The 144179-nt window shown below is 33.3% G+C and overlaps 4 protein-coding genes and 1 long non-coding RNA gene across 6 annotated transcripts; 1 reads left to right on the forward strand and 4 right to left on the reverse strand.

Moving 5' to 3' along the window:
• Positions 1-905: 905 nt before the first annotated feature.
• On the forward strand, positions 906-5046 carry LOC124362296. The gene is made up of 2 exons (XR_006922452.1): positions 906-1343; positions 4768-5046. It is a non-coding gene; the product is annotated as an uncharacterized LOC124362296 (long non-coding RNA).
• Positions 5047-19782: 14736 nt separating this feature from the next.
• LOC124362304 (neural proliferation differentiation and control protein 1) lies at positions 19783-61836 on the reverse strand. 2 transcript variants are annotated; one of them, XM_046816684.1, is made up of 7 exons: positions 61623-61836; positions 54189-54389; positions 48478-48699; positions 48295-48361; positions 45815-45976; positions 23112-23217; positions 19783-20612 (listed from the first exon to the last, which is right to left on the reverse strand). In XM_046816684.1, the coding sequence occupies exons 1-7, from the start codon at positions 61741-61743 to the stop codon at positions 20505-20507; spliced, it is 987 nt and encodes a 328-aa protein (XP_046672640.1). In that variant the 5' UTR covers positions 61744-61836; the 3' UTR covers positions 19783-20504. The 2 variants fall into 2 exon arrangements, with proteins under 2 accessions (XP_046672640.1, XP_046672651.1); XM_046816695.1 differs by lacking the exon at positions 54189-54389.
• Positions 61837-69859: 8023 nt separating this feature from the next.
• LOC124362309 (ras-specific guanine nucleotide-releasing factor RalGPS2-like) lies at positions 69860-88748 on the reverse strand. Its single transcript, XM_046816707.1, has 5 exons — positions 88503-88748; positions 86671-86850; positions 72864-73151; positions 72323-72444; positions 69860-70227 (listed from the first exon to the last, which is right to left on the reverse strand). The coding sequence occupies exons 1-5, from the start codon at positions 88694-88696 to the stop codon at positions 70103-70105; spliced, it is 909 nt and encodes a 302-aa protein (XP_046672663.1). The 5' UTR covers positions 88697-88748; the 3' UTR covers positions 69860-70102.
• A 14951-nt stretch (positions 88749-103699) lies between these two features.
• Positions 103700-104579, reverse strand: LOC124362316. Its single transcript, XM_046816720.1, has one exon. It carries the CDS (start codon positions 104238-104240, stop codon positions 103701-103703), a length of 540 nt encoding a protein of 179 aa, XP_046672676.1. The 5' UTR covers positions 104241-104579; the 3' UTR covers position 103700.
• Positions 104580-124814: 20235 nt separating this feature from the next.
• On the reverse strand, positions 124815-135565 carry LOC124362500 (importin-4-like). Its single transcript, XM_046817103.1, has 7 exons — positions 135399-135565; positions 129871-130064; positions 128423-128593; positions 128011-128219; positions 127371-127503; positions 126534-126708; positions 124815-124855 (listed from the first exon to the last, which is right to left on the reverse strand). Exons 2-7 carry the CDS (start codon positions 130042-130044, stop codon positions 124815-124817), a joined length of 903 nt encoding a protein of 300 aa, XP_046673059.1. The 5' UTR covers positions 130045-130064; positions 135399-135565.
• Between the last annotated feature and the right edge of the window lie 8614 nt (positions 135566-144179).

The raw sequence follows: 144179 nt of genomic DNA on the forward strand, positions 1-144179 counted from the left end.
GCTCCTACTTATTACATTCACATATAAATCCTAATTTTTGATAGAACTTCTTTTTTGAAGTGCACATTAAATTTAAGAAGGTTATTTTATTTACAATATATTTGTATAGCGATACAAAAAGGAAACTTACAAGTACGGTAAGTTATTTTATACAAACATTTGTATAACTGGGATTAACACACAAAAGCGACTAAGAGTTCATAGAAATTTTCTGTAAACTGTACAGAAGGTAATACTATTGTTCTTTAGTATTCTACTTACTAATTTTTGGAACATTCGGTATAGTATAATATCATACAATAGTAAATCTGATCTATCATATTATGTGATATACTACAATGAACCTTGATGTTTGTGGCAAGTGCAAAGCCTTTTACCATAATTCGCTGCAATTTCGCTGATTCTACTGTGAAAATGTTAAATTATAATTTGTATGCTAAGCAAACTAATATAAATTTAGTGTATAAAGTTATACATGCTTTCCAATCATCTGACCATGCAAAAGTTTCATGTTTTTACTTTCGGTTCAACTTTTAGTCACCATATCTTATCTGTAATGTTTAACCAGGAATCTGAGTGTAAGGGATCTGTGGTTTGTAATTTAAATTCAGTTTGCAAGTAATAAATTACTTTTTCATAATGTAATTTTCATTTGATCTCTTATGTAATTTCAAATTAAATTCTTTTTTTATAATATATAATTAGTTATAAATTTAAATTATTTTTCTTACTTCAACTTAAGAAACATAAAAAAAAAATTGTATTCTGTTTATTAAAAACTAAGTATGTTTTATATTACTTGTATATTCTTTGCTGGGACAAGGAGAAATAAGGTGGTTTATTTTCTCTGCCATACATCTAAAATTAACCAGAAACAGCTGAGATAAAAATAAACTGAGCCTTGGTGTGTGAGACTATTAACTGCAATGTCAGTTCGTTTAAAATTGTTCGTAGTATGCTAAAGATTTCCGTACACATACATATAAACAAGTAGTCTCTCATTTAACATTTACACAATTTGCTGTATTTAGATAATATAATTTATATAGTTTTAATAGTTAAATTAAACTAGTAAATGAACTGTGCAAATAGATTTAAACATTTTTCAACTTTCAGTGACAATTTACTTGTTTGGTATTTTCAGACAAGAAATTATATTTTGATTATGAGATTTCAAAACATAACTCAATGATTTATTCGTTACTTAATTTGTTAGGGCGATGACTAATTGTTATTAATTGAACAGATCTTGTTCTTACTGATTATAAGTAACTGCTACGTACCACTAACAGTATTGTGACAATACTCTGACTTGATAGTTGCACTCATTCTTTGAGAATAAGGTAAATATATAATTAAGTTAAAGTAGGCTAATGATTGTACAATATTCTACTAGGTAATATAAATATTATATTTGCTATAATCAACGGAAGAAATCTTTTATTACATCTTGATTTGATGAAGAAGTTTTAACTGTATCAGATAAGATAGTAAAACATTGCTTACTGTATCAGGTTTATTCTGTATTCCCACAATTATGTTGTTAAACCCTTGTAGAATCTAATGCTTTTCAAATATAGGGACCATCCAAAAAATAAAGAATATAGGTTTTTAAACTCAATGAGACATGTACAGTGTGAAAAACCAAAAATGGACTTTTAGTCAATAGTCAATGATTCCAAGTTGCTATTTATTTTTAAATGCACTATTAAATTATGAGCAATATATGATTGTTGTTTCCTTATGAAATAAAAAAATTATGGTTATTTTAATATTACAGTGGTTATGTCATTTCATTTGATAAAAAGGCATTTTGAGTTTGTTGTCAGCTTACTGTTTATGCTGTTTCAATAATATTCCATTTTTTACCAAGTTATTGTCAATTATATTGGATCACATGGAACAGTTATAAAGTATATTTATCTATACAAATAAAAAATTAATATTTTTATCTTAACGAGTTATCTAGCGTGTTATATTTATACCTCTCACAATCATAGGAACTTTATATTTTTTATATGAATCACATTATTTTTACAATAAAACTGCATCCATTTATTCTGGACTGCTAAAATTACTATAAAAACGTTTTATGCTAATATTGAGTTTACTTGCATTTTGCAGTTATAAGTTCTGTTATAGAGTTTTTTTCAATTTTGTATCACTAGAACACTACATTCTTCTATCTCATTTCACACAATTCCCTGATGGCTCAGATGCCATCTAAGTTTCAGATCTTTACATTAGGAAGACTTGCAAACGCTCCTAAATACAATAATTCTTTTCACACGTACATTATGTACGTATAGTGTTGTGTTAAGTGGAAAATGCAAAAACAAATTTAATATTTATATAACAGCTGTAGAATTCTTCACTGATTTCTCCAGACCAAAAAATCCTAAATAATATATATTTATTTATATCTGTCCAGGAGCCAGGTTGATAGTGCTGTCCTTAAATTCTTCATTGGGTTTCTTGTAATGTCCTTTGAAAGACAGCTGTAAAATGTGACTCTTCTGCAGGCAGAAGATTTTTATATAAATAGACTAAAATGGAGTTTATCATCTATGAAATTATGTCTATGCCATTTTTTGTATGTGTGATTGTCCTCCACTCTGGCTGGTTAGATCTTTCCTTGCTGCATATAGAATTGTTTCAAGGGCGTATAGTGCTATTATTGTCAGAATGTCAAGTTCCTTAAAGGCCTATCTGCAAGTATTTAGTGGTTGTAGTTCTATCATTAATGTTTCAATAAGTGGTAATTGTGTTGATGTTATGTCAACGTTTGGATTCTTACTGAAAACATCAAATTCCTATTGGTCTCTTGAACACATTATCTAAATAGTTTCAAATAGTCTGAAGGATGTTATTAAGAATATCTTATGCAATTTGTAGAACGATATTTGAACAAGCCTGATTGTATGGCCAGCATGTATTCAATGTCTGCAACTTGCCCATCAAGTAGATTTCAAAAGAGTTGTGAAATGGCATCTCCTGCAGAAAAATTCTTATTCCTATTATTTGTACTTTAACTCCTGAGAAAGTACTCCCCTCAAAGAGAATACCAAGCATTTTACATATTGATATATCATAGACTTGTAGACTAATAGTGGATTGAAACTTTTTTTAGTCGCTGCTTCCTTGCACAATTTTATATCCCTGCAGAAAGCCAGGTAGGCCTTGGGAAATGGAAATGTGTTAGGCCACCAGAATTGCATAGTGTTCGTACCAAACTATTTATTCTGCATCAGATAAATATTTGTCCAATCTGCTTTTTCCTAGAGTTGTTGTTTGGAGGTCCTGTGACTGTTATCAAATTTGTTTTTATCCACTGTTAATGTGTGTGATGGCTATAGCAGTCAAGTAGTGTGTCTTTAAGAGAAGTGCCATTATCAGCACAAGTCTTGCTTTAATATGAACAAGTCTCTCATTGAATTTTCCTCGTGCTCATACCATTTGGTTTCGTAAGGATTCTTTAAGTTATTATCTTTATAACTAGGTACCTAATTGAAATATTATAACAGTGATCAAAGTGCAATAGTATATAGAAATACATATAGAATCGCTCTCAATTGAGAGTATCATGTCAATCTTTTTTTGTTTCTTGGGTTATAAACTGCTACGTAAGGACTCCATTAATTATCTGCATTACATATTAAAACAATATTTTTACAATAATACTGGAACAACATCTACTCTTAGGCACAACTTATGGTCTATTGTAAACACTGGTCTGTCTGACCGGAATAGATCATGTTATAGTTATTGCTATTACGCTCAAGTCTCCAAAACTAGTTTTAATACAATCAAAATTGTTGGCTAATTTACAAACTTGAGCTATGTGTATCTTGGTTGTTACAATTAAGTCTATAGTTAATTTTACAATAATTACAACTTACAAAAAACATGGAAAATAAAAGGCTCAAATTGGAGCATCTCTTGAAATGGTAATAAAATTGACAGTATACTCTCTATCAAATCATACTGCAATGTTACTGCTAAAGGACTTGATCCGATCTAATAAATGTCAGGAGAAAATCCTAAAGTTGGAAGCTTTCTCACAAATATTTGTTTCAGGAGCTATTCAAACACTTCTTGGAAGTCAAGGTAGTCAGTTGTTGACTTCATCTTATCACTGTATATTTTCTTTCAATAAAAAGTTGTCTAAAGATGTCTCTATCACTAATGTCACATCCAAAAATGGAAGCTTGTTTTATATTGACAAGTGGTCAGATGGGTGGCCACCATGATGTGGGAAGTGCCAATGAAATTTACTATTTAAGATTCCACTCATATGCAATGATATGTGCATTTTGTGTTGCAGCATTGGCTTGTATTCTGTAGTGGTATTTGTTTATGCTTTTCCTGGCTTTGATGCTGAGTCTAAAATTTATACTTGGTTTTTTACTTAACATTTCTATTATCAAGTACGATTTTGCCTTGTTTATAGTTATATTTTGTTGATTTGTTCATTTTCATGCATGCTTTACCTTATTATGTATTGTGTTCAAATCTGAAAATGAAGACAGATATCAGTTCTCAAATGTAACTTAATGGTTGAGTTTCATTTTTACCTAACAATGGCAAATGTCTAGAATCCCTATATCCATTCATCAAACCATCCATCATTAATGATGAGCTTTAAATAAAGAATTCACTACAGAAGTTTATTTATACTTATAGATTTGATAGGTTCGTTTCATTAACAAACCTCTTAATTCCAAAGTGAAGTAGTTATAAAGCAGGTACAACATTTTAATGTTTCAGAATCAGAACAAATTTTTATTCAGATTAATTATGAGTCAAACTGATCCTGACGATATTTGTCTTCTGGTTGATGACGACTGCCATAGGCCTACCAGAAGTCAGAAGATTGCTAGAGGAGCTGCTTTCCTACTGCAACAGCAGACCTCTCATCTCTCACCAGTGGTTACAGGCTGTGTACTCATTGTATCTCTTGTATCAATTTTTCTCCTTGTTTTGTGTGTTGTATTGAACATTTATGAAGAATAAATTTAGTGTTATAAATTATGCATAAAAATTCTACTTTTTGTTGTTTGTTTTTATTTTTTGTTGTTCAATACAGACCTTAGTGCGATGATACTAATTTTAATAAAGTGGTAGTGTAGACTATTTCCTAAAGAATGGCAATAAAGCTAACAATTTCTTCTCATGTAGGATAATAAACGTAAAGTGGAAAGGTTTCTCAAAGCCTTCAGAAAATGTTATTTATGCTGAAACATGCCTTGATATTTTTATTTTGGTGAATGCTATCTAATTGAAGTTGAATAATTTTTGTTAACTTTATTCAATGCTTTACAATTCTTAAACATCCTATGCTATCCTGTAATTTTTTTTAACTCAATATAGATCACTATTAGATTGTCAACTAAGTAAATCGAGAGTGATCCACCATTTGTAGATTACATGCTTGGCGACACATGGAGTTGGAAGATGATGGGCCCAATTATTGATCCCAGAGGGATTTTTCATCTTTGATGATTGATTTTAGTATTAACTCATATCTGCCTGAGATTAATGTGACCATGACTGTTAATACACCATACCAGAATGTCATGTGTACCAGTAGGATAATATGGGTTACACTGTTGTCATACACTATTGTAATACAAATATAATCTAATAGATATTTATGCACAGTGAAATGCTTAAACAATCAACAACTAACTACATAAAGAGTTTATTGAAAATTCAACTTATTACAATTTAAATTTTAACCCTTCCCAAAATGTTTTCTCTTAAATGGTCCTCCTCCCAAACTAAAGGTCTTACATACATGTCCCTTTTCATAACAAGTCTTAATGTGCCATCTCGAAAGATATAGTTCAGGAAAACATCATCAATATGATGATCCATGGAGTGGAGAAACCATCTCAACAGAAATATGCAACAACAACCGTGCTATGCAACATCTTGCATTATTTCCTAGCCCTCTAACGTCCATTGCGTCTCTCTTATCCTGTAGGCTTATTCCCATACCTTACGTCATACAATGTTATCTAGGTACCAGCGATTTGCTTGGGTACCACAAGTACGTCAAGAACATATTGACAATCTACAACTGCAAACCAAATATGGTCAAAATTGGCCTGTTTCTTTGGTCATGGCCAATCCTCTCGTAAATACAAAATATAAATGATTGTATAATCAATGTTTTTGTCTCAGGTGATTTTTTCATCAGTAAACAAGTGTGGTTGCTACTTAGTTGGGTAACCAATGAGGAATCCTGTCCTACCAAGCAGCCCATCTGGACAAGGTGAACTCGGATTACATTCTTTAGTTATGTGTTTTTCATTGGCATCCTTCAACAAAATGCGTCAACAAATTCTTATTAGACGATGTTCAGATTTTTGTTAAAGTAATGTTACAACTCTGTTGACATTTAAAAAGCACTGTATTTCAAACTTGCAACCCTAATAATTAAAAAAGAAATTTGTGAACTTTAACTTCACTATGCCCAGTTTACAGATTTGAATTGATTTGTTTGTTGTTGTGCGTGTATAGTAAATTTTACTCTCACCTTAAACAAAAAAATGTATAATCTTTTCAAGTTTTAGAAAATATTATGTACTACGAAAGAAATTGTATATAGTTACATGATCGCTTATGTTCATAACTAAATAAATGTCACTGACTTTGATTTTCTCCTTTCAGCAGATTGTAGGAAAAAAGATAGCTACTTAAAATTTAAAATAATTTATTTTGATTACATCAACATATATTTGGATGGTACATTACACCCTAAATTTACAATCTTTGTAAATGTATCTATAAATGTATACCATAGCTTTTTATCTTATATGACTACATTACGTTGAGAGATTATTACTTTGGGATGGAAAAATATAAATGAGATAATATAAGTGCAGATCTGGTTGTTATACAATCCTACAATTCAGTTCAAAAATGTATATGAAATTAAAAACATGGTTTTTATAAATGGAGAAGTAATGTTACGGGATAGGTATTAGTCCATAGAACATTACAGTGTATGAACAGTAAATCCTGTTCAAGCACTGTTAACTATACATAACAAAATAAAGAGTAATATAGAATATTATGATGAACTCATCATGTAGCAAGACCACACCAGACCATATGGAACTTCTTCATGCACCCTAGTACAGTATTTTGCACCATAAAACATTAAATTTAATATCACAAACTGCAACAGGATATTGTAAGTACCAGTTTTGTATAGTCTAGTATATTAGCTTGTATAATACCATCTTATACACCACTGGTGGTATTATACAATGGTATGCTTAATTTATGAGGAGTTGGGAGAGCTGGTGACCACACAGTCTGAGTTTACAGATAACGCACATTCAGATCATGTCTGGACCTTATCATTTTATATCAGCATTGTTCTGACTCTCACCCTTACTCTGATTGGTAGGGAATAGGGTTAAGAAAGGAAATGGCCTCTCCTTAAAAAAATTACGAGGTGGCAGTAGCATACACGTCCTGCAGCCAATTCCCAGATAAGAGCCAGTGATCAACAATTTTTAGTGCGATAAGCAACAGTTTATATGTAATAACAAGTTAGTTTTCCTCTGTTATCCATAATACACACAGAACTTCAGTTTTGCCGTATTAGTCTATCTATAAAGTTAAACAGAAAATAATAAGGGTGAAAAAATTTAGTTTTCTGTATAATACATTACACCAACAACACTTACTCTTGTACTTTTTAATTTTTCTTTAAAAAAACACCACAACCATAACTGTCCTGCACAGATTTTATTATATAGCCAATCCATATCTTATCACGCCCATATCTTAAATCTACCCTACTCAAGTCAAATATTGGTCAAGGAAAAAACAAAATTTGCTCCAACCTATCCTATCCAAGGACCAAATGTCCAGCCTAAAAGCAAAACTGAGGAGCCGCCTAACTGATTTTGCCCGTTGATATAAGGTAAACCAATACAATAACAAGAAAATATTTTATTCTTGTTTTTTATTACATTTATAACTCCTTAATTATGGTTCTTGTTATTTTTTACCAAAAACATACAAAAAGAGTAAGTAGTAAGAGTAAGGTTGATATAATGTGTAAGTACCAAACTTTCCGCGTGAGACAAATTTGATAAATATTATAGACACAATTAAAAAGTTACAAACACTGAAGAGAGAGAGTTCAGTACAAGGTATTATTAGGGGATGTGCGACGAGAGATTATTAGAAAGGATTACAAGTTAGAGGAAGTGGAGAGAGAATAAGTATAAGGGATTACAAGTTAGGGAGAGTGAAGACAGAGATACAAATTCATGCTTTTACCATTCAATAACATCATCATGATAGAACATGAAATTACAATATCTAAGACCAAATAAAAATCACTTAAAATAATCATGTTTTCCTTAAATTAGTTTGTAATAGTAATTGCACAGAAAGAATTTGTATAAAAATTGACAAGAAGTAGTTCTGTTTTGTCTTACAAAAAAAATGTAATTATGAATCATTTTCTTATATAACATCTTTACTCCGGTTTTATACTTAATGAAAAATACAGTGATTACTGCCACCATAAAATGTCTGCTACAGTTAACAAGCTCACTTCTATATTAGAGTTATAAGCTTGCAAGAGAAAATTGTTTTCAGTACTTTTAATAAAGATATGTTTTCTTAAAAATCTGGAGTTCATAAACACAATGCAGGTATGACTTTCTTCTCTTTCTTACTTCAGGCTGAACTGTTTGATTTACTGAACCAAGATCACATTAATTTAGTAAGTAATTAATTACTTGTTTTTCTGTGTTCAGTATGAAACACATAGTTCATTTATTAGAAAAAAAATATTCATAGATTGTTGTATCAACATTTATTTTGCATATAAAAACCTTAAATTTGTTAAAAATGAAAAATATAGACTATATAACAAATAATAAAAATATAGCAAATTATTATATTTTTAATATATCCAAAACAAAATAGTAGCATACGTTACTTTTTTCTTACTCTTTGAAAACAATGTCAAACCATCTCAATTGCTATTATAATAACAAACACAGTACAGTAAATAATCCAACATTCTTTGTCCAGCGCATTTTATAATCTAATAACACCTTGGCAGCAATATCTCTTGTATGTGCAAGAGTGGAAGTGGCCAGGACCACTCATCCTTCCTCTCAAAACATGAACCCAAATGTACTGTTATTTTTACATTGCATTTTTTGCTGTAATTTTCATTTGAGCATAATTTTACAACTCCAGTATAACATTACTTGATTATTTTATGGATATCTCCAGTAATCCATAATATTTATAAACTGAGAGTTCTGGTCCCATACATCAAGGATTGTCGAGAGTTTAAAGCATTTAAAAATATTACAGCTGCACTACAAAAATGGTGGATTAAGACAAGAGATGATTCATCTGATTACTTCTGGACATACTCCAGGGGTATCCATTAAGCAAACTAGGCAGCACATTACAACAAAACCTCTGTTGAAAGATTGCATTATACGGAAGACATGTCTGACAAAAGAAGATGCTAAAGACATTGAAGGAAATGGACTCAATGTATGAAATTCAAATAATAGCAAGGGAAGTACCCAAAAACTCATATCCACAAGAGATCTTATACTAAATATCCTGAAATAATCCTACCTACTAAGTCCTGAATTTGTTCCTTACTATAAAAATCTTGTCGGCTTTATACGTGCATGTTGCTAGTGGTGAGTGAAGTTTCTTGAAAGTAAAGATAATTAATATATACATTTGTTAGAACACGGCTCAGGAAAGACCAAGGACTATCCACCATATGAATAGAATAAGTTGGCACAAACTATAGATTTAAGGGAATTGTTTCATCTTTCATAAACTAAAACTGTGAAAAATAAAATGATAGAATTCAATTCTATGTAAATCTTTGCAGAAATGTTCTAGTTTTTTATGCAAAATAGTTTTTTTTGTTTATTAAGTTCCTATCTATACTGTTATATAAAAATCTAATGGTCTCTGTTTGTGTCACTCAGTTACATAAAAACTAGTAGACTGATTATAATGACATTCTATTTGGGCATTCTTAGGGTCTCTGGTTAACATATAGGCCTATTCATACTTTGAAAATCCCTCCAATCTATGCCCCTCTGGTTTTGAAACCTCCCTTTCTTGGCTTATCAGCATATAGTAAATGTGTGTTTAATAACCTGTAAAAGTCAATTACACTTCACTAAAGTCACGTTATGTGCAGAAGCTTCTCTTTGTCTGAGTTTGTTATTATTGGGATTCTAATCAACTAAAGTAAAATACCATAACTTACATCATAAGTGTGTTGACCGAAAAACTAAGGATTTTGACTTTAATCTCCCTTTAGTCTTTCTAGATTTCTCCACACTGGCCTAAAATAGTTTAATTGTTACTGAAATCATTGAAGCTATTCAATAAAATATCATCAAATGTTGGAAAGAAATTCAAGATATATCAGAGGTACTTATAAAAAACAAAAAAACCACTCTCAAATTGTAGGTCCCCATCTTTTTAACTTAAATCTAAAATAAATCAAGGGATGGAATTTCTTTCAATGACAGTCACTTATCTCAGAAAACCATTTAAAAGGAATATGCTCATGGTGTCCCTGTTTTTCAAAGTTAAATTTCATACAAAGCCGTGGGTAACTATTAGTTTGGAATAAAATGCAAAAAAGGAAACGTCCTGTTGTATCACTAGTGTCTTATTACATTTACAAGCATGCCATGGAGTAATTTTTGTCTTTGTTGTAACGTTTCTGTGTGTGAGGGGAAAGAGGGAATGATGGAGTTGGTGTTGAGGGGCAGACTTGTATCTTTCCCTAGGGCGCTGGAATAGCTTGTGTCGGTCCTGGACATACTTCCTGTTTTCAGGGACATAATGAAAAATCATAAAATCTCACATTTATAATCAACTAAAATACTATTAAAAATATTACTATTTATGTACACATATATAATTTATGTGGTAGGAATTCCATAAATAACAATGAAATAGGAAAAAGCTAACCTCAGTGAGTTAAACCTAATTTTAAACAAAAAGGCAGAGATTGCTTACCAAAATGTATTAAAAAATTTTTTGAACATTAAATAATATTATGAAAACTTCACTGCTCAGAATTCAATGCACCATAGACTTCACAATATAGTGTACACAACAGGTACATATTTTTTACAGACACAAAATACTGTACCTAACAATGAATATTCTCTCTACCACAAAAAACGTGAAGTAGATATGAATATCAAAAGGGTACGAATAACTGTTATAAATTAAAGTAAACCTAAAATACATACTTTACAAAACAGTCTTTCAAACCCTTCATTTGCTCATCAGGAGCTATTCAAACTTCAGCTGATTAAATTCCAGCAGTAATGAGTTTACTCTGATGGATAACAGAATAAACAGTCAAATGTTAGTTTTCACTTAACATTAAAATGGGTATTCCACATGATTTAAACAACCAGATTATGTAAACAGTCATCAGATTTACAAAAATAATGGAATAACAGACGTTCATGGTCAAATTTGTGAAAATTATAAGTTTAATCAATTTAAGCATACATAATACAAAAGTAAAATAAGCAATAGAATTGTAAAAACGTTAAGTGGCAATTTAATGGAAGTTAAACAAATGTTTATGAGTTGTGGAATTGTCTTGCTACATGACAATCTATGTCCACACACCTGGATTGGTAAGGCACCGTCTTGACAACAATGCAATACAGCATTTTGTGTGAAACGCAGAAAGGGTTTTTTTTTTACATCTCTGTCAGTGCCAACTTAATTGATCCTGATCCAGATGTGTGAGTGGAGGGTATAGGTGTTTCAGTGCGTTCTATGATGGAGTAGTCGTTCTGACGAACCCACTAAGTTTTACGTTTATATAGTGTAGACCGGGTGACGAATCCTTACTTGTTCCACTGAACGTTTTAGTGACAAAACATTTCACGTGTTTTATTTACGTCATTATAGTGATGAAACGATACCGTGTTTTTTTTTTTTTTTTTTTAATTAATGTTTCTAGTCTTGTGTTATTGCTTTCTTCTTTTGCTTTTATCCACTATACATGATCAATCCAGTGTCAACCGGAAAAGCAACAAGTCAGAAATAATTGAGCGCTAGAACTCTACCAAATGTGTGGTCTATGTCAACCAACAGAAAAACGAGATGCTGGCCCCTCTACATATTTTACGAAATTATCAATATCATTTTGGTTAATTCCTATACCACCTATGTGCATAACAATGGCATCCAAAGGAGAAGGTCCTTTTACAAGAAATTGCAAAGGAACTCAGCTGTGAGCTTCTTTAGCCTTGGATGCAACGTCGTTTGCAAATGCCCAACTTTAGCAAGTCTCTTCAGCAAACCTTTACGAGAATTAAAGTAGAAGAACCAACAGCTCGTCCAATCCACAACGAAAGAATATTAGAATACAGCATTTCCATCAGTAGTGGTAACAATCGCAAGGAAGGATTTCTCCTTTGGTTGACCCATAAAAGTGTTTCACTCCAGAACATTTTGACTGTGTTTGGACATCCAGGATAATTATCCTTAATTAATTTTATTCATTATTGTATTAATTAATATATTTATTAAATAAAAATTTAATTAATTTAATGAATTAAATTTAATTAAAGCTGTTTAGACAAAATTAAGTTTCACCATTCTTTTATGTTATAAATTACTGAGTAAAACTATTATTTAAGTTATAACACAAATTGAACTATTTAACTAAACATAGGCCTGAATTAATAATTGTAATTAGTAGTACACTTCTAATTTTGACAGTTGCAAGATGATATGAAGACTAGAAGTGAATTTACCGCAACTTAGTATTAAGAGCTGGATATAGAGAAATTAGATTGAATTCAAACACTTCACACCCTTTTTTAGGTTGTATAATTATGAGAGATCTTTTGTTTTAAAAGTATGGTTTAAATGCTATTTTGGTTTTCTTGTAAAGTGAATACTTTTTGAATATTTATATGATGAAGCACAAAAAATCTCTAAGATTTTTTCTGAATAACCAACCATTGAAAATACTAAAAAAACCTAAAAAGTATTTGGATACTTTAAAATGCTAGCCAATGGCGTAGTCTAGCAGCTACGTCAGTTATCGCATGATAGCCGAGTCACACAAAGTCGTAGATGATTGCTCCTTGGATGGGTGACAGTTAAGCGATCATGTCCTTGCAAGCAGCATGCCAGTCTGGCTGGTGGTGGTTCATAAGTCACATTTAACCCGTTGGTTCCTAGATTAAATGTTAGAGAGGGTTTCTTAGCCCCAAATTTGCCTGGTAAAATAAGACATCCTTTTAGTATTTTAATTATCTTACAAAATGTTAGTATAATCAGATTCATAAGTTTCCTGCCAATGAGGAATTTAATCAAGTGTTTTTTTTATTTTTTAACTTTTATGTTTTAAGTTGATTGTATTTAAACACCTACACTGTATGTCTACAGTCGAACCTCGTTAGTATGAAACTCGATAAAACAAATTACTTGATAAGACGAATTTTTTCAAATCCAATTGAAACTTTAGTAACACTCAATGCTAAAAAACACCTCTATACAACGTAATAATTAGATAAAAACCTCCATAAGATGGATTTTTTGTGATTTGGGCTAAGACTAATTAACCTCTATACAACGAATAATCTTAGCACAAAACCTCAACTAGACGAACACAACCTTTATGGGACGAATATTTTATGCTCTCGACCTCTATAGTACATAGTTTTCAAAACAAACAGTGACTCAAATGCATGTCTCAATATGAAATCGCAGCTGATGCATCCCAACCATCCCTTTTCAGGGCTAGAGCAAAGATAGTAAAGTACTGGGGGCCAAGAAATGGAGTTTAAAAAATTTCTTGACTCCAATGATGATTTAGCAGTATGTGGAGATCTAACGGATGAAGATATCGTGCCTTCTGTTCAACCCTCAAATCCTCAAGAAGATGAAGCAGTTGAAGATGATGAGGAGGATGCACTGGCAAAGAGTGATCGACCTGAACTTTCAACGAAAGATGCAAGAGAAGCTATTGATGTACTAGAGTGTTTTTTCTTGGAGAAAAATTGTTTAAATGATAGTGTAGTGAACAATTTTGTTTAGTTATATTCCACAAAGTATTGTCAAATTATATTTTGCTTTGGATAACATAACCATGCAGATAAACAATTAAAAATTGATGACTTTTTTGTGATCTGTTATGTATAATTTTCTAAAACCATATGTACCAGTGATTTAATACATACATGGATACTGAATTTTTTAAATTGCTGCAATCTTTTTTGACCTAGGTCTACATGAAAAATATCTTCAGTTACTTTAACAATGATTCGTATTATAGAGGTTGGCCACAAAAATCTTTGTTTTATAGAGGTTATCTCAGAGCAAGGATGGAATCTCAGAGACGATGGAATCGTCTTAAATCTATAAGACGAATAACGGCAATATTAAATCTTGAGTAAACGAACCTCTTTCATAAGAATACCTCGTTAAGACAAATTTTTTCCATAGCCCTTGAAATCCATCTTATCGAGATTCAACTGTACACTGGGTGATGTTAAGTACCCCCACTCTTGTCTCTGCGCCTTAAGGTGCGTGTCGCAGTCAACATCTTAACGTTTGTTATAATTAGAATTAATTTATTATCAATCATTGGATATCTTAAAACCTAATATAAAATTTGAATTTGAACAGTGTTCTACATTTTAGTTTTTCAAATTTATTACTTTTAAACTCGTGTAGAGTAATTGAGTGTGTAACATTTATTTGACTAAACTTTAAGTAAGTCAAACAGCAGTATATTCATTGAGTGTGCACCATAATGTTATTTTGTTTTTATCTCTATAAAAGATGGCAAATCTCACCTTACACCCTTAGAAAGCCATGCCCTTCTTGTTTATATTCTCCTCACAGGACTTGGCATTCAATAAAAACATAATGTCATGATGGTTTTAAAATGAGAAAATCTCTTCTGTAGTTATCACTGTTTGAAGAGAATAATTATTCATGTAACATGTTTCAAAATCAGATTAAATCATTGTATACTGTATAGTTTATTTTAAATTGAATGTTACTACATAAAAAGAATATTTTATCTATTGAAGTAAACAAAAAGTTATATGCAAAAATATGTAACACCTAAAATAATAAGAAAACAAATGTTATTTTGATACTTATTCAATTTTCTGTACTCTATACCAACTCAAACAAGAATCTCTTTTGTTCTGAATCAGTCTGAATTTAGTAATTTGTAATGGGTTGTATTGTAGGTAGCAGGAAGTTACAGAAGGTTTCATAATTTTTTTGGATCACTTTGTTAATAGTATTATTTATTCAGTACACTACAGGTTTATTCTGGTCATGTGCCATTTTTTCTTTATAATTTTTGATAACCATTTATTGAGTGTATTACTTTTTCATGAGTGAGCTATAGTGTTTTATTCAAAGATAACCTAAAACTAGATGTCTTAGTGAGTTTCATACACTGACTTGTCAAAAGAAATCAGTAGTGGTGCTTTGTCCCAACATGGTGTTCCCAAATCTGAGCACCAAATTCTGCTGTAAATAGAGTTTCAAAGACACTCCTGTCTAATATCTTTCTTTGGTTTTAATGGTATTGCAAATATCACATAGTTACATTATTTACCTGTATAGAATGTATTTTAATTGGAAGTCGCATGAGTATACTTAAGTTAAATAGTACTTAACTGTTTATCTGCAAAAAAATACTTTGATCCATAAAAACATTTTTTATCTATACTATATAATGGATTTTTGTCAAAAACCACCAATTTCAGCAATACAAATATGACCATGAAACTATTTATTTTATTGAAAGAAACTTGCTAATTAAACAGTTCTAAGTAAATTAGAAAATTGTAGTAACCATATTGAGAAAATCATTAAAGCATTAATGTTTAACATTCAATGAAAATGGGATTTAATAATAAATTTAAATGGAACACATTACTGACACTAAAACACTTTAAAAACTGGAAGAGGTATAGTTTAAATTTATTTGTTGTAAACTATTTGCAATTTATACATATATTACACTTGAAATTATATTATTTTTAATATATTATATAAGAAATTTCAAATATCAATTTTACTATGATTCCTTATGACTTAACATGTTATAACACTTGTTTGTTCATGTTGATTTAGCTTTAATACAGGACTGCCCCAAAACTCCACCTACCAGAGTCTGAATACATATAGCTGGACATATACCAGTTTTGTTCTATAAACACTGGTTCTAATGGCTGCAATTTGGTCTTTGTCTTAAAACTACTCTTGATAAATAAACAGCCTGATCCAAGTTGTTTCTTGTTGTGCCCTCACCAATGTCATTTTGACTTGGTGAGACTCTAATGTTGTAATATTTTGTAAACAATAAATACATTCAAATTCAAACTCTATGATCTGAGCTGCCCCAGTGATCCGAGCTTCCCAGTAATCCAAGCTACTCCAGTGATGTAGAATGCTCCAGTCACTTGAGTTGACCAGTGATCTGATCCAAACTTCCCAGTAATCTAAGCTACTCCAGTGATGTAGAATGCTCCAGTCACTTGAGTTGACCAGTGATCTGATCCAAACTTCCCAGTAATCCAAGCTACTCCAGTGATGTAGAATGCTCCAGTCACTTGAGTTGACCAGTGATCTGATCCAAACTTCCCAGTAATCCAAGCTACTCCAGTGATGTAGAATGCTCCAGTCACTTGAGTTGACCAGTGATCTGATCCAAACTTCCCAGTAATCCAAGCTACTCCAGTGATATAGAATGCTCCAGTGACTTGAACTGCCCCAGTGATCCGATTGAAACTTTCCAGTAATCCAAGCTACTCCAGTGATATAGAATGCTCCAGTGACTTGAACTGCCCCAGTGATCCGATTGAAACTTTCCAGTAATCCAAGCTACTCCAGTGATGTAGAATGCTCCAGTGACTTGAGCTGCTCCTGAGATATGAGCTAATGAATGCAACAATTAGACATACACTTCTCTGTATATAGTGAAATTTTAAACATTTAGGGTAAAGACATTGGCATTTTTCATTATAAAACTTAAATCTTCAACTCTTCTTAGAAACAGATTGGAATCTGCTCCAATAAATAGCATTATCTCAATGAGCTTATTTTGTCTGAATTTAGTCTGTTTTGTTGGAAGACTAAATCTAAAGTAATAATTACAATTATTAGTATCCTTGATGATTGCCTCTTACTTTAAATCGAGTCAGTTTGGATATGAACAAGAATTTAAAGCTGAAACAGAACTTATTTTAATAATATTTAAATTTCTTGGTGAGTTTTCAAAATGAACAAAGCAGAAGAGATCTTTTAACCCTATCAGTACTACCTGCAGAATACAATAGCAACAAAAATTACATTTTGTCTGTAGAGTAATTTTGTATTGGTATATGCCTCACTCACACATAGAATACTACTCATCATAATCACTTGATATCCATATAAAAATTATTATTATTAGATCTCATAACAAATATAATTGAGCACATTAAAAAAAAATATATTTGAGATGACAAGTGAATGTTGTAATGTATTGGATAAATTAAAAAAATTAAAAGTTTGTATCATTGTTGTGCAAAAGATTAAAAGTTACTATTACTATATAGCTAAGAAAGAGAGAAGATGTAGAATGTTAGTTAGTGTGCCTAAGTCTCTGATGAGGGGTTTTACATGGCCATTGGAGTAAATAACTTGATTCGTAGGGAAAATCAGTGATTCATATCAGGCTTAACATATGTAATATAACACAAATCTGCTTCATATCCAAGTAAAATAATTATGTTTTTGAGTAGATCTGGAAAAAGGTGTTCGACCTCCTGAGATATTATCAGAGTACCCCTTCCACTCTATCTGGGCCTGCCTTGCTGTATGTGGACTGGTGCTGAAGGTACAACTGGTTTGTCACAAGTGAAAGTAGTTGTTTATTTGGCTGAAAGATGTGTTTCAGACTTTATAACTATTTTAATTCATAAAATACACATTACCGCACTTCTAAAATGGTACTGGTACAAGTTCCAATTACTCTTACTGCTAAAGAGTCTGAGTACTTTGTACCAGGAACGACGGTAACTGTGTAAAGTATCTGTATCTTTATCTTTTATGAAAAAGTATCTGTAACGGGTACTTTCGGTCTGCGGTAACTTGTACTCTTGGGACAGATGAGTACCCGGTACAAAGTATCTTTTGCCTGAAGTGATCAGTTGTCACAGTAGTGAATGAGTTGCCAAACTCTGATCAGTTATGCACTGTGTTAGTTTGTTGTCATTCATTGTCACCACGAGGCAACACCACCCTGGGCAGTCTGGGAATTTGCATGTTAAAACGAGCAGTTGCCAGTTACGGTAAATTAACAAAACTTACTCAGTTTAGTTTGTGTTAAAAAATAATCAAAGGTAATGACTAAGAGCTCCATAATGTGACCAATGCCGAATTTTATGGACCACCTGCTCAAGAATAAAAGTTAAGAGGGTAATTTTGTTTCACACTATTCTAAAATAATATATTCAATAACATTACACTTGTACCTATATTATATAAACATTTGTTCTTAATTGGATCACAAGTTTCTGTGTTGAATTTTCAAATTTCAGTTTGGTTGATAAGCACCAATACCAGTATTTTTCTTTGTTATAGATGTAAAAACTGAAAGTTATTATTAGTAAACAGTCTGATGTATAGAATATAGTTTTATTAGATAGTTTGTTGTCAACTTTTAAACTCGGATTTCTATACATATTTATTTGAAAGAAGACATCAAAACTTACCTTTGGTCTTTAAAAATTAACTATTTTGATCAATATTTTGCAAATGTTATGTTTAGATTTTGTTTAAGTTAAATAAACTTCATATAGACTGTATTCATTGCAGAAAATATTCCTGTATAAGCTTCCTGGTGATTGGTAGTAGAGGGATTATACTGTAAACTTTATACACTCTGACCTGATCTTTTTCCTCCTTTTATGAGATCAAAAGTACTATAAAATAATGATTTTAGGACCTAATATTTTAAAAATTTCCCAGGGGAAGGCCCATAGACCCCTCTGATAATATGAAGAGTTTTTCATAACTCCGATTCCCTAGTGTTTCGGACACCCCCCAGAGATGATTTTTGGGTGCGCCACTGGTTACGCCTCTGATGGTTACCAAATGTTACTGTAATTTTGTTGTGACGTGATAACAAAAATAAATAGTGTCTATGTAAAAAAATGTTTATGTATAGAATAAATGGTTTAACTTTAAACTGCATTTTGCTTCAAAATAATTTTTTTTTAAATTTTGTTACAAAATCAATGTTGGTTTATTTTATTATAAATTATTGTTAAATTTTACATTGAAGTTTCAAAATTATTATAATAAATTCCAAATATATTAATAAAGAGCTACTTAATAGAAAAAGTTACAACAGTTTAAGTAAACTTAAAATTTTGAACTACATTACATGCTACCAAAGGGCCAAGAAAGGCTGAAATAATAGATGCATCAATTTGTGCTTATTCCAATAATTAAACCATTGAAAATTATGTTCAGATTTCTTCGTTTTTTGTATCAAGTAACATCAAAACCCAGTCCTTAGTTAAAAAATCTGGTAAGTCAAAGCCAGTCAAACTGTGCTAAGCATTTCCCAGTATACCTTTTATGTTCTAGTTTACCAGAACTTAAAATGGTACTTTCATCTGAAAAATATTAATTTACAAACAAGCTTTTTGCCTATTGTATAAATAATGAGTGACAAAGAAAAGAAAATTTCGATGTACAGGAATTTATTTCCATTAGTGGACGAGTACATGTGATATTAAATTAAATAAAAATATTAACAATGTTGCAACACAATAATAGGTTATATAAAGCTATTAAAACTGTGTTACGTTCATAAGGTTACAATGTTTGTTAAACAATGTCCAACTCTGTGATAAAAATGTGTTGCTTTTTATTAAAAACATTTTTACACATAAACTCCATAACTTTCCATTACATTGTAATACAAATAGGATGAAAAATGTTCTTACTGTGCTATTAAAAGTGTTACATTAATATATTGATATTATTTAGATACGTTTCCCACTATTTAATTAGTAAAATACCCTCTCAATACAACCGTAACATTAATGAACCAAAAACATGACGAGAGAAATAAATTTCAAAAAGGTGGAAGAAGTAGATTACAAATTCTCGTGAAAAGATTGCTGGAAGATCAATCTGTATAAAAATATATTATGTCACCTTAATATTAAATCAAATTGCACGTTATTAAACTATGAATTTTCAACAAAGGAGAAGAAGCCTGCTCTCCCTAGATAAATACTTTTGATATTTCACATATATATAATATATATATACCACAGCACTATATACTATTAAATAAAATATCTAGTAACTAGCCAATCGTTTAAACTTAATGTAAATGGGACTTCGGCACGGGAGACTGCACATTGGGGTGAGATTCTCAGTACGGGGGAGGGAACATTCTATTGTTTCTTGTCTGTAGGGACGGGGGGTTCCGGGATAGTGTGGTTCCCAGCAGCAGGGGTGGGATCGTCCTGGAACAGTGGGTTCTTCACCTCCAGCTCTCCAGTCTGGAACATTCATTCATGTTATTTAAATAGATTTTATAAATTTAAGACAGTGCCAAATAAGTCATTATAATATCTTATAATTTGTTGATTCCTATACAGGATGGGAATAGATGGCAAAATTACAATTAATTTATTAACCGTATAATTACTATGTGTTGGATGAAGAAACGTAATACTTACCAACTGAACAGTTTGTTGTTTTGAACCATCAAAAATATATTTACAAACCATACAAAAAATGTATATAGTAACAGTAAAAGGATACAATCATTGACATATATGATATAAAGAGTTGCAAGGCATTTACATAAGAGCCAGAACACTATTCACATTAATATGAATTCATCTCTTATACAATTCTGTATTGTGGGTAACTGGGAACCACTTTAATGAAATGGTTGGTCAGTAGAGATTGAAAAAGTATCAGAATTATGCTTAGCTGTCATATGAATAAGTGGGAGGAGAACACAGATTTAAAAACTGCTCTTTACACAATCATCATTAATGTGGAAATTACTTGGAATTAAGGTGCTCAGTCTTTTACTTGCAAAAATAGCTTACAATAAAAATCTTAAAAGTTGGAGAAGCTTGATAAAATTTTAAACACAACCACAGTTAAAGTTGTACATCATCTTCAATGTACTGATGAAATTAAATATTTAATGGGAGAAATACTAACTTTGTACAATCATAACACAAATGGCAGTTATTTGATAGTTTTCAGGGTGCAAAAATGTAAAATTATTCACTCACAAACAACAAGTTAGAAAAATAAATTTTTATCTTTACCCACCATTCTAATGGAGTCCTCATTTATGTATATTAATTGGCTGAGCATTAACAAAGCCCGCCACTCACAGCACTGGAAAAATTGTATTTCTGTCTATCTGCATGATATCTTGTAAACAAACTGACCTATAGACATGAAACTTTGCATGAAGCTTCATTTCAGGATAAACAACACTCAATTCGATGACAGTGTATTTCACTCTACGGAATTTGACTGAACAATAGTGAATATTTTTACAGTGGTCTTACAAATATCCATAATGGGAACAAAAATACAGCAGAATACATAAATTTGTAAATACACTGAGTACAATCAAATGAGATTTTAACATGTGACTTTGTGTAGACTTTTATTCATAAAGTAAAATAAAAATAATAGAGTAGAGTCAATGTTAAAAGTCACTGTCAAGATTTATTTTAATGCACTCATGTGTTTAAGTACCCTCCCTAGCTCACCAAAACGTTTGTTACACTGCTGTGAGACCTAACTTATTGAACAAAAATAAGAATGTAATATGTGGCAAGATATCTGGAGAACGATTTCATCTATATAAGTTTTACATGAAACTTAATTTCTACAAAAACAAGAAAGAATTGTATAACAGTACATGTCCAAGGCTATCACTCAGTAGGGAGACACAGTTTCTCTTTTGTCTGGGAATATAAAAATATCTTTTTTGTATGAAAGTCTGCCTGTCTATTTGTTTACAGGACATCTCGTGAATAAATTGAGCTATAGATATGAAATTTTACATCTAACCTCAGTGAAGCCTGTTACGTGACACACGGTATGGCGTACTCCTACCTTGTTAGTACATTAGTTCAAATGTATATCAAGTAAGAATTCTCCAATCACACCTCTCTTGGATGCCCCGTTGTTCTAGACAAATGGAACAACATGGGATGTATTTTAAACATGGATTATCTATACCGGACCTTAGGGATGCTCGAAGATATCTTATCTTCCATGTTAGGGTGTGCAATAACACCTTTAATGGATATTCCAATGTTTTGGATCTAGTGCAAAAATAGTAGCGGGGAACAGGAGTTGATAATTTCTTAATTATCATTACTGGCCAGAACAATTTCTGAAGACCATTCATATTTAGGAGAAAAATGAACCTAAGGTTGAACGGTGGTGAGAGACATCGATATAAGAGAAACCTACTTCTCTTCATGCCCAAAATGATGTCAGAAATGTTAAACGACATCTTGCAATTAAGGTTACAATGCCTGATGACATCCCTGTTGGAATCAACAGAGGATTGAGTGAGATAAGACGGAATATGTAGATGTCACATTGGCCACCATTGACCTCACAGATGCTTGTATATAGCTTGAAACCAAGTAAGGATACCTAATGACAACTGGTATAAATTATACTGTTCAAAATAAAAAGGTGAACTGGTCATAAATATTTTCTTACCACTTACACCCTAACCTGAGATATGAGAGTAGCTGAAATTTGCAACTTCGACACAAACTCCTCAGCTGAGAAGTTAAACCGATGCAGAAACAGATAACAACGATATTTCGTGAGGTAATAATCAAAAGATTAGTTTGCTAGCAATGCAGTACATGTTCTTGGCCAAAGTCAAGAAACAACAGTCCCAAAAGGGTAACTGACTTCTCCATGTCACCGAGCAAAATGAGAAAGATTGATAACTTTTCCTTTATCTATTTAAACAAAATATATTTGCTATAACTTACCGCAGCCAACCCTGGACACTCGTACACTGTGTAATCTCCTTCTTCATTCTCCTCATCACTATCCCCTTCCGATATGGACCCCCTCCGCTCATTGTTGGCTCGATTGCTAACAGTACAATTTTTAAAGTTTACATGGATCATAAATCAATTCTAAGCATGTCTTTAAATCTAGCATTTTATATGAAATTCAAGGCCTTTATTGGTGCATTACATTAATTGAAATATATTAGCATAAAACAGGTACCTCATGTCATGTACATAAGACAACTTACTCTAAAACTATATATGATCACTAATGCTTAAAACTTTGTCACATGGTAACAAAAATCTAAACACAGAAACCTGTCATATCCCGCTTAATGTGAAACATATGGAATTGTGGTATAAAGACCATAAGTTATTTATAGTAAATGCACTACTGATGTTGCTTTTTACTTTTGAAGTTGAACTATACAGTTATGAAAGCGTTCAATAAAGGGTTAAAACTGTTTCATTTTCTAAAATTTTACCATACTACATTTTTATTCTAATTGAAACATTAAAACCAAACTAATACTTTAGATACCTATATCTAATTTTTGTAGTTACATGTGTATATAAGGATAAGTTTATTTGAGAAAAGATAAAACATTCACTAATATATTTAAAATTCAGATCTTAACTTACTGAAAAAGTAAAAAGTGACTGTCTCATCACTACAAACACAACTCAAAGCACATTTGAAAGCTGACACAAAACCACTGAGTTTGTCGCACCCACCCTGTCGGCTGATGAGTTGGAGAAATAATTGAGCTTACCCGTGTCTCATTCCTTGCTCGCAAAGATTACAGCTACAAAACTTTATATAATTTGTAAGGGCTGGATATGACAGGTTTCACTGTAAATAACAATACATAAATAAAAACTAAAAACAATCAATAAATAAATAATTACAATATATAATTATTAATTGGGCTAAAAATCTTTTTACATGGTATCTTTTGAAGTCGTAAAGTTTGTAAGATATCAGTTAAAATTTTACTGTAATCTATAATAATAAGTCCCTATCTGAGAAGAACCCTCTGGTTGCATTAATAATGTTGCATAAGATATATTTTTAACAGATTTATGAATTTATTATACAGCTTAATAGCCATGCGAGTTGGAACCAAAATTTAAATATTTATTATAACCAAATTCCATGTATTAAACATTCAACCATAAATTAAACATTCATTACATTAGAAGCCACTTGATTCACTGCTTTCATTTTAAACCATCACTAAACCGTATTATGAAATTAAACTCCTCAGTACTATAAAAAGAGTGTCTTGTATGCTGCTACTATAACGAATCTGCATACAACTTTTTTATTGATACAATGACTGATTGCTGTTTGTTCAATGAAAAAAAGGCCTAAAAGAGCAAGGAAACTAAGTGGTAGAGGCTAAAAGAGGAGTATATGAAATGCTTAGACATATATTAGACATCAGGTAGTGACAAAGACAAGGCAGACATGGCAATGGCCAAGAACTAGGACCATAAACTCAATGATACTCAATTATTACTGGTAATGATTATGTGACAATTTGTCATACATTGTCACATTGAAAACACATCAATGTAAAATTCAATTTTAAGAGCAATGCAATCCTCCAGTTTGTCTAAACTTCTAAAAGAAGCAATGGATTAAATAAATAAAAAATTAATTAAAACTAATTAATTAAAACAACACGATGAAAGAATTTCCTAAGATTAACAAAAATTGTTTAATTTATCAGTAATCACAAAAATTCAGTTCATAAAACGGGTGTTCTAAAAGGAAAAAGCCAAATTTTTTAAATATACCAAATGGCAGTGATCTTAAACTATTTGGCAGTGCATTCTATAATTTTGATCCAAGAGATAATGTTGCTAATGAATATTGTTTGGAAGTTAGTTTTTTTGTTACAATATTGTTTGTACTCCTTGTGTTATACTGGTGGGTGTTTTGAAATGTTAAGTTGTTTGGTGTAGCCAAATAAAGCAAAAGTTTATACACAACTAAACAAGGGACTTAATTTATAAACAAGCACTCCATTAATTATGAAATTTTATTTTTTGAGGCATTTCATGTTCAAGGAACACATATGGGATTGATTTTTTTTATTAACAACATTTTATTAATGTTCTTTTTAAATGTATTTCCTCATATGTAAATACCATAAAGCAATTGAGAGTAAAAACATGCATATATACCATTTTAAGAGCCTTTTCATTGCAGAATTCAGACAGTTTTCTTATCATAAATGTTGCTTTAGATAACTTTAAATAAAGAGTATTATGGTATTTGAATTTAAATCTTTGTTGATAATCAATCCTAGAAATTTTGCAGAATCATATGGTGGTATCATTAAACTGTCAACTGTTATTTGAACTTCAAAGGAAGATTTTTTTATTTGGAGTAAAATTTACAGCTGTTTATGTATTTGCATTTACTGTTAAAAAGTTTTCATTTAAGTATTGCACTATATTAATAAATAGTGTATATCCTATGATTTCTAAATCCTCCAAAGTGTTGTGTTTTTATAGTATACATGTGTCATCTGCATATAAAATTATCTTGTTAGGATTACTTACATTTCCATTGTCATTAATATATATTAAAAAAAAAGCATTGGACCAAGAACGGAACCCTGGGGCACACTCCACTTGTCTGTCACTTAATGTCTGCTCTTTTAGATGCGACTTCAGCCTGATCATTTTTTATACTAAGAAACTATTTTCGGCAAACTAATTAAGATTTCAGTAAATCATGAGGTGTTCCTCTTATTCCATAGTTTTCTAATTTATCAAGCAAAACATTTAAATTAAAAGCTTTTTTTAAATCCAGAAACACACCACAAATATAATCACCATTTATTATTCCTTTTATTATTTCATTAAGAAATTTGATTACGGCTGACAAAGTAGATTTCCCCCTCGTGAATCCATGTTGATTAACAAAAAGTATGCTCTTAGCTTCTAAAAAATCAGTTAAACTATTACAAATAGCTTTCTCAAAAACTTTAGAAATAACAAGAAGAACTGGTCTATAGTTAATAATTTCTGAGTAGTTTCCCTTATTAAAAAAAATAGGCAGTTTTAGAAATTTTAAGACTATTTGGAAAAATCCCTGATTCAAAACTTGTATTAATTAATGACAGAGATCCTGCTATAGCATTTGAAATATTCTTTAATAAATTAGTACTTATGCAGCCCCAACCACCTGTAAAACTATTATTCAAGTCTTATTATTTTAAGAATCTCTTTTTCAGATGTTGGGTAAAGAAACATGCTGCTTTCAATTCTTTGACCCTTGAAAGAGTAACTCGGATTACTAAAATTAATAGCCAATTGTTCAGGGATGCATTCAAAATCTTCATTAAACTGATTGGCAATAAAATTGGGATAAGTTACCAAATTAATATAATTTCATAACAAAATTTTTTAAATTTCTTCCTAAATCACTTTTTATGATTTTTCCATTTATCAGCATTAAAATTTTTTTAATTCAAAATTTTAATGTTATATATTCTTGTTTTATTTTTCTTAGCAGGCTTTCATATTTTTGCTTTTGCATTTCGAAAAAATGTTTAATTGCAAAATTATTATGAATTCAAACTTTCTGTGTTGCATTCAAATTGACTGGCAACTCTGAACAGTTGTTTTCAACAGGGTTTTCAACTGTTCATCATGATGTTTTCAACATTAGAGCTTTGATAGCTTACATATGCAGGCAGAGCCTTTTTAAGGACAACATCATTTTTCTTAATTTTTAATTGATCAAAGTAGTTTTCATCTAAACTCGCTCCATCGTGTAGTCCTTTTAAGAACCAATCGACCATCAACAACAAGTACACACCACAATCAATGCTGTTTTTTTGCTGTGGGCAGTCAAGAATTTTTAAGTTTGTTCTTTCAAAGAGGCGCAGATATTTTAATATCCTGTCAAGTAGTAGTTTAGCAGAATCAATATTATACCGATTAACAAAATCAAGGTAGTAGATGTTTTGTTATATTTAACATAAAATAATAAACTCCAGTGTGAGCCTGCAACTTGTGTGGCATCACTAATAGGCAGAACTACATGAGCTTTTTCATCCAGACTCAAATTGCTTTGACGTCAAACATCAACAGAGCACATTAAGAAAGGTGATCATAAATTAAAAGCAATCTGGCAAGTAATTAATAAAGAAAGAAAAAACAGCGAAACTATAAAACAGCTAAAATTGACAATAAACGGTGAAGAATCAAACAATCCACATAAAATTGCCCAGTTGTCTTGCATAAATGAGAAAGAAATAAAAAATATAATTCTTACTTTAAAGTAAAAAATGTCTTCAGGAGTGGACAAGATATTTACGGTACAAATCAAACATTGCCATGATGAGCTAACAACCACTGTTGTTAGTATAATCAACAATCTCTAACAGCTTGCCTTTTTCAAACATGTTTAAAAGTCACAAAAATATACCCACAATTATAGATGAGCGGACGCCACATGGAGGCAAGCAACTACCGGCCCGTATCACTAATACCAACTTTTTCTAAAGTAATTGAAAGGGTGTTTATGAAACAGCTTATGGATCACTGGGAGCAGAATAACTTACTCACAGAGTCACAGCATGGCTTTGGTAAAATAGATCAACCACCACAGGTATAACTGAACGTAGTTAGTTGCATGACGAGTATTGTACGAGTGGAAGTCTTTCCCTGTTTGAAGACTCAGACTATGAGCATGTAGAATAACTTCTTGAATGTACAGAGCAGTGATAGTCTTTATGTCAAGGGCTTGGAAGGCTTGCCTGCAGCTTTGTTGAGGTTCAAGGTCAGCGAGGATTCTGATGGCTTTTTTTTGTAGGATGAGCACCCAGTTGAGGTTCCCAGCAGAGGACCCACCCCATACAGCGAGCCCATACCTCATGTGCGTTTCTACTAGTGAATAGTAAGCTGTTTTTGCTGTTTCTAAATTTCCAGTCCATTTTATGCGCCGCACAGCATATATACCTGTGCTGATTTTTTTGCACATGCCATCCACATGCTCTGTCCAGTTTAGACTTCTATCCAGGATGACTCCTAGAAATTTAACGTGGTTTTCAATTTCTACGTTAGGTATTTTTGGAATGTAGTCTTTTCTTTTACTAAAATTAATCTGTATTGTTTTTGATGGGTTTACAGCCAAATCATTTTTTCTGCAGTATGTCAGTGCTTTGCGCAGGGAGTTGCAGGCAGTTGTATGCACTCCTTCTGCTGTAGCATCACTGATTAGGAGTGCTGCAGTATGTCAGTGCTTTGCGCAGGGAGTTGCAGGCAGTTGTATGCACTTCTTCTGCTGTAGCATCACTGATTAGGAGTGTTGTGTCGTCAGCATACATAACACAGGTGGTGTTGTGGTCTTGGATGCATGCTGGGAAGTCATTGACAAATAAAACAAAGATGATTGGGCCTAGAACTGATCCTTGTGGCACTCCGCGTGTGACTGGTTGTGGGTTTGATTGAAAGGTGTTTTTAAGGCCATGTGTAGTGCTCTGTACTTCAACTACCTGTATTCGCCCTGAGAGATAATTCATAAACCAACTGTTAGCTATACCAGTAATGCCTAGAGATTTAAGTTTTTTTGATATGAGATCATGTCCTAGACAGTCAAATGCTTTGCTGTAGTCAAGAAGCAGAGCAGAGATGTATTGTTCTTTATCTATTTGGTCAATGATGTATTCAATTAGGTTGATGATGGCTGGTGTGGTTGATTTACCTTTCAGAAATCCATGTTGACAACTAGTGACTATGTTTAACTGCTCCAGGTGGGTCATAAGTCTATTGAGAACTACTTTTTCAATTATTTTAGAAAAGGTTGAAACAAGTGAAATGGACGGTAATTTTTTATTTCAGTCGTTGATCCTTTTTTATGTTTTGGATACACTTTTGATTGCTTTAATGCAGCAGGAAATTGACCAAGGCTGAAAGATGCGTTTATTATGCTGACCAAAGGTGGTATTAGCTCTTCAGCACAATGCTTTACAATTTTTGATGAGTATTCATCCATTCCACTTGACGGTTTAGATTTAAGGGAATTGATGACCGCTCTTACTTCTCTGTCACTTGTCGGGCTTAAGTTGAAAACAGTTTGGCAGTTGTCTGTTATGGACTGGTTGTTTGCATTGTTGTCATGATTTCCTACTGTGTGGTTGCTGAGTTTCAGTGTTGCTTTAGCAACTTGAGTGAAGAAAGTGTTGAAATGTTCTGCAACTTCAATTGGATTATCCACCACTTTGTCATTGATTATAATACGGCTTTGAGGTAGGAGTTCTCGTTGTCCTTTTCTTTCATTGTTAATAACAGTCCATAGGGCTTTGGTTTTGTTGGCGGCTGACTCAATGTAATTTGAGTTTCCATTTTGTCTTAGGGCTCTAAGTTTATTGTCATATTTTTTCTTCCTTTCCACCATAACTACTTTATCTTGGATATTTCCTGACATTTCGTATTTATACAGTGATTTTAAAAAGGTATCTTTGAGGTGTTTTGACTCATTGTGATAGCACAAACTTTTATTTTTTGATTTCCTTTTACTTTTCTTCATGGGGCAAGCAATATCAAGTGATAACTTCAAGGTTCCTAGAAATATATTGTAGGCTGTATCAGCGTCAGGAGCATTATGGATGTTGTCCCAGTTTTTGTTCAGTAGAAGGGATTTTAGATTGTCTAAATTGGTTTGACTAAAATGCCTTTTAAAGGAAGTCTGTGGCAGAGTGTTTATTTCATATCTATTTATCTGGCATATCTGAGCAGTATGATCAGAAAGTCCTGTTTGTATAATGGCTGTGTCAACGTTGTACTCAGGTATGTTGGTGCATATGCAATCAATCGAAGAGGCTGTGTCGTGAGTAATGCGGGTGGCAAGTAGGGGCAATCTTTTGATGTTATGGGTGGACAGTTCAGTTTCCAAGATAGTGTTATCTATGGTTTTTTCATCCTGTCTATATTAATGTCTCCAATCAGCACTAGGTGTTTATTGTGTGCTTTTGTGTTGTCAAGAATATTAGACAGGACATTTAAACTAGCCCTTGTATTTTCTCTAGGTGATCGGTATACTCCCAGGATGTGATAGTTTCACCAGTTGACTCTACCGATACCATAGCCGCTTCGCAGCAGAACTCTTGACAAAGTTGGGATATATCGATTTCTTTGGTCCGGTCTGTCAGTGCATCTTTTGCATAGATAGCTACGCCTCCCAGCTTATGGTCTTCTCTGCTGAAGGTTTTGAATTTGGTCTTCTTCTGGTAGGTGTGAACTAGAAAATGTTTATGAGGTTCTGGCTGGAATTCCGGTATGATTGTGGGAACTGAAGTTTGGGAGGTTTCATTGTGTAAAAACTTATTAATGTTTGGGTTTTTAGGTAATTGAAATTCCTGGATGTTAGCTTTTTCAGTGGTTTTTGCCATTTGGAGGGAGACACTAAACTTGTTTGTCTTCTTAATCCATTTTTTGCTCATTCCTGTTGTTGATGAAGGGTTTTGTTTTTTCAGTGGTGTAGTCCGCATATGTTTCAGTTTTTTTCTGCAGGTTTGACTGACTCCTGGCGTTATGGGTAGGCTTGCATCTGTCGTGGGTAGGGGAATAGAGGACTCTGCCTCTGTTGTCCTTGTACATTAAATCAGTTTTTGGTTGCAGGTTTGACTGGCTCCTGAGGTTAGGGATGAATTTCGTTCTATTGAGGGTGTGGTCAATATGTTTTCCAGTTTTTTTCTGCAGGTTTGACTGACTCCTGGTGTTACAGTCAGGCTTACATCTGTCATAGTTGGAGAATTCTTCAGTTTTTTTCTGCAGGTTTGGCTGACTCCTGGCGTAGTTACACTTAAATCTGTCATGGGTAAGGCAATAGAGGACTCTGCCTTTGTTGTCCTTGCAAATAGAATCAGTTTTTGGTTGCAGGTTTGACTGGTTCCTGAGGTCGGGGGTGAACTTTGTTCTGTCGAGGGTGTGGTCAATATGTTTTCTAGTTTTTTACTACAAGTTTGATTGACTCCTAGTGTAGTTTGATGCGTGGTGGGCATATTCAAAGTGTTATTTATTTTTTGGCAGCAGGCACTTGAAGCTAAAGTTTTAATAGACAATAGACAAATCTCTTTATTTACATGATCGTAAAGAACAGTATAGCGTCAAATATTTAAAACAGTCATAACTCAGAAATAGTTAGGTCCATTTGAGCAATCTTTGAATTCATCTCTGATATTCCCAGTAGTACAGCGGTTTGATTTGCCTCAAACACTTGGGCATCTTTTACACATAAAATCACTTTGTTACAATGCTTCTATAGGTCAATCGCTATTAAAGAAATCTGCGCAGAAGCAAATTTCTGAGCAGTACCGCGCAGGTGGGGCCCCCTCCATCGGGGAGTTGGGGTGGGGAGTGGGACCAGCACCTTCTTGTATCTGTTTATCAGCTGTGTGGATCGTCTCGCTCTCACAGTTTTGTTTACACTGCACCTACTTTACCTGTTCTATAACTATATTTTTTGTGTGTAGGCATATACAAGTGTCGCAGTCTAAGTGTAAAATATTAATTGAACAGATTAATGTAGCTATAGATGTATCCAGGAAGCTTGCATTTTGTTTTGAAGTTAGCCGTGCAGTGGCAGTGGTCATTAGAGATGTGTCGTTCAATTCGAACGGGTCAGTCAAGTGAACAAGTAATCCAGATCAGAGTGTTTCAAAAGACCCGTTCACCTAGAACATTTTGTTCAATTTTTCCTGCCAACTAAATAAGTTTGATATTTTTTCAAACCAGATATGTTATTTTTATTGATCGTTAAAATTTATAATATTATTATTAAGTTCATTTAAAAACTCTTATCCATGAAAAATAGCTTAACACCATATGGAAATAACTACAAAAATATAGAGTTTATGCATTAGGTTACACTAGGTCCTCAAAATTGTTCAGTCATTACTTTCATTCACTGCTAACTGATTAAGAATAAAACCGTAATCGTATAACTCAACAGGGGGACTAGTGAGTCATCCCATTTGTAGGGAATAACCTTACTTATGATAAATTATAGGCCTATCAATCAACCAAGTCCATTGATTATAAGTATTAACATTTAAAATATTTAGCAATGTATCTGGTAACTTACAATTATATTTTTTAAATAAGTTTTAATAGATATATTTGAATTTAATAGATTCCTGAAATAATGCATTTATTGTTATATATCTATCCATTCACTGTACGATATGCTGTTTCTTCATCTATTCGAATAATTTTTTACTAGCATATCCTTTCGTTCACTCGGTCATTACATCCAGTCATTCATTCAACAAGATGACTGGTATAACACGCTCTAGCAGGAAGTCTCAGTAACTCTGTACTGACCGGTTCAACTGAACGGGTCGCAGTAGTGAACGATACTGACTGAGCCGGATTAGTCAGCTGATCAAATAGAGTGAGCGCCGAGCAGTAGTGGGGATACTTGGAGGGGTGGCGGAGGGGTATTTACCCCACCCTGCGTGAACTAAAATCAACCAAGGTTTTTTTTGTAAGCGGTTTACCTATAACACAATAATTGCTGGAAGTACTTTTAGTCCTAGGTGCCATCTTACTACAATAAGGCTGCATAAGAACTTAAGTTTCTTATTTACAAGAGAAGAGTTTGTGCAAAAGTTTCTAAAAAAATAGATCAGAAAATATTAATTCTGTAATGTTTATAGACAGACAGACATTAAATATTTTGCTGCATTTTAAACATTGTAACTTTCAACATTGGACTTCATCACATACAGCCGATGGAGAATATAACAATGTATTTAGTCAAGTTAACTGTTCACAATATCTTCACACACATCATACTTAAAGTACAATTTTAAACTCATAAATTAATACAATTTTCTTATCAGTGACAACACAAATGTTGGGTTTTCATCACAAATTAATTCTGACACAGGAAAATGTAAAATATGGAATTCTGACAAGTGCACATAAATTTAATTATTTGTGTGTGATGAAGCATGCTACAAGACAAAGTTTATTTTATATAACTACTAAGGAGAACACAAAGGTAAATAAACACTGATAATTAATTCATTATTGAACAATAACTCTTAGAAACTTGTCTTTGTCTTAGTGAAAGTGCAATGTATGTTCCTTTCATTAGTTATGGCAATTTTTGTTAGAAACAAAAAATCTACTTGCAGTATATTAAATACATTCAGAAATTATCAAAAATATTGTTGTATTAAATAAAATTTAAAACAAAATGGACAATATATCTATACTATTGTACTACTAGGTTAAGATATACTCAAAAAAACATTGAAACTAATAACAATATTAATTTTCCAACATTATTTATTTTCCAAAATATACTATAAAATATAGTATTTAATACTATAAAAGCGGTGAGCAGAGAGAAACTCTAGAGTTTCTTTTTCAAACTTTGTAAGCGATTGTTTAGTTTTAACTCTGGTTGGGAAATGGTTATAAATGGAGTCTTACAAGCGTTGAGTTTTAAGACATTTGCGTCAAACCAGAAGTTAAGTTTTTATGTACAGTATTATACATGGGAGAGATACACATGATAGGGTGTATTTCTATTGGATATAAACAAAATAGTAACAAATAGAGTTAATAGAATAGTGCTTTTAAACTATTTAAATGTGTTTCAATAAATGTAACCATAAAATAGTTTTATAATATATATATACTATATACTATATATAGCACAAAAGTTAATAATCACGAGCTCAAAAGATTCTACAGAGTTCCTTAAAAAACTTTAAGCCCATGTTCATCAACCACAAACATAAGCGTATTAAAAAATCAGTCATAAGAAATGGTTAACATCTGAACACATTTTTACTTTGTGTTTAAAGCTTAGTCTGTTGGTTATGCCTGATCATTGCATCAGATATAACAAACAGTCTAATTGCATTGGGAAAGCACTGAATGAAATTCACAAACACATCAAACGTGAATATTGTAATTAATGTGAAATATTGGCAAACAGCTTCATAGCACGCAATTAATTTTTAAACCTTCAATTGCTGGTCCAAAGGTCTAAAACAACAGTTATTATGGCTTTTTCTTCCAATCATTGCACGAGCAAGCCGCACACCACCCTCGGCAGTCTAGTGTCTCGTGGGTTCCAACAAAATGTGAGCAATTAAAATTACTGCATTTTCAACTGCCCGATCATGAATAAAAGTTAAGATGATAATTTTATAACAATTTTTTTTATGTAATTCAAAAATTACATATACAAAATTATGACATTAGTCAAGTTTTATAACAATTGGATCACAAATTTCTGAGTTACGAATTTGTATAGTTGAAGAGTGGTAGAAAAGCACTAAAAACCGGTACCTTTTTTGTTGTTATCGAAATAAAAAGCAGAAGTTATTGTTTGTAAACTATTTGCTTCATATGCGTAAACACAGATATGAGTTTGTAAGTAGTTGTCTATTGAAGTTATTTACCTTCTGAATGTGGATGTTCATGTTTTACCTCAATTAATTTGTAATTAATTTCAATGAGCTGCTAATTTGGGCTGTGAATCACTTCAAACTACACCCCAAAACCTTACTACTATCCTAATGGAAATAGCCCAGTTGAAAGCCAGACAGAACAACTTTGATACAGTTATAAGAAACTTCAGTTCTTGGCCCCAGAGTCACTGTTCAAACATCCCACATCAGTCAGTCCTGTACGAGCAAGGTACTCAAACTGAAACCACCCCTGAACAGGTGGCCGTCCCAAATTCTCCCTCTGGAGTTATTTATACTCCTGAGACCATTAAGAAAGTACCACCCATTAGAAACCTATCTTGCTCAAAACCTCATGGCTCAAATAAGCGCAGGAAGAGTGCAACAGAAACTAAAACCAACCAGTTCAGCGTGGCTCTTCAGGTTAAGAAAAATAAAATCTTATAAATAAAAATGAATGTCGAAATGTGTTGGTAAGCGCTAAACTCGATAACGGGTGGACGGATTCGGTTAATTCTTTTTGTAAAATGTTCATTGAAATCCGAGGAAGGTTTTTATGAAGAAAAAGTTAAGAAAATATATCTGGAATATTTTGGAATTCAGGAAAAATTGTAGTTTGTACGTTTCATAATTAAAATTAAACTGGCACTAAACAGCTGTTGACAGCTATAGTTCGACAAACTTTCTGAAACATCTGCTTACATTTAAATGTTACCAATAATAAATAAACAGTGCGTGATCGTGTAATGCAGATAGTAAATAAAACATTAATATATCTGTGACCTAATCTATTGAGTTTGCTTTTGTCAACTAATACATGAAACAAATTCGTATATCGTGTTTTGTGCAGAGTGTTTACTTAGTTAGTGTTTGTTTAGTTCGTGATTAGTGAAAAAATAATTTATATTTGATATGCCTCCTATAAGACGAAGCAATTTAGGTAGAAGAACCAGAAATGCTACAAACCAAGCTAATTACCGATCTAATCGTACTGCACAAGAACGTGACGACGGAAATGAACGTGAAAGAATTCGGATATTACAAACGCGTGAATCGCGAGCGCGACATTCAACTAATAATCGCGCAAGTTTGAATCGAGCTGCTTTCAGTTACGATGTGTCAATTGACTACAGTAACTACCAATGTGTTGTTATTGGTTCTATGAACTCGGTTTGCTCACACTGTAAGGCATTAAAATACAAAAACGAAGCCAATGGATTGTGTTGCGCAAATGGTAAAGTAAAATTGATACCATTGGATCCACCACCAGAACCATTGTACTCATTGGTTTCAGGAATAGGAACAGATTCTATACACTTTTTGACACATATCCAACAATATAACAATTGCTTTCAAATGACTTCATTTGGGACAACAAATGTAGTTCGGGAAAATTTTATGCCAACTTTCAAGGTATGTATTCTAGCAGTTACTCATAATTATTTTAGCGAACAAAAGTTTCTGTCACCAATGTTAAGATGTGTCACTAATCTTTAATTTCTTAATCACTTATATATCACTTAGTCATCATATTATATGGTGATTCAGTTTCAGTGACACTTTTATTATATTTTATATTTGATAGATATTAGTTAAAACTAAATATATACTTTTTAAGATAAAATATTATTTAAGTTTGATCACTGACAATCCATTAATTTATACCACACCATAATATTTTTTTTTTATTTACAGATACAAGGGCAAATATATCATAGAGCAGGTTCACTGTTACCAGTGTCAGATAGCGACAACAAATTCCTGCAAATTTATTTTATGGGCAATTCACCACAAGAAATTGATCTGCGTTGTGCACATAACAATTTAGTAAAGAGGTCTATTGTAGAACAATTACAAACTTTATTTCATCAACACAATCAATTGATTATATTGTTTAAAACTGCCCTGGATCTGATGCCATCCGATAATCACAAAATTGTAATCAGAGCTGATAAAACACCTGCAGGTCAACATACAAGACGTTTTAATGCACCAACTATTGATGAAGTTGCTATCGTTGTAGTTGGAGAAAACTTGGAATCCCGTGATATTGTTTTACATCGTCGGAATGATCAATTACAACGTATAAAGGAAACACACACCGCTCATATGATGCACTGCAATATCCCATTATATTTTGGCAAGGTGAAGATGGCTACGATTTCTCAATAAAAATGATAAATCCCATTACAGGTAACTAAAATATTAGTTTAGCTATGGCGATAAATTCTCAGTCATTATATTATGTATATTTTAATTTTATATTTGAATGTTATTAAAACAAAATATATTTACAGGTTCTGAAACCAACAAAAAAGTCAGTTCAATGAACTATTATTCATACCGCCTAATGATTCGGGAAAATGAAGAAAATCACATATTGAAATGTCGGCGATTATATCACAAATATGTTGTTGACATGTATATTAAAATTGAAACGGAGAGATTAACATTCATCAGGTTGAATCAAACCAAACTCCGATCTGAAGAGTATATTCACCTTCGAGATGCGATTAATACTGATGGAAATGCACAGAATGTCGGTCGGATGACTATTCTTCCAGCAACATACATCGGAAGCCCTCGGCATATGCACGAATATGCTCAAGATGCCATGTCGTATGTTCGTCATTATGGTACAGCAGATTTGTTCATCACATTTACATGCAATCCGCAATGGATAGAAATCAAGCAGGAGTTATTCCCTGGGCAATCACCCATTGATCGTCATGATATTACAGCCAGAGTCTTTAGACAAAAATTGAAATCTTTAATGGATTTCATCGTAAAACATAATGTGTTTGGTGAGACACGCTGCTGGATGTATTCTGTGGAGTGGCAGAAACGAGGATTGCCACATGCACACATTTTGATTTGGTTGGTTGAAAAGATAAGGCCAAATGAAGTTGATGCAGTGATATCAGCTGAAATCCCTAATGTACAAGTAGATCCTGGATTGCATGAGGTAGTTATCAAAAACATGATACATGGTCCCTGTGGAACTCTTAATCAAAATTCACCGTGTATGATGGATGGTAAATGTTCAAAACGATATCCATGGACATTAATATCGGAAACAATTACTGGTAATGACGGTTATCCATTGTATCGTCGCAGATCGACAGCAGACAATGGAAAATCAACAATTGTCAAATTAAATCAACAAGATATTGAAATAGATAATCGTTGGATTGTTCCATATTCACCCATTTTATCAAAGACATTCAAAGCACACATCAACGTTGAATCTTGCCATTCAGTGAAATCTATTAAATACATTTGCAAATATGTAACCAAAGGGAGTGATATGGCTGTGATTGGAATTGGTGCAGAGAATTCCAATGATGAAGTTACCCAATACCAAATGGGCCGCTATGTCAGTAGTAATGAAGCAGTTTGGCGAATATTTTCTTTTCCTATTCATGAGAGACACCCTTCTGTTGTTCACTTAGCTGTGCATTTAGAAAATGGACAAAGAGTGTATTTTACAGCACAGAACGCAGTACAAAGAGCTGCTCAGCCACCATCTACTACATTAACCAGTTTTTTTGAGACATGCCAAAACGATGATTTCGCACAAACATTGCTATATTCTGAAATGCCAAAATATTATACCTGGAATCAATCCTCAAGGAGATTTATACGACGGAAACAAGGAAAACCAGTTCCAGGATATACAGATGTATATTCCACCGATGCGATTGGCCGGATTTATTCAGTACATCCAAGCAATGATGAATGTTTTTATTTACGACTGCTATTAGTCAATGTACGTGGCCCAACATCATTCCAACAGTTACGAACTGTTGATGGTGAATTGTGTGGATCCTACAGAGAAGCCTGTCAACGTTTGCAATTGCTTGAAAATGACGCTCATTGGGATCAAACTCTCAATGATGCTGTAATATCATCACACGCTCATCAAATACGAACATTGTTTTCTATAATCATATCTACATGCTTCCCATCAAACCCAATTGATTTGTGGATCAAGTACAAAGATTATATATGTGATGATATTTTGTATCAAACACGGAATAGAATGGGAAATCCAAATATACAAATCAGTGAAGAAATTTACAATGAAGCATTGATTTCAATTGAGGACATGTGCTTGATAATGTCAAACAAACTATTAATTCAATTAGGCCTGACCGCGCCCAATCGTCCAATGCATGACGCTTTTAACCAAGAGGCATCGAGAAAAACTGTATGATTTCAACGCTTTGAAAGAATTAATTCAAACAAATCTTCCACTGTTAAATGAACAACAGAAGTATGTATTTGAAACTCTTATGAAAGTAACAAATGATGAAACTGGAGGGATTTACTTCTTAGATGCACCTGGTGGTACAGGAAAAACTTTTTTGATTTCATTAATATTAGCAACAATTCGCTCACAAAATAAAATTGCACTTGCACTCGCTTCGTCGGGAATCGCAGCAACTTTGCTTGAAGGTGGTCGAACAGCCCATTCAGCACTAAAATTGCCATTAAATATGCAAAGCAATGAAACTCCAACCTGCAACGTTTCGAAGAACTCTGCAATGGCAAAGGTTTTGCAGCAATGTAAATTGATTGTTTGGGATGAATGCACGATGGCACATAAAAAATCTTTGGAGGCTTTAGACAGAACCTTAAAAGATCTACGGAGCAATAATAACCGATTTGGTGGTGCAATGATTTTATTAGCAGGAGATTTTCGTCAAAACATTGCCAGTGATTCCACGATCAACGCCAGCTGATGAACTCAATGCATGTCTAAAGTCCTCCAATTTGTGGAAACATGTCAAAGTACTTCATTTAAGCAAGAATATGCGTGTCGAGTTGCAAAATGACCAATCTGGAAACATATTCTCTAAACAACTCATTGACATTGGTAATGGCAAATTTCCTATAGACATGTTGACTGGCTGCATTAACTTTCCTCAAAGTTTTTGTCAGTTAACTCAATCAAAAGATGAACTTATTCAGAAAGTGTTTCCAGATGTTTCTCAAAATTACAGAAACCATGATTGGTTGCGCGAACGAGCTATACTGGCTGCAAAAAACATAGATGTAAATGAATTAAATTTCAAAATTCAAGAACAAATTACAGGCGAATTGAGGATATATAAATCAGTTGATTCGGCTACTAATCAAGATGATGTAGTCAACTATCCACCGGAATTTTTAAACTCGCTGGATTTGCCAGGATTGCCACCTCACAATCTTCAATTAAAGGTTGGATCGGTGGTTATAATGTTGCGAAATATCAACCAACCGCGTCTTTGCAACGGTACACGGTTAGCGATAAAAAATTTACTAAACAATGTGATAGAAGCAACTATACTCAAAGGAAAGTATAAAGGAGAGGATGTTCTCATACCGCGCATCCCAATGATTCCGACTGATGTGCCATTTGAGTTTAAACGACTACAGTTTCCAGTGCGGCTTGCTTTTGCTATGACTATAAACAAGTCCCAGGGGTAATCATTAAGTGTTTGTGGTATTAATCTAGAAAACCCATGTTTCTCACATGGTCAATTGTATGTTGCCTGTTCCCGTGTTGGAAAACCATCAGATTTGTTTATCTATGCGCCAGGTAATCAAACAAAAAACATCGTATACCACAAAGCACTACAATGATAATAATAATAATTATGATTCACATGATTAACAATAAAGCGATTACTTACTTTTAAATCCTTATATATGTTTTATTTAATTATTTTTTATTCACAACGCCCTATCACCAGGGTGCCGGTTCTGTTCAGGAGAATTTTTTTAAATACGTAGGCAAAAAAACTGCCACATTACAAATCTTTTTGACAGGACGAAGTCTGTCGGGTCAGCTAGTATATAATGAAAAAATAAAAAGTTACCCCAAACAAGTTGTAAAAAACACGCTCCAAAATGACAATTTAGTGAACGACAAGCAATATGGAACCTTTAATGTAGATGCCCTCCATTGAGTGCAAAAATACTAGAAGATAATGAGACCTATGAAGGTTTCCTACAAAAGAGTACATACTGCACGTCTGAAGACACTGCCTGTATCAGTCCTCCTCTACAGACCCTGCCGACCCCAGGAACCAACCTTCCAATACAAAATTCCCCGGAAATTATACAGGATGGAAGAGCCCCTGACACAAAAACTCCCAGGGACTAAGCTCTGACCCCAACTGCCCCTCCTGTTCATATGCAGGCAACTCGCAAACCAGATTTTTTAGAACTCCGTCAAAGAAAAGAAGAGAGAATGAGGCACCATCAGAAGACGAGAATATACACCAGCTCCTCACTAAGGCCAATTCATCTATGATAGACTTTTCAATTCTCCATCAGAACGTTAGGGGTCTGGCAAACAAAATTGACCGTGTTAACCACCTGATTCAAACAACAAAGCCAGACATCATAATTCTAACAGAGCATGGTTTAAATAGAGATGAACTGAGCATGACAAATCTGATTCATTACACTCTCCTGACCCATTTTAACAGAGTAGACCATAAAATGGGTGGTGTTGCAATATACGCTAAAGACTGCTTAGCTGAACATATTGCTCCCATTGATGTGCTAAATAAGTGCAAAGAACTAAACTTAGAAGCATCAATGATAAAACTAAACAAAGGAAACAGCAAACTGTTCTTGCTTGGACTATACAGACAACCAAAGGCTAATTTAGATGAAGCCTTGGAAAGACTTTCTACAATAATAGAAGAAACAGCAGCCTACAAGTATCCATTGATTATCATGGGTGACATTAATGTAGATATTCTAAAGACTGACACCAACACAGCTAAATTAAATGAAACACTGGCCAATTTTGACATTGAGAGACTATCTATACCTCCTATTAGAGTAACAAACACCACTTCAACTTCAATGGACTGTGTCTGTGCAAATCACTACACAAAAGATTTGGATGTTGAGGTAATACATACTAGCATATCTGACCATAAGGCCCAAATATGCAACCTCAAAATTTCACTGCCAAACTCAACTCAACCAGGTCAGATCATCCGACACTTCCGTGAGGAGAATATTTATCACCTGAAGTACCTCCTAGCAGAAAATAGCTGGCTCAAAGTTCACAATGCCATAAATGTTGACCAAGCCTATGAAAATTTCTCCAAATCACTGACTGCAACTATAGAGATGGCTTGCCCAAAAAAGAAACGAAGACCAAGAAAGAAGAAAATCTTAGATATGTATGACAATAAAGACGCACTTTTACTGAAGCAAGCCTACCTGCAAGCTCTCTCCAAATTTGAACTGACAGGAGATATTGAAGACAAAGCAATCTGCACTGATGCAAAGAAAAGGTACGATCTAAAATTAAAATCCCTGCGCAAACAAGCCACTGTAGAATACATAGAAAAATCTGTTAACAAACCAAAAGCTATGTGGGATACGATAAATAAGGAACGAAAGAAACAAGGACAAAGGGAGCCTCAGATACAGCTGAAAGTGGACGGAAAGTTACTGGACGAGCCACTTGAAGTGGCAGAACAACTAAACAACTACTTCATAAAAGCTGCTGATGAAGCACTAAAAAAGAGTGATGTGACAAGAACTGCCAGAGCTAACCCTATCACATTCACATGTGACAAATATCTTTCAGAGCTGTCATTCACCAATACTGTAGAAGTATCAAAAATAATTCAAACATTTAAACCGAAGTGGTCTGCAGGACTGGATGAGGTTCCCTCACAACTTGTAAAAATCTGCTTTAAAGAATTAATAACTCCATTAACCAGCATAATTAATAGATCATTTCAAGAAGGACAATTCCCAAGTGCTCTTAAATGTGCAAAAGTCTATCCTAAATACAAAAAAGGTTCTGCAACAGATCTAACTAACTATCGACCCATATCTCTAGTTTCCACTTTCTCTAAAGTAATTGAGAAAGTGGTGCTAGCACGATTAATAGATCATCTCGAAGCTAACAGCCTGTTAACTGAGAAGCAGCATGGGTTTGTAAAGGGGAAATCGACCATAACAGCAATAATCAGCCTCATGGAGAGAGTAATTGATCAGCTTGAAGACAAGGAACCGGTTACACGAATACTTCTTGACTTCAGTAAGGCTTTCGATTCCCTAGGGCATGATCTTATCCTCTTAAAACTTGAAGCTCTAGGCATACATGGGACAGCAAAATCTTGGTTTCAATCATACTTGAGCGGACGCTCTCAAGTAGTTGAAATAAAGTCCACATCCAACAACATGGTACAATTTGTAAAATCCAGTCCCAAAGAAATAACAAGAGGAGTACCTCAGGGCTCTGTTTTGGGACCAGTCCTTTTCATTTTATTCATCAATGACATGCCACAACATCTTGGTAATCTGAGCACCTGTTTAATGTATGCTGATGATATTACTCTTGTAGTTAGCAGTGAATCAGCTGCTAGTTTAAAGGAACACTCTTCCCAAAGTTTGAATAAGGCCTATCAATATTGCAGGGAAAACGACTTGGTTGCAAACACTACAAAAACCAAGCAGATAATTTTTGGAAGGAGAAGTGTCACACTAGGTATAGACAATGTAGTACAAGAAGAGAAAGTAAAACTGCTAGGAATGACGATTGATGCAAAACTCACTTGGACCCCCCACATCGACAACTTGTGAAAAATAGTTTCCTCTGGCCTACACGCTGTGCAAAGACTTAAACAAATAGCTGATATTAAAACTGCCAAAACAGCATATTTTGGACTAATTGAGTCACATATTAGATATGGTCTAATTATTTGGGGTGGAACCTCAATCTTCACCATGGAACGAGTGTTCATTCTGCAGAAACGAGCTGTGAGGATACTTGCAGATCTGCAGCCACTACAGTCTTGCCGTACATCTTTTAAAGAGCTGGGAATCATGACAGTGGTTAACCTCTACATACGAGAAGTAATCATGTATGCCGACAATCAAGATCCACCTCGTAACAGCAACGTCCACAGCTACCCCACCAGGCATGCTTCATACTTTGCAACACCACAACAACGGCTCACTCTATCCGAGAGACAACCACTCTACATTGGCTGCAGACTCCACAACCATCTTCCAGATCAACTGAGAAGAATAAGAGGACAGAACCTGAAGAGAGAGCTCAGCAAATGGTTGGCGGAACGGCCTTTCTACAGCATAGCCGAGTTTTTCAATGACAATTGAACAATTGTATTTTGTGAAATATTTTTTTTGACTTAAGTATATTTTAACCTCTGACAAGCAATTGTTAACAAACTTCTTATTATTCTGTACTTTTTGGAAAACAGTATTGATGCCTTTGTATTTCTCTACGATATCACAAATAAAGAGATTGATTGATTGATTGATTGAATTTGTATTGAGTTTGAGATAAAAAAAAACTCTAGTTTCCACTGTTCTTATTTTATTAAGACTTTCAAATGAGGTGTAATTGAATGGGTCTTTACATTTTAAAAGTTTGAGCCGCCCATTTTGGGGAAATCGAAAAAGTTGTAACAGTGACTAAAAATTCACTTCTATTTCCTAGAAAGGTGTCCCGAGTTCCATCCTTCCATCTTTATCCATCAAAAAATAAAGAGCGTGTATCCATATTTTTAACTCACACTGTATGATTACTTTGTAATTTAATCTTTTAAATTATAAATCAAATATCTTCTCATTACCATTTGACATTTATAATAATCTATTTAAAAAACATTGTACTGATCTATTTCTAAAATATTGTAACTGTCCAAAATAATAGGAACATTTATGGTACCCTAGAATAAAGACAAATGTTTCATGATTGAGCTTTGACATACAACACACTCAACTATCTCACCATTTTGTCCTCACTGTATGACTATACGTAGCTGAATAAACCTTTAATTTTAACACACATTTTTATCTACCACTGTATTAAAAATTGTTTAGTTTTACAATTTTGTTTCTGTGTAAATTTTAAGATCTCTATATCTTAATTTTTATTTTATGAGTAAAGCTTTGATTATTTATTACATGGTTATGCTTACTACAAAAAAACTTAATTAACAGCAATAAGTATTTTTTCTTTATTTTTAGTCACTCAAGTAGCGCAATTTTAAATTATTGCCTTATTTGGGTCTGTACAGTATGTGTTTTTAGACTTTACAAATATTTCTTTAACTATTATATGTTCTATATACTTTCTTGCATTCAATTGCATACATTTTTGATATTTTATATCTTCTTTCTAAATAGGTTTAGAGGTGTTTGTTATAAATATGTTTTCTGGAAATGCTCTGTTTCAGTAATATGCTTTGTGTAATAAAATCGGAATTAATGAAACTCTTTAAAAATTAATTACTTAGATTTTTTAGTTAGTGGATTTCACTACTCTACGGGAAAAAACCAGTACCATTATTTGTTTAGTTACTTTAATATTTGTTTTTGCAATAAAAAAAATTAAAAAATCATTATTTTGTGTTGGGAAACAAAATAATTAAATGCTATATTTGCTTGCATATAGAAGCAACCTACTGATTCTTGTACATTCCTCCATGGTAATTTAATCAGTTACTGCACTAGATATTCACATTTTTTTAACAAACATTTATTAAGTATAATGTTAAACTTGTGAAAAATTTGTTCATGTAAGTGAAAAAAAAATTTTTTAATAGGCTGAAATTTACTGTTTTTGAATTTGTATGAATGTAATCTTTGTTAGGTATTTTTTCAAGCAATCTAACACATATTTCTCAAGGAACTTCTCCAGTGCAGGCAAAATTGCAATAGTTCTATAGTTCTCTCTTATGAAATATCTCTCTTAAATCCACTATAATGACAGTGTTTTAAGTATTTGAGAAATATATCCTGATTCACTGATGAGTTTATAAGTTTTGATAATGGCTCAGTAATATTATCTATGATTATTTTTATGTCTTTCATTCTTATTTAATCTATTCCTAGTGATTTCTTCGAATGAATTTTGTGAGTAACAGTAATAATTTTTTTCAGGGGGTAGCTTTTTGAATATAAACACTATGATTCTGACCTGTCAATTCAATGTCTGATTATATGTGTCCTTATTATTACAATTATGCTTGAGACTATCTACTATTTCAATAAAATATCGAGCAAAGCCATTTACTAATCTCATTGTTATTCATATCCCCATAGCACCTAGTATTGTACTGTATATATAGCTTTTATGCCCTCTACCCAGTAGGTTATTAACATTCTCATAAACATCTTTTCTGGAAGAACATCCTACATATTAGAACCTGTTTATGTTGGCTGCTTTCTTACCTCTCCATGGCAATGATCTGCTGCTTCTGGTGCTGGTAATGATACATTTGCGCAGACTGCGCCAAACGACGGTCACCAGTTGGTGTGATCTCCTTGTTAGGCCCTGTCACTCCATAGGCTGGGTATTCGATGTCAGCAGCAGCCTTTGAGTTGTTGTGGAGCCTGTGTCAGTAAGCAACAATGTTAAAGTCAGATAAAAGAAAGTTGTTAACATTGTAGTAATCTCAGGTAAAGTTACAAGATGAAAATGAAACATGAGAAGAACAATAATACAAAAGATCATTGATCTTGAATAACACTTGTTTGTGACATACACTTTGGTTCCATATATAGTAGGTACCAAAAGCTAAATTAGTTTACACAAGTGCATGTGAAGCACATTTTATTAATTAACATACACATCTGCAATTTCTTGCCGGTAGTTTCAGTAATACCATGAATTTAATGTATCACTGACTTCACTAAAGTACAGTCTTAATATATCTGGATTATAAGACTATTTCTTGAATTTGATATACAGATGTCCAGTTTAAACTGGTAGTTTCAGTAATACCATGAATTTAATGTATCACTGACTTCACTAAAGTACAGTCTTAATATATCTGGATTATAAGACTATTTCTTGAATTTGATATACAGATGCCCAGTTAAAAAAAAGGAGTCTATGTTTGCTTTTGTAACTTAATTTTAAAGTACTCAACAGCCTTTATAACAATTTAATTTTTTAACTTCATATTTTCTACGGGTAGGATCCTAGAAACCTTAACATTAACCTAAAAAGCCTTGTATGAATGTAAAAGTTCTCCAAGTTATATGATTTAAATTAAAAACCTATATTCTGAAAATGTTTAAGAAATTGATATATAAATCAACCATACTGAGAATTGAATGGTTAATTATTAAATAAAATTTTACCATGTTTTCGGTTCCCATCAGGGTTTAAGCTGCGATCTCATTTGTCGCATTATGCGAAATGAGCCATGAAAATGTGACTCTGTTGAAGAAAGCTCTCGCAAAATTGTGACAAAAGCGAGAAACAACTAACAGTGAAAAGTATATAGAATTTTGAAAATCAGTTTACAGTGATATCACACTTAATTTCATACATATATATATATATATATATATATAATATTAGATAGACCCTGTGCCGCGCTGCTGGTCGACAAACTGTCTGGTTGGTAAACCCGAGGTTGAATGTTAATCACAAACTAACTAATAAAGCTAAAATTATGGGAGTTAAATTAAAATTAAGCTTGTTTATTTATTAAACAGAAATAAACAAGCTACATTTATTTTAACTTCTGTGATTTTCGATCAACTAGTTAGTTTGTGGTCAACATTCAAACTAGGTTATCTGTACTTCTTGATGTGAGAGAGTAGTGCCCATGCTTGTTGTTATAACAGCGGTTCTGATACCAATACTACAGCACCATGGCTAACACTTACAAACAAAAATGCATATTGTACACTTCTAAACGTCTTGTCTTGGCATCTGTAATTAGTACCGGAGATTCGAGTTTATGTTATAATCTGTTTTATTTTGAAATGTCAGACATTCCTGAAAGGTTAAGTATAACCAATGGAAGCAATTTGTTATTGATGTCTATTGAAGGTACTAATAGAAAGGTCCATTTCAATGAGGATTAAACATTGGTGTTTACAAAGCAAAGAAGGCTACATATTGAATGATGTTGGTAGGGCATAATTAGTTTTTTTATAAGATAAAATTATGTTAAAAGTAACTTTATTTATCAAAAATAACTATACTATTTAATTTTATTATGTATTTTAAACTGAGAGAAGACTTTTTTATTGTATATTTTTACAATTAAAAAAAATATTTTCTAACTATACTGCTTTTAGTAAAACCTTTTTTTAAAATCGTTTGATTATTGAGGTTTTAAATATTTTAACATCAGTATATTTATTAATGTAAATATTTGTTCTGGAGGCTACAATATTATAGAACTGCATACTGTTTTTCGATAAGTATTATTGTAATCTTTGCGGAATAACAATACTATTAATAAGTGCTACAACAAGACAAACATTTTTGCTAAAAAGTCTGAGGAGCTTGTAGCATTTTTACTAGGAAAAATTTCTTAGCTTAAACCCTGGTTGCCATCAGAAAGATATTATGGTTATAACAAATTAATTTTTATTGATTTTGTGTACTCCTCGAATTTTTGTATGGCTGCAATCTTCAAACCTCACCAGACAAGTAATAATTTATAAGAACAAAAGTTGTTTTAAATGACTTGAGAATTTTAAAAGCTACTTGATATTATCTAGTTTTATTCCTCACAGACTACTTGAGACTCTGGCATGGTAGGAGTTAATATGGTAATAAAGATAGTATTATTATTATAAGTAAAATAGCAACCAAGCTTCAAGAATTATAAAATTACATGGATTTTAACAATTGTGTTCTAAACACTACATGAAATATACTGAAAGTACTGAATACTGAAACTCACCTATACCATCCGACAGCAAGAGCAACTACACCTGCAGCTGCTGCTGCCCCACACCCTGCGATTATCGCTGTGTGCAGAAACAATAACAATTGTTAATGCATGTAGACATTTAATGCCATTCTTTGTAGAAGTTCAGAAGACCTAGAAATTAATTTTTTAATATATTTTAACAAGAAAACTTACCAACGAGAAGGATGTCTTTGTCATCTCTACTAAGAAATCTCTTTAAGACATCTTCTCCAGCGACTGAAGGCTGGTTGGGCTCCGTGGTGGTAGCATCATCTAACCAACTTTCTTCTCCAGTGGTGAGAGGTGCCCCTAGCTGCTCCCCCTGAGTCCTCATCAGGTTCTCTTGTTGTATTTCCGGATCATCATCCATTCTCTTGATCTCCTGGACCTCAGTATCTGGACAGTTATAAGCATTTTAGTTTTGGGATACAAAAAGAGTTCAATAATCTCAAGTACTTTTCAAAAAATTAAATCACATAAAAATTATAAACAAGTATTAGAGATAAAATTATATATATATATATATATATATATATATATATATATATATATATTCCAAATAATATGGTAGCTACATACAAAATATAATGTGTTTACATATAAGAACAAAAAGCTAAAGTGTAACAAGAATCAGATCTACCATCATAGAGCTAAGACCAAGGCCTTAACCAATGGACAGATTCCGGGTGAAGCATATTTAGTTCTGTTAATCTTTTAGAAGAGAATTACAGATTTTCAGATTGAAAAACTATAGGTACCTTAATAAGTGTATCTAGAACTGTTAAGGTTTTGTAAGGTTTCTATATTCATACCTGTTTAACTGAATTCAACAGTGGTTATCCAGAACACTGACATCAATACAGTTCTTAAAAATATTTATTAGTAGGTTTTTATACAGATTTAACAGCACAATATAGAAAAATAATGTATACATATGTATACATTATTTTTACCTAGTATACATAGTATATACCTACCATAAAATTTACAAATCTCATAGAAGTTTACAATTCAAGGTTTATAAACTTCAATCTCATATAATGTTATAGCAATCACACAACAGTTACATAACTACTATAGCCATATTGTAAAAATATAAAGTTGCAACTCATTTGAATCATTTCTCTAAAATGGATATCATTGGAACATCAGAGTTCATCAAAATAATTTTAAAAGTAAGTTTATAAATGTCTAGTACAAAAATGATGTCTTATGTTTCTATTAGTGTAATAGGTAGGTTATAATAAATATAACTTTTATAATTTCATAAAGCTGTTTTACAACAAAACTAACAAGAAAGAAATCAAAATTGTTAATTCATATTGTGTGTGTGTGTGTGTGTGTGTGTGTGCGCGTGCGTGCGTGCGTGCGTGCGTGTGTGTGTGTGTACATTGTATATACATGATATGAAAATGGCCAATTATTAAAATAACATATTACCATTATCGCTAACTCTACCTCAGAAGTACAATATTGACGCCAATATAATTTCTCATCATGCATTAATATTTGGTGTAGGATTTTGTCATCTAACTGCACTCTAACTGAACTCCATATAAACCAATAGATGGAATAAATAAGCCCCAGAGCTGCAGGGGCTGCATGGAGTCAGGTAACTTATACACCTCTCCCAGATGTAGGGGTTGAGTTCACCCAGAGTCAGTATTGTGGGTACCAGTAACCACCCTATAATTCTTTGAAAATAAAATAAATTTTGTCTTAATTATTTTATTACACAGGCTCTTCTCAACAAAGAATTTTCAGGGAGACTCAAACAAATACCCCACGAAAACTTATAGAACTGCTTTTATATAAACATTTACAGTTAAACTGATGACAGAGTATAGACATTGGCCATCATTATGTGTTACAGCTGCAACATAACATTTCAAGAACTGTTATCTACTACTTCTATCAGGAGTCTATCCTAAAATTAGTTAAGCATGCAAGAAATATATTTTAATTATAAAATTATTTCTAATTCTAAATATAAAAATTCTAAGAAAAGCACAAAACTTTTTTAGAAGAGTAGACAAAAACTCTTGATAAAACATTTGAGGCTCATTTAGAACACATAACAGGCTTACACAGATTTCATAAAACGTAACCTTGAGATTAGTACAAGAATTAGGAGTAAATAGTAGACTGAAAGCATACATCCATTCTTTTCTCTCCCCAAACGATATCTTTTGTCTTTTGTCAGTTTCTAGGAATACGATACTATTGAGCTGGGCGGTCATGATGCATATCAAAGGAATTTCATTTTCAATTTTATATTATGCTCCTTCTGAATAATTTGGTGCGGATTTATGTATATTGTTTTTATGTCCAACTTCTTTATACAACCTTTATATGTTCATCGCCGTGTTTGTTCTATTGTTTTTTTTTTCCAACATTCTTATCCTAATGTTTTAGGATTATACAACTGAAAAAAATGCAGTTACCAGTTCTCAAAACGTTGTGTTTCATTTGTTACAACAACCCAATGGCAAATTTCCTTAATCCTTTTACACTTCCATCCATCGTAAAAAATTAACAATCCTTCGCATGTTCAGTAAATATCCTATATAAGTGTTCAATTACTTAAAAAATATTTATCTTAAATTTGTGTTTTTGTCCCTCATATAACCTGGTTGTACCACCTGATGTCTGATGCAATATTAGGTACTCAGAACAATAAGCAGTGGATGAACAGAAATGTAATCTCCAACCAAGATCAAGGTTAAAGCAAGGAAAAGATCATTGATTGCCTTGTGGAACTGAGACTTAACAAGAGAAATCTTCATTGGATGAGTACCAGTTATTAATCTTTTAGCATTTGAAAAATTTTCAAAATGGCTTCTTAATTAATTTTTTGGACTATACTTTAAGGGCATACAAGCTAGTCACACAATTAATTTTACCAAAAAGAATTGTTATTAAGAAATAGATGCAGACAATTTAGTACAGTCATGCACATGCAGGTGTGATATGGTCATATGATTACATAGAGTATTTATGGTTTCATTAGACTTGTTTAATGTCAAGTATTGTACTACTCAGTGAAAACATCTGGATTGTTTTGTCAGTAACGAAGGAATCAACAAAATTACAAGTAAGATTACCCTTAATAGATATTCGATTTATTCACTTATTTGAAATAATATTTTCAATTAGACTAATCTTAATTAATTTTTCCAACAGTTTTTGTGTGGACAATAAAAAATAGTATGAGTATTAACGATAACCTTATTTATACGTAAAGTTAGTACATTATTTGATTGCAAAAATTAATCAGGAGCTTAGTCTATAGGGCAATATTATTATTATTATTAGCTAATTGAATCTGGATGTGTCCGGGAAATAACTTATAAGGGTAGATGATGAGTAATATTTTAATTTTTTAGTTTAGAAAGTTACTCAAAAAATGTGTAAGTAGAGAGATGGTCTTTCCAATTTAAATATTGATTTTTTTCACATAACAATGCAGAGATTTTCTTCATATACAGTTGTTGTTGAGTAATAGGCAGGTGGTCAGCCCACATATATCAACACCTGTGTTAAAGTACACTGACACTGACGTGGCCGTGAACTCTTAACAAGGTGAAGTTACACCTGCCTGAAAGAGTTCTTTGGTGGATCATTCATTACTCGTTTTGATCAGTATAAATATACCACTTATTACATGAATGCAAACGGTTTTAATACATTTATAGAACTGGCTATCAGCTGAGTGAAGAAACTAAACATGCACTCAAAAGGAAAGATCATTGGTCATAAATCCACTATTGCAACTGGGAATAATGTTTCTTTCACAAGATAGATTTGATAATTGGTTTGTTACTTCAAATGATGACATTTCCGACTTTTTTTTAACTGCTGTACTGCATCTTAGGACACTGAACAAAATTTGTTAAGGTCAACTGTTATAAATTACACTAATACCAAGTGTAGTGGACCACATATGCAACTAACTTGCTTTGTGCTTTTGAGCATATTTCTGTCAGTTTTCTTAGCTCATTTCACAACCACTAGTGCTTAAACGATTGCTTGTTAAAATTGGTTATTATAAGAAAACATATAGGAGGTACAGTAGGGTTTACCTAGTCTAACTAACTATGGTAATGCCAGTTAAAAGCAGTTGAAGCTGCTGGGTTGAAAGAAATAATATTAAAAAAAACAAAAATTAAGAACTTGGTAAAGAGTGTATCAGACCACCTGAGCCATCTATATCAACCGCAAATTCATAATAGAATCTTTGTTTCAATTCTGACCCCACATTTTCAACCTAGAGAACTTAGAGTAAATATTTTCAAGTTTGTAACATGTCCTAAAATGACACTTTTTGGAGTGTGGGAATCGGTTTACGAAAAGTTTTAAATGTGAATATAGGTTGTGGTACACCTAAATTTGAAGGTCTCGGAATCCTGATTATTTCAACATACCATGTTTTTTACTACAGCCAGCTATATGTACAGAATGTACCAAAATTGAATTTATGGTAACACCTTAGCTTGTAGAGAAATACAATTTTTTCAAAATTCCTAATGAACTTCCTACGATAAAAATTATAAAGACAAACACTTTTATCTATTACTAATTTGTTCCATTTTCCAAATTTAAAATATTTAAAAACATAATTAAATGTTTTAATGATATGTGATATTTTAGTATTTTCCTGACAATGCATTAAACTTGTATACTTCCTAATTTAAAACTATAACATACCACTTGCCTATGAGGCTGTCTTTTATTGTTATTATTCTAGACAAGCTCAATTTGATTAAGAGTCATTGATTAAGTACTGTCAAAGCAGCACAATCTCACTGTGCTTTCAGAATAGTACACAGTTGGATTATAGAGTCTGTACTGTGCTAATAAATATAAACTTCATAGCTTACCAAAGAAAGTTTTGGTTATTTGAGTGGTTTAGAGCACCAAGTAATGGGTAATTCCTCTTCCACAACTGGCTTTATTTTGATATTAAAAAAATATTTCTTTTTAGTATTTGTCAATTTGGAATGTGAGTTAATTTTATGAGGCTACTTTTTAAACCATTGTGAGTTGTGGAAGCATAATGTGAGGTATGAGATCATCAGCAAGACAGAGGAGAGCTCAATCTTTCACATTTCTTTTCCCACAGTGGACCTGCCAAGCATAATTATCCTTTTATTACTAATTAGTAGGAAGAATATTTTATATATAAAACATGTCACTAATAAGGTGCACAGCGGTTGTTTATTTACATGTCATTAATAACTAAACTAAATTAGATTGATAAACAATCCAACCATAAAAATTATTTTCTGATAAAAAAACATAAAAACTGGAGGTAATTTCATACACACACAAACAGTTAAAAATACAAAAATAAGTTAAAAATAAAATACTTACAAAGGAGTTCATATAAATAAAAAGTTATAGTAGACTTATATGTAATAAAGCATTAAGACTCGTATGAAAGCATTAATTTGTCAATAGATGATTTTATAAAGGTATATTTTAAGGACAGAAGAAAAGTTTGGACAGAATCCAAGGAATGTTAAAATTAAAAACACTTTATTGATAAAAATCATACAATAAACTTTAAGTCAAACAAGAGGAATAATTAATACATATACTAAATAAAACACAGGTATTAAAGCTACAGATACATTAAGAGGCATAACATATGTACTAACTAAATTCAAAATATAACACTAGCATGCACTGAAAAATTTAATAAATAAAATCATAAAAAGCATGCAAAATAAAATAGCTCTTAAATGTGTCACATGCTCTTGGAACTAAAATAAAGGAAATAATCTGAAAAATAAACATTTAATTACAATAATGCAAAGAAACAAATGCACATATACTATAAAAGAGAGAAAAGGGAGCATGCAGTGTCAGTGATGCATGCCTACCAGGCTGGTAGTATCTCGGGTCTGAAGGTGGAACAGCGAACAAGTCACTCTGATAGTTCCTGTTGGGGGTTTCTGGCAGCTGATATGTAAACTGTGGCAGAACCTCATGATCTCTGGAGTCCTGCAGGATACGCAGCTGCCTCTGCCGAAACTCCGTCAACACATGCTGGATTCGCTTGAGAATCACCTCGTCCGGCAATTCTTCACGACAAAATTAAATATTGCTGGGGTGAGCTTTCAGGATCATTACATTACAAAATGGTTTACACATGTTTTCTTCCATAAAATCATTCTAATAATATAACATAAAACTAAGTTTATATTGATCAATGATATATTAATCGTTCTTTGCAATACAATATAAAAGAGATTTTAAAAGTGTTCTTAAAGTTGAGAAACTTACAATAACCCTATATTAACTGAAAGGATTACAAATATTTTTAGGTAAAAAAAGTATTTAAGGTAAATATACTAATGGAATCGATTTAATGAAGTAAGGTTTAAAAGCTATTATAAAAAACTGTATTTTGAAAACAGAAACATACACAACCCAAAAACACAATAACTTATGAGTAATCGACAAGTTCGATACCAGAGATTATAGTATAATTTGTGTGTGTTTGTGAGTGCATGTGTGTGTGTGTGTGTGTGTGTGTGTGTGTGCACGTGCACGCACATGCGTGCTCTCATCTTCACTAGCTGTTATTGTTTGTGTGTTATTTGCTAGCTCTTTCCTTTTGTGGAACGCAGGTTTTGGAGAACTTAAGTTACAAATGTACTGGCCTTGTTGCTGGCTGCCTTCGATGACACCATCACATCCACTATTGTTTCTAGTTGGATTGTCTGATGGAGGATAGTCTCTTATCATTGCACTACAAGCTGAAGTATGGGTATATAAAGAACACATTTCCACGTCTTCCAGAACTCCAGGAGAGGAAGGGCATTCTGTAGAACTATTGCACTTGAAGTGTTGAAGATACGCTCGGAAGCAGCCATGTTCTGAAAGTATCTACGTCAGATAGTAGTTGACCTGACCATGATTTCGGTTTAACCAAGCATCCAATCCACTTGTAGTACTAGGCGGTATGTCCACCTGCCCTTCTCTGCGGCATCTCACTCAGTTTACCAAGTATACTGTACTGCTGTTTTTCAGTTCTGAGTTCATAAGGACTCGACACAGATGACCTTTGTCGCCGATAGAGGGCTTGCCGTTCTTCGGCTAGCACTCGAATAGGCAGCATTCCGGTAATAATTTACACCGTGTTTTCAGATACTGAGCTGAAAGGCATTGGCTACTCTCAGGGCACTTAGTCGATATATTAATGCAATCTTTCTTCTTGTTTCTTTAACTTCGGGGATGTCAGCCTAGATGGAAATTCCATACATCAGCACTGAAGTGACTGTTGATGATAGTAACATCCTCCTGCTCTTCTGTGGACTTCCAACATTTGGCATTAGTAACAATAAACTTTCCCTTACTACATACGCTTTGGCACTAACATGCTCTATTTGCTGGTTGAAATTGAGTCGGCCATCAAGCTCTACTCCCAAATACCGAATGAACAGCTGTGAAGTAATATCGTGCTCTCCAACTCTCAACATGATGGTTGGAGCTAGTGATACTTTCTTCTAGTGATGAACAATGTCTTAGTCTTCTGCTGTGCTAGCTACAGTTTCACTGTGTTAATCCACTGGTTGACTCTCAAAAGTTATGTCAAACGCAAGATTTATCTCTTCAAGATGTTTTACAACAGTAACCAAGCCTACACGTCTTTGTTTGTTGTGTGCGTGCGTGCGTGCGTGCGTGCGTGCGTGTGTGTGTGTGTGTGTAACTAAATCCAATATTAGACACTGTGACATTTGTTAGCAAGTGTATCACGAAAACGAAAATTTTTTTACATATCACTATGTGTTTTTTGTATTAATACAGTTGCCACCAAACCAAAATGTGTTTAGGCCACGAAATCAAAAAGTGCATAAAACATATCTTTGCCTTTTCTTAGTGACTGTAAATGTCATATAATCTTCTAATATTCATAACATATGTTTGTGTTTTACAATGTTGTCATGCTTTATATGTTCACTTTTGTTTCACTTAAGAAAATAAAATTATATTTGTTCATTGTACAGATATGTAATACATTTTAATTATAGTAAATAACCTTTCAGTATATGATTTGGCTTTATTTATTTTCAGCTTTTTTAATTTTGTATCAATTTATTGAAAGAAGTAAGCTTATGTTTCTGCCAATAACTTTGGTAATTCAGCTAACTTACCTAACACCTTAAAACGTTACACATTACTTAATCCTTCAAGTTCTGATTAAACCATTTTAACATCTTCACTGCAGCTCTATGCTAAATGAGACACAATAGATGCACTTTGCCTCTGCGCCAGAACGCGTTTGTCAAAATCAACATGTTAAGAGGTGGGTGATTTTCAAACAAATCACTTGTCTTCCTTATATCTAACTTTTTGAATGCAAAATTTTGTTCAAATATGTGTTCTATATACAATTTTTCATAAATTAATGCTCTATTAGATTAAAAAAAAACTTTCTAATAATTGAGATCTTGTTGACTGGGAGAGTAAAGTAACATTTTATACGTCGTTCTAAGTGTTTAAACTATATATATTTAAAAAAATAAATTAATCAAAATTAAAAAATTTTTCTAAATTTAGTTTTAAGCAGGAAAAATTAAATATTATAATACCATTTAGATAAAAAATTAAACTGTGAGTGGCAAAATTAAACTAGTGATAACTATGCCCTGTTGCCCAAAACTTGCAAATAACGTAGACTGTCTCAATGAGTACTTAGATAGTGACCATTAATTCAAAATAAATGATTTTGTATCAATCTTGGTTACACATATGAGTAAATTAAAGCAAAACATCTGTTACAACAGAAATATACTGAAAACAAATTATAATAAACAATAAAACAAACACATCACGTCACATGGTGCTTGATGCTATAATGTTGTTAGTTGTTCAATGTTAGTTTCAATGAACACCGATTACCTCTAGTTGATACAATGAAAATTCTGGGTATTTTTATAGATAATAAGCTTACTTTCAAGACTCATATTAATAAAATATTGCAACAATGTCTAAAGGATTTAAATATATTGAAATCAATTAGTTGCAGAACAAGTGGAGCGCATCCAGAATTTGTACTGCAGATTTACAAAAGTCTTATTAGAAGTAAGTTAGATTATGGTTGCTTTCTTTATGGACACATTGCCAAAGTTGAATTGAATAAACTAGACAATGTTCAAAATCAAGCATTAAGAATTGCACTTGGAGCATTCAGATCTACCCCCATTATAGCTTTGCATGCAGAAGCAGCAATAATACCTTTAAGTCTAAGAAGAAATATGTTGACTGAAAGATTAATCTACAAGATTATTACTCAATGTAAGCATCCTGCTTATTTCGGTTTGATGTACTTAAACTCGACATATATGGATATGCAGTATTGGGAAAAGAAGAAGATACCTTTATTTTTACAATCATTTAAAAACATTTCTCAGTTGAACCCTAATTTCTCTATTAATGAAGAACATAAAAATCAATGGGATTTTAAAGAACCTCTTTTTATGATTGGCAGTAATGAAAAACCTAGCACCAGTATAAATATAACAGATTACAATGAGTGTAAAATTAATAAGAATCTTCAAAATGAAAAAGTTATTTTGCAGGCAATAAGACAGAAACTTAACACAACATACAAAGACTATCTGTGTGTTTTCACAGATGGTTCAAAAACAAAAGATGGCACGGGGTCTGCCTTTTATATTCCGCTGCTCAATATATCAGGTCAATACTCTTTAAACCCGTATTCGTCAAGTTATACAGCCGAACTAATAGCAATTTTAAAATGTATTGAATATATAAATAATTTAGACTTTAATGATTTTGTTATATTAACAGACTCGCAGGCAGCAGTAAGCGCTATAGAAAACAGCTTCGAAGGTTTATCGAAACAAAATCTAATCTTCTCAATAATATTCAAAATATTAGAATCGAAGAAAAATATTGTACTGCAGTGGATTCCAAGTCACATAGGTATTTCAGGTAATGAAAAAGCTGACAAATTAGCAAAAGAGGCAATCAAAGATGGCACTAAAATAGAACAATTACATATATCCATAGACGATTTCAAAGCGTACCAAAAACAATTATACTTCTCAAAAAGTAACGATCTGTTTATGGGAGTAGATAAAGCTCGATGGTATAAAGAGGTTGTTGTAACGATACCAAAATATACATGGTTCAAAAATGTTGAAATGAAAAGATGGGAAATAATCAACATTCTAAGACTAAGATTTGGTCACGCCAATATAAATAAAAACTTATATACTATTGGTCAGTATTTCACTCCACTATGTCTGAGATGTACTTTAGGTCATAGTGAAACTTTGGAACATATCTTTTTTACGTGCCCTGCATATGACCATGCTAGAAGCCAAGGTTTAAAATTAATAAAGAATAAGTATGGGATGAATGTTCAAAAAATAACTAAAAATTAAGAAATTTATTTAAAACAAAGTAACTATCTGCATATTGGTAACTTAAATGTAACCTGGATAAGGTGCTTCAACCTAGGAAGCCTGATGGACCCTTAGCGAGAAGATAACCTAGATCCTTACAAGAATCCTACGTCAAGAAACAAATAGTACATTGAGGCGGCATGGGACTTCCCGAAGCCTACTAGCCTAGAGCTAACAATTAGAGAAGAAAAAAAAAATAAAAAAAATAGTTGTTCAATATTGTAGACTAAACATTTCAACACAATAAAATTGTGTTAGTGGTTTTGACTTCCATACATGGCTTTTTGGAGTGGTCATGATTGAATATGAAGTAAAGAAAACAAATTCAGTTTTAAAAGAACTTACTCTAACATTACACTTATAGAAGCCAACAAATCTGATGACACCTCTACAACTTTGTGGCAGAACCTTAGCCATGATCATCCAGAGAAGAAAACATCACCCCATACAAGACTTTTACTTCTTATCACCTTAATAGTCGAAGAAATTATAAATTAAATAGATGTGTTAAATATATACCACTAGGTTATAATATTAATTTTGATATTATTATCATTATTATTATTAAAGCGTAATGATTATGTCCTGATCAATCATAGTTTTACAATCCTAAGTCTATTTATTGGGTAGTTTTTATTGTAATCAATCTCAGTTTAAGGTGGTGGTTGACTTTTTTTACAAAACAGTATTTTTTTTAAATGATTGAGGTAAAAATATTCTGTACAGATCACATCTTTGAAGTAGCTGAAGTAGTAGTTTGTGTCAAATACATGCTGTTATTACTTAAGTTTAACTGACATCAGATTTTGATTTTAATGCTATTTATCACACTATGGTGTTTTATGTAACTGATATTTAAAAAAGTATATTATATCAGTATATTTTAATATTATTTTGTTATCATCAGATACAAATTCTTTCCTAAATTGTCTTATACACTTACCCATCTTGATTGGCTAAATGATAATCCTTCCTGACCCTAATTTTAAGATGTATTATAGAAATCAGTAGCACTTACTTAAAAGGATTGTGAGTAAGAAAATCCACCACCATTCAAAATGTAGAAGACAAAGTGGCTCATATGGATTAGCTAAAGTTGTTTTTAGATGTTGACAGTGCATTTGTATATTGTTTTTAAATAATGTTAATAAATAATTGTTTTTGAGAATGCTGCTAAATTAAATATTTTTTAAATCAATCATTTTAAGAAACGAAAGCTGAAGTGGGCCATAGCAGAGCTAAAGCAAATAAGAAACTACATCATTGTTTTATATGATCAAATTAAAAATACATTAGGTACAAATAAGAAAATGGAAGAAATCACCTGATAGTTTTAGTCCTGCCATTAACTTTGTACATACTTCGGTTTTAGAGTATAATAAAGCTATAGGAATAATTTAATAAGTGTGGCATCATTAAAATTTTTATTTAACACAATTTTCTTAAAAAAGACAATTATCCTTTGACGTTAACAAATATCCAGTCTACAAAAAAAGAGATAAATTCTGTCCCACAAACTAACACACCAATGGTACCAATTCTAGACACAGTTCTTGAATATTGTGTTAAAGGATAATTGAACATTTTTTTACATGAATCAATACTTATGTAAAGATTAATATACTAGAGTTTCTTCTTGGCTTAAGTACAATTACAGATATTTAAAAAGCTGTAGAAAATGTGCTATTTAATTTTTAAAATAAAAACACACGCACAACATTAGCAGACTTAAAAAACGCATTTTACATAATGAATAATTATTATTGTTAAGTTTTTAAAGTTGTCATATTATGGTTTGAAGCAATACATTAAATTTTCTTTAAATATTATGTGATAAAAAAGCGGTACCAAAGTGGTACTGTAAGGAGACGTCTCAGATTTTGAAACTGTCCAAATGGTGTATCATAGATGATTATTACAGGAACTCATTTTTATAATGACCACAAATGATTTTTCCCCCATATACCATGAAGCTGAAATTTTCTAGGCCATACTAAAACTGAAAGATTGATATTTTCTCTGACACATTCAAATAAAGACAGGTTTGTAATGTGTAAGTTTAGAAATCATTAATATTTTGTATAGAAGTACTATTAATTACAATTATTTTGAATTATTTTCTAAAATTTTTTTATTTAGAAAATGTAGTTACTGATTAATTAATTGATAAAATAGTACTATTCTTATAAAAGACATATTAATTAAACACCAAAGTGTGTGTTATTTATACCAACCTATTTTAAAACAAGATTTTAAAATCTCAAATGTTTTACTTTTTACTATGGATTTCTTTCTCATTACATAACCAGGAGCTGTCAAGTATAAAAATGGAGGAAACCACTTTCACTTTCGTTATCAGTTCATGGGATGTCCTTATCAAGTCCACTTCCTCCAAATTAAAAAGTGGGTTTTCACTTTTTAACGATATTTATATTAATAGTTAACGTTGTTAATTAACCTACTGCAATATAAAATATTTTTTTACGTCAAGAATTTATATTACAAGTTAGTTAAAATGGAACTAAAGACAAAATCACATTAATATAACAAAGGATTTGGAGTGTATTTTAAATATTTAGTCAAATATAATTAACAAGTATTGAAAACTGAACTTATAAATTCATTTAAATCTACAAGTAATACTTCATACAGCATTTCCATTCCAGAGAGCCTTGAACTATATACCATATCACTGTAACACATAAATAAACATTGCCGTATTGTACATTCAAACAGTAGTTATTAAACAGTACACCTTCAGTAAGTTTCATTTAGGTCCGACAATGATAAAATTGTTGTACTAGGCTCCAAATCAGGTTAATTAAAAACAGCATTATTTATTATTGAGTAAAAAATACGTGGCGCCTGGTAAGTTACCTGGATAAATATCAAGTTCTGCTGCGGCGGCGGAGTTTGGAGATATTGTCACATACACAAGCCAACAGCACAGCACTAGATACATACTCCCGGCCTTGTCGTCTGTAACTGGCCTACCCATATGTTACCATCACACGTCCATTTTGAAAAATCGATTCGACACCTCTCCGGGTAGGCGAGCAGACGACAGTGCTCTGTTAAGATCTGAGCAGAATTGCCGATGTCAAACAAACGCATGCGCGCAGATGTTCGATGTGCCATGTACGTCATAGATAATGTAAACAGTCGCCCGCGTCCCGCCCTCCAGTCACAGCTGATTAGTGAATGACACTTGTGAAACGTTTCGGCTAATCAATCAATGTCTGTTTGGGCGCGACGGCGAATTGCGACGAGCGGTTTTATTGAGGCATATGGCTATGTAAGTTCAATCGGTTTGTGAAAATTGAGAAATCTTCTAACTAAGCAGTAGCGTGATCAGTAATATTTGATCAGTTTAAAGAATTCGTCGGAGATATGCTTTGTTCATTCATTAATAAAAAAACTTTCTAAAGAACAATAGACCATTACTATCGATTGGTTCTGCATCACTAAAATAATTCCTAACATATTTTGTTGGCGTGGACACGGAATTAAACACGTAATTAAAAGCATTTGTGATACAAATTGAGATTCCGTCTTGTATCGAAAGTTTAATACAATATAAAAACATGAAATCAATTCCGGAGTTTTCGTATGAATCGATCGTTAGGCCTAATTAGATAAAATTAAAATCCCAACCGCGGGGTTCCTGTACAAATAGTGAGTCATAGTTTACCACAGGATTTGTACTAACATAAAGGGATCTGAATATGGAAGCAAATGAAAATGAAACGTACTAACAGGAGCGGCACTGGATGCCGTTTAGTGCTAAGGGCGCCAAAAAAGAGAAATATTTAAAATACACACTACAAAGACGGATTTCATCTTAAAACTAGAGTTAATATCGTTTCACAGTATCACCAATTTAATGGCTTGCAGGAAGGTCCTGCATTATTAAAGGTACTATTTCCCTCAGCGATGCCTGTTACGTGTCATGCAGTCTGGTGTACTCCTAATGTTGTATTTAAAATGTCAATAATCTAACCCCTCCTTATAAAATATGAGTTAATGTGTTTGGCCACAGTATAAATCCTGCTGTACATCTGCATACACTGTTCTCCACTTTTTACTCTTTACAAATGATTATACTAAGGCTATGTACATGTTAGACATTTGGAGGTGTGGTACTACAAAGAGGATATTTACTACAAAATATGTTTTAAAATTTACATTAAACAAATTAGTTACTACATATATATATATATATATATATATATATATATATATATATATATACATATATTAGTACCGGTACATACTGTAGCATTTGCTACATAGGCAATTTAAAAAAATTTTTATTAAATATTTATGGGAGAAAATATATGAATTTTAGAAAAAAATTTTTAGAATTTAATTAGTGATGTCAAAATATAGGTAAATTAAATTATGTAATTTCTCAAGAAAGGGTCTGTGAACATAGGATGATACTATGAGATAGCAGTTTTCCTGGTAGTCTAGTTTGTTAATGTGATAACAATAGGGGTAGTTTGAAGATTACTTTGTTCTCTCTAACCTTGTGAATGGATAGTTGGAGGCCAATCAAAAGACTTGGTTTTTAGTTAGCTGGTTTCCTGGAAGGGGAGGTATATAGCTACGGCACGCTTTTCTCTGCGTCTTTTTGGAGTTTTTTGCGGTTAATTGAGTTGGTGGTTTCAGATGGGAGTTTTGCTGTTTACTAATGGTAGCTTTCTTTTACAGGGATTGTATAAGTTATTATAATAAAGGGAAATAAGAAGATTTGAATTCACTTGCATGTCGTTGCAAGTATAGTTCAGACTAAAGTTTTCCAATTTAATATTATTTAAAAGTTATTGGTTGTGACCATTTTGTATTCAACAGTCAGAATAATTTTATACATCAAGATGTAAAGCATTTAACAAATATATTTAGGTAAAACACAGTTAAATAAGAGTTTGAACTTTGAGACTGTACCAACAGCAACAGATTGTGCTACAAGTGATACAAAGAAGTATTCAGGAAGTTTTTAGTTCAGTTTTATTAAGCCTCGTTTATAATAAAAGTATATTTTATTTTGAATTAGATTATAGTCTTTATTTTACTTGAGAATAAGAAAGTTATATTTTAGTTCGATTTTATTTTAGAATCGAGAAGTTAACTTTAATTTAGTCTATTTTATTTTAAGGAAGAAACCCATTTCTTGAGAAAACTTTAACAACAAAAGTGGTTGTGTACGCTTTTTGGAATTAAATTTAAATATCTGACAAGTACAAGGATATTTTAATTCCAAATTAATGAACTGCTAATTAATAAACAGATTTTACTGTGGTTAGAAAAAATATTCTCACTTAATTCAATCCTTGGGATTCACTGCAGATATTTTTATAACTTTACTTTTTCTTGTTTACCTTCTGTGGTTAGAATCACATTAAACACCTCAATTCTGCACGTTTCATTTATTTAAATTAACCGAAAATTTTAAGTGCTAATCTCAAATAATTTATTCAAAGAGCACAATGAAGCATGAAACTGGCATTGGACACAACAGAAAACAAATGAGAATAGGTCTAAACACATGTTTTTAAACATCAATTTCTCTGTCATACACTATAAAAATTGTATGGTATATTGCCCAGACATTTTCAAGCGCACTCCATAATTGGGGTTTAAAACAAATACTAGAAAATGTAAAAAAATAAATAAAATTTTAACTTTAAACAAATCTAAAAAATAAATAAATAATAATTATTTTACATGTAATATATAAATTATTCTACAGTATTTAACTTAAACATGTTACTTATTACTTTAAATTTTCAGACACAAATGTTGTATATATGTTTCACTGCCAGGATCTTAGTCACTGTGTCTAAATACTACTGCACATGAATTACAAGATCCATAAATGTTAACAAAAATTAAGTTTTTTACAAACTTTTAATTAAATTCTACCCTTTAGCTCTGTAGCCAAGGTATCCCAAAACGAATATGAAGATCTGTTTTTATTTATTTTCAATAACTTTGATTATATCTATTTGATGAGAGAGTGTTTAGCATCTTCACACCGAAATTGGTCATTAATGGTCCATGTCGTGTTTGTAAGTAGCCGGTCAAATCATGGACTGCGTGGGGGATCCGCCCCTGGACGTGATGGTGTCTCGGCTGACGTGTTAAAGGACAATGTTTATGTCTTCTCTAAGCCCCTTCAGCATTTAATAAATTTAAGTATTTCTTCTGGTATTTTCCCGGATATCTTTAAAATCGCTAGGGTCATTCTTCTGCATAAAGGAGATAGCTTCTTAGATAAAAATAATTTCCGCCCCATCAGCCTTTTGAGTGTATTCTCCAAGATCTTTGAGCGTATACTTAAGAACAATTAGTTGCCTATCTTTCTAACAACCAAATCTTGTGCGAGTGTCAGTATGGGTTCAGAAAGGATAGGAACATTTCTGATGCTCTTTTTGATGTCAACAGACAAATCAATGATGCTATATCTAACAACCTGCGCATTATTTTAATATTTCTTGATTTGAGGAAGGCCTTTGATAGCATTGATAGAAATAGGTTGCTCCTTAAATTGGAGGCCACAGGAGTTCAGGGTAATGCGCTTTCATGGTTCTCGACCTACCTCACAAATAGACTGCAGACCGTGTCTGTCTGTGGGACCGAGAGTGACGCGCTTCCGGTGGACTACGGGGTGGTTCAGGGCAGTACGCTGGGCCCAATTCTGTTTTTGATTTATATTAACAATATCTCTAAATTGAATTTAAATGGAAATCCTGTTTTATTTGCAGATGATAGCTTAATTTTAATAAAAGGTAGCGACTGGGTTGATGCCCGTTCTAACGCTCTACATGACCTCATGGTCTTAAAAAAATTGTTTGACCAAAATATTCTTTCATTAAATACATCAAAGACTAAGTTTATGCCCATCTCTCTCCGGGAGACCACAGACTATGCCCTCGGTGACCTTGTGGTCCATAATTGTGGCAGTTACAACAATGAACTTTGTTCTTGTGAAGCTATTGAAAATGTATCGTGTATTATAAATATTTGGGTGTATTCTTTGACAAGCACTTAAAATGGTCTGCACATGTTGAAATGTAAAAAAGAGAGCAAGGAAATATATATTTGCTTTTAAACAATTAAGTGAAATTTTAAATGAAAAAAAAAAATTAAACATGCTTATTTCGCCTATGCCCAATCGTTGTTCTCGTTTGGAATAATAGCCTGGGGTGGAGCGTATATAACTCTTTTGCAACCTCTGCAAGTAGTTCAGAAGGCAATCTTAAAAGCCGGTTTCAAAAAATCTAGGAGATATCCTACTGACACTTTATATCAAGAAACTGCCATTCTACCAATTCGAAAAATATTCATTAAAACACTCCTTGTTCATATTTATAAACATTTTTATACAACTTTCTCTACAACTTCACATTCTCATAACACATGATACTCACGGAATATTGGTGTCTCATCAATGCAAATCAGTAAATCCTTCTCATCTACAAATTCTCTTTATATATCCCATATTCTGTATAGAAATATCTGTAAATTCTTTCCTGACAACCAAATATTCAACTCACCGTCAATAAATACCTGTAAGAAACGCTCGAATAAATGGCTGTATCTTATCAGTGCGGAGGAGGCCGAGGCAATTATCACGGCTGACTACAGAAGGACCTGACTTTTGACCCTGCCTCCCCCCTCTTAATGCCACTTCAACAGCACCGATGCCTCTATGGTTTTTTCCTATTTTATACATTTATTTTTTATTTCGGCATGAAATCTGCTAGTAATAGTTTAGGTTGTTCTGCGTGTTGACCTTTTGATCTTTAAAATACACCATTCCTTAATTGTTTTTCATCTCTTTAAATCTTTCCTTTAAACTATTGGTAGTATGTACGCTAATAAATTTCAATATCATATTATGTAAATCCGGTTTTTTGGCACGTGCGCGTTTGTGTGTGTGTGGTGTTGATGTTATATGATAATTAATCACCCGATTCAATTCGTACACAATCTCCAGGGAAGCAACTCGAGCCTACACACAGGCCCATGTAGGCTCATTTCCTAGGCCACTTTAATTTGATGAGTGTAATATTTTCATGTATAATGTTTTAAAGTACACACATTTAACTATTATAGTAGGTAACAAGATAATATAGATTTGATAGTAAATTTGCTCGCATAAATATTTTTGGGAAATAAATTATGATTCAATTCAATTGAAATACTTATTGGACTAACACTACAATCCCTCCAGCCATCAGTAGCATCAAAGATTATGGCAACAAACAAAAGTTATTCCTCGAGATAGTAACTATCATGTAACAGATACAAATTCTAGACGGTCTGCTCACAAATAATAATAAAATCACCTAACTTCATACTCAAGTTTTGAGGGTTGAAAACGGAATCTAATCGTTTTATCTACATTTAGTTAACTTATGTAGATACTAGCCATTACTGTAAAACAGCTTACGTTTTTAAAGACTTTTTAACTGGAAAATAATTAAAATATTATCCTCCAAAATTTAAGAGTATAATATCAACAATAGTTTAAAACAGATTTTATGTGACATGATGCTTGTATTGAAAAAGAGACAAGAAAGGCCTATCTGAAAACAGCTTGCATCAGAAGCACAAGTTAGGCAGGAATTGGTATGGGCTATTAGAGGATAGCAGAATTCAACCAAACCATCACAGCAGAGCTCTATTAAGAGGAAATCGATGAAATGTACTAAAATCTGAGTCAGCAGCTGCCGGTACTGATCAACAGAAGAGGTCAGATCCTGCTCCACGACAATGCATATGTTGCATAAATCATTGTCCGAAAATTAAACGAATTGAACGTCGTAGTTCTGCCTCACCCACCATACACCCCAGACTTCTCACCAACCAACTACCACCTTTTCAAACACTTCAATAACTTTCTCTCTGGTAGAACCTTCACTATTCGTGACGAGACAAAAACAGCCTTTGTCGACTTCATCGAACACAGACCACCAAATTTGTACACTGACGAAATAGTTCTACTTGAAACATATTTGCATATATGTGCTTTTTCTGCTGGTACTTGTTATGATTGAATCAAGTAAGTACCTATTTCTGAAGTTATACCATTGTGAACTTTACCTATTAAAACCCTAAGAAATTTTGTACCAACCTTATACTTATAACGTAAGAGAACAATTTAATGACAAAACTATTAAGGAATTCTTTACAATTGTACTCACATTAAACTCTGACAACAATACATTATAATCTCAGCTGTTCCAATATTAAAATATACAAAAGTAAATACTGAACATTTGGTGTTCGTAACACCTGATCAGCTGGTATGTACTAACACTCCCTGTATATGCATAAAGATGGAGGTGGGAGTGTAGGTGGACAATAGATATTTTTTTTATTTACATATTCTTACAGAATAATTTTGGTAGTGTCAGATTATAAAATATTAATATGAGAGAAAATCAATTTGAATAAATATATTGAGTATGTATAAAACATTATCAATTCTCAAGTTTGTTCAGTCCACTTCATTGCCATTTCTTGTAAACTATTCTTCTAGTGTAGCAAATAGATTAGCCAATAACCACATCACTTTTTTTAAAGTTCTTTATATCACTGTTAAGTTTTTCCATAGTTTAGCTCCCATATAGTATAATGCCTTCTATGAAGTGATGAATGGGCAGATGGAAGTCACTGCATTTCTAATCTGCATAGTGTTGTAGGTGTGTATGATACAACCCCTAGACTCCTCTCTCATGGACATAAGTTTCTGCCTGAACATGCAAAGAGACAACTGTCAGAATTGTGAGATTGACAACAGCTGTACGGCAACTATCCCTTGGGTGTCAACTGGCCAGTGCTCTTTTCTGCACCACAATGCACTGTAGGGTTTCTGTAGATGATTTACTCCACACAGAAGTCCGTAGCAAAGATATGTTTCAAACAAGTAAGGTAAACTGTCTTTGATGTCACTTTGATGGATATATAATGGAGATGCCAATTCGCACTTTGATGCATTTGTGACCTTTTTCGATGAACATCCCGTAATCAATGTAACACTTCATAATAGTATTCTGTAGTGACTTGTTTGCTCATAGAAGCAAACTCATAATGAACAATATATGACATGAGATATGATACCAATCTGGCTACTTTTTGAGTGAAATCCATTATTTAACCTCTGAAAAAACAGAGATGTAATCATAGAGGACATTGTTTTCGTATTTAAGGCAAATAGTAGCAGTGGTTTTTAGTACTATGCATTTGGTTTCAAGACTTATAATCTTATCAGCTAATTGGTTGACTATATTCCCAATTCTTTACAGTTTTTTTTCTGCTTGTTTCATTTTCCGTTAATGTACACAATGTTGTTCCCATTTACAAGTAAGCAAAACCAGTATTTTACAGTTGTGTTTAAGTAAAAGGACTAAATAATAGCACTATAATTTATTGTATTAATTAATGAAAATAACATGTTAAGAACAAATTTTTATTTTTTGAACTTATTTGTCATCATGTTATTAAATTGTGTTTTTATTAACTTTTATATTGATTTATTTACAATGTTTATAGTGTATTCTAAATAGATTGTAAAATATTTTTATAGCATGTTTGTTTTTAATGCTTACTTATGGTACAACAAAATGATTAGAATGTGTAAATTACAACCTGTTGACAAAAATATTAAAAAACACATTCTATGATACATGTATTACATTTTTTCTTTCTCGGTAATAAATTTGTTATATTTTTTTATAATCTCAATTTGTCCTAAAAGATTTAAGTATCTTTTGAGTCAAAAGATAATTTGTTTTGTTATAATTATTATAACATAAAAACATATAATAAACAAATATAGATTCAGCTATTTCTTCAGGTCAGTATGTTTCTTGGTTAGTCTTACTACACTTAAGTTAGTTTCATATTTTACTAAAATCTGTATCAGAAAACTAAAAAACTATACATTAGTAGTTTATATCTTGATAATCTCCTGAAGTATTCTGAGAGATACCTCAGTGAGTGAAGGGGAGATCCCTGATACTAAGATCTTCAAAAGTTCTTACAAGTACTGAACTCAGTTGTAAAGAGCAGGAAACAAGGTCACACAAAGTAACAACTCAAACTTAAATGTTATCAAATTTTATTAAGTTTGGTAGTCAGCTCTTTAAATGAAATGTCAACAAGTAAACAACTAAAGATCACAAAACGCATGACCAGAAAATAACAAAACTAAATAAAAGATTGTGAGATCTATTGTAATGCGAGTGCAAAACACTTCACAAGTTTGATCAGCTGGGTATTTACAAACAACTAAACAATAATTATAGTACATCAAACTTAAATGACTAAAGTAGGAACTGTACAGATCAATCGAACGATATGAGGTTAGTCGGGGTGGCCCCAGTGGTGTTGTCAGTGAGCATTTGTTGTAGAGAGTTGTACCACACCAAGGCAGCTTCTTCACTTATAGCCTTAAATTTGTACATATTGCCTGAAACAAAAGAAAAAGAAAGACTTCTTGTTTGAATACTACAATACAGCATCTACAAACCCAGTCATGCAATTCTTTACAAAATAAATCATTGATGATTAACACCAAATGTAAAATGGGAAGTTACGGACAGTCAATCAATGTTCTGTAGAGTTAGTGAAACATATTACTAGTTTTTTTAAATATTTTTATGTTGTTCTGAATAAAAGAAGATAAAAAGAGAATTAATTACACATGATCTAAATGTTAAATAGATTAACCTTTCAGAATTCCCATCTGTGCCAGTATATTTTAGTTCTAGATGCATACCAAGAAAGAGTTTTAAAATATTGTCTCTGAAAGAACTAAAATAGGGCAAATAAAAATCTCCAAACACTGAGCCTGTGTTACCGTTAACTAATGATGACACAGCTTGCAATGGTGCAATTTGACACAAAAGGTTAGTTTTGAACAATGTATGCGTGCAATGTGAAGAAAAAACAAAATTACGAATTATCGAAGGAATTTTCTATAGCCTATAAAGAATATTTGACCAAATATCATGGTCCAAAGCCTTTCAGTTTTTGAGAAAATGTGATCAGTCAGTCAGGCAATGGTATTTGGCTTTTGCAGGGTGTAACGAAACTCTTCCATGGACCACGAGGCCCTACAAACTAAATGCAATCATTGGTATAACTTTTTTTGGTCTATCATCTGTCTGTATGTGTATTTTAGTTTTTATTTCAGAATTCAATAAAGATACAAAAACCCAAATTTGGTACAATTATTTTTCTTATAGTCCCAAATTAAGAAAAACACAACATTATACTGTCATATCACGTTTCAAAATGGCAGACAGTTGAATTTGTTAAACCTTAATAACGTAAACTTTTTAAAGAATAATTAAGGTTCTTAAAACTAACTACTAAATAATATATATACAAGCTTTTAATGGTTGTAACGCACAGAAAATTGTTACTGTATACATGTTTATGGGATCTTTAACAATTAAAACCATTAATACCTTACATCTATTAATTTTCCTCTTCATAATCTAAAACTTCTCATCTGAAAGATGAGCAGTCAAATAAAGGTAATGTTTTCTTTATTATTTCTTCCTGGCTAAATTATACAACTACAAATACAAATTTTAAAACAGAACATTAGCTCTATTCTTCATCTAAAACGTACGAGTTAGCAAAAATTGCCTTACCAAAAAATAAAAATATCCTCACCAAATAATTTGTTTCATATAATCTAAAACTGTATGTAATCTATAATGTAATAAAACATCATTTTCTAAAATAATTTTATTCCAAGTTATATTCAATGCAGCCATCCTTCATTTCTTAGTTAACTTTGTGGTAAATATGAACATTTGTACTCAATATTTACTTTGTTAAACTGCAGTGTAATAAACACAAGGTCTTTAAATGGAGTTTAAAGAGTATTGTTAGAAAGGACAATGTTTAAGTGCAGTCTTATCATTCATTAGCTAAGTGTCTTCAATCATGCCATTTACTGTAGACAGTAAAAGTTTTAAAATTACTATTTTTAGTACTTGTGTGTCACATTTTTTGCAGTATTTTGTATGAATAAAAACATCTACTTTATAAGGTACAATAAAGAAGTTTAAAGTAATAAATAGTTTAATTTTGTTCCATTCTTCATTAGAAAAAAACCTATACCATTATTAACCCTTTTAAGGATGTCACATTTTTTATGATGTGGTAAAAAACATCCTATTATATGGTGTTCTATTGAAAAAGGCCAAGGCATTTTTATCCTGTTCACTACTGATCTTTAAGAAAAAAATATTTTACTACTTAAAAAAATGTTTAGTTACAAACATATGTTTGTATAATGTTTTTCAAGTTTCAAACAAAATAATAAATACTAAACTTTATATTGTACTATACTCATATATATCAATAAAATAGACTGTCCACTTTCTGCATACACATACAACTTGCGTTGAAGGATTCTCATAACATTGAAAAATTCCTGTTATTCTTTCAAACCACCTATCATACATATTAAACTATAAACAGATTATTTTGTGAAGTAAAGAAATGTATACTGCACATCCAGGAACCCAAACTGTTCATTTACTTACTTCGGTGAGGGTCACGGATAAGAAACACATCAGAGTGGAGAGGGTTGTGACCTAAAGTTACAAGGCAGCCAGAGAGAGGAGTCATCTTACATGGGTCACGCTTGAAGTCACTGCGCTCACATCTGTCACACAAATATCACGTCAATTTTTTCTCAATATCATTAAAACTAATTGTAGAGGTCTATCACAAAATAATATTAAGAATATGAAAAACTTATAAAATCTTTTTATGCCTAGAATATCTAGTAAATTATAGATCTTCAACTTATTGTTACGTTACTGGGTTTATAATTGAAATTTGTTGTTTCTACAAACTGTCAAAATATATGTATACAGTTTGTTATTTGATGAATAATTTATATATCTTTCTTTTAAAATAAGAGTACATAAATTTGTATAGTGTTTTAACAAAGATAATTTAATTACTATGATAAGTAACATCTATAAAAATCATGATTTCTCATTTCCATTCAGAGATCACAGTTTAATAATACTTCTCTCTGATAATAATTAATGAGGATACTAGTAATAGTAAATGTACCCTTTGAAGGTTTTTGGCAAGTAGAAGACGAGTGCAGTGGCCCATAGCTGGACCCAGTAGCGCTGCCAGGCAGCGACGGTGGGCTTGCGTCCATCCTTAAGTACAGTTTTGCGGCGGAGACAGCCCTGCAAGCTCACAGTGTCACAGGCCTCGTCCTGGCTAGTGCTGGCGGGGGCAAGGTGAGTAGAGTGACTGAGCAGACCCAGGCCCCCGCCACACCCACTCTCCTCCAACACGGAGTCATCCAGCAGATGTAGTGGCCTCGAGCCACAAGGCTTGTTGAACACACTGCCAAACAAGCTCATGGTCAGATAATGCAGGAGAAACAAGGAATCTAAACTTGGATGTTAGGAAGAATAAAAGGAAATAAGCAATAATAGAAATAAGAAAACATGCAAAGCACGCAGAATAAAATTTCTCCAATAACAGAAAACAAATACAGCAATTACATATAAACATACAGTAGAACCCGTCGTATCCAACCTAGTGATGGGAGAATCGAATACTTAAAAGAATCGAATATGGTGTATTCAAAACATCCCTTATATTCGAATACTTTTTCTAACCGACAAGTCTAGACTTGACTCACTTCACGAATCCATCGTTTCTTCGTTATTTGGAATTGCTCTGACAAAAATGTGGGAAAATTCCTTGCCTTTTTGTGCCTCCTGCAAACATGTCATACCCATGATTTATGAACTCCAGAACATATATATTTGTTTACCTGTTACTTCAGTCCCGTCTCAAAGATTCTTTTCTACTGCAGGTTTTGCCACCAATGATCTTAGAAATAGATTGACGCCAAAAACCTCAATTAAACTTACTTTTTACACAACAAAATAAAATAAAAATTAATTTTTGTCTTTATTTTTTTACAAATGTACTTGTTAATTGAATATTTGTACAATTATACAATTGTGTAAAGTTTGAAAACGTTTAATCACTTATTCTAATTTACGAATCTCGCCTTAATTATTCTTTTCATAGTCCACACACACAAACGCGCACGTGTACATGCCACACACACACACACACACAAACGCACACGCGTACATGCCACACACATAATATTCATCTAAAACCCTCCAATGAATACATGTATATGAATACGAATACAGCTCTTGCATATTTTATTTGAATACTATTATTCCAGATGAATAAATACTGTAGGTTTGAATTCATTTCTTCCAGAGAAGTTGCACTCGTTTCAAAAGTATTAAAATTCATTTTGAGGTATTCCTGGGCTGTATTAGAATACTATTCCATTCTCCCATCACTAACCCAACCTCACCATAACTGAATCCTCCAGATATCCTACCTAGGGCCAACTGCCTGCTTATTTTTGGTATTAAGCAATAATGCCAAGCGTGTTTGGACTTTTTGGGTATTTGTCAATTACTTACTACATATAGTGAAATATACTCTCATTTTAGCTAAAAATGATTTCACTATTACTGTATACACTGTTTTGTATTACTGTATGAATGATTTTCATAAAATATAGAATTTTTGCTTGGAAAATGGTTCTTTTTCTTCTTAGGTCATCAAACTTTTTGCTGGTTCAGCGACGGCCCAGTCTCTGTCAGGGATGGGCATGAGGGGTGCTACTATATCTAGGAAATGTGAATTAATTATTAGTATAATATACATAATAATTATTTACATTTGGAAAATATAAGTAATTACAACAATAAGTATAAATAAAGTACAATATATGTTTTTGCACATGTTTTTTTATGGAGGGGGGGGGGTAAATATTAAATAGCAAACTAGCAACATCGCCTAACCTAGGTAAATTGAACAGTCTACTACTAAAACCTACCCTCCACAGCATGCTTCACAAATGTAACCTATGACTTATTCCTGGCAGGCTGTTTTACAAGCATATTCCTTATACTTTGTGTGGGCTCAATTTGTCATTTTGTGCGGTTTGATTCTGTGACCAGGATCAATTTATTTAAATAATGGGTATAGACACATGTGATTTTGTATATTAATTTAATGTGGTTGGATATAAGTATTATTTGAAATATGTATTATTGTGTCAAATTCTTTATTCAGATTATTAATTAAAAAATGTAATTTAGCATTAAATTTTTTTTTTAATCTGTGTGTCGTTGTACTTGCTGACTGAATCATAACTTCCTGAGCACTATTTAAATACATCACTGAGCTTATTTTAAAATTTGTCTCTTTATTAACAAAATCCTAGAAAAGGGATACTCATAGCAATTCTTTACAGTTTTATAAAGGAATATATATATATATATATATATATATATATAATATATATATATATATATATTCAATTGAAATACACTGCTTTCTTCAATTCGTTCCAACATTTTTCCAGCATTGTCTCTATGATGAGAATAACAATAATTTTTCCACATTACTCTTGTCTCCTCAAAAGCTTATTTTAATAATCACAAGATTTGATTGACTGATTGATAAATTCTCACCACTGGTACTGCTATTCACATTATTCAACCAGATGCTTATACTAACATGATGTTATTTATATACAGCTTAGCTTGTAACATTGACCTTAAAATACCACTGGCGTGATCCTCTTTTCGTGCCAAAACCACAATTTAGTGTTTTAAGGAGCTCCAGAAAGTTGAAAGTAAATCTGTACTATTATAATATAACCTAAATGGTAGGTATCTGTATTTGTGTGTTTGACTCAATCATGTAAAAACTACTTGACCAATTGTACTGAAATTTTACATGAGTATTCTTAGGATTTCTGGTTAACATATAGACCTATTCCTATATAAAATCCATCCAGACTACGTCCCACCGGTCTTTAAAGTTTCAAAAAAATCTAATCTTTGTCTCTTAAAGTTGCATTACAGCAAACAAATGTTATTAATTGAAATAGCCTGTTAAATGTAATTAATTTTCCTGGTAAAATATTTTTTATGACAGCACATTAATTTAACCATTATTTTATATTTTTTACAGTTATAGTCTTAAATCATAAAGTAAACATGATAGTAACAACACTTCTTATTTCAATCTTTTCTCCAACTGTTGTTGAGCACAGAACAATAACATATCAAGATACAAAAATTGAAAATTGTTAAATATACTTTTAACTGTGCATTTTAACAAATATTAAGTAATTATACTGTGCTTGGTCAATACTGTAATGGAGATATCAAAGAAAAAGTTACTATCTAACTTTTACTATAAATTTAAACTGTTATAAAACCCATCTTTTCATACCCAGCAGAGATCACTTCTGGCTGGTTTATACCTTCCAGTTGAACCTACATTGGGCACAGCAAAAACTGATGTCACAAATCTGGGCAACCTTATGGATGTCCAGGAGTGTACATCACTAACCGCAAATGTTGAGATTCTCAAGTGAAAGAGTAATTCGATAGGTCTAGTCTACTGTGGGGGGGGGGGGTCTTGTTGGAGTTGGTGTGGTTTGTTTCCTAAGCGTCAAAGGTTCTCGCTAGCCTCAACATAAGGGTATGTCCCATTCCCTGCCTGCTTTGACTGGAGAGGCTGGCTCAGAGCTGATGTCTCCCTTCTTCCGAGGGGACATGACTTGAGATTAGTGCCCTAAATTCTTCCTCATGTACCTCGATAGGAGGTGGCCCCTACCCCTAACCTTACCCATCCAGAATATCCTCTCACTCTGAAATAAACGCAAGGGTCCTTATAGGACTAGGTGCAATTTCTAAGCTTCTTGTTCTAAGAGAACAAAAAATCTTAAGTTATATTTTGACACAAGTAGGTTTTTCTGACCTTTGTATGTATATATATTTTCTTGGTTGAGGAAACAAGAGCAAATCAACTATGATATAAGAAATTATCACACGGGAGTAAATCATAATGGCCATAAATATACACTTTTGGCAACAAGGCAACCTCAACATTGGCATGGGAAGTTTAATTCACTCAAACCAGAAGTGCTCATACATGGGTAAAGTCTATGAAATTGTGTGTGAAGGTGTGGGTAACTGCGAATTATAAATAAGGTAATGAGGTGGTAAACTTTGTTGTGATAAATTATGATACTGAAATAGATGATAAAAAATTGGGTATATGTGGATATAAAGTACATAAAATACAAGACAACAGAAAATTATTTTTAAAGAGATCAGTGTTCTGTAACTGCTTGATTTTTGCCTGATACTGTTCTCAGTTCATTTAGTTCTTGACTGCTATTGATTTATTATAACTCAAGGCTTGAACAAAATATTACGCATCATAATATTTGAAAAAAATCAAAACATTATAATATATGCTAAGTATTATAGTTATACTGTTCGTTATATCTTACATTTTAACTTAATCTTAACGTACCACAATTAATTAATGTAAATTAAGTACTGCCTATATATATGCTAAAACCTTGTTACCTTTAGGCTAGAGAGACCTTTACTGGAAACAGTGTAGGATGAGCGTGTACAAAATTAACAGCATGTTACAATGAAGGTACTCATTGATTGACTTGTTGGTGGTTACCCTATGAGTCCTGACTGGCTAATTTGGCTAGTGAACACTACTCATTTAACTGCACTGTAGAGCTTTTCAATAGATGATCTAACACTGAATGGCTTATAAAATAGTGATATTCATGAAAAATTCTCTAATTAATCAATGTATTGTAATAAATAATTTTTGTTTTTTATGAATCTTGATAATTTTTGTGTGTGTATTTTGTCTAAAATTGTTAAAGAGACCAATGTACCACATGCCCTACAGCATGAAGCACACAATGTGCTTTTACCATTAAAAATATCCTTTCAATTTTTCACAAGAACTGTTCCAAGCTAAAAAACGCTGGCATTCTTAATAAATTTGTATGTTTCCTCTTTTAAGGAAATTGAAAAAAAGTTTCATAAAAGAGTAATATCTGCATAAACATCACCACTCCTATTCTTTTAAATGTTATTTGCCAGTTAAATAATACTCCAATAATTCAAAGAGGATGATTTGTGGTATACTTGATTCAAGACTTTCCTTTGTTACCTAGGAGTCTAGAGCCAGTTAGCATTGTATAAGCACACTACCTTGTTTTTCTTGAAATTAATAGAAGAATTTCTCTTAAGAAAGAAATCAATTTAAAGTCAAAATAGGAGAGTATCTAAAGGGTTGAAACATGAAACAATAATTCATTTTTTCTCAGATTATATTTTACTAGCGGACCCGGCGCGCTTCGCTGCGCATTTCAATAAGTTACCCACGGCTTCGCACGCAAATCTTAAGAACCGAAGTCCTTATATTACTTAGTAAATTTTTTTTTTTTTTACTATAATAAATTTTAGATTAAATTAGTTATATCTCCGATGCCACGATTGAGCTTGCTTTGTTGTCTCGATCGAGAGAATATGTACACACGGAGTTTTGAGAACCATACTTCTGTCAAAAAAAAACAACTAAGGTTGATTTTATAACATTCTTTATATTTGTAGCCAACGTAAGATAGTAATTATGATATCTGCATTGCTCTTCTGATCAAGCATGAGCATGGTTTATATAAAATAAATATTGCAGTTAAAGGTGAATTTTTACGTCAAATTTGAATTGTATTATCTGGATAGTAAAGTCTATGTTTAACAGTGATTGCAGAAACAGTTTAAACAAAATTTGTCGTTTCTCTTAAGCTTACTCTATGCTTTAAAACTATAAGTGTAATATATGTTTACAAAGAACAGCTGATTAAAAATTTGAAAAGACTCTTTCACTTAATAACATATGTTTGCTGCAATGCATTTCTTACGGGTATTTCTGTAACCAGTGGGGCAGAATCCTGAATCGGGAAAGGGATAAAAAGTATCCTATAACCTTCTACAGATCAAGACGAACAAATTAAAAAAAAAAAATTAGGCGAATCCGTCCAGCCGTTTGTGAGTGATGCTGTTGAACAGTTTCATTTTTTTAGATCTCAAAGTGGTAACTTTCACTCTCTTTATATAGTTGTTTGATAGTTATATAACTATTATTTATGTATTAAACAGTCGGGTTTATTTGTTTCAAGCTAAAAAAATATTATCTGAAAATAAAATTATCGTTTTATATTTTTAACCCTTTTAATACTCATTTGACCAAAACTTGCAAGGCTGATAAGTGATTTCTTTTTTAAGAGAAATTTTCTATTGATTCCAAGAAAAACTAGGATGTGTGCTTATCCAATGCAAGTTGGCTTTTGGCTCCTAGACTATAAAGGGCTAGGTGTGGGATTAGGAGTAAATCTGAACTTAGTCACTTTTTGCAATAAAATACATGGACCATATTGAACTCATTACTTCTTTACTAGATGATTCTTAGTAATCATTGTATAATATCAGTTACAAAAGGAGAATATTATCTACAACAAAATTCAAGTGCTAATTATTGAAACTGAACTGATAATGAAGACAAAAAAACATTTCCGTGAACACAATCTTCTGATTTATTTTTAATAAAACTGAACAAATAGTTACATGGTTTTAAAGACCTCTAGAAGAAAGCAAATTATTTTACCACATTTAATTTGATAACAGTATAACTCTTTTGTACATCAGAACTCAATTCTAAAGTATGAAATTATAAACTGAATAACCTTATTATTCACTCATGCATAAAATTTAGCATATCAGATAATCAATCTACAAATAAAAAATTTATTTAAAAAATATGAAAACAACGTAACAAATAAATTAAGCTGCAGCCAAAACAGTAACAAAATAATAAGCCAAAAATATGTCAAACTATGATCGAAGAATGAAAGACTTCTGTAATTGCTGTACCATCATGCAGCTCTACGCTTGCCACAGTGTGTGGGACTCACCTAAACACCCCAGAGACGGGAAGTATTGGCTTATGAAAGTTTCTTGGAAGACTTGTACTACGAAATCTAAAACCCTTCACAGTATTAGAGAGTATGCTTTATTAGTTTTAGAAAATATACTTGCATACATAATCTTAGTTGTACAGCTTTATCATATTCTATAGATAATATAGTCAGCTCAAATAGAATTTAAATCATAGCCTCTACAATGAAATATCTATATAGCTACAGGAAACTAAAACCAACAATACAAAATGAAGAAGATTCCACAAGTTCAAAATAAAATATGATCATACAGATATTTTGATCCAATAGCGTAGCCAGAGGGAAAAACATTGGAATATATCCCTCCCCACCAAACTTTTAGAAACAAACACCATTTTAGGAAAAGTAAAAAGTCAATAGACCACAAATAAAATAGTTTAACCCTTTTAACCCCAGCCATTTTTCCATGGACTTGCCAGAAAGCCCATGGCGATAAGGGACCATAGTGCAGAATTGAGGGAAAATACATCTAGTTTTCTTATTTTTGAAGATAATTTTTAGGTTTTTGTTTTAAATTGTTCACAAATAAGTGTACTCTTAGATGTAATAGTTAAAAAAGTACTTTTACAGAATGATTTTTTTTTTTAGCGTATTTATACATAAAAAATTTTTTTTTTTTTTATTTTTTATAGTTTGGACATACATAAAGGGTAGAAAAAAAATTGTAGCCCCTGAAAAATGAAGCAATTTTATTGTACACATATTTCTTACTACACACACAAAATTTGAAGAACTTTCCTTGATAAATGCAGGAGATATATCCAATTAATTGTATTGCTGCATAAGCACTTCTTCATATATTTCCACATACACGTCAGTAGAAGTATACAGATATGTATACTTGTTTTTAAACTTTTGAAATAATAACAATTGTAAAATAACACAAACTAATTGTAATGGTTTGTAAGACTAAAACTTGTTTAATTTTTAAAAAAAGTAAAAGAAATAATATTTACAATATATACATTTTATATAAACAACTCAATTCATTGTCTTCAAAAATAGCACATTCACCACTAATAATAGGGTACTTTGGGATTATACCGACCACACCAGTATTAAGAACACAAAAATATAAATTTATAGAAACAAACATGATAGAACGAAAAAACAACTCTTTAATTACAAAATTACAAACTTACAAGCATTTCCAGGCATTGTGATCGGTATTGTTGTCGCTGTTATCTTATCTTTCTCGAGAATCCCGATTACGACAGGCCACGCGGCATCACATGATTTGCACGGGACATAATTGCCTTTCCATTACAATTCAATTTATATTTCTGATCAGATCCTCTAGAATTTGATATTTTACTGATAGGTACTATCTCGAGGGATGTTTTTCTTTCGTTGACATCAGCGCGAAGGCATGGCACTCGCATTTTGGGTGGTGGAGTGTGATCAAGAATAAAAACAAGTTTTGAGTGTTTTTTTAATAAAGAGTTTAGTTTTAGTTTGATCATGTTTGTTTTTATTGAATTTTTGTGTTTGGAGAAATTTAGAGGTAAAACACGGAAGTACAACAAAGCGACGCACCAGCTGAAAGGGCGGCGAGACTCTGCAATCACGTTATCTACTAGACCACTCGACTTTGACCTCTGTCTGAAGATGGGGAGGGGTAATTCCTGTTTTATATTGACGAAATATTGTTCTACGCTAATCTAGTAATCAGTAGAAGCAAAATGTCAAATAACGATTCATGTCTGGGTGTGGTCGGTATAATCCCAAATTACCAATAATAGTGTTTATCAAAGTGTTTTCACTCACTGGTAACTTTTCTCTACGACGTTTACTTTTTTTTACTAATAATACAATAAATCACACGAAAAACAACCGCTTTCAATCACGCAAACTAATTGAGGTTATAAGTCAGCATACAACAATGCAACTGAAGTCGTCTGACAGCTGACATCGACAAATAAACTACGCTCAACGACGACGAAATACGATGCCAATTGGAAGGTTTATTGTTTTTGCATGTAGCCCGTTTCTTCACCGACTACTATACCGAAACTGATGGCATTTGGACATATTATTAGCCAGCTACATTAAATTCTCGAGACGTCCGGTATATCGGACGTTGGGCATTTTAGCTAGACCACCTCTGTCCGATATATCGGACGCCGGGGCTAAAAGGGTTAAAAATTTTAAAAAATTATGCTATAATTTATAGCTCAATACTAGTAATAGCAGACATTACATTATATTTACCAATAAAAATGTAGTTAATTAAATACATACACACTTTTAAACATTGTTATAAGAAGCTGCTTAAAATATCCAGATCCTTACCCCCAATGATATAAGAAGAGGAAATAAATTAACTTAACCACAAAACTTATTATTAATCATAATGACCATCAGATGATAAATAGTGAAAGAATATTTACAGTATAACCCTTAACTAAGAACATCCTCTAGTGTGGTTTGAACAATCACTAATTTCCTTCCTCAGTGTTATCACTTCCATGATTAGTTACATGTCAATTTTGTTATTTATGAAATTTTAATTGAAGTTCACAATCAATTCCAAAGTTAGCGTTACACGTTAAACTCTAACATAAAAAAAGTTTAAAAAAAAGAAAGAAAAAAGTTTAACTCATAAGCCACAGGCCTTGTAGTCAGCGAATATCAAATTTGTATGTAGGTAAGCCTACTGTTGCTATTTGATTATGTAACTGCAATTAATTGTACGAGTAGCTATTAGCTATTATTGGGTTAGTGTTTTATACTGTTATAAACAGAATTTGTGCTGAACTATACATTGATAAATTCAAATTCAAATTCTTTATTGCCAGAACATCTTTACAATGTATAGCAGTGTCAGAAACAAATTCAGCATGAACCATCTATGACACACATTGCCTAGGCCTAGTAACAAGTATCTATCCAATTACAGCATAATAATGACTGATGTCATATGGGCTGATATTAGTCTATAGCTTTTTTACACTTTTCTTGAAACAATTAATTTCAAGAGATTTAAGATGAGAAGGAAGAGAGTTGTAGAGTTTAATGCCTGTTTCAACAAAACAATTTAAAGTGGTTTTAAGACTACATTGAGATATTCTAAGAGAATTTGAGTTTCTAGTCATATGGTAAACCATTAGCAAATAAAATATTATTACATTTAACTTGTACAGCCAGGTCATCAGCAAACATATAAGAGCTCGCATGGTTAGTAGCAATAGTACCAGGTAAATCATTTATGTAAGTAATACAAAATACTGGGCCCAGGATATTTGAACATTAACAATCTTTTATTATATTACAAATTGTGATGTGTAACGAAAACAGTGAAATTATTACCTCCAAAACTGTACATCGTGTGTTGATCTGCCCTTCTGCAACCATGAAAATTTGTTCTGCGTGGTTTAATCTATACAAAACCCTATATAAGTGTGTGTGTGTGTGTGTGTGTGTGTGTGTGCGTGTGTGTGTGTGTGTGTGTATAGGGTTTTGTATAGATTAAACCACGCAGAACAAATTTTCATGGTTGCAGAAGGGCAGATCAACACACGATGTGCAGTTTTGGAGGTTATAATTTCACTGTTTCTCGAAAATTCATAAAGAGTTTACAAGATATATATATATATCTCATAAACTCTTTATGAATTTTCGTCTTAGCATACTTCTTCAGACCTAACATTGTATAAATACAAAATAACAGTCACTGAATAATAAACAATGAACAAATACCTCTGTTTCATCAGAAATGACAAAGAGTAAGATTAAAAAATGTTTATATAAAATAATGACAGTTCAAACCAACAGGAAATTTTCATTGTAATATAAGCAGTTTTGCTTCTTCTCAAATTAAATCTGTTATATTTTCGATGGTGTGTAATGCTACATTATTGATGCCTTTTAATTTATAACAAATTTCAATTTTGTCCTGATTGTGTTCTCTGGAATGTACAGCAAGGGGCTTATCCTCTCCATGAACAATACTGTAATGGTGACCTGTCATTCTAATACAAAGAGGGTTAGAGGTTTGGTGTATACATTGTTTATTACAAAAATTACAATTTTGTCCTGATTGTGTTCTCTGGAATGTACAGCAAGGGGCTTGTCCTCTCCATGAACAATACTGTAATGGTGACCTGTCATTCTAATACAAAGAGGGTTAGAGGTTTGGTGTATACATTGTTTATTACAAAAATTACAATTTTGCTGATATATTGTGTTGCTTGAATTGCAATCAATAGTTCCTTTAATTGGATACGTTTTATTGATTATGTTGCTGCAAAAATTTTGATTAGAGGACATTAATTTGCATGTACCACAACGTGAATTTTGACAGGGTTTACAACCGTTAAAATTGTTCTCCACGATTTTTGTTTTAAGGATTGGTTTAGACTAAAATATTTTAAAGATTTTTTGGTCTTCTAAAGATGATATTAGGTGGTTTTGAAAATATAACTTTAGATTCTGATGATGATTAAAGAGCATGAACAGCAGTTGTGATTATGGGATTTATTTTGTTAAGTCTGGGGTAGAATTTGGTAATAAATTTAGGCTCATTTAGAAGATAAGATTTGTTATAATTAAAATTTCTTGGCTTATTAGTTTTATTTTTTACAAGTTTGTTAGGATAGTTTATAAGATTTGTTATAATTAAAATTTCTTGGCCTATTAATTTTAGTTTTTACAAATTTGTTAGGATAATTTAAGTTTTTGAATGAGTTAATTAACATTTTGTACCCTGGGCCCTTAATACATGTTTCGGCGTGACTCCCTGTGGGTTTTATGATGCTTTTAAAAAATTCTGTGTTATTACAGTAATTATGTTATAAACTCATACTATATATCTTTTTAAAGATAGAGATACATACTTTTTTTAAATGTATACAAATATAAAGTTTATTTTCAAAATAAAATTATTACATAGTATTGAATGTTATGTAAAAAATACAAAACAAGTTTTTGCTACATAGCTTGTTAGTTCAGGTAATTCGCCTTAGAATGGTAATTTTTAAAGCACAATGGTCTGAATCAAATACAGGATCTCGCACATTTTCGTTTAGATCGTTCATAAAATCAATATTTGGTCCCAGGTGTGTATCAAAATCATTGTCACTTTCCGACTCGCGTGAAACAAAAGATCGCGAATTGCATCACTTTTGATTTCATCACCCATATTATTTAAACTCGAAAATAATAAGTAAATAATATAAAATAAAATCAACGGAAAGTCTACCGTCTCGCTAGAAAGAACAAAGCGAGTATAAATACAAAACAAAACACACGGATAACCTCACATTGCTTGCATTTGCCTTTACTTCATTCAGTAAGAAACTAAAGTTCTGATTATTTACAAACAGTTAAATTCACATTTATAATACATTATAATAACATTTGCTTCAGTATTTGTCGGCAAAATTTGTAGAAGACATCACCAAGACTCACAACAACACACAACGTGAAACACTACAAAGCAAACTGACAGTACCGACGATCAGCCGCGGCGCCTATGATCAGCTGTCTAGACTCGCTTGTAGTACGACGATAAATATACGTATTTCATTACTAAAACGTGACCCAGGGTATCTCAAAACCAACAAATACGAACTTATGACAACCACTGAACATAATCAAAATGTTTGAATCCAAAAATAAGATGACTGAGCTAAATAATACAATTAAATAACACGACCCGAGCTATACTCGGGCGCCGGTAGCAGGTGCTGCCGACGCGGCCCGACCTATACTCGGGCTCAGGGTACAAAGTGTTAATTTATTGATATAATTTGTAAAATTATACTCTTTGCTACATAAAGTCTTAGCTCGAATGGCTAAAATTTTTGGAATACTATTTTTTACACGTTTAGGGTGGCAGCTAGTATAATTTAGGTATTGCATAGTGTTGGTGTATTTAACATGAATTTTGGTTTTAAGAAAGCCGTCTAAAAACACATCAACATCTATCTAGGAAGTTAATAATTGTGTGGGAATTCTTCGAAGTGAAATTTAATGAACAAAATTTATTCAAGTAATCTAGAAAATCTTTGAGGAGCTCTTTACCATGAAGAAAATATCATCCATGTAACGATACCAAATCAGAGGAAGTTTATTTTTGGAATTTAAGAAATTTTGTTCAAATAAGCCCATAAAAAGATTTGCATAAGAGGGTGTCATGTTACCATGGCTGTAGCTTTTATTTGTAAACAGAAGTTATCTTTGAATGTAAAACATATCATTGTCAGAATAGACTCTATAAGTGTTAAAAGGAAAAGGGTAGAGGGCTTTGAATGTGCAGATCTGGTATCAAGGAAATGTTTAGTTGTGTTTAAGCCTTCATCATGTGGGATGTTGGTATACAAAGATGTGACATCAACTGTGACAAGGATATAATTCTTTGGTAAAGGTTGGTTAATTTGGCAGAGTTTAACAATAAAATCATCAGTATTTTTAATGTAAGATGGAAGTAGTTTCACGAAAAGCTGCAGTTTATCATCAGTTTAACATGATATTCTTTCATTAAGGCTCCGATAACTAGCATTAATTGGGTGGTGGTCTGACATATTTATAAATTTTTGGAAGTGTATAAAATGTTGGAGTTCTGGGGAATTTTGGTGTTAGTATGCTTATTGTTCTCTGTGATAATCTTCATCTTCTCCTCATTGTTCCAAAATGTTTTTATGGTTTTGTCAAATTCTTTGGTTGGATCTGTCTCCAGTAATTAGTAAGTTATTTGTTCATGTTACATAATTCAAGTTTATGCATAGTGTGGAGGTAACTTGATTTAAATGCCCATGTACTTCTACTGAAAACACTCTGTGTCGCATATATGGGATTCAGATTTGCTACCAAAAATATAAAAGACTAAATTTATGACACTTACAGGATAGTAAAATAACTTAAACATATCACATTTAAACATATCAAAAAATGTAAAAGCATTCTCTGAACGTTACTGAGAAATCTGGAATTAAAATTGTTTTATAATGACAAGAGCAAGACACTCACTTGGTGCCGAGACTACGACATTTGCGGTGGCCTGGCACAAACTTGATGACTGGCTGGAGACGTAGGGCAGCCTTGGCTGGTGACAGATTCAGAGAGGCCACTGTCATCATATCACTAACAGATTCCCGTGAACTAGATGAGCTGGGAACAGGTGAAGGTGGTTCCAGCTTAAGGGACAACCTGAACACATAGAAAATTTGTTGTTCAATTCAATTCAAAATCTCCTTTATTTATAAAATGTATCATAGTATATATATATATATATATATATATAACATTTTGTCACAATAAACCTTTTTTTAAATATAACAAAAAAACTATAATTTCAAACAAACAGTTAAACAAGTAACCTGAAAATAATTTTCTTTTGCAATGATAATTAATTTTATTGGTATTAAACCACATACGGTTTCTTTAATTAGTAATAGAGAGTGATCATTAAGTCACGCACATCAAAAGGAACTTTATGCATGTATTGTTAACAAAATTTTTAAGAAATATTCAGATGCTGTGGTGCCTCATACTTCAACAATAACTGAACTAATCACCTGTTTCTGTTAATGTGGATTAGTTGCAGACAGAAAGAGAACCGGGAGGCCTGTCACCATTTTACAGAACCAAAACTGGATGAGGTTAGAAATGTGATGATGCTACACTCACCTTCAAAAAGTTTGAGGAGACTAACAACACACTCTCGGATTTCATACTGTAGTGCTCAAAAAGCAATGAAAAAATAAAAATTTTGTGCGTATCACGTACGTAGTGTTCAGGAACTGAAAGAGCCGGATAGATAAAAGTCTAGAAAATGTTTGTTCACAAAAATAAGTAGTACAAAAAGGGACATGATGTTTGAGGACTTTGTTTACTATATCTGTGACTTCCGACTGTGCAAGAAACCAAAAACGAAATAAATCATTTTTTTCTTTAAAGATTATTTACCAAGTCCTACTACAAGACAAATCTTCCAGTTCATCTTGTTCATTTTCAGAGAGGCCAGTAAGGCTGGAAACATCTTGTTGTATGAAAGGGTGTCTTATCCAGTCATTGTTTGCATCTGGTGCAGGAAATTACTTCCTCAATGTACTTGCTAAGTCCGTCATATGTTTGGCAATCTTGTCTGAACCTCAAAAGGTAGACTTACTTCAGATTTTGTAAAAAACTGTTGTAACAAAGCCAATGTAAGAATTTCTTCCCACTCGATTTGCCCACAGCTTCGGTTTTTCAATAATTGTTTCGATTTGGCCTTCTATTACGAATGTATTAATATCAGGTTCTTGCTGCTTCAAGTTAAGAACATTCAAATGTGTAAATACATCAGCCAAGTATGCAATTTTGTAAAGCCACGAAAAGTCAAGAACTTTTTCTTTTAAATTTAACTTTTTATGTTTTTTTTTACTTCATTAGCTAGTTAAAAAAAACATGTGAGAAAACATGAATTAATAAATTAATGTAACAGTTACTTTTTTATAGCATGAAGCTATTAAATATTGAGTTACTGGTCGTGCAATGTTAATAACACCAGGAGGGTTCACTTCTGGCTAGTTTTTTCCTGCTAATAGAACCTGTACCAGGTATAGCAAAAACAAATACTTCAATCTGTGTAACACAATGGAGATTAGGATCAGTACATGACTAACCAAAAATTTTAAGGTATTGGGATAAAAATGGCTATCAGATATTTTTAAAGATATTTTGGAGAGAGCAAAGATTACTATCCCTTGATTAAAGAAGGATGTTACATTAATAGTAATCTGAATAAAATGAATAAGAAAAGATTACGTAATATAAATTTATCTTCAAGAAACGAGCATGGTTTTATAGTGTATACATACTTATACTGGTCATCTTCCACAAATTTCTGCAGCTCATCGATGTACCGCACCGAATGGAGGTAGCGCTGAATGTGAGGTAGAGGACTGAGGCTAGTGTACCGAGATTGCTGTAGATTTGACACAATGCGTAGTATGTTATTCATCTTGAGCTTACGCTGCTCAGGTTCCAGCCCACCCAAGTGTGGATGTGCCATGTCAATGTAGACTAGATCCGTCAGAAACACACCTGTATTAGAAAAAAAAAACAATTTGAGATAACTAGTTGGCTCAATGACACAGATCAGGCTCCAGCCCACCTAAATGTAGATGTACTACGTCAATGTATGCTCAGAAACACGTCTATTAGGAAAAAAAATTTGAGACTGAATTAGCTGAATTATTTTTGGTTTCTTGACAAGACCATGTTTACTGAGACATAATATTATTTATTTATAATATTTTACCTACCACCCGTTTCATACCAGAGGTGAAAATAGCCCATGTTGAAAAGTGCCAGATGCTTCTTTGATGGAAACATAAGGATTTAGAAAAAGAGGTAACTGATGTTACCTCTGAAAATGTTGACAGGCCCAGCAATAAAATTGACAGAGTAATTAACCTTCTTCAATAAATAGAGCCTGATATTTTAATTCTCACTGAGCATAGTCTGGACAAAGGCCAGCTCCACAATACTAACTTGATTGACTACACTTTGATTGCTGATTTCTGTTGGGAGTTTCATAAAAAGGGAGGAGTGGGCATTTACTACAAATCTCACTAATAACTAATTGATCCAATTACAATTGAAATGAAAAGTGTAGATATGGTTTGTGAAATTTCCCTTATATGAGTTAATCTTTAATATCAGTGCTTTTACATTGCAGGTATTTATAGAAACCAGGGTAACTTAGAAGAATCCCTTTAAATTATGTCACAATCTATACAAGTGGTACAAACATGGAAGTGCCCAATAATTGTTATGGGGGATATCAACATAGATTCTCAACATAGAAGTGTTTATCGGGACAATATACTGTTAGAGGATATATTGAGAAGCTATAATATGTTCAGATTTCTTCTTCCATTCACTTACATAACACCCTTTTCAAAATCATGAATAGACTGCATGTGTACTAATTCAGAAGATGGAAATATGTCAGTGAAAGTTTTCGATGAGGGAATCTCTGACCATGCAGCTCAGTTCTGTATGCTACACCACCGCAATTTAAAAAAATAGCCCGGATGACTGAAAAACAACATTTCTCTGATAGGAACATGAATTATGTTAAAATAAGACTACAACAAGAGTCTTGGGAAGACTACTGCTATAAATGCAAACACAGCTTACAACTATTTTAGTGACACTTTAGGAATGGTAATAAATTCCGCATGTCAACTAAAAAAATCTAGAGTAAAGGAAAAGAGAAGAAATAAAATAACAGATGCAGAAGCCGAAAGATTACGTAAGGTTCCTTTGCAGGCACAGTTTATGTATAACGTGACTGGCCTGTTAACTCATAAGCAAGAAATTGCCTCTAAAAAAACCTATGATTTACAACTTAAGAGTAAAGGCGTAAAGAAATATCTGACAAAATTCCTTATTCAGAAAATAAGTCAAAGGCCTTATGGTCAGTAGTAAATAAGAAAAACAAAAACCTCACATAATGTGAAAGAATATGTGGCTCCAGGATTAGGGAAAATTATTAACCTTACTCAAATTGCTTACTATCTGTGTTTGTGACAGCTGCTGACAAGGCTCTTGAAGCTAATCCAAAACCACCCCTCCATGTACCTGTTCAGAATAATGTTCCACCCTTGACACTTTATCCTATTACATCAGATTAAGTAAAAAAAGATTCTTTTTTCTTTAAAATCAAAATCTTCTGATGGAATCTATGTGTTAATGAACTAACAGAACCCCTAACTCAATCATCAACCAATCATTTTCAGACGGAAAGTTCCCAAAGTTATTCACCTCTTTAAGCAGGGTAGCACCTCTGACACTAGTAATTACTGGCCAATATAAGTAATATCTACAATTTCCAAAATGTTTTGAAAAAGTAGCCCTGACTCGTCTTATAACTCACCCAACAGAACTCATTATTGATCAACTTGAAGATGGCAATACCTGTGCATCAGTATTATTAGACTTTAGTAAAGCATTTAACAGCCTACCCATAAACAACTTCTAACAAAACTGGAAGCATTTGGAATTTCAGTGGATTGGTTTGATACCTATTTGACTGGAAGACAACAAATGGTTGAGTTGGTGCATTCAGACAATGGTTTGACTTCTTCAGTGTGATATAACCAACTTGAGAGGTGTACCACAAGGTGCAGTTCTGGGGCTAGTCTTATTTTTACTTTTTACAAATGATCTACCCAGGTATCTGGAAGAATTTACACAGATGACACATGCTTTTATTAAGTAATAAAGAATCAGAATCACTTAAGTTTCATCATACATTGCACTTAGTGTAGCTACTCAATACTGCCATCAGAATACAGCCTGTTACTAAATAAAACTAAAACAAAACATTTAGTTAAAGAGAGACGAAAGCTTAAGTTAAAATTCTACCTAATATAGAAAGAGTAGACGTAGCAAAGTATATAGGTGTTATAATTGACAAAGATATTAACTGGACTTCTCATGTTGACAGTCTCTGTAAGAAGCTAAGCTCCGGGGCTATATGTCATCCGAAGAATTAACAATAAGTGATGTTCAAACTGCTATAACTGCCTACTACACACTTTCAGAATGGTATTCTAGTTTGGAGAATACATAGTTCATTAAATATACAAAAAGCTAATCTTACAAAAGAAGTGTATAAGAATACTAGCTGGGTTACAGCCTAGAGACAGTTGTAGAGCTGCTTTTTTTGAACACTCAATTTTAACTGTAGTGTCACTCTATATACCCAATGAATAACCTACACATATGAGAAAACCCTGACCTGAGGCAGTGACGTACACCAACATAACATTCACTATGCTGCAGACTTCACTCTTACTCAACACCATTCTGCTCAGTTTGAAGAAAAGCCATCTTATATGGAAGCAAAGCTGTTCAACTGCCTGCCCGCTGATATAAAGTCACAAGAAAATATAAAGAAAACAATGAAGAACTCGCTTTTAAGAAACCCATTTTATCATTTTATTCAATAAATGAATTTTTGTCTTGGAGAACTGTTGACATAAACCTAATACGATAACTGACGCAACAAAATCGTTTTTCTTTCTAATTATTTAATATTGTATCTTTGACGCTAATGTTATTCTCATTGAATTGTGTAAATAAAGTAAAAAAAGAGCCTAACACTTATTTTTCATCATAAAAAGCTGTCTTTCGATTTGATTTAAAGATAAATGAATACTATATCACACAATATGTAATATTCTGGTATTTTATATACATTTTTTTTTATTTCACTTTTCCCTGGAGATAGATATTCAGTTTCAGTTGAAATAACTATTATAAAAAAAATTATCTTGTTTTTCAATAAGTTGATAAAGAGCATTGGAAAGTGACCCAAAATCATGTGTAATAACCTACTATTACAAGATATGTTCAAAAAAAAGTACCGGGAATTTTCATTTTTTAGAAAAAATATTTATTTAATCATCTACATTAACCCTTTTAATACCAACGCCCGTATATAGAGACATTTATAAAAACTACAGAGAAAGTTCAACGTCTATGTATGTCCACATATACAGATGTCTATGGTAAAAATTCTACCACAATAATTGTTTTATGTATGATACATCTTTTTATACAAACAATCAGAATAAGCCAAATTACAAGAAAAAAATATTTATAGCAATTCTGAAAGATACTTAGATGGTAGTTTAAATCTAGTGTAAAACAACCAACAAATAAAAATGTTGATTTATGAAAACAACATAACTTTATAGGCTTTAAAATATTATTCAAAACTTTGTATGTTTATATTTAATTTAATTTTAATTTCAATTGATATTATGTTTTATACAAGTGCTATTTTACATGTAAAGATGATGTTAAGTTAATATTTTTTTATTTTAAAAATAAAATTACATTTAAATATTTGTTTTATAGTTTTTATAAAGGAAATTATTTTTCTGCCAACTTACTCTAAATGAATTTCCACTTATTCAACACTCAGTGATAGGCTGTGTATTTTATAAACTGTGTTTGAATCTCGTGAGATTAGATTAGGCTTATGAGAAAAAATAAAAACGTACAGGTTTGCACAAAAAGTAATGTTATCTTCACAGTTTAGTACATAATTTTTCTTGTACTTGTACAATTTTAGTTGTACATAGTACTGTCAGTTGTTTTGAGGAAATATTTTTTTCAAGTGCTATTAAAAAAATTTTCAAAAATATTTTAGTACAAAACATTTGTTTTTTTTTATATAATAAATTAGCACATGTTTTTTGTGTTTTTAATTAAACAATTTTGTAAAGAAAAGAAAATAAAAATTCCAAGCAAAAAGGAATTTTTCAAAAAATAAGTCATCTTTCAGTTTGGATGTAAGATGTCTTAAACATTAACATAATCTTTGTGAGTGTGTAAGTTACATACTCATTATGAATCTTTTTTATTAATTTCTTAGCAGTCTTGTCTCATACTTTTAAGTTAATATAACTATTTATAAATGTGTTTATGAAGTAAAATGTTACAATAAGAGTTTTAATCTAGAAACTAGTAGAAACAAATTATTGATTAAGATAAAAATAACTTATTGTTTTCAATATACTATAGGTTTACTTTGCCCATTACTGTTACAAAAAGATGTTTAGAACTAGAAATAAGTTGAATATAAATTTGAATCAATTCCGTTCATGCATGAGTGTGGTGTACATATCTGAATCTAATATAAATAGTCAGCTATCTAAAATATATTTGTCAAGATAGGAATGTTGATTATTGATCTGGCCGTTGGCGGTGTATATGTATGTGGACGTCATATGAGACCATACTGTTTGAATAAAATCCTATTGGCTACTGAGGTCACGCCACTTCTCCCCGCCAACGTACCTTACCATTCCAGCAGCGAGTGTTCTGCCCAGTCCAGTTTTTACCCACGGTCCGTGAAACCCGCGTCCTCCCGACCCAAGATGTAGTCCAATAGTTTTCCTGAATTGGTGTAATTTTATTACCCAGTATTATTACCACCGGCCACGAACATCACAAAATGGCGACGAGGATTTGTGGAAATTAGTATTAGTGCGAAATTCCGAGTGTACATCGCCGCTGGACATCAACAGTGAACACCACGTGCGCGAACAACACGAGGACAGTTTTGATCGAGTGAACATCACAAAATAGCGAGTGAACATCACGAAGATTAACAGTACGAATTTTCTTTAGTTTCAAACCAATTAGTGTGGGAGGAAGTGTAGTGTGCAACCAAATTATTTTAGCTACTAGTTGATGTGGCAAGTACAATTAGACGAACTACCGTTTCCTGTAACTAATATAATGGCGCAAATAGGCGTTATCGGGGAATATGACGGGGTCAGTTGAAACCTGGGCGTCATACATCGAACGTTTTGAGCTGTATGTGGACTGTAATAGCATTGACGCGGGTAAAAAGGTCAGTACGCTTTTAACTGTGATAGGAGTAAAACGTATAGTTTGTTGAGAGACCTGTGCACTCCTAATAAACCGTCGGAAAAGACATTTAATGAACTGGTGCAACTTGTTGCAAAAAACATTTATTCCCGACTCCTAGCTTCATCGCGGAGCGATATCGTTTTTAGTAAGCGAGTACAGTGGGAAGGCGAGTCGGTTGCCGAGTATATTGCAAATTTGAAAAAAATGACAACCCATTGTGACTTTGGCGGCGTCGCTAAAATGATTACTTGAGAGACAGACTGGTGAGTGGCATCAGAAGTGAAAGTGGCCAAACAAAAACTTTTATCGGAAGCCTCGTTAACGTTCGACAGCAAGCGACCAAAATAGTGCTTTCAATGGAGCAAGCAGAAAAATCGGCGGCAGCTCTATCAGTCGGAAGACCCGAGCGGATCCATCAGTTGAGCAGCGTGGTGGCCAGGGAGGGGGAGATTCGGAAATGGCGCACCGCATTCCCAGACGCATTCCCAGACAGCACGGAGCGACAACGCTGGAGCGGCCTGGAAGGGAGCAGGGGGAACAGCCAAGGTCAGCGGCGGCACGTCACCAGGGCCTTCTGGATGGCAGCGGCGATCTCCGCCAGGTGGCAGTGGCAGTGCGCAATGTTTATGTTGTGGCATGACAGGGCATTTCCGTTCACAGTGTAGGTTATTAGGTGTGAAGTGTCATTTCTGTGGTAAACAAAAACCACATAGCAAAAGTGTGTGTCGTTCTAAGTTAGCTGGTCGGCTAAGGTACAAATGTAAATAGAGATAAGACTAATTTTAGAGATAGTAAAAGCACTGGGAATTTCAAAAATTATCGCAAACATAACTACCTAGAAGGTGTTGATGACAGTAATCAGGTGTCAGGGGACACTGAGCAATTTGTGGAGGATGTAGCCAATTATTTAGAATGAATGAAAAATGTGACTGACAGGGTCCAAGGTAGACCCAATTCAGCTTGATTTAATTGTTAATGGTAAAAGCTTAACGTTTGAGGTTGATACAGGGGCTTCTGTGGAGTGTTTGCAGTGAGGAATATTACAATTCTCATTTCCAGATGTGTAAATTAGAACCTAGTAAGTTGACACTCAGCTCTTATACTGATCAACCTATCACACCTGTAGGCAAGATCAAAGTTGAAGTTAATTATAACAAAGTAAACAAAGTAATGGACTTGTATGGTCATCAAGTCCGGTGCTCATCCACTTATAGGTAGGGAATGGTTAAGTGCTTTAGGGGTTGAAATTTCGTTTAAAAAATAACGACAGGTTATTTGAGATAAGTTAAAACCGATGCCGATAGTTGTTCTTGAACTTAAGAACAAGTTGTTCAAAGAATTTCCTAAGGTATTCAGTGACGAGATAGGTTGTTTTAAAGGCGAGCCTGTAAAGTTAACAGTAAAAGAAAACACGGTTCCTAAATATTTCAAACCTAGGCCAATACCTTTTTCCCTGAAAGCCAAGGTTGAAAACGAACTAGCTAGGCTAGTAGATGAGAAAGTATTAATACCTGTAAGTAGCTCAGATTGGGGTACGCCCATAGTTCCTGTATTAAAGAAATGTGGTTCAGTCAGGATTTGCGGTGATTTTAAAGTAACCTTGAACCCTTGTTTAGAAGTAAGAAAAATTTCCGTTACCAAGAATAGATGAGTTGTTTGCAAACCTGCAAAAGGGCGAGAAGTTTAGTAAGATCGATTTGTGTCAAGCATATACCCAATTAGAGTTAGGTCCAGAGTCTCAGAAACTGTGTACCATAAGTACACACAAAGGTTTATTTTGTTATTCCCGTGTTCCTTTTGGCATAACTTCAGCAAGTGCTATTTTTCAAAAGAAAAATAGAGCAGACTCTCCAAGGTATAGATCAAATTGCAGTATTTTTAGATGATATTCTAATAACCGCTGAAAATGATAAGGCTCATTATGAGAAGTTAAGAGGAAGTGTGTAAGAGGTTGAATGAGAAAGGCTTAAACTGTCAAAAAGAGTAAATGTACTTTCTTTGCTAATCAAAGTAGAGTATTTGGGGTTTGTCATTGACAAACACGGTTTGCACACCGATCCCAAGAAAGTAGAAGCAATCAAGAACGCACCTATCCCAAAGAATGTCACAGAAATTAAATCGCTAATTGGGCTAATTAACTATTATTCTAAATTTCTTCCAAATTTATCAAGCATTTTAAGCCCATTGTACAATTTATTAAAGAAAGACGTTCCATTTGATTTCAACAGGCAATGTGTTCAGGCATTTGATAGAGTAAAAGAACTGCTAAGTAAGTGAGACTATCTTAGCGCACTATGACGGCAAACTTCCGTTGAAGCTGGCGGTAGACGCGAGGTTCTTTTGGACTGGGTGCGGTCCTGAGTGTTGTCACACCCAGAAGGTATTGAAAAACCATTAGCATACCAGTCTAGAACGCTCACTAATGCTGAAAAGAACTACTCCCAGATCGATCGAGAGGCTCTAGCAATTGTCTGGGGCGTGAAGAAAATTTTAACCAATATCTGTATGGTAGGGAATTTACTTTATGTACGGACCACAAACCGCTTCTATCAATATTTGGTCCTCATAAGGGTTTGTCAGTGTTTAGCGCTAGTAGGTTGCAGCGATATAGTTTATTTTTGTCAGGGTACAAGTTTCAATATAGAATATATAAAATCAGCTGAATCACGTAGTAATGCCAACGCGTTCAGCAGGCTACCCACTGACAATGAAAGAGCCGGAAGTGAGCGACGATGACCACTGGAAGGGCAGTTATTTGCATTGTCTTTTTGGAAAGCTCTGTGCCTTTAACTTTTGAAAATGTACAAGCAGAAACGCTAAAAGATCCAATTTTATGCAAAGTTTATTGGTTATGTAAGGCACGGGTGGCCCAATAGCATCCCTGGGGATGACAAGGAGTTGTTGCCATATTTTGCAAGGAGGGAAGAGTTGTCTATAGTAAATAATATATTGGTTTGGGGTTACAAAGTAGTAGTGCCTAGCAAAATTAGAAAATATGTGCTGGACGAGCTTCACTCATCCCACATGGGTATAGTCAAAATGAAAATCGATAGCTCGTAGTTATGTTTGGTGGCCTAATATTGATGATCAAATTGTGTCCTTGGCAAATAATTGTTTTTCCTGTTTAATGGAGAGGAAATAACCCTAGCAAGTGTCAGCTGCATACGTGGCATTATCCCTCAAGTCCATGGCAAAGGCTTCACATGGATTATTTAGGTCCGATTAATGGAAAAATGTATCTACTAATTGTTGATGCACACAGCAAGTGGCTGGAGGTGTTTCCTGTTAGCTTCCACTTCAGCCAATGTAGCCATAAATCATTTAAGAGATTTGTTCAGTAGGTTTGGTCTGCCAGAGCCAGAGACTGTCCACAGTGACAATGGTCCACCATTTTCCTCATTCGGAATTTCATAATTTTATGTCAAACAATGGTATCAGACATACTTTGAGTCCTCCATACCATCCCATGAGTAACGGTTTGGCAGAGAACTCTGTTAAATATGCTAAGAATAAGATCAAATGTGCTTTACGTGATAAGAAAGATGTAAATATAGCTTTAAGTAGAATATTGTTTGATTATCGAAATGCTGTTCATGCTACCACCAATGAGACCCCAGCAAAGTTGATGTTTAATAGGCAATTAAGGACTAGGTTAGATTTATTAAGGCCTAACCTGTCAATGACAGTTAGTAAAAGACAAGACAAGCAAAAGGAGTATTTCTCTGGAACTAAAATTAGACTATTTTATCCTGGTCAAAATGTAATTGTTAGGGACTATCGCACCCGTGACAAATGGGTTAGTGCTACGGTAACTAAGCAGATCAGCAATGTTATATACGAAGTTGAATTGACGTCTGGCATTGTGTTCAGACGGCATATTGATCAGATTGTAGCCGTGCAGGGAGAGCCCGCTGATGTAAACAAACAGGTAGAATCAGCTGACGCTTTCGATGACAGTTCCTCTTCCCCCCCGGTCATGACGCCGGTGGGGCGAGAACCAATAGCAGTGAGTCCCCACTCTCCGCCGAGCGGCCGTGTGGCTCGCTCCCCTCCCCTCTCAGTGTCGTGCCGTTCTAACGGTAAACTAACAGCTGATCGTGGCAACACGTCACCGGCTGCGACGGCAGCTGTCATGCCGCGCCAGCTGTTCCCAAAACAACAACAATGATAGACGCTATCCTGTGCGGATTAGAAATCCCGTGGATAGGCTGAACTTGTAAACATTCATATTGATTTTGTTCTATTTTAGCTACTTGTTTCATTATATTGTTTTATTTTGGTCCTTAGTTGTGTATACACGCAAAGCGTTTCCATACCATTTTGCTTCTATTGTAGTTTAAGGAAAAATTTATTGATGGTTCACTGTATTAATGTGTTAATTGGAATTTCAACAATGTTTTTTTTTTGTTAAACAATGTAGTGTGGTTATTTCTGGGCAGTGTTGTTTCAACTGTTGAGGGAAATGGGAGGAAATGTTGGTGGTAGCATATCTGAATCTATATAATAAATAGTCAGCTATCTAAAATAATATTTGTCAAAGATAGGAATCGTTTGATTATCGATCTGGCCGTTTGGCGGTATATATGTATGTGACGGTCATATGAGACCATCACTGTTTGAATCCCCCCCCACCCCCCCCCCCCCCCACCCCCCCCCCCCCCCACCCCCCCCCCCCCCCACCCCCCCCCCCCCCCACCCCCCCCCCCCCCCACCCCCCCCCCCATCTCAAATATGTTAAAATGGGTATTTCTTGCCTAACGAAATAATTACACAACTGCAGTTTGCAGCAGGAAAGACTTTGGGGTTGCAATTTTTTGAACAAACTAATATATGCAAGCCCTATTATTAATATTATATCTTAGCAAATCCAAAGGAACAAGGAGAAAAAAAACTCATAGTTAGCACATCAGTCTTACCATCTCTATGATATAGCACAGTACCAATCTCATAAGCTGTGAATATAGCTTAACTTATTTTACATGAAGTTTGTATTGGCAAATTTCTAAGACTGCAAACAGTCGCTTATTAGATCAACTGAAAACTATGATACATGTTTGACTTTTTAAGTGTCCTTTATATGTTCTTCAATATTCTCAAATGTGCATTAACTCCTTTTATTATATTGAATATTTAATATTCTCTTGAATATTCACACGGTATGCGAATGGATTGAATATAATTCCAACATTTATATTCTCTAGAGCAGCGGTTTCACAACCTGGGGGCGCGCTCCCCCCTGGTGGGGCGTGGGAAGAAATTCAGGAGGAGGGCTACACACAAATTTTTAAAAAATACTTAAGTTGTGGTTGTTTTTGAAACAGTTATTTTTTCATATAATATTTACAACAACAACAAAATTTAATTTGATTCTGGACACAAAACACACAATCATTGGAATTATTAAATTATTAAACTCAATAAAATGTAAAGCTTTGGTTTTCTATGAACCCCGGCTGGCGTGAAGTGTGAAGCGGGATTGACGCTCACGAGAATCGCGCCCAAGTTGCGATTGCCGTTAGTAAGTGGTTTCTATAACCGCGTGAACCACGCTCTCAACGTGGGATCGGGTCCATTCCCAACATTTGTAGACATGGGGTGTGATGGGATGTTAGCATTAGTTTTTCTTCTCGACGAAGGAAAAATGCGGTATGGAAGAAGTTATACTACCTGATATTTGTTTAACGATGAATTCGTTCACCTTTATTTACAAGAAGAAGTAAAGAGAGGTGTTTTAAAATTTTTAATTTTGAGACAATTAATGGATGACAAAGACGAAGTTCAGAGAGAATATTTTCAGAGTTTATACAGTTAAAGTTGGACTGTTTTATTGAAATTTTAGGATATATTCAAAATGACGCTTACAAAACTCCTGCCACAAAACAAAATGGTTTTTCTACGCATTTTATTTTATAACTAGATTTTTGTCAGTTTTTCATTGCATTGGTCAAATAAACCACTCTGTGCTCAAGCACCATAATCAATTAAACCATTTCAATCTAATTCTGGTTGAAAAAATCTTGGAATTCCTTTCGATAACACTAATTTCATACACCACACGGAACCGGCAAGCCGCAGCGGATAAAATGCGCCAGTTGTGGGTAGACTTTGACGGGATTCGTCGTCGTGTTGGACGCTCCCAATTTCCGGCGGGAATGAACGCCGGCCCGATATAGACAAACCGCGCTTCGTAATAAAACATGCAGTAGTTTTTGGGCGCGATGGACGTGAGTGTTGTAACCCGGCTTCACGGCTTTCGCGCCGGCGGGGTTCATGGAATAATCCCAAAGGCTTAAGTGAGCGTCCTGGCCAGGGCCGTGAGAAACTAGCTGACCTCAGAACAAGGCGCTGACGGAAGAGGACCTATTCCCACCTATTCCACGCGCCTTAGACGCAGCATTTAACAACCCTCACCCCCCAAGCTCCCCCCCCCGTCTGGACTCACCCTTGCCTTTCTTTATTTGTAGCGCGGGGCGCGGGGGCCGTAGTAGTGCCGCATGTCTGCCACTGTCCACCACAAGCGCTACTTGTCCACAGACCCCAGTATCGAATCCAGTCCCAGTCGCGCATTTTGCCTTCGCCTGTGAAATGTAGTTTTATTTGTAACTATTATTAGCGATTGTGTTGGTTAGAATTGTCATCCGGCCATTACATTTTGACAAAATATTGTGGTTGTTTTAGTGGGTTAGTTTTTGTTTAATTTAAAATGGCCTCTAAATCACTGCCAAAGAAAAAGGGACTCTAACAGGTTGATGCCTCATTATTAAATACGGGTTTAACATTTATTGAGAAAAAAACGGTTAGTCATTTACACATCAGTGCGTAATTTGTCCATGTAGTTTTCTAAGTAACGATGCAATGCGACCTGGAGACGTTTTGGAACGCCATTTGGAATAACAAATCACGCTGCTCATAAAGGACTAAAAACTCTACTGAATTATTTCGATTTCTAGGAAACGTTGCCTTATAAGAGAATGAAACTTGCACCCCAGTGGAAGTTTTCGAAGTGGAAAAATGAAAAGTGCCGTTGAGGCTTCTTATACAAAGATTTTGCCTTGTTGATAAGCTAAAGACAAGAAACCCCACACAATCGAGTGAGGTCAACTCATAAAAACCTTGTTTGCTTACTGCCTGTAGCACTGTTGCTCGGTGAAGACAGCTATCAATACAAGTTGCAAAGAAAAATTTCTTTATCATAACGATTACAGGTCAAACGTAGAATTGGATGACAATGGCTATTGACCTTAAAAAAACTCAACTGGTGCAAAAGCTAAAAGAACTCCCCATCTCTTTGCATTGCTAGTGCGATGAAAACAACAGACATTTCAAAAACAAGCGCAGGTTGTGTTTTGTTCCTAAATTACTGTAAGATATATAGATGCAAAAGAAATTCCTTGAAGAAAGTACTACTGTATTCTACCAAATCTTGAAACAACAACTACAGCAGATCAATATATTTTCTTTCTCCTTTCAAACATTTTTAGAAGTCTAATGTGGCACTTCCCTGGGAGAGAGTTGAGTTATTGGAATATGGTAACTGGGATAGGAAGGCTCAAGGCCTCGAGTGACAGGTTGTCACCGATTCCAGGATATTATTGTATTGGGCTAAGATAGAAAAAGAAACCCTAAAATAATAGGATGATTCCTCATTGTATCATCCACCAGACAAGCTTTGGCTTGCCCAGACTCTCCCTGAATTCACTTAACACTGCTTTGAAATTAGCAGTTCAAGTAGTGAATCACGTCAAATCCAGTGCTTTGAACACCAGACTTTTTCGAGTGTTGTGTCAAGAACTGAACAGTGATCAAGAAACACTTCTCTTTCACACCGAAGTTCGTTGGTTGTCCAAAGGTAATATGCTTGCAAGGTTGTTCAACTTGAAATCAGAAGTTGAAATCTTTTTGATGAGTTCAAGTGAAGAACTGTACAAGAAATTTACAGATGACAAAATTTTATCTTTTACCTGGCATATTTATCAGACTTTTTTGAAACAATAAATCTTCTGAACCTAAAGCTACAAGGTCAGAAAAGTACTTTAAAGAATTATGATTCGATTAAGAGTTTTACTGAGAAGATAGCTCTTTGGCAACGCGCGCCTGCAGAATTCGGAGCCGAACTTTTCTTCGTTTCCAAAATTAAACAACCTCCTCGATGAAACCCAAAGTCTTCCAAAAGTCCTAATAAATGAAATGAAGGACCTAATATCTGAGCATTTGTTGTCTCTGAAGAACAAAAATCGAAGCTTATTTCCCAGATATAAGCTCGGAAAACTGGGAATTCAAGTTAACAAGAGACCCCTTTCAAATCAACGTTGATATACTTCCTGGTTACATTCAAGAACAAACAATTGACTTGCAATGTGATTCAAAAGCTAAAGTGGATTTCCCAAACAATGGATCTCGAAGATTTCTGGCTACTATATCTTCCTATTTACCCAGAAGTAGCAATGGAGGCAGCCAAGTTGCTTGTACAGTTTTCATCTACTTATCTATGCGAGTCAGGAATTTTTCAGCCCTGGCTAATAATATAAAATCGAAATATCGAAGCCAGACTAGATGTGGAAAAGTGACCTGCGGTGTTCTTTGTCAACATTGCAACCAAACATACAAAAAATAGTTTAACGAGAAACAGTGCCAGCCCTCACACTAGTACTACACAAGTAACGAAAATTTTTTGGTTACATTATTGATATTTTGTTGTAGTTTTTTTCGATTATTTGTGTAATTAAAATTTGTATTTGAATAAAATGTGATTTTATATTCCTTACCAGAGTATGTCTAGCCTAAGTTCAATGTCATTTTAACGCAAACATAACGTAAGAAAGTTTATCATATATAAGTCTAAATTAACTTATTCCATAAAGGGAGGCGTGACCTCACACCAAAGTATGAAGGGGGGGCTCAAAGGCTGAAAGGTTGAGAACCCCTGCTCTAGAGTATTGACTTATTTATCACAATTGTTATTCTCTTAAACATCATTCCCTCAAATTTAGATAGAATCTCTTGTATTTCTTTTATACTTTGCTTTCACTATTCAATATATTTTTTAAGTTCTCATCTTCACTTGTTTTATATGTCCATATATCCTTCAAAATTTCCCTCATCACACTATCCTGGAAACCCCATTCTGCAATAATTTAATGATAAATAATTCCACTAAATTTTTGGCTTCGTTTTTTACTTTTCCTTGATAAAATATCTTCTGAGATTTTTTTTTCTCTGCACAAATCCTATATCTTCATTATATGCCTACAATATTGATTCTCATGAAATTAATTTTCAATTGGTAATTTGAATATATTCAAAAGTATAAATTCTTTTTTTGTTTTGACTATAATGAAAAATGCCTTTATTAAAGAGGTGGTTGACTGTTGCGTTAGGATGACAATTAAACAAGATCTAAATTTTTGTATCTGCAAGTGCTCAAATCTTTTTCTGTGGTAGTATATAGTTATTTGCATTAAAATAGAATTGTTACAAAATGTATTAAATGCTCCAAAACCCAAGTATTCTAAAATGTTCAAAGGAAATAGTCATTTTTTAATATAATTGCTTAAATCAGTAATAATATTGGTGTGAATATGATATTTTCTTACATTTGCAGTATTAAAAGTCAGTATTTATTTTCTTTGCTGTGTATTGTAGTTTTGTACGTGATATTTCCTAAGTTCAAAAAATGATATGGTCCAGTCTGAGAGAGAATCTGTGTGTGTATAGTCTCTGGTGAAGCGAGCCACGATATCCATTATCAAAAGGGCATTCAGATCACGCCATTTCATTGCCATGTACCACATGTCTATGTCACATAGTCGTTTGTAAGCTCTAGGGCCTGTACGGATATGTACTCTGGTGGGCACTGCCAACTTGATATCATCCAACGTTAGTCCAATGTTCTTCACAATTTCATCATTCCACAGCACTAGAATGTCCCGCCTCAGTTTTGATAGTGCGAACGGGGTAAGCATCCCCTTCAGGTCATCGTAATTCTCGTAACTTACTATGCTCGTTACTGATGATATTGCATAGGTCGATCCTCTTGTGAATTCTGTCTCGTTAAATTCCTTGTCCCACTGTTTTAGTTTCAACAGTTGCCACTTAATTCTCAACCAGTGGAAGGGGTTTTGGTAGTAATAGACGGGCGGGCATCCCTCGTTCATCATTGGTGTTGTGTAACTTAGCAACGGAACTGTGAAATGAGGTCTTACTTGGTGTAGATAAAAATATTGACAACTCCAGTTTTGGTGAAGGTGTTGTTAAACATTAGTGTATTACAAATTTTAACAAGGTTTCCTAAGAACATGTTAGCGTTTGAAATTAATCTCTAACTGTTTGTTTTGTAAGTCAGATCCGCTTATTAATGTCCAATCATAACCAGTATATTTTACATGATTGGTAAAGTGTTTAGTACTTAGTTAAATATTCATATGTGAAAACTACAAGGATATTGTGTTATATTTCATGTAGTATGTTGTGTAATAAATGTGATTTTTCAAAAGAGACTGGGCTGTTTAGACGTTGCTCAGCAACTTGTACTTTGCTGTAATATTTAAACAAATATAACATCAGTCTTTCGCTTTGCTAACTAAATCTAAAAGATATTGCTAGCCCATTATCTTTGTAACCAATATTTGATGCGTATTTCATAAGAGGTAGAAATTCGTTTCAGTGTGTACACAGCAGCGAACGCCCTGTTACTGGTTTACACAACTGCATCAGTACATCCAAGTGTGTAGTTTATGATTAGATCTAGATTAGGCAGGACTTCCTGTCCTTCAGTCACCACATTCTATTGATGAAGTTTTGCAGTCCAGTAATCCTGAATTTGATGATTGTGGACCGGATAATGATGAGTTCCAATGCTCTCCAGAAAATCCTAAACTTCAGTTATTTCCACATGCTGAGTTAAATGATTTACTAAGAAACTTGGGTTTAACTAAAGAAAAAGGTATAATTGCTTGGTTCTAGGCTGAAAGAAAAACATTTATTGGCATCTGGACATCAGTTAATCAATATAGAATAAGAGATCAACAGTTTGCTAAGTTTTTTAATCAGGAACATGATTTGGTTTACTGTTATGATATTTGTGGCCTAATGAGTGAATTTGGTACTGAGTACAGGAAAAAGGAATGTTTATCGATTCTTCTAAAACAAGTTTAAAGGTTGTACTTTTACACAATGGAAATACTTTTGCCTTGCTGCCTGTAGCTCGTCAGTCCATTTGAAAGATATCTGTGAAAATAGTGTGATTTTAATGAAAATTAACTGTCCGGCTCATTATTGGATGCTATGTGGAGATTTGAAAGTTGTTTGCATGCTCCTTGACCAACAAAAAGGATAAACTAAGTTCCCATGTTTTATATGTGAGTGGGGCAGCAGAGCAAGGGATTGACATTGGTCCACAAAACAATGGCTGCAAGAGAAACTCTAACACCAGGTAAGAACTTTTTATATAAAAATTGGTAGATCCAAAAAGTTTTCCCATCACCTCTTTACATTGTTAATGGTGGTATCGCCACAAAACGTCAAACTGAGTCTATAAATAAAAAAATTCTTTCTACATTCTACACACAATCTATCAAAATTTACCATTGGAACTGAGAGAAAATCGGAACATTAAAGTGGAAGTGCACAAAAAGAAGTTAATGAGCTGGTCAATGGCAGTGGGGAGAAGTGGTGCAAACAGTATACACACTTCTGTTTATTCTGGATGATCTTTTCATGGTAGTGTTTTGTAAAATTTGGATATAATATAATGATCTATTTTATTTATTTAGTATGTATTTTAGTTTACTTAGATGGATTGTACGACAAAAGATGGCTGAGCTGAGGGACAAGTGAGAGCATTGTGTGTGAGAGAGTGAGTCATGGATTGACAATTTCTTTATTTTACCTGCCCCGACTTAGACCAAAGGTCCACTCTTCCAGTAGGACATTTTACAATTTATCAATCATTTTAAGTCGTGGCAAAAACATGCGTTACTTTTACACAAGCAATTCTCCATTATAACTAACTTTTCTTTCTATGCATTTACATTACATGCTTGTTACAAATTGATTCCTGCAGTACAACCATTATATGATAAATATAATAAATAAATAAAATTATTGTTTTCTTTTTTAACAATCATTGCACAGTCAACATTACATATTTGAGATAATATTCAAGTATTAAGACATGCAAGAAATATACATCTCAAACATTTTACAGTCACATGCATAATAAAGAGTATAATAAATATTCATTATAATTCATGAACATTGAGCATCTTAGATCACAAATCGAAATGAAAACAACACAGAACAAGTTTATTTGCAAGGTATTCTAAGTTAAATTTAATTAATCACATATATTATGTTTACAGAATGTTTCAGTAGTTACTCATATCTAGCCAGCAATTGATTCTTTAGCCTTTTTTAAACAAAGCTACACTAGGAGCATATTTAATATTGTCATCCAAGTTGTTTAATCTTATGCTCCTTACATGATAAGATTTATTATACGTTTCTGTTCTATAAATTGGGAATTTTCAAGTCATGTTACCAAATCTTATTTCACTACCATGCATGATTCATCATTATATATTGATGGAATAAATAATCTGGTGTTTCTCAAACAACAAAATGTTATACATCTGTAACAGAACACTGTACTAAATTCTTTCATTCATCTTTAGCCAACATAGATATTTAAAATACACAGTAATATGTGCCCTTTGTAGCCTATGCAGTTGTTCATTGTTCATCACAAAATATGGCATTAGAATAGTCGAAAAAATAAGTGTAGATACAAGCAATACGTACAGTTGGATTAAAACAGAGCCTCAGCCTATACATACAGACTTTGGTACACTCCACTCTCGTATGGATATAATTAACTTGCACCGACCATGACAGCGTATTCAGGGCCGGATTAGGGCGTTTGATGCCCCTGTGCAAAAGAAACTCTGCCGCCCCCCCTCGGCCACAGGAACTGTCACCATATTGTGTTATTTGTTGACATTTATGTAAATAATCATGTGTGCAGTATGAGCATATAATTACTGACGTATTGAACTAGCTCAACTGAAAAATAGTTACAGTAAACTCTCGATTATCCACGAAGTTTACCCGCGAATATAAATATAAGCGAATTTAGTATACATATTTTTCGCTATATTGCCGATAATGGCTAAAAAGTGGCTGTTAGTACAAAAAACCAACACAAAATTGCCATCAATTTAGATTAAATAAACTGACGTAAAAATGCATGTAGTGTGGTTGTGATGACTGAGTAAGTACTGTAGTTCGGTAGTGGCGATGGCGGACAGGTAGTGATAGTGATCCTGGATAAACTCGCCCTAACAGAATGTTCGCTGTGCAAACAAACAGCCTCAACCACTCTACCGGTCTCGACTAATATTTCAAACAAGAAATGTGTATACCAAAGACCTGTACAGTAGCCTAGTATTCTTATATTAATTCTGATAACTTTTAACGAATTACAGTACATATTTGAAACCTTTCAAAGTGAAATTATTTAACTAACTATTTTATTAAAGTTTTCGAACCCATTTTAGTTTATTGTTTCTTTTTAAAATGTAGTACCCCAGATAATCAAGAGTTTATTGTGTAGGTAAAACCAGGTTAAGGAGAAACTTTGTTGTGGTAAAAAGCAAAGTAGGATACTTTTACAAAATAGTATAATATTGGGAATAAAGCAACGTTCAGTATAGTTGTACAGTTTACATTTACAGACACAGTATTCTAATATTTGACTTATTTTAAAAACATGCCTTGTTAACTTACTTGATATTTTAGACTTAAGAGTTTTTGTTCAAATAAGAGGTTTTCTTCTTGAACAGTCTTTAGCAAAGGTATTGATAATATCCTCAAAATCCAACTTTACAGTGATGTCCGATTCAATGCACAACACTGCACTGTTGACTAGTCTGTCGTGTCCTTGACTTGATCGTAAGTACGTAAAAACTGAGAAAGACCTTTTAGCTGAACAACTTGTAGTTGGTGTGGAGTAATATATTTTTAGGGCAATGCAAGAACATTTGGGTGGTATAATGTCTTGCAGGTTTCTCTCCACTATCATCTTGTATAAGGTCGGCAAAGTTCATAACACTACAACGTTTTCCCCTTTTTTATTGGTGATTTCATTTTTTACATTATTTAAACATCCTTTCAAGTGCAGACACTCTTCTAACAAATTATTTTCAATGTCTCTACTGTACGTTTCACAGAGAGTTTTAGCTGATTTAAATAAGTTTGGCTGGTCCATGGTCTTTATTTTTGTTAAAAAGTCAAACATTGTTGCAAACACTTAGTAGAATGTAGCACGTTTTTCCAATATCCTCAAGTAATGCATTTGTTATTAAGTTGAAACTTCACTGCATTCATTAATCAGATTTTGCTCCTAAAACGGCCTACCCTTGCTAGGAGGAACTGTCGTATCTTCTAACATTTCTTCGCTTTCTGAAGAAGATTCATCAAATAACCTCTTCCTTTTTCGATTTCTCTCTGGAACTGGTTCACTTTTTTCTCTCAAGAACACATTTTGTGTTTTCGATGTTTCTTCATTTATTTATTTATTGCTTTCTCGTGGTACTCCTTAAATGATTCTTTCAATTCTTCAATGTAGCTGACCAAGGAATTATATAGTAACACAGCTTGAGAGACGTCCACATCTTCTTTTTGCAAGTTGGTCATTGTCTTCCTGGATTGTGCAAAAATAGCATTCCAAACTATAGCCATAAATGCGGTATCAGGTTCTAAAAGCTGTTTCAAAAGTGCTTTGGCTTGGTTATTGTATATATCTTTCTGCCCTTTATCATTTATAAACTTTTCCAGAGCCAAGCAGATTGCTTGCCAATTCAAGCTCAGGTTTTTACAAGCATCCTCCCGGGCACTTCAAAGAGTTTTGCTCAATGTTTTCAAAGTTAAATTATCCTTATTCAAAAAAATTCAACAAAAAGTTCCATCTTTCATTTGAACATGAGACAAAGTTATACAAACTTTGAATAAATTTAAAAAATCTGCAAGATTCATTACTACTCATTGCTGCTTTAAAGCCGCTTAAGTTTACTGAATGAGCAGCGCAGGGTACAAAATACACAAGTGGATTTGCACTTTTTACCATTGCTTGTAAGAGTATTTACCGGCCATGTTTGACCCATTGTCATAAGACTGGTCCCTACAATTTTCAATATCTAACCCAAACTTGCTCAGCGTTTGGAAAACAGCATCTGCCAGTTTTTTATGGGTTTTTCTATGAAGACACCTCTCTTCGGCAGTACAATTATTTTCGTTCACATAACGTAAAATGAAACTTAGTTGATCAGAATGCGTTATATCTGGGGAGGAATCAATAATCAAAGAGTAGTATTTAGACAATTTAACCTGCTCAACAATTTTTGATGAAACGGACTCTCCCATAACTTTAATTAACTCTTCGCAGACTGTTGATGACAAATATGAGGTCAAGCCACTGCTAGGGTCACCGTGTGGAGCAATATGTTCAGATAGAAATGGGTCATAGTCTGCTATAAGCTCCAGACACATCATAAAATTCCCATTATGAATTGACCCGAAAACTTCGTTTTCACCTCTAAAAGCTAACCCTCTGGAGGATAATTTTTGGACAACAGAGACTACTCTTTGTAGTACATTTCTCCAGTATTTTACTTATTCTTCGTATTGGGAAAGAATTTGATGGTCAATCGTACTGTTTTCTGCTTCTCTCACTTTAGACTTTATAAACAATCCATATGAGATTTAGAGTTTTCATGTTGAGAAATTCTCTGCCCTGCATGGGCCCAATCATTAAACCCCACTTTACTGGAAAATGCAGATGTACCTGTACCACTAAATAATCTGAAAGGTGCACAGAATATGGAGCCTTGGGATTGTGAATAAACTAAATACTTTCGCTCTACTGCCCTTCCATTCAAAAACTGCCTGGAAAACATGCTCGTAAAGAACTGATGGGACCGAGTTTGAAGCTTACATATGACTCATCCCATTGCAACGTACAACGCGACTGGCGGGCGCGGGACAGTGTGACAGGTGACAGGCAAGGCGCAGGCGCGGATAATCGACTCAACTCTGTGTTGGTGCGGCAATGCTTTGCTTTGCGTTGCGTTGTTATGAGCGGGCGGTAGAGAGTAGCACAGACGCAGTGTACGCCTACCCTTTTCGACTCTATCCGAGAAAAGACGCCGCCTATTTATTTTCATTCGTAGTAATACCGAAATAACACCACTCTATAGATAAAGCTAAAAATTTACCGGTATATTTTGAGAAAATTTTCCGCCCTGTGCAGATGCACATACTGCACGTGCGGAAATCCGGCCCTGAGCGTATTACATACTCTATCTAACACATAGGTTAACGACAGCATGCTCATAATTAAGTGCCAACCCATTTATTGTTACATGAAAAATCTCATTTAAGTTAACATTAGATAAAAGACGAGGTGTTCCTAATATTATTGCTTTGCATTTTTTATTATGCTGCATTCAGGCATAGCCCATGGTCAGTGCACCACTTATATAACATTGTAATATCAGCATTTATGCAGTCAACAACAATATTGATATCATCAAACTGACAGTGTGTGTACGTTTGCATGTCGTCAGTATATAACATTATCTTTCAGAAAGTAATTGTGTAATAAGTTAATCTATTATATTTATGTACAAACTAAATAACAATGCGGACATTGTTGACCCCTGAGGCACCCCTACAGGATTACACCTCTATTTCAGACAGTATACCACTTTGACTTTTAACTACTAAATAAGAGCAAAACCATTTGTCATCAAAATTATAGGATTCGAGTACAGATAATAGTAGCCTATGGTTGACACACTCAAAAACTCGACTAAAGTCCAAGAGCATCAATGGCTCGTCTGATATCATGTGTTACTCTTATACGGGGAGTTTGAATATACAGGTCGATAACCAGACTAGTATTTGAAAAGGATATTTTTATATTAACATATGCGCTAACCTATTTACACAAAAGATTATCAGAATATTTTCCTAGAACACACAGAATATTTATAGACCTTTAGTGTTTACATTCCAAAGGATTATCAATCTTTGGTAATGGCAGAATTAATACTATCTTCCACTGACTAAGATAAGCACTATTATTGTGTGAGTAGTAACATAAGAAATGTAACATAACACATGTTTTATTTCATCATACACCAATTTGATGAATTTTAATGGTAAACCATCATTTTTCCACTGCATTGGAGGAAATGTTTTTTAACCTCACTATAAATTTACCCTATAGTAACATTGGTAAAAACAAAATTATTGTGAGGCTCTCCTGGTTCTCTCTTACTCTTACAATATTCAATCAGGTTATTGTCTATACCATTATTAACACCACAAAAATAATTATTGAGTGATTTTGGCTTTCCAATAACTACATAACACCTTAGTTATGTTGTTAAAAAGTTATTTAGGGAGAACTAGCCTTGTAATTAAAGATTTACAAGGGGGAAAAGTGGTTCATGAGTGGGTGAAGCGTTTCTTGAAACGTCACCCAAGATTAAAAGAACGCATTGCATCCAACATAAAAAGAAGCCGAGCTGAAAATTACTGAAGATATCATTCAGGATTATATTAAAAACTTGCATGGATTATATTAAAATCTTGCAAGAACTTATAAAAAACGTGCCATCAAAATATTTAGAATCAGACTAGATTAATCAGTCAGATGATTCTTTAAAGCTATATATCGCCACGACTCTAAGTTTTGTGTGTGTATATAAACACACAACATCCACTAAATTATGTTCCGTAACAGGTGAACAACAAGTCAAATATTGGTCCAGGGCATCAAAATCAATATCAAGTATGAAATAAATACTATTATGTTCTCTCTGTGTATTATATAATTCTCCAAAATAACATGTTTAATATTTTTTTAATACATTATAAATCACGGTTTATTTTCTTTTGCCAACAAATTGCGTGCAACCACTTTGTTTTAAAGGGCAATATATTTTAAAATTGCATACAATGTTTTATTTTAGACTTCTACATAATTAAAGTTAACAAAACATCCATTGTTAAATGACTGCCATTGAAAGAATAAACTATAATCATTGTCAAATGTTGAGGGAAAGTTTTCTGTTTCGATAAAATTTTATATTTTAAGATGAAAAACCTTCGCAATGATATAATATAATCATATAATATAAACCTTCAAACTGTAAATTATATATTATATTTTTCACGAGTATGCCTACATTAGATGTACTAAATATCATTGCTGTAAATTAAACAAAAAGCATATACAGGAATAAGTTAATCATATTTATCGGTTAAGAAACGAGTAATCAGATAATTTTCTTATTTATCCTTTTAAACGGATGAATGAACCTATATCTATTATATGTGTATTTCAGTCTTAAACATAACTTCTAGATAAGTGTTTAATGTGTGTGGTTTAATTAAGGACGAGTGAAGAAATGTTTAAGTTACTGTTCGTTAAAATTACAATATTTCGGCTTCGTTGTTTAGAATCATGTTCAGTCCAATTTTAAAACAAAACTGTTTCTCCACAACAAGACCGATATATCTTAACATTTACACTGTGTTAGCAATGTTTCGACGTGAAGATACTCTGAATACTAAAATGATAACAGAAAATAAACTAACAAAATTTAATATTAGTTTTGTGGTCCTATTAACAATGAAGTAGTGGCAGTTTCGACTCTAATTTATTCTGTATTACTCTTTGTAATGGTTAGGTGGGATTTTGGACTTATATGTATTTATATGTGGATGATGTACCGTCGTAGCATAGATTAGTATATTAAATTAGAATAAAATGACATTTTATTATTAGTGTAGTGGAAACCGAAGCATTCGAAATAAACAAGATGATCGATGATAAATAGCGTAGAAATGGATGTTAAACACAAAAAATCAGCAGACTCTACATCTTGAGGTTAGTGAGTGATGGTTGGATTTTTATTCCAATGCCTTAAAATTAGATTGTTATTTGAGACCACTTACATACCCTGGTTCTTACAAAGATTTTAACTTTTCCTGACGAATATTGTAGAAATAGTTTACATCCAACAAAACATACTTTGGAATAACATTCCTAGATTGATGGTTAAAAGTGTCAATATTATACAGCTCATGATTACCCTCTTCAGACTTTATCACTGAATGACTGAAGGTAATTTTAACATATCAACAATAACTTAATCTTTGTAACTTTTATAGATATAACTGGTCAGTCATTGAATGTGATTATTTAGCTATGTTAGTTATCATAACTGCAACCCTATCAAAACCAAAAATACAACAAACTAGTAGTAGAACAACAACAAAAAACATGTATACCTTTTAGGGCTCAATAAATAATATATTTTTAGTTTGTATGTATCAGTGAAGTTAACGACTGGAGGTGCCAATCATAATTTCAATGTTATTAATGTATTCTGCTGATCTTTCTGAACAAAATATCGTGGTATTAGACATTGGAAATCGCAAATTACTATTTTTTTATATTAAGTTAAAGATAACCTTTATGAGCACTCAAGGGTCATTCCACATCAAATTATCCAGAAAATTTTTAATTTCTCAACCACCATCTCAGATTTTGATGAAACTACATTTTTAACCCTTACTACGCCATAGACGGATATATTAGAATGGTAGACTTTGACCAAAACGCCAATGGTGGTATGGTGGCAGTGTAATACAAATACATTAGCTAATACAAAAATACATTAATACAAGGTACATTATTTTGCTGGTACTTAAGCATACACTGGAAGCTTACCACCATGTTGTAAATAACCAATAAGTTGATTTTTTTTTTTAAATTTGAAAATACAACGATTTTTATATAGTTGATCCAAAATTTACATTAAGCCTACCCGTAACATTCATTTACATTGCTTTGGAGCAACAAAAGGCACTTAGCATAATTCTGACTCCAACTAGTAGTTTTATATTGTTAAATCTTTACTATATTCGGTAACGCTCACTTCCTGTTGTGATTGTCATCCAATAGCCTGATGGTGTGTTATAGTATGTTCCCAGTGAATTATCATGTAATGACTAAAATCAACAACGAGAGAAAAGAGATTACACAGTGGCCAGCATTCGTTTGTAGTGACTGAACCCAGCTCAATAGTATTCCTCACTTGTTTTTACAAATGACACTCATAAACTCCAACATAACAATATTTTAAGTTTGTTTACGTTACTTTTTATTATATTTCCATTGAATTATGATACAAAATTATGATATTTTGAAGTAAGTTAAAATTTTTAAATTTTTGTGTACTATTTTTTACTTGTTTTACTACTATCTGGTCAGTTTTTTGTCTTTGTATTAACATGGATATCATACCAAGAAAGAGGCAGGCTATTGTAATATTGAGTGAAAATACTTCCCATATTTAAAGGGAGATTGTTAGTGAGCATGGTGTGAGTTGTGCTGTGAGCAAGATTGTCAAGTTGTAGAAGACCAGGCTCATTTCACCACAACAAATTCCCCATGCAGAGGAAGAGTTTGACTACTACCAGGGCGATGTTTTACTATTAAGGCAAAGTAAGGTTGTCCAACTAGGAATATTTTTAATCTTCAGCATGATTTGGCAGCCATAGGAACACAATTTTATGATCCAACAGTCCTTTGTCAATTATTGTAAGGGGGTTGACCAGCTCATCGGCCAGTGAATAAAAAAACTGCTGACTGAAGTAATAAAGAAACGCCTCAACTGAGCAAGAAAATACAAACATTGAACTAAGGAAGATTGAAGAAAGTTATTCTTTAGATTACATTTTCTTTGCAAAGAGTGTGAGTGCAAAACACACACAGAGTTGTGGATGAGGTCTTTTCTAAGCCTTTTTTAAAGGTATTTTTTACATTTGTGAAACACACTAAAGAAAAAAGTGTTCTGTGGTTGTTTCTCCTTTTTTTAAATCTGGGGACACTAATGAATTGATGACTGAAGATGAATACATTGAAATAGTGTATCCCAGAGTCGTTCTGTTGATTCAGTAACTATTTTTATGTATTCCATTTCTCAACCGGATTTAGCATCCTGCCACACATCCAAAAAGAGTGCAGAAGTTCCTCTCAAAGAAGGATTTAAAGGTACTGGTGCTAGATTGGAAAGGAAACTCCCTGTCTTAGAGCTAGCTGTACTGGTGGTCCCATCTTAATTGCAGCCCGATATAAAACAATGTTAATCCTTATGAACTTTTATGACCTTATTTTTAGTTGTAGAATTATTGAAAATGTCACATTTTAAAGATATCATTAGTATGTACCTTAATGCTTTTTTAAATATTTTTATTGGTTTTTCAAAATAAATCTGAAACTTTGTTGTACTTTATTATCATTTGAATACTCAAAAAGAGAACTTTACAAGAAAATATCTGGATGCGTATTAATTATATCTTTAAAATGAGACATCTCTTAATAATGCCACGATAAAAAATAAATTAGTAAAAGTTTAACATTGTTCTTGGTGGAAAACTCAAGCCACCTCCTAAATTCAATTGAGAATCTTGGGGCTATTTGCAAAGGAAACTGAGTGCATCACTTTACCATTGAGGATGCATCTTTCAAGTCTGGGATATTTCAATGTTTAGGGTTTGAGCATTTCAAAGTGTGAATTTCTAAAAAAAAAACCATCTTTGTAATAATTAAATTGACATAGCCTACTTTTAATTTAGGGAATATGTGCAGACCTAGACGAGACAATATTCCTGTTTTATATAACCTACTTGTGGAATTAAGTCGTAGAGTTTATAGCATACATACATGAGGCAGTACATTACTGATGTGTATGGAATCCTTGAAAGCTTTGTTGACACATTTATAGTTTACTGTCAGGACAAGTGCGTAAAAAGATAATATCCATGTGTAAATTAATTTAAACAAACTCTCCAACAATATAAGTTTTATTTTTGTGAGGCCTTTCGTACTCAATGAGAACATCTTCGAACCCACACAACTGAATACAAGTAATAATAACAATAATAATATAAACAATTTTGTACTAAATAAAAACATATGTCATTAAAAATACAAAGAGATAATATTCTCTTACAGCACAGTATGTTATATGTATATATAAAAAATAAAGTTGATATTTAGTTAGATCAAATAAAGTAACGGTGAATTTTGAAAAAGCCCGGGTTCGTTGTTTACCAGATTATTTTGGTTCTTTTTTATAAAAATTGTTTCATATGCATCAAGGAATTTTTTTATTTTGTACAACTTCTTTTAATAATTTTGCATTTGAAAAAGAGTGTACAGTTTGAAGTGCATGTTTTGCCATGGCTGATCTTTCTTCTTGTTGGTATTTTAAACATGCCCTATGTTCCTTAGCTCTCTGTTTTAACTTTCTTTTTGTTTGGCCAATGTATTTAAAATCACAATTGTTACAATTAATTTGATAAATTTCAGATTTTTCTTCTTCATTAATTTTATTCTTAAGATTTCCTAATATATTCTTTAATTTGATTTTGGAATTTGTAGATACATTAATATTGGCATTTTTCTTAAAACTTTTAGTAATATCTGTAGATAGATTGTTGTAGGAAACGGATATCCATTTTTAAAGTTCTTTACTTTTGATTTGATATAAAGTTGTTCTCGAATTTCTTTAAATAATTTTCTTTTTCTTGTTATCATGTTGTCAATCATGTTGGTTTTGTAGCCATTAAATAAAGCAATTTCCTTTATTTTCTTAACTTCTTTTTTATAATTTTCTGTTGATAATGGAGTATGTAAAAGCCGATGGATTAAATTGTGAAAAAGCTGCTCTTTTTTGTGAAGGGGGATGAAATGAATCAAATGGGATGAATCTGTTATTTTGTGTTGGTTTTCTGTATATATCGAATTAAAAATGGCCAGTCGTATTTTTCATAATTATTAAATCAAGAAATGGGAGTTGATTGTCATTTTCAATTTCACAAAAAGGCCTCACAAAAATAAAACTTATATTATTGGAGAGTTTGTTTAAATTAATATATAATTTCCAATAAGAAAAGAGCTTCAAGAATGTATCCGTGTATAAATTTTCAAGTTTACATCAAATGCCTCCAACATCATTTGATGAGACACTGTTTTTCTACTCCTTGATGCTGTATACATCAGAAACTTCAATCAATAGCTATTATTATTCCAGATGCTCATAGCTCTTGGACCATAAGCAACAAAAAGCTTTTTTCAGTTTTTTCCTCTCTCACTTATTGCAAAAGGTGTGTTAAAATATTATTTTCTATTATATGAATAGAAAATTATTCTAGTATATGAATAGAATGAGGTACACCTTGTACATAGATGCAGTCAATTATAGAGCACATGTGCAGGCCAGTCACATGACTGACATGTATATGTGTGTGTGTGTGTGAGTGTGTGTGTGTGCGCGTGTGTGTGTGTGTGTGTGTGTGTGTGTGTGTGTGTGTGTGTGTGTGTGTGTGTGTGTGTGTGTGTGTGTGTGTGTGTGTGTGTGTGTGTGTGTGTGTGTGTGTGTGTGTGTGTGTGTGTGTGTGTGTGTGTGTGTGTGTGTGTGTGTGTGTGTGTGTGTGTGTGTGTGTGTGTGTTGCCTACATTGCATAGGGTTATAACTGTCCTGACTTGTGGACCACAGCTGCATCAGTATAAAGATCACCACATTATTTCCATCTTAGTAAACATGTTAATCCCATATCAAGCTCTGTACTACCCTGATATGGCAACATGTGTTTTCTGTTTGTTCTATCACTTAAAAACACTCCTTAATCCCGATTTGATAAGGACTGATAAAATGCTAAGTGTAACGGTTCCACTGAAGTCCATCACTGTAAAAGAGACCTCCAACACTTGCTTCTAAAAGTGACAGGAGCACTGGATTAAGTGTTTGGTCTCAAGAGGATTATTTTAGAGATCACTTGTTAAAATTTGTTGATTAGTAAATAATGTGGTTCAAGGTTGGAAACTTTTTGAAACACACCACTTGGATTTATAGGTGAGATTCCACTGTGTTACTGCCAGGTGATATCCAGTTTTTTGTGATTAAAAGCCTTTTCATAAACACACTTGCTATTAATAACTTAACCTGCCTTTTAGTTGTAAAGAATGTTTTTGGAAAATTTGCTCGTAATACATTCGTAGTGATACAAAATAACGAAACATAACTGTTTTCATTGTTGAAAATCACTTAGATTGCTTGTGACAGCAGTCTTTTTAGTACCGATTTTGTTAATTAAAGTAATTTTACACTCCAATAGGCTTTACTTCCGATTATATTAGAATAATGAATGGTCAACTAAAACCCTTTTTGAAAATTATTATATTTCAGACATGTGTTTCGATTTTAAAACCATCAATGGGAACATTAACCTCTAACTAAATAATAAACAACTAAATATACACATGTGGGACCATTTAAACGGATGTTGAATTTATATGACACGGTTGTAATTTTGATTGTATTCTGTATTTAATATTTTAATTTTTTCAAAGATAGGGTTTGCCTTATTTTTTAGATTGTTATTTAATATGTTGTGAGGATCTTTGTTATAATTTAGATAAATTTGTAATTCTTCTTTCATGTTTAATTTTTCTCCTCCTTTCCTTTTGATATCCAAAATGTTCATGTTCTTTTCAATATTTTTGTATTTATGGTCAGTTTATAATAAATGTTAAGTGAAATTTGATTTTATTGTAGACATGTTCTTTTGTTTTCATAGCTTGTATTTGTTCTTTAAACCTTTTATTAAAATTTCTGCCAGTTTGTCCAATATAATAGCTTTCACAGTCACTACCGTTAATTTTGTATACTCCAGATTGTTTGTATAATTCTTGTTTGTCATCTTTTGGTTTACTTTGTTTTCAATAAGTTTAAATGTATTATTTCTTGTTAGGTAACTCATTGAAAATTTTGAAAGGTTTTTGAACAGCTTTGTTTATTTTAGTATTGAAAAGTACAAATATATATTTCTGAATTTCATTATTATTAGGATTAGGTCGTATTATGTTGATTTTTCTTGTTTTCTTCTGAATCATTTTGTCAACAATATGGGGTTAGTACCTATCTATTTTTGACAGCTAGATGTTTTATGATTTTCATTTCTTTCGTTTTAGTCTCATCACTGATTGTTATATTTAACAGCCAGTTTATCATTGAGTGAAATGCATTTAGTTGACCATTCATTATTCTAATATAAAGATAACACTGTAATGTGTAACGAGTTAATAACATTAAAGGCCGGTATCGACAGTGCGAGGCTGCTCGCTGCGAATGCCTCGTCGTGAATGCTCGGCTTTGCCTCGGACTGTGGATACCGGGGTTGCTCGCTATGAGGCGTTCGCGTCGCACAATGTGAGGCGAGCCGTGTGCTTGTCGGTTTTAGAGCAGTGCTCAAAGGTGCCTCGCTCCGAGCTGCGCATCAAGTGGATACATGCGCTGTCTGCCTCGCACCGTACAAGACACAATTCTGCACTGCAAACCAACAAACCTCCACAACGAAACTGTCATCATGGATAATCATGGAATGATCAGACAATTAGGCTCTAGCAATGTAATAAAATGTTCAAAATCTTGTTTGGATATTCGCAAGAAATTTGGCACGTCTTCTTCGAACCTCACGTCTTCTAGGAGTCAGTTCCCGTATTCAAACCGATTTCGATAAATCTTTTTGACCCACCTTCGGGGTTTACGTCGCTTTTCCTGTTGTTTTTTTTCCTAATAATCGTCGCCATCACAATAAAATCAGCGGCAGCAACCTGCGCATTTCTAGAAAAAAATAAACATATTGTCCTGACTGTCTTCACTACGAATGCGGGTGGTTCGCGTGCTCGCAGTGAGCATTCGTGGTTACAAACTAGCTGCTAGCTGAAGAGCTCACCCTGAGGCAGATGGCACGAGGCATTTGCAGCGAGCAGCCTCGCACTGTCGATACCGGCCTTAACTCATTATATGTATATATGATGATGTAGATATATATATCTTCAATAAAAATAAAAAAATAGAACTTAAATATTCTCTATATTTCGTCTTAACAAGACATTTTCAAGAGAAACAGATAAAAGTATTAACAAAATATAATAAACAAAAGAAACATCATATGATAATAAAACTAATTTTGAATTTTAAGGTACAGAGTAAATAATTTTGCATAATACAAAGAGTATAAAGTTTATAAATTCAATTTGTAGGAACATGTGTAATTTTATAAAATAAAACAAATTAAAATTGTAAAGGATAATTTATATCTACAACTATCCATACCTTAAATTTAGACCATCTGGATGTTTTGTTTGTAACACTCTCTGATGAGCTATTTCTAAACAATTCATTTTAAGTTTATGGGAGTTCTGAATTTTGTTAATACTTTTTAAAGTAAAGCATTCATCGAATGTTTTGTTATGCTCCATTGCATGGGCCGAAATAGGATTGGATTTAATTTTGAGGTTTGTATCGCTGTGATTTTTTGTTCATTCTAATGTGCAATGGAGTTATGGTCTGATCAATGTAGTTCTTTCGGACAGTCTTTACATGACAATGGGTAAATATATATAAATAATGTTATGTATATCTCAAAATAATTCAAATTCAATGAGTAATAAGCCTGCAATTACACATCAAATTTCATATCTTAAAGTAAATCAATTTTTCTACCAAGCCTTCATACTTCATTATATGTTCAATGTTATAGTATCAATGGCATTTTATAATTTAATGTATACTTTTTCCAATTTACCTCATGCATGTTATAGCCCTGAACCTTTTTGTTTCAGTTTACAACTCAGATAGTTAATGTAAGCTTATTGATTCAAACTTTAAAATTACTTAGGGCATGAAAAAAACTAATGTGTTAATAAACTGTTATAGGAATGTTTCCTTATGTGCGCTTATGGCCAAGATGAGATATTCAGAGATGTCCAAGGACATCTCATGTGACAGTCTCTCTACCCTTCGGTTAATAGAGGTAAAACATCAGTTATGTAAATAGAAATATCAATGTAAGGATTGTTTTGATTTATTCTAAAAAAATGTGTAGTTAATGTTGAAGCAACATCAAGAAGAGTGGCAAACTTATACATCGCTCCTTATAATTTTATTATGTGCTTGAAGTATTAAAACACTACTAATTATAACTAAATTGCTAAATGGTATGTATTTTTTATGAAGAAAACGGTCAAAATAAATAATTTCAAATTAACTTTTTTTTTAATTAACGGGTTTTACAATCAACCGATCCTTTAGGTTAGGTAATTCACTGTATAGTAATTGGATTCACAAACAGGAGTGATGAAACTTAACAAGGTGCCATTCTTATTCCGCCATGCTCATCATTATCAAAATTCTTTAACCCCTTCAACGGCTTTTGCCCAGTTAATTTGTCACTGACATATACCTAAAAATAAACCGTAGGTTAATCTGGTTCCTCGAAAAGAACAATCTCCTTTCGAGAGAGCAATGCGGCTTTCGCCAAGGACGATTGACGTTGGACCTCATGGTTTCCCTTGAGACAACCATACGTTGACGCATTCCTTGAGGGAAAGCAAGTAGTCGCTGTATTTTTTGACCTGAAAAAGGCATATGACACAGCGTGGCGGAGAGGCATCATTAACACTTTCCAGGCATGGGGAGTGAGTGGTAATATGCTGGCTTTCATTCAGGGGTTCATGTCTGACCGTACATTTCAGGTTAGACTAGGGACAAACCTATCCAGCACAACCAATCTGGAGAATGGGGTACCACAGGGAAGCGTTTTGAGCTGCACGTTATTCGCCATCGCCATAAACGGCATAACGGCTTGTGTCCACCGTCCTGTGCGCTGTTCTTTGTTTGTGGACGACTTCGCCGTTTACATCTCTGCAAGAAGACTTGTTACGGCGGAGCGTTCCCTGCAGCTAACCATAAAGCGACTGGAGGAATGGAGTAGGCGGACAGGATTTTCGTTCACTACTTCCAAAACCCAATGCATAACATTCTCCAGACTAAGAAAACTATTTAGAACCGTCACTTACCTTGAACAGATCCCGAATAACATCAAGTCGGAATGTGAGATTCTCTGGTCTTACATTTGATTCCCGACTTACATGGATCCCTCACTTAAAATCCCTTGAGGCAAAATGTCTACAAAGGCTAAATATGCTTCGAGTTCTTACTGGGACCAAGTGGGGCACGGACCAGGACATGTATGCTACATTTCTACAAAGCTTTTGTCCGTTCGTGCCTTGACTATGGTTCTCAGGTTTATTCTTCTGCCCGGCCAAACGCGTTAGGAATGCTTGACTCGATTCACCTCTCTACGATCAGGTTGGCTACTGGAGCTTTTCGTTCAAGCCCTACACCTAGCTTATTAGCGGAGGCTAGTGAACCAATGCTGGATATGAGACGCAAGCAACTTGCCATAAATTATTTTTTACTCCCTTAAAGCCAAGCCCGAAAATCCGGCATATGAACACGTATTTGAAAGTGACTTGCTCGAAGTCTATGCTAATCGCCGCTTAACATCTCAGCTCCCTTTGGAGTAAGGGCTAAAGCGCTCCTCTCGGACCTTGGTATCGAGGAGTACCAAGTAAGTCAATGCTACCAGAAGTGATATTCCTCCCTGGTTAGTATTAAGTCCCGAAGTTGTCCTGTCACTTCACAAGTACAAGAAAGAAAACACTTCTAATTTAGTGTTCACACAGGCTTTCCGGGAACTCTTGAGTGCTCGGGCACCTTGCAACAATAATTTACACTGATGGATCTAGGTCTGAGGATGGCACCGGATGTGCGTTCATAACGGCGAGTCGTGAGTATAGATTCTCTCTGCCCTCTGTAGCGTCAGTCTACACGGGGGGTAGTGTCAGTAGTATCCAAAAACATGTCCTTGTGCGCGACATCCGATGTGCCATTCACAGACTTCAAGTCCAAAATATACAGGTTGTTCTGGTGTGGGTGCCCGGTCACGCGGGAATTCCCCGGAAATGAGCTTGCCGACAGGGCTGCTGGGGAGTGCTCATGAGCTTCCTCCTTTTACTGCTATGGTGACAAGGTCAGACCTAAAGCCAATGGTGAAGGAGAAGTTAAGACGAGTTTGGGGTGACTCTTGGTCTTGGACGGTGTGCAACAAGCTGAGAGCCATTAAAACACACAGTAGCTCCCTGGGGGACAGCCATCTGCGAGAAACCGCAGAGAGGAAGTAGTGTTGTTGTCAGTTGCGAATCGGTCACACGCTGCTGACTCATGGGTATCTCATGAGCCGCAGGGATCCCCCGGAGTGTGCGCGTTGTGGAGTGGATCTGAGTGTCGAGCCCCCCCCCCACCCCCCCCCCCCCCCACCCCCCCCCCCCCCCACCCCCCCCCCCCCCCACCCCCCCCCCCCCCCACCCCCCCCCCCCCCCACCCCCCCCCAAAAAAAAAAACTGTAAACCTTTATATATTGAAGTCTGCTCTAAAACAGCCTTGTTATATCGAACCTCATTATATCAAAAATTCTTGATATATCGAATTTAATATTTCCCCTTGGTTCCACTGTATTTTATTAATGTTATGGTTCTTTAGCTAAACAATCTTGTATAATTGAAATGTGTATACCGTCAAAATAATATATCCAGCATACCAAATAAAGAATATAAGATGAAATGTAACTAGCACTTCTCAGCATTTGATTGAGTCAGCGTCACATAAACCAGTATTTGTGTTTACCTTCAAGTGACTTCACAAGCAATTTCGTAGGCTTTTCACATGTATCAGCACCTCTGGTCCCAAAGAGAATTATAGTTCCAACACCAATGTTTGAGTTTCCCTTGTTTCCCCGATCAAGAAAATATATACACATACACAGGTCTGAGGAGCATACTTTGGTCACAAAGCATCTACTTTTGGTCATTCCAATTTACTTTGTATAAGATATTTCTGGTTTGCAAAGAAATAAGTTTCCTTTAATGCCCTGATCATATAAATATACATAAGCAGGTCTGAGAAGCATCCTTCTGTCAAAACAAAGCTAAAACGGGTTTTATAACAGTCTTTAGATTTATAGTAAACATTAGATGGTAAATTTTTCATTGATATCTGCATTACAGTACTGACCTAGCTCTGCATACTAAATACTTGCTAAACCATACAATTAAACATATATGTTGTACTAAAACTTTTAACTTTCTTATCTGGATATTTTTTCACTTTGTGTTCAACAGAGGTTGCAGAAAAGGTTTAAATAAGAAGTGTTACTATCAAGCTTACTCTATTATTTCAAGACTATAAATGGAAAACAGTGAATAAGTAATTAAACATATGGTTATGATGTCATAAAACAGAGCGTTGGACACAAATATATACAGTTTTTGAGGCTTTTCTTCCTACCTAGAGGCATTACTCTATTACGGAGTCTCAAGAGATTCCCTTTAGCATCTCTTTTGTAGGTCTTGGACAGCACGTGCATAGAGTGTCGCTATCACTTCATGGCAGAAATCATAAAACTGATAGTTTAATCCTCATTGGCAAAATTGTGCTGTTTATATGCATTGATCATGATCATTTGGAGGAAGTGTATGAACACTTTCTTATACCATCCCAACCACTTGTGCTCCATGAGGAAGTAGGACATAAGTTGGTCATTCCTATCGACCCCCTTCATATTTGCATTGTACTGCACAATCAACTAGGGCTTTCCTCTATGTTTCTGTCTCCTGTTCATTGATATTGTCATTGTGTTTTCAAATTCTGTTGAGAGGTATGCTACAGCTCTTCGGTCCTTCCACTTGGCTACAATTCACTATTACCCCTTCTGTATATGCTGCGATTGTCTCTCCTTTTTCAACTTTGAATTCTTCACCTACTCTGGTAGATATTTTCTGTCCAGCCGCAATGTGCCAGTGCAGTATGTTTTTCGAGAAAGAAGCTCAGATGCCAGAGGAAAATTATTATAATAGTTATTCATGAAGAGGAATATGGCCATTGTTGTTTTCCTCTCATTAGGTGACACACTACTTTTTGATGCATGTCCATGTCCTGAGAGCTCACCATTCGAACGTGTGTACAAATAGTCATCCTTACTGCCAGCCCATGGGGTTCACAAGCGAGTACACCTTGATCCCGTACTGATGTCTTTTTCCCTTGATATATTGCCGGAAGACAAGTCTTCCTCTCCACAGAATCATGCCTTCATCAAGGGAAAGTTCTCTGCAAGGGTAATGTAATCCATCTTAGTATTAAAATATTATACCAGTAGTCTAACTTTGTCAAGTCTGTCATCGGTAGTCTTGGTATTGTTTGCAAATGAATGCACCTTATAAACAAAATGGTCACTTGAGTTCCTCCACAGTGAAATCTTTGCGCCACTTATCGATGTGGGATTTGGGCATCAGATTTAGACTGAAATATACTTCTCTAGCATATCAGTTTGTTTCTTTGATGATGTTCTCTAGTAGAATTATGTAAAGCAATAAAAAAACCAATTAACATGTGTGTTATTTCTTGGTGTAGTGACTTTCAGCCGATTTCTCCTCTGTAAAAGGAAACTCACGAAGACCTGTAGTGATTGGAGACCATACTAGATTGAAAACTCTGGTTTTGCCCTCAGCAACTGAATCATCAATATTTTTGTCTATACTTATTTCGTTGCTTTCTGGTTCAAAGTCAGAATCATTTACATTGTCAATATTTTAAGAGGTTGATACTGTTTGTACACATTAAATATGATGACTGGGCTAAAAATGCGAGAAAAACATGTTGGAAATGTTGCACAACCTGACACGAATATAAAAACCCATCATACCACAGGAACTCTTACTAAAACTAAGCAATACCTAACCTCAGTCAAGTTTTTCACTCAATGTATTTATTTGCAAATAAACTATACAAAAACAACAATACACAATCAAAATATACACCAGAAGTGCACACTTATTGCTTATAGTGTAAAAATAGTCCAATGGGAAAAACACACTATTGTGCAATACTTCACTGCCTACACTACATACTGGCAAATTTCACCTTCCTTCGACGAGTGCTAAGCGCACACTGGTAAATGTAGTTAAGTAGTAGAAGTGTTGAATACAACTGCACAGCACTCTGTCCGCAACCCTGGACGGTCAAAATCGGCTGCACCGCAGTGAATGTGTTAACAGGCTCTTTCAATTAATATTTCACAGAGAGACCAAGATTAGATTTGTTCCAACTTTAGACATCAGTGTGGTGTGCCTGCAGAGTTTAAAAAACAGACCTATATATTAACCAGGGATCCTAAGAATGTTCATGTAAAATTTCGGTACAATCGGTTAAGTAGGTTTTATGTAATTGAGTAACACACAGACACACAGAGAAAGATACCATTAGATTGTTATATAATAGTGTAGATTATGACTAAAATAAATAACTCACAATTCTGTAACCTTTATTGATATTTCTACTATATTTGCTGAACTTAATGTTAAGATTAAATAAAAACATGTATAATATAAATAAGTTGCAATACAAACTAACCAGTCTCAATTTGGTTTCCATGGAGAGATATTGCACAAGCCTTTATCACAGGGTTCAAGTTTTGGAGCAATGGAGGACTACCCATCTGGTAGAGGTTGTTGAGACTCTGATACACCCACTTATTCTCTTCAAAGTCTTCTCTCAACGGAAGATAGCGTACAAAGACGGGAATTACCTGCACAACAATTTTTATGTTAAGCCTCCAGATTACTGATCTACAATATTATAAAGTATGAGTATGTTACACCATGTAACAGGCTTCACTGAGGTTGCACACTAAATTTCCAGTATTAGGCTACATGTGTTACTGTCACATGTTCAAATGTCATATGATTGTACCCAGTCTCTTTAAATGTATTTATTCTATGATTTTCTTGCTGCTATTATGGTTTCCTATAACACCAGTGTAAAAATATTCACTAAAGCTTAGCCAAATCCCATGGAGTAACATGCACCACCATCAAATTCAATATTGCTTATATACAAGTATAAATATATCTTCATGCAAAATTTAAAAATCTATAGGTTAGTTCTTTCTTGAGATATTGTGATATTAGATTTATAACTATTAACATATTGGCTCTTTATATATTGTACAGAAGTGCTTCATACTCAAGTGTGATGTAATATGTTTTGCAGAAAAATTATAGCAAACAGTTACTGTAGGCCTAATCAAGAAAACAATTTTTTATTCTATATTACAACAAATTAACAAAAAGAATCTATATGTTTCTGAATTAAATTGTTGTTTATTGTCCATTACAGTAGATTAAATTATAATATTGGAATTAGTCTTTACTTTTCAGATGCAAATAAAGATGAAACATAAAAGGCTACCTGTTCCAAAGGTATGCCAGAGACGTTTGTGATGATGAGTCGAGCAAGAGCACCGCAGATGTTGTCTAAAGCACCAGAGTTGCTCTCATTCACAACAGCATGTGACAAAGTCTGTAGAATTTCTCCATAGAAACTGCTTTATGTTAAAGAAAGATATTTTTATAATATGTATCTTAAACTGAAATGCCGTTCATAAATAGGCAGCTTTTTTAAACGGTTGTTCTTTATACATGGTATTCAGTGTTTTAAATACTTTCCTAATTAATTTTAAGAATTTTTGTTGATTTTATTAATTTTTTTTAAAATAGAGTACTTTAAAAGAGGATTTATAAGAACACCCCGCTAGGTGTCTAGTGGTGGCAGTGCAACGATGGACTTGCTAATGCCATCATCGCAACCCTCTTTTCTAGTATGACAATCAAACACAGTAATTTGTGAGGACAAAAAACCACTTTATGTGATGAAAATGTACAAAAAACACATACTTTACAAGCAGGAAAACATTACATGTGGGAGATGTTATAACGGGGTTTCACTTTAAACGTTAAAAATAGAAAACTAAATCCTCTAATGTATAAAATTATCTATATTAGGTTTGCGTCAAAAACTACATTTTTTTTTAAATCATACAAAAGGATACGGAAATATGCAATCCCTTCCATGATAGACGAGTTCACCGAGTGCAAATATCGCGTTGTTGCGCACTTCATCGTTTTGGTCACGAGCGAGTGTGATGAGCAAGGAGAGTAGCTGCTGAGCGTAAGCAGGCAGGCAGGGTCCCGCACATGCCATACACTCAGCTATCATCCCCACACCAAATGAGCGCTGAGCATCAGACGCCTGCTTCTTCTGAAACAACAAACAATCTTAAAAAAAATCATAAACTGTAAAACTTCAAGTTTTTCAGTTAAATAATAATTTGTTATGATATTTACTTTCATGATTGTTTGCCCAAATTATTTTGGCTTTTAGAATAATTTATTGCAATACATCAGTTTCTAATCTATTAGAATTCAATTTATACATTTATTTTAAAATAAAGAGATGCTAACCGTAAGATTGACGAACATGGGAAGAAACTGTGTGTAGTGTTGGGCAAACTCCAATGGTGGCATCACCTTGCCCAGATGGGGAATAATCTCCCCAGCTGACTCTATAAGTAGCTCATCCCCCTCTGCCTCCTCCTCTCCCTCTTCACCATCCCCTTCATCCTGACACTCTGTCTGCAAGTAAAAAACACCAACCTCTTAAGATTTTGGTAAAAATACAACAATATACTTTGTTTGAACATTTAGAACCTTTAAGTATCTAACAATTTATTTATTTGTACAACTAATTAATATTAATAAAGTGCAACCTCGTTAAGTCAGACCCCTTTATGTGAGATTTCCAGATAACCCAGATCAATTTTGGAGAATTTAAAATTAACTTTTTGTCATCCGGTCAGACTGCCGAGCGAGGGACTGGGGAGGACAGATTTTTTTTATCAGTAGACTGTATGTATAAATCAATAATTACCTGTATTGCAACTTTTTGCAGTAAAGATACCAATAACAGAGAGGATACTGATGAAGAAAACACTGAAAATATCGCAGTTATAAGTATCATGCTGAAGCAGCATCTCATTTGAGCAAGTTAATGGTTTATTTCGAGCAACAAGAAGATACAACACCGACCAAGCTTCTCATGTTGAAAAGGATTCATGACTGCACAACATGGAAACAGTATTTAAAGCTGACATAACTCAAATAAACAAAATTCTTTTAGAAAAAAAAAATTAAACTATATATACTGATTATACTTCATTGTGATGTGTATATTAAGTGTTTTTCCGCAATAAAAAAAAAAAAAACACTGTATTGTTTTGACATGTTCTTGATTTTTTTATCAACATTTTCCGTTTGACCTGGATTTTTGTTATGTCTGATAGACTATGTGATTCACTATGTTAGTTCACAAGCTCATTCCTTTTTTATGATTCAACAGTTTTTGGCCAAGCATCACATCAGCCAAGTGCCAAATCCTACCTATAGATCTGATGACACCATATGACTTCTTCCTGTTCTCCACTCAATTGAAATCCCCACTCAAAAGAACTAAATTTAAACAAATTTCCATTAGGCACCCATTCTAATAGGGTTTTTTAGACGTAATTTGGGTAACTGAAAAATTGTTTAAACAATATGGCTACCTCCCCCACTTTATTTTGGATAGCCCGGGTTTTATTGCATATTATATTTTTCAAAAAGTATACTCAACATAGAATCAATGAAGATATTGAATATCTTACAGTATATTGTTCAAAACGACATTGAACATTATATGGTTTAAACAATGGACCTACTTTTACTTTTTTATTATTTTTCTTTTTTACTTTGCAAATGGGAGCTTATTGTTGAATTTTATTTCAAAGGACTGATCTATTGTTAGTTGGTCTCGTAATATAATACATATATAAATGCTATCATTAATAGAGTTATTTGTATAATTGTTTTGGTACCCTGCAGTTCAAGACATCCTTGACGCAGTTGATGATGGCATCAGTGTGGCCCTCACCCTCCAGAACAGGTGAGCCAATCTCCTTCAGCAACTCCAGATACGTGTCCAGACCTGTGATGACCACCTCCCGCTCCTTATCTGTCCTCACCACTTCAGCACACTTGGGAATCAGCATATTCAGGGCCGACTGCAGCGCTACCACACATATTCAATCCTAACTTAACAATCGTTGTGGAAAATCTGACGGCCACTTAAAAATCTGATGCATCAAGTTTTTACCATAATACTCTTTGTATTAATTAAGATGTTGGTTAATCTCTAGAAGGTGTGATTTATTTATTACATGATAAATTTACATGATTTATTTATTCGGTTTATAAATGAATATCTGAGTTTTTAAAGATTTTTAGTATTTTTTTTATAAAAAACAGGTGTTTTATGAGAGCTCCATTCCTTACACGGCAAACATGAAGTCTATATCCTAGTTCTTCCCAAACTTTGATCAATTGTCTGGAGTTATTGTTGTATAGCTGCTTAACTCCTGTTCAATCAACTGGTTGTGAGGGACATGCACACAATCCTTTATGAATCCCCAGAGGTAGAAATCACATGGCATCAGGTCAGATAAACGTGGAGGCCATATGAATCGAGCTCTGTCATTAGACCCTTTTGCGGCCAATCCACCAGTCGTTAAGTGACTTTCACCCAATAGCGTACTGAGTTATGCCAGCAAGGCAGTGCAAGATCTTGCTGCCAAATGCAGTTCTGTGGTTCATCTTCTTCCAATTGAGGAAACAGCCATAGTTCTAGAGCATCCAGTTACATTTCCTTCTCCAAAAAAGAAAGGCCCATAAACTTTTCACCTAGATACTGCACATAAAGAATTGCATTTAGGAGTGTCACTGCAAAAACCTCGTGAAGGTTTTCTGAGCCCCAGATACACACATAGTGAATTCACTTCACTGAGGTGAAGTGTTGATTCATCACTAAAAAACGTCATGATACAGAAAATCTTCATTGTCGTGCAACATTTTGTTTGCAAAATTGGCACGTAAACATAGTCTGCAGGCTTTAGAACCTGTAACAACTGCAAATGATAAGGATGTAGTTATAAGTGTTTCCGTAAAACTTCCCAAATATTTGTCACTGGAATTATCAATTCATGATTAGCCTTCAGAACAGGGATTGATAATGTCTTTAAGTCCACTTACAGGGCAAACCTAAATGCCGGGGTACTTACGTACCTCGGTAGTTTGTGCGTGGGTGTCTGTTTGTCTGTGTCAGCCTGTGTTTGTGTGCGTGCGTGTGTGTGTATGTGATAGAGAGGATGGATGTATTGCAAATTAGGTGGTACTGTGTAAACCTTGTGATTGTGTCTGTTTCTGAAATCAATCATGCGTCAAATGTTTGCTATTTGGAAATGAGCTACGCAGGGCAAAACTATTTAATGGATTATAATTTTACTACATATTTGTACTTTGCTATAGTTAGAGCCACAGTCTGTACGACCAGATATATTGCTTCTGTTATTTCCACTTCAAAAACAAAGAATGTGTAAAATTGCTGTTAATTATTTTAAATATATTACTTAGTTAACTGAATGTGGACTGATTGGACTCGATTCTCATGCACAGGTTACGACCCATGTGAGGATCTTTTTCTAAACTTAGTTACTATGGATGTTTAATGTTTTTTTTATAGCTGGAAATAAATGTATTTTCTTTCTTTCTTTCCTTCCAAACTGATTTCTGTGGGCTACGTGTGAAAATCTCTCTCACTCGCTCAACTCTCTCTTCACCAACCGTTGGGTCGTTCCATGCTTTTTTCCTTGCAAAGGCATCCAGTTTCTTCAAACTGATGTTATCACTTGGAGGATAACAACTGAACTTTATATAGAGCATACATTGCACAGTTACTAAATATTCAGTCTTTGCAAACTGTAGAACACGAAAAGCCTTCTTTCATGAGTCACCATTTTAGCTACTAGTATTTTCTAACGGATGGCAGAGGAAACATTGTATCCGCATGCGCAACAGGTGTCAACAAACACAACTGTTTGAGTTGCTCTTTGACTTGATGTATGAATTATAATTTTAAGTTACATGTAAAAAAAAACTACAAAAAGTTTAAAATCCCAATATTCATTTATAAACCTGTCATAATTTCATTTATTTAACAGAATTTGCATGTTTTACACTTTAGGTTAGGTGCCTATCAAAGAAGCTTTCCACTTGCAGTTTGACTTGTTTATCCAAATGATAACTGCTGTATTCTTAGGCTAAAGACCATTGTATTCTAGGTTTCTAAAGTAAACTTTAATAGAAACATTAATCCTAAATGCGTGAAGCAACACTATTATATTGAGAGAAAGTTACATATAAATGTCAAAGTGATGTCTTTCTACACATTGAAATTCAAGCTCCAAACGTGGATAACACAAAATACTGACTTATATTCTGAATATGATAGTAGCCCTACTTGCTTTAAGACACAGTTGCTTTGAACTTCTAGCCCAAATACATGTATGTTGGCATTGATGTTTGGTGCATCACATAATTGTTTACTTGACTATTGTTACTGTAATAGTGATTTTTTTAGCAATAAAACAGATGAAAATGTTACAAATTTGTCACAGAATTATGAAAGTGCTAATGAAATTTTGTTTGTGAATCTATGTTTATTAATTACATATTATTTCAAATTAAAAAATACATTATCCCACTGAATGACAGTGTTCCTAAATGACCAAGAAAAAGAAATTTGTCAGTTATTTTTTTCATCTATTGTCAAAACTTTACAAAATGTATTTTTTTAAATAATTTTGCTTAAATAATTTTTTAATAAGTTTTGTATGTAATAAATAAATAAGCTTTAACCCTGGAACTGGCCATCCATTTTTCCCAAAATGGCAGGCACTTTTGGTGATTTTGTAAGGGTTTTGTATTTTAATCACTGCTCATATATTTTTTAAGATAAAAAAACATTTTAAAAACATCAATGTCTTTAGAAATAAATGCAGTTCCACCAAAAAAAATATTAAAGGTTGAATCATTTAATGTATTTTTTATTTTTTTACAGATTAACGTAAAAATATTAGTAAAGAATAAATTTTTCTCAAAATGTATAGCACCCTCTCAGGTGATATGAAAATTTTTAGAATAATTCCTAAAATATACAAAAGTTTGCTTATATACCTCAATTACAAAAAACATATTTAGGTAAAAGAAGTTTTATTGGTACTTTTGAACAATATATCTATAAAAAACTACAAAATCTGAAAAAAGTTTGTATAGCACTATTATGTATACCATTTTGACATTTTGGAATCTATTGGATGAACAAATATTTTTTTTCTAAGAGATAAATATATTTAGAAGAGAAAAATAATGACATTTATAGAAGTTTACATTGTATAAGATATTTTTTATATGGCAACAAACTTTTTTTAAATTTTTACAAAAGTCAAAATTGTGAAATAAATGCCTAACTTTTTTAGCTAACAATTTTCTTTTCATCCAAATATTATTTATAAAGATAGTACGTTTATTGAAGTTTACAAAAATGTACAACAATGTATTTTTATTTATATTATTTGTTTTGTTAAAAAAATAAAACAAGCGATGGTCATAGAAATAAAACACTAATACCCTTCAGAAAAAGTAAAAAAAAAAACCTTTTTACTTTTATAATAAATACCTTTGCATAAATTTAAATCAAAATTTAATTTTAATTAAAATTAAATTGTCTACAAAATTATAAAACACTGAACCTGCGTGAACATAGGCTTATTTTCAGTTTCACAAAAATCCAACCTATTCCCTAAAACTTAACCTAACCTCTACATTTTTCACTTCACTAATTAAAAAAAAAAAAAAACAATAAACAAACTTTTTTTATTTATACACACTAAATAACGAAAAGTCTAAAATATCCTAATAAATAGCAAGCAATACACTAATACCGCAATGGCGTAATAACAACAAAGAAATCAAAATGGCAACCATGCGATGCGTTGTTCTTCTCTACTGGCTGAGTCGGTGATTGCGCAACAGAACAAAAATAAAATACTAGTTCATAGTCTTCGTTGTCTATTATACTGTTGCTTAGAGCAATTCTTCTTCTTTGTTTTGATATGATTTTCACTATTTCCAGACAACGATAAAGTAACAAAAATAACAAAATTTAATGAAGCTATTTTCGACGCATTAGGCATTTTGGGATTTTACAAAACATGAGCTTTTCAAACACTTATTTTATAAACATTAATTTTTCCTACTGGCTATTGAAAAGATGTTTCTGAAAGCCAAGAATACACTGTTTTTCAATGACGACACTTACGATCGTTGTAGAACGTAAACTCACGATAGGGAATTTTTACAAACATACGGTAATTTTAGCGTGTTCGGAAATTACGCAAACAAATGGCAATCGGAAATGTGAACATCCAAGTTTAGATTTTATAATGAAAAGATTTAACTTAACTATAGAGCGTTTTATGGTATAATATGAAACCTTGAATCTTTATCTTTAGATTTACGTATGTTTTACTTCAAACAAAGTAAAAATAGACCTTACTGTGAGAGATCCATATTACGACATAGTTAATGCGTCGAAAATAGCTTAGTGCCATTTTGAAACTGTAGTTAATGCGTCGATAATCGCTTAAAGCCAGTTGCAGGGTTAAGCAAACAGAAAACAAACAAATGTATCAGTTCAAAATTCGACAAAAGTATAATGTTATAAGTTATAATTTCAATAAACATTGAATCGCAAAAAGTACTTGCTCCGCCGGGAGTCGAACCCGGATCTCTCACTTGCCCGGGGTGAAGTTGCTACCATTACACCACAGAGCGCTTACTTTTTCCGATTCAATTATTTTGTATTTGGCCGTATCTGTCACATATGTGTTTTAAATAAGCAAACTAACATATGATCGGAAGACCAAATACCTGTCAAACGACTTTTATTTACATTAAATTGTAATAAATGGCAATAGCCTTATTTAATTTAATTAATTTCAATAAACATTGAATCGCATATTTATAAGTTATAGAAATAGTTTATTTAAAAAAAAAAAACACAAAAAACAAAAATGTCACATGAAACAAAAAGTTGTCAGAAATGAAAGAAGAAAGGTTTTTTGGAATTAACAATTAATTGAAATATGGTTTAACCTTAGGATTAAATTTGTTGTTAAAAAAATAAATAGAAACTAATAAAATAATAGTAAGTGGAATCTTAGCCGATTTTATTTTTTCTTATTTTCAACATAAAGGTTATATGTTATATTTATTTCTTGGATAACAGTATGTCACAGGTACAGTCAATATTTTCATAACATTCTTTCTTCTTTTACGTATTTGTAAATTTATATAGTATGCTTTTTGAAAATGTTACTGGAAAAAAAATAGTGAAATACCAAGTTGTTGTTTAATTGAAAATACATACAACATAACACTACCAGTAATGTAGTAGGAATTATACAGCTTCAGAAATTTTAAATTGTGCCTAATTTTTCATTCCACTTACCATTCCCTTCCTCCAGGTGATACTTTATGCATGTGTATACATAACTGAGTCACTGTTTCCTAGAGCAGCTGCACTCCTGATGTCATCATGTGGGTAGTTGACTACTCTGATGATTTCTTGAAAACAAATCTCTACATATGGCTCAAAATGCTTCTCTGAAAGAAAACAAAATCTATTTTGATAAAAAATTATATACTAGACTTCATGGGTCTGAAAAATTATTATTACTTGAGATTTGAGTAAGTAGTTAACAATGAAACAAAGTCTCAAAAGAAGATTGTCCTCATAAAAATGCACTTCATTAATATCCACAATCACAAATGGTCAGAAAATGAATGAATTAAACAATAACGTTATATTTCTCAGAGAAATGCTCTTCAACTAGCTTAAATAAGTTTATTTTTTGTTTACCTTTTGTAAACTCTTTGCCACTTTCTTTTTTCATAATTTTTCTACATTTGACATTTATCTCATAAAACTTTACATCATGATGTTCATTTTACCACTTGCACTAGCAAAGGCATGATTTTACGATGCATTTTACCCCTTTTTTAAACTTGCAGAGTCGTAATTCGTGACACATTTTACTAATTATGTCATAAATCTGATAATCCTTGCTTGAACAGGATTAACAGTTATACAATTTTAAGTGGTAAATTCCACTCGCTTTAATGTTATATTACTTAAGAACACCACATCACATGTTGCATAGCAGGCTTTGCTGAGGTTGCATGCAGAATGTAAGTCTTGAGGTTATTTCATTAGGCTACATGTATTACTATGTCACATATTGTACTTAGTGTATTTACAAATTTATTTATTGTGCGATTTTTTCATTACCATCATAGGTACCTATATAACACTAATATAAAATTGTCGCTAACGCTCAGCTAGATCTCATAGAGTGAAATGTAGCATCATTGAAACTCATGTTGCTTATCTACAAATAAAGCTTCATCCAAAATGTCATCTATAGGTCAGTTCATTATCGAGGTATCATGCGTATAGACAGACGTATAAATTAAATGTTTCCAGCTCCTGGAGTGACTGACTTTAGTAACGCTGAGGCAATAAATATTTGTATTTTATTTGTTGCTTTAAAATTCTTTCATTTCTTTCTTTCTTTAATCATGCTAGTCATTAATCCTCAAAAAAATCGAAACGATCATGGGAACAGTATTGGATAACGACAAGGAATAAGATCGTCTTGTGTACACAAGTGGAAGCTTTATATTTTACGAAAGACCAATTCTTTTGTTTTCATATCCTATTTTAGTAAGTATAGATGGCTTAAACGATGAAGCTCACAAGTCCTTTCCTCATACCTCTCTGAAAGGTAGAAAGTAAATCTAGTGACTGGCACAACACACACACATACACGTGAGCGCACACGCACTATATACATCTATGCTCTGTCTTCTTGTTATGATATTCAAAGCCTAGAAATTATCATGAATCAGTCATATGTTCACTTAAACATTAAATGGATAGTTGATGTCAAACAGCCTCACTTGAAAGAAGAGAAAATTAAAATAATAATTTTCTCACAAAAATTTTCACGATTTAATGAGTTTCAGCGTAAAAGGTATCAGCCCGCCAGGATCTGCCACTCTTCTTGCTGCTATTTTGGATGATAAACTAAACTGGTCTAAACATATTGACTCCCTATTCACAAAGCTGTCTTCAATTTGTGTTTCTAGTATTATTGAAGCAGTCTACCAGAATTGAAGCTTTCTTTGGTGTTTAGGGAATACCTCTATTTTAAGCCGTAATGTGAAAGCGTATTGATCTGTTTGTACAAATTCTCCTGACAAATAACGTATTGACAAAATTGTAACTCTGATGAAAGCTTTGCTACCCTAAGATAACCTATAACATTAACAAACCTGTTCTAGATATCAATAAGAATCTAAATTCCTTTAAGCTCGTCCAAACATATCAAACAATAATTCTTTAGTACTGAACTCTAATGGAAAAAGTGTACTAGTGGAAGAAAGTTGGGAGAAAAAAGTGAAAAATTCAACACAAACTAAACAACAAAATTTTAACTATGATAATTTTTGTATCAGTGTATCAAATAAGTACATAATATCTGAAAAAAATTAAGACCAACAAACAAATCAAGTAGAAAAACAAACAGAAATAACCAAAACCAATCCTTAAGTTAAGAGAAGTACCACCAGGTTTTTTTTATAAACATCTTGACAAAGATCAATTAAAAGTTGACCCTTACGCATATAGCCAGGGAGGAGGTCTCCCAGAGTATGTTCATGCAGCAAAACACAGTTTACATGGATGGATTGGTTAAACTGGGTGTTGGTTTTCTGAAAGTCTGCAATCAGACTGAAGGTAACACAGCATCGACTTCTTGTTCTTTTGGCTGGAACTAATGATATGGAGAAAGGATCTAAAACATGTTATATAAGGTAAAATTGAAAATAAACTACAAGCCCTTAGCGAATTAAGACTGGTATGTATGATGTTCAACCAAATGATGTGATACATGATAGCATATCGTTATCCAACAATTACATTAGAGAACTTGTTGCAAGAATAAAAAATACTTATATTTAAGTGACCAAAAGACATTATTTTTCAAATCACGGATGCAATTGAATTTTGGAGGAAAATTAACAGGCTTTCATAATCAATTGCTTTTGTAAATAATATTCATAAGAAAAAACAGCTAGCATACAGAGAAGCTGACAGTAAAACTTGAGGAGGAGTGATGGAGGAAACTCAACCTATGACAAAATATGCAAGTAATGAAAAAAGAAAAATAGACATAATTAACACATAATATATGATTAAACATTGCAGAAACAATAAAACAACAGGATTTGCCCATGGTATCTCAGGTGATTTCTATGATTCACGACACATGACACCTGGAGGACAGTTGTTTACTAACAAACACTTCGGAAAACCTAAAACCTTTTAACTAATTAGAAACCATCTATCTCAACAAAACAGTGCCTCTATATACAATTAATAACCAAAGACATATATTATGTAAAGTCAACCAAACAAGTTTATGAAACTGTTTTCCATGACTTGAGACTGTGGACTTCAAAAAGAGGGGTCTGGAACACTTAAGATGTTCCCTGATTGGCTGTGTATGGGATAGAGTTGAATTGACATATTTTGTCAACAATGTATTCAAATTTTAGCAAATGACTAAAGCTAGAGATACAATAGTGTTATATTTTCAAAAAATCCTATTAGAAACTAGAAAATGGAATGTCCCATGATGACTTTATAATACGTATGAATGGCCTCATCTGTGAAAAATCAGGCACTCTTTAAATTATTGGCAACCTACAATGATGACGACCCTACGGACTTTCACTGGCTCAAGTAGAAAGTAACATTAAACTCCACTTCTTAAACAATTGAGGCGTCACCTGTTAATGGACCCATACTAACATTGTGGAAAAGTTACACTGGCTCCTGGTGAACTCACTTTCAGAGCAGAAATATAATAGTGTTGAGTGTTTGTGATATAAGTTGTAGTTCTATGTTTCATACCCACAGATCAATCAGTATTTAACACTGCTGGGATTTTAGCACCCTGTACTTATATATATTTATATTATATATATAATATATATATATATATATATATATATTGTGTTCTTATAAATAATTTTTTAAATTATATTCTTAAATATTCCAGGTTTACAAAAACAAATCTTGATTTTTAAAAGTTTTTTTTTTTAAAAATGATTTACATGTAAGAATAGTATGTTTGTCTCAACTCCGATTCATTTCTGAGGACGTTATCTTTTTCATAGCCTACTGTATACTATTGTGGAAGTGTTTTTGGCAGAGCTAATCACATCACTTTCACTGCCAACAACGTCATCACATATGGAATTTCTATATACTGCTGACGTCTTTTGACGGTGCCAACTTTTAACAGTAATAAAAATGCATTTAAACGTATTTGCACTTTGGCATTGGTAGTCATTTTGCTATTTCTATGTTTTTATTTCTTACTCTATGGATTATGATCCATAAAAATTTTGTTGGCAGTTGCCTGGAATATTGGTAAAAGGTGTGGTTTTTTACAAACTCGGCCGTCTTGTTAGCCGTTTATCATCGTTCTGCTAATTTGTTGTCTGCATTGTTATTGTTTGACTTTATATTACTTTAGTTTACAATAATTGTTTTTGTGAGTAAAAACAATAAATCGTGATAGTATTGGACAATGAAGTGTTAGAAGAGATACTCAGATTTTCAAGTGACAGTGAAAGTGATTCTAAGATGACACAGATACAGATCCTGACTTTACTACTGATGGATTTCTTGGAGATGCAAGTAAGTTTGTTGACATTGTTCTTTTACTCAAATAAACAAATATAAGCAAAATAGTAATAAACACTTTTCTTATGCTCTTTGATAAATAAAAAACCAATCAGGCAAGGCTGCAAGAAGAGAACACTTCCTATCAGTGTAGCGAATGCAACACTGCCATGTGCAAAGAATCTCGTTTCAAGACTTTCCACACTAAAAAAAATATTTGAACATAAGTAAATTTCAATTGTGAATTATGTTTAGCTATAGTAGCAGTAATGACAATGCCTGAATTCACAAATAATAATGAAAAATATATTTATGTTATAGACTAATCTATGATGTTTTTGTGGTCAACTTTTTATTTTGTACAAAAAACATTGTGTTTTTGTGTTTTAAAACAAGACTTTCTGTTTGAAAATATTTATGCATGGGCATTTTTTGTAGAAGAAGAGAAAGAACTCAGCTTTAAAAAAATGTAGATTCCACGTTTTTCTTATAATTGGTTAAAAAATTATATTTATTTAAAAATAATTAAAACAGTGTAGAAAAGTTTTCAAAATTAGGAGGCGTCAGTGAAAGTGATATAGAGGATGGAGGTTTAGTTTTCATAACAAATTCACAGGTCGAAGCTTCTGACATTGTTGAATTCTGTTAGGAGTTACATTTTGCAGCCTCATCTACTATTATTAGAAAAACAAAACTCATTATTGTATCATTCGACTACAATTGGACTTAGATATTTTTCTATAAACTCTTGACAGGTTCTTAGGTTTTTAAGTATTTAAGTTTTAGTTATATTATTATAATAGGACGAGATCTTTATGCAAAATTTGATATCACTATTAAAAAAACCTTTTTGTCAATTCCTAAATATTTTGAGAAGCATAATATTTACTGTGCGAATTATTTTATAACTAGAGGAAAGAGCTTGCTTAGATAATGTATTCGTTAATTATTCAAATAGTGATGTCAAATGTAATGTAATCTCTTTTCCTTTTTCAGATCATTATACCCAATCAATCAAATAACCAATTCAAAAAATAAAATAATTAATTAGGAAATTAAAGTTACTCCCACCCCCCCCCCCCCCCACCCCCCCCCCCCCCCACCCCCCCCCCCCCCCACCCCCCCCCCCCCCCACCCCCCCCCCCCCCCACCCCCCCCCCCCCCCACAGTTTGGTACCAAGCTCTTCTTTAACTCCATTCACCAAGTCCTCATAGGTCACAGTAGTAGAGCGGTTTTTGCTTTCATGCGATCAAATGCCTTCTGTAGCAAATTCAGACTCTGCAACTTTCACCTTGTTTCTCTCCAGCCAAGACCTTCACATCCTGCAGATTTGCTTTTCCTCTTTCCTTTATCTGTTCCCGGAGGAAAATTTGCATCTCCAATGTAATCAAATGCTTCCATCTGTTGGAGCAATTTTAACCTTTATTCTCACCCTCCAAGTACAATTTTTGTTTCTTTCTGCAAGCTCCCTGAGCCTGAGAAAGTTCAGAAAGACTTGAGCCTGAGTGGTTAGGAATTTCTTTTTTCATCTTTTCGAACACAGCTACCACATCTGACTCAACAATTTTAATAGTTTCCTTCTAAAGATTTGTAATCTTCGGAAACCAATCAATAATTATCCTCTAGAGACAATTGGTTCTCTATATTTGGCCCCTCATGTTTTGTTTCCACTTCAAAATGGTTTTTTAGCAATTCGTCTTTGGAGATGACAAATAATTTTTTTTTTTTTGTTTAATATTTTGTTTACAGACTAATAAATTAATATCTGAAACAGAGTTTAACTGTTCAGCTTAGTAATCATGGAAACCACTGAAAATCTATGAGGATTTGAATAAATTTTGTTAGTATAATGGTTTATAGATGATTATTTCAAAATTAGAATCTTGGTTGACATTTATTATTTACATTACTTGTATACAAAATCTCTAATTCCGTAAAAGCATTTGATAAGGAAAATACTGTTCCAAGTTTTCTCGTTTGAAAAGTTAGGATATTCCACCCCTTTCATGTTATTGTCTTGTCAGGTAGCTCTGTTAAATTTTCAAAGAGACTTAGATATTGTCGGTTTTTCCCCTTCTTGGAACGTTGTGGTTGAATGTTATCTCGCACAGCAGAGCGCCGGCCTCTGCCTCACTCCTTCGTTAAGTTACGCAGTGGCAAGCCTCCAACTGACTGTTGAACAGACTAGTGTATGTTATTTTAACCCTCTTAGTGATGTGATAGAAGCCACGCTTCTAGCGACACATTTCATTCGTTTAATATGAGTATGAATAAGAGGTCAATGCCGTCGACGTTCTCTAAACGTGCCTTCGAATTCGGAGTCATCGGCTGTCTCGGCTATCTTTCGGTGTAAATTCGGCCCCATTATTTAACTGCATTGTGTACAGAAAACTCTTCTCTTTTCTCCTTCTAGATCATGTCCCTCCAGGATGAATATGTTAAAAGAATATAAACAAATAGCTGGTAGGCTATTTGTTACGACGTCATGTATTGTGTTTTACTCGCAAGACCGCTAACCTATGAAGTTCACTGTGTGTCGGCGTGTGTCTTTACCTGTGTTAGTTTCGTTTGTTTATTCCGGATCGTAATACGTTTGAAAATGGCTGGATGATTTAACGTTTCAGAAGATATTAGAAATGTTTTAGAAGAAACAAATGAAGTGATGTGAGTGAACAGGGATAATCAGTGCAGACAATTTTCTCGATGATTATATATTCAAATCCTGGGTCTGTTGTGCAGGGTCCATTCCCTCTCCAACTCTACCAGGAAGACAAAGAGCGGCTATGTATTGTATGTGGCCACACAAAAAAAAGGGGGAAGATCACGATTTCTAGTGTCCAGGAATGCAACTTCTGGTGTTTCATAGAGAAGTGTTTCCATAAATTGGATCATTTTTGGAGACCAACAGTATACAAAGGGAGGAAGAGAAAGCATGATAGTAGTTAAGTGCCTCTGGACGTGAATGCAAACGGTTTCTTTCCCATGTACATAGTATATCTTAGTCTTCCCAATTCATAACAGTTTTTTCACAGTAAAAAATTATTGTTGTGCACAAAAACTGTATATAATATTTATCCTTTCCATTGAAATTTTAGATAAAACAACTTGGCTAATCTTCAAATCTTTGTTTAGTAAAGTCAAATTAATTACTTAGTGGTTTTTATGGGATTTGGTAGAAAAAAATTTTTTTTCAAAAAAAACAGATTTTTAATTTTTGAGCAAGTTTTAAGGGATAAGAGTAACAAAGGTAAGTAAGTTTTTAATTTATTTTAAAATAGTTTCTTTAAATGTTTTTATGAATAATTTTTGGTCATATAATCATGTTTTGTATTTTCAATAAAATTAATAATTTTTATTTAATTTTTAAGAAAACCCCAGCGGAAGACATACCACCCCAAATGCCCTATCATTCATAATAAACATATTCGATCATTAGGGAGGGTTTAAAGAACATGCAGCGCTCATACTCCAACCAGAACGTGTTGGAATTAGCTAAACAAGGGGCGACGAGGGCGCACTGTTCTTTTTTGTAACATTTTGTACATTGCTTCTTGATTGCACCATTTTTTGAAATTTGAAAACCCTTTGAAAGTTTTGATTGCTTTTAAAAGCCCCAAATTTTATCTCCATATATTTTTAAAAATTATGATTCTAACATGTGCGGAGTAGAGGTATACAGCAGAGAAGCACTCGCGAGGCTGGCAGACCTGAGCAAGGCAGGCCAGAAAGAAGCAGTAAACCAAACTGATTAAACTCTTTTATCAGGACCTATTCCCACTATGAACATTCTCAAAGATGAGAAATGCAGGAGGTTATGGTGGAGGGCCCAAGAGAACTTAGTGGAATCGGATATTGTTTTACTGTTTTGATAATTGTCAATTGAAAAACAGAGAACCCGCTAAACTAGAAAGACCAAACTAGATTAGAATCAGAAATGGTGCTATGAATACTAAGCTTTGGATTTAGGACCTGGGGGAGGGGGGGCTGTTTTATTTGGGTTAAGTAACAAGATAATTTTTAGGAGGCGATTTTGTCAGCGTCTGCAGCAGGATAATGCAGTGGCATTACATAAAACCTAGGTAGCAGTAATGGGCGTGCATCATAAATTTACTGTGGATCTATGTTTGTGCAAAGTTTTTAAATGTATAAATGACAAAAAAAATAGGCTTCCTAAGACAAGAGCCTTCCAGTACGTTGTGCTCCTGTTGACCCTCTTCCCTAGAAATGACAAAGACCAGGAGTCCTCGAGAAATTCCAACTATTTGTTTTCTATTTTTTAGATAAGTGAATAATTCAAGTGCAATGCTTCGGATACCATAGAGGTCTATTCGGATATAACTCCATCAGTGGACATCATGTTTGCCCGCAGTTCCAACGCGTTACTGAGATCACATAAAGGATTGGTAATTGAAGAATGTTTGTGGTCAATAGATGTTACTTTGAAATGTTACAACGTCAATAATGACTGATGTCCC

This window comes from Homalodisca vitripennis, chromosome 1 (genome assembly GCF_021130785.1).
Source record: "Homalodisca vitripennis isolate AUS2020 chromosome 1, UT_GWSS_2.1, whole genome shotgun sequence".
NCBI lineage: Eukaryota > Metazoa > Arthropoda > Insecta > Hemiptera > Cicadellidae > Homalodisca > Homalodisca vitripennis.

Bases quoted from the DNA above. Each gene is read 5' to 3' on its own strand.
- LOC124362316 (XM_046816720.1), bottom strand. From the start codon at position 104,240: ATGATGAACGAGGGATGCCCGCCCGTCTATTACTACCAAAACCCCTTC.
- LOC124362309 (XM_046816707.1), bottom strand. From the start codon at position 88,696: ATGGCACATCCACACTTGGGTGGGCTGGAACCTGAGCAGCGTAAGCTC. The intron at 86,851-88,502 runs GTATGTATACAC...CTATGTGTTCAG, and splicing joins GTGGAAGATGACCAGTATAA to GTTGTCCCTTAAGCTGGAAC. The intron at 72,445-72,863 runs GTACATTTACTA...TTTGTGTGACAG, and splicing joins TTGCCAAAAACCTTCAAAGG to ATGTGAGCGCAGTGACTTCA.
- LOC124362304 (XM_046816684.1), bottom strand. From the start codon at position 61,743: ATGGGTAGGCCAGTTACAGACGACAAGGCCGGGAGTATGTATCTAGTG. The intron at 45,977-48,294 runs GTGAGTTTCAGT...TTACTGACACAG, and splicing joins CTTGCTGTCGGATGGTATAG to GCTCCACAACAACTCAAAGG. The intron at 23,218-45,814 runs GTAAGAAAGCAG...TTGTACTGTTAG, and splicing joins CAGATCATTGCCATGGAGAG to CAATCGAGCCAACAATGAGC.
- LOC124362500 (XM_046817103.1), bottom strand. From the start codon at position 130,044: ATGCTGATTCCCAAGTGTGCTGAAGTGGTGAGGACAGATAAGGAGCGG. The intron at 128,220-128,422 runs GTTAGCATCTCT...TTGTTGTTTCAG, and splicing joins CCATGTTCGTCAATCTTACG to AAGAAGCAGGCGTCTGATGC. The intron at 126,709-127,370 runs GTAGCCTTTTAT...ATTGTTGTGCAG, and splicing joins CTGGCATACCTTTGGAACAG to GTAATTCCCGTCTTTGTACG.